The following is a 144179-nucleotide window of genomic DNA, read 5'->3' on the forward strand; positions in this document are numbered from 1 at the left end:
TCATTTACAAATGGGAACCTTTTTAATATATTCTTACCAACACAAACATTTGGTTCAAGTAAAGAGGGTTGAAACCCATAAAGGTTAAGATTGGAAAATATTTTGATATGGCTGGTCCAATTGGTTGAAGGGTCAAAATAAGAGGCAAATAAAATGATGGCAGGGAGTCTTCAACAACAACCATTCCAAAACTCACCATCAAAGGTGACAAAGAAAAAGGGATGTGTACTTGAGTTGAAATTTATAAAACCTCAAAAGATTCACATTGATCTTAGAAATGATGAACTTCTTCCTCCACTAAAAAAGTGCTCTCCAAGGAGACCTCATCCGTAAGTCTCAAAGGTAACCACCCTTACTAACTTTTTACCATCCTCAGATGAGTTAGTAGGTTCACCTTTGCATAATGTCTCAAACACTTTTCCTCCTAAGTAGGAACTATTCCATATGGATGCAACTTTGATCACATCAGCTATGCCCATCTCTTCAATTGCTATTGTAGTCCTGAGAGGGAGCAATATCAAAGCTTTTAGAGTGCGCTCAATTCTTACATCATACAAATCCTAAATATTGTGGTTCCATCCATACCATTTGTGGATACTTTTACGACATAGTTTGAGTAATTCATGGCAAAGGTTACACATTGTAGCCTAGCTCTAGTTGCAATTATGTCTATGACTCCAACTATTGTAACTACAGTTACACAAGTTGATCTAGTATCTAATTTTCTCATCATTGTTTCTATATGATCCTCTTCCTTCACTATTCCTCATTGGCTCACTGCAATTACTCAAAAGAGGAAGAAGAAATAACTTCCACCTAAGGACCATAATTTCAACGTGATTTCTATAGCCAAAGTTCCTAAATCCAAGGACCAAGAAGGGCCAAGAAGGCTAAAGTGGTATCAAGGATTGTGGGGGTGCTCACAACACCAAATATGTAGAGGTGGTTGAGCCTCTTATTGAAAATATAGTAGAGAAAATACAAGCCAGTGATTACAAGTTCATGAATTGAGCTTAGTAAACAATCTTGTCTAGATTGTCAACAAGATGCACATGATGCTCTCACCTTTCTCACCCAAAAGAGAAAAATTATGGGGAAGGAAGAAAAAACTTGAGGAAAACACTAGATCGTAAAACATTATAAAAAAATGAAGGCACCATCTCTAATAGTTGAGTCTTCAAAACATGCAATACAAATTGTGAGGAAAGCCAGAGTTGTGGACAATTGGTGTGGTTGTCTAGTGTCTTAAAGGGTGTATGTGATCAAGAATAGCTTTAGGATACTAAGACATGGGAGAGATATTTTAGCTAGGTTAAACCAACTTCTTGCTTTATGTCATCAACAATTTGAATCTCTTGAGGTGGACCTAAATATGTGGAAGAGTATGAATGAAGTTGACTTAGAGGTTTTATGTGATTATGGTATTTTCTCTTCAATAGAGATGTATTAGAATACCTTGCATCTAATGGGAAATAGAGAAAAGGTGTTGCAAATCATAGTGGTTGAAGGTGAAGCAATTATATAAAATTCACAAGACCAAGAGCACATAATCAACAATGGTTTTCAATAGCTGAAATGTGCAATTATCACGAAAATTAGAGAACTAATTAATGAGGGAATTCTCATAACAAAAAGTGATGAAGTAGTTTTTCTATAGCTTGGGGCAAAAGGCTTATATTTTAGAGAGATTGATACTCTCTGAAGCTATAGATTATCTGATGAAGAATGCTTCCCTTAATACCTTAAACACATAATAGGAACAAAGAAGTAACAACAATTTGTGAGAACAAAATATGGGATTCTTATTATTGTTGTAAATGTGGAATTACATAATGTAGAAATATAATATGCTAACCCATATGGGCATATTTGTTAGAGTAATCTGCAATACAAAGCTGTGAACTATCTCACACAGAGTTGTCCTAGATAATGTGCGAGCATTTCTTAAATAAGCAATTTTATGTTACCCAGGAAGGTTCTAGACACTCAACATAATATCTAGGGTTGAAAGACACTAAAAATACTTATAAAGTTGGCTAAATACATTTTTGACATTTATTTTGAAAGTTTTGGTCTGCCCAACTATAGAAGGCCATCACTCTTGAACTGTGGCTCTGATTGGCTATTATAACCACATTTAGGCCTTCAATGGTGAGCCTGAAGTTTTTATACCAAAATTGCACACCAAAAATTTGCAATAAATCCATGAATACTCATGATATGGAACTAAGACTTAACTAGTGGGCTGATATATCCAAGATGAATATCCACCTTTAAAATTAAGACATTCTGAGCTCATATGACTAACTTAATAAGTAGCAAGGATCCACATATAACAACTCTATATTAAGAAAACCCTTATTCAAACAACTAAAGTAAAATATTTTTGGGTGATGCAAGATTTTTCTTACACCCACAATTCTCCTCCATCATTATCACTTTGTGGATACAATGTACTTTGTAAATATAGTAAATATGCACCTATATACATACTTTATGTAATTGAGTTGCAATAGCATTTGGCATACAACATAGAATAAGTCAAATTTAGTTAGGAGTTTTTTAGTAGAATAGGTCAAGGTGGTTAAGGGATTCCCTTTTCCTATATAAAAGAAAGAGCTCATTGTAAATGTTTAGCTTTTTCTTTATGTAAGGAGGCTATGTTGAAGTTCTTTTAACTAAAAAGCTTTGTGTTTCTATGTACAAAAAGTTTTAAACTAAATAAAGAAGACAGTTTTCTCAAACTTGATGTTGTAAAGATTGAAGTTGGTCTTGTATTATGAATATGCATTGATCAATTTATCTTTGGTTATGTTTATAGAATATTTAAGTTGAGCATTTGAGCATTTAGTTTTTGTCTTGAAGACTTTAAGCTAATGGAATTTGAATTGTTTTAGTTTGATAGTGGTTACAGATACTTGAAACCAAAGACTTTGTGCTTTGATTTCAAGTATATTAATTTAACTTGGATAGTTGGAAATGTTAGAGTAAATGGTTCTTTTCCATTTAACTCTTATATTAAGTTTACTTAGCTGAGTTCATAAATTAGGAGGAATTATATATTCTTGGATATTGTGAGTCATCCTTTTGAATCCAACTACTCTTAAGATATCACATGTGGTTAATTCCAATTTGGATACCACCCTTATAGATGGTAGGTGGATGGTAGGTAGTTGATTCCACCAGGACTCTACTTCCTTCAAGATGAGACACTTGTCTCACTCTTGTCCAAGTATCCTCCTAGCCCTTGCCTATATAAATAGGCTAGCTCTTATGTATTGCATATTAGGAAATATTGATGCTATTATGCCTTTGAGCATTTACATCTAAGATTGTTATTGCATTGTTATTCTGAAAATTTTATTTCCTCTTTGTTAATTTATGTCTTTCATTAGATTCTAGTTATATTTTTTTTATACAAATTCTAACATGGCACCAGAGCAATTTTGAAAGAGTAGATTTTTTATTAGAGGTCTTGTAAAATCCCATATTCTCTTCTCTTGTGTTTCTATATGAACTAGAGAATTAGAAAGGATTTATGAAGACCCAATAATCCCTCTTTTTTATATACATGTTTTTCTTAATCTATTGATTGCAGCAATCTAGAGGATTCTTAGAGCTTTTCTGACAGTCGCATGGCATCCAGAGGGTTCTAGAAAGTCAAGATTGGCTTTTCTTTCATCCAAATCAGAGTTTGTTTGCATCAGTTACAAACACATACTTGTAGCTCAAATCTAGAGGCGGGCATGCAAAACAAAGCATCTTTAGGCCAAATAGACCTTACCATTCCATCCAAATGGCTCACAAAAGTCAAAAATAAATTTTCTTTCATCCAAAATGGTGTTATTTTGCATCAATTACAAATATATGTCATAGAACCACTCAAAGTTAAATTTGACGTGCATATGCCCATCTTTGTGAGTCATTTTTGCTCTATCATGACATCCACTAGCCCATCAAGTTTAATTGTGTAGATTTCTAAATTACCTTTCTTCAATTGCATTTTATGTTTGGTAGTCTAACTTTGAATGGCCATAACTTGGTCATCCGAACTCCAAATTGGATGCAAATTTTTAAATGTATTTGGGGTATAATTCTCCAAATAATGCATTGGTGTTGTTAGTTTTGATTTTTGGATGCATATGGTAATCCAATATTGCAAGTTTTCATGACTATACCTATGTAATCCTACATTTTGAAACTTTCAGAGCATCATATGGACTCCTACAGACAAATTTTGGAGTGCCATTTTTTTTTGAAAGTGCACGATTTTTCAAGAAGAATTCAAATGTTATATAAAAATATAATCTTATTTGGACAAAAATTATACTTTCAGCCTTTGGCCAAAATTGGCACTTGTAATAGTTTGGATTCATAGAAATCCTTTGTCCTGATTATATAACTCTTCATTTGCTTAAGATTAGAAGTTTAATTGCAAAATCAAGTCCACTTTGATCCATATTTTGCAAATTTTTAATTGTATAAGCACTGAATTATAAAGTGCTAAAATCATTGCATCTTGGGGGGTGATTCTTGATCTAGTGAAAAGTGGGGTAGTCTCGTGTGTACTCTCTTATACTCTCATCTATCTCTTGTGTTAACCTTTCTTCTCTTTCATTTTGCAAAATAATATTTATTTTTGCACTAAAATGGATCATTCAACAATACCATTATTCGCACCCTATAACTACTATGAGTGGAACTCTAAAATGACAATATATCTTAAGAAGTTAGGGTTGTATAGAGTAGCAACAGGTCTTGAGTTTGAACCAACATTACTTGTATAAAAGCCTAAATGGCACAACAAATGTGATGAAGCATATGAAACCTTATGCATGGCTATATCTCTAGATCTTCTCTTTCATGTGGAATCATCTACAACTCCTAATAATGTATGGACAACATTAGAAGGATTATTTAAAAAACAAGATGAATTGAGAGGGCATCAATTAGAGAATGAATTGACAGGATTGAATCCATGCAACTTTGATATTTAAGACTTCACTAAGTTGAATGCTTTAAGATTGCAGTTAAAAGAATGTAAAATTGAGAAGAGAAATTCACAACTAATCCTAAGTATTCTTTACAAGGTTTTTCCTACATATTCTGTGTTTTTTTCTACCTTCTATGCTACTAAAAGTGCCTTACAAAGTAGCTATACAATGCCTTCTCGTGGTGAGTTTGCAAATGAGCTCACAAAGGATCGGGATAAGTTGATCCATATGGGCACGATCAAGTCATCTAAGTCTCATGCCTTGACTAAAAATCAAGGCACAAGGGAACAAAAAGGGCCTCCTAAGAAAGAAAAGAAATAAAAGTACAAAGTAGAAAAGAATCAAGAAAAGAAGTTTTCTACTCCAAGACCAATAAATGATGCATCTTCTTCAAAAACCAATAAGCCCAAGAAGAAGAGAACAACATGTTCCTATTTTAAGAAACTTGGTCATGATGAACATAAATGTTTGAAGAAGCAAATTGATCACTTGTCCCATCTTCTTGAAAGGAACAATATCAAAGAACTTATTCAATCAAGATAAATTCATCCCAAGAAACTTCCAAGGCATCAAGTAAAGTAAAAGGAAAAGGTAAGGCCCTAAAAGTTGTTGCCTCACAACCAAATTCATAGATTAGTGACTCGAGTGCATCACAACACATGGCTTCATCAAAAGAGTATTTTTCCTCATTAGAGTCGTGTTCTATGTCATCCATTCTTTTAGGTGATGGCACTCCTATCAAAGTGCATGGGAGAGGGTTTTTTGACATGTGTTAAGGGACATTTTATGATGTTCTTTGTGTTCCATCTTTTTCAACTAATCTCCTATCTTTTTATAAGATCACTCACACAAGCTCTGGCAAGTGAGTTGAGTTTACTCTAGATATAATGATTATTAGTGAGATGAGTAATGGGTCTACCATTGTACTAGGAAAGGTAGAACATCAATCAAGATTGTATTACTTCTCTCACTTTGTTCCTAACTCACCTTCACTTTCATTACTCACTCACTATGATGAAGTTAGTCATTTGTGGCATCAACAGTTTGGCCACTTGAACTACTACTACTTACAACAACTCAGCCAACATGATATGGTTTCAAGGTTGCCTTTAATTCAATTTTCTAATTGAGTTTGTGAAGGATGCATTCTTGGAAAGCATCCTAAAGAAAAAATTGATAAAGGCAAAGTGTGGAGAGCCACTCAACTTTTGGAGCTAGTACATAGTGATTTGGTAGGACCATTTCTGCATCCTTCTTTCAGCAAAGCCAAATATTTTTTAACATTCATTGATGATCTATCCTAATACACATTTGTATATTTTCTCAAACATAAGTTTGAAGTCTCTAATTATTTCTAAGAGTTCAAATCTTTTGTAGAGAAACAAACTAGGGAGTTCATCAAGGTCTTGCACACAGATAATGGGGGGAATATGTTAACCAAAGGTTTGAGAAATTATGTATCTCAAAAGGAATTGACACATAGTTCCCTATAGTCCACAATAGAATGGAGTTACTGAAAGGAAGAATAGGTATTTAAAGGAAATGGCCAATAGTATGATCCACTCCAAATCAATGGCACCTTGGCGTTGGGTAGAGGCCATCAACTATACATGTTACATTTAGGATTAGGTTCCTCATCAAGCTGTAAAATGGGTAACTCCTTTTGAAACATGGACAGGTCAAAAACTTAATGTCAAACACTTTCGAGTGTTTGGGTCTCCTACATGGGCCCATATTCTAGCTAAGAAATGCAAGGCAATGGATCCACAAAGCAAGCCTTGTATATTTGTTGGGTATCCAAATGGTGTCAAAGGCTATAGGCTTCTTTATACCACCACATGTGAGATTTTCATTGAGAGGAGTGTTTTCTTTAAGGAAGATACCTCCAATTCTTCTTCTATCACTTCTCCATCATTCATTCCTATGGATACATTGTGACTACATGATGATAGTTCTTCTGAAGTTATTGATCCCCCTGATCTAGATGGGGAATCTTCTTCTGCTTCAAATGATGACAATGGGGATCCATCATCCTCCAGTCATCATTTAGAGAATGGTTTTCCTCTAGATTCTCCACATGCTCTAGATATTGGGCCTCATTGGGCTCGACAAACATTATAATCAATAGGCAATTGGGTTGGTGATCCTTTAGATGGGAGAAGAACAAGGTCTCAGTTTGAGCATTCTCCACATCTCTTTATTGATACAACTTCTGATCCATAAACATTTCGAGAAGCTTCTGGTGTTCCTAAGTGAGATACTGCTATGCAAGAACAATTTAGTTCCTAAGAGAGGAATCATACTTGGGATTTAGTCCCTCTTCCTAAGGGAAGAAAACATGTACGGTGCAAGTGGATCTATTGAACAAAATTTGTAGCAGATGGGTCAGTTGATAAGTATAAGGCTTGCCTAGTTGCTAAAGGATTCTCCTAGGTTCTTATAATTGACTTCTCTGAGACCTTTACACCAATTACAAAGATGAATTTTGTATAACTTGTCCTTGCCATTATTGCATCCCATCATTGGGAAGTATATCACATGGATGTGAAGAGTGAATTTCTTCATAGTGACCTTTAGGAAGAGATTTATATGGAGTAGCCACAAGGGTTCATTGAGGATCCTACACTTGTCTACTACCTTCAAAAGTCCCTCTATGGCCTTAAATAAGCTCCACGAGCTTGCTATGCCAATATGGACTCCTTCCTTCTATTAGTTGGGTTCACTCGATGCCATTCTGATCTGAACATTTATATCTTGCAATAGGATGATACTCTCACCTTCCTTGTCCTCTATGTTGATTATTTGTTGATTATAGGGAGTCACTCATCTCACATCACGATAGTCAAAACTACCCTTCATGATTAGTTCTTAATGTTTGACTTAAGCCTTCTTCATTAATTTTTAGGGATTGGTATCTCTTAGTCACCTTTTGGTATATTTATTGGCTAGCCTAAGTATGCTCTCCAGATTTCACATGGCTAATTGCAAGTCTACGTCAACTCCATTTTTGTCAGGGGTCAAACTTGAGGCTTCTTGTTCTTCACCCTTGGTTGATGCTACCTTGTATAGTCAATTGATCAGTAGCCTCATATACTAAACATACATGCCTAATATTTCATATGTCGTGGGCATGGTCTCTAGGTTTATGTAGGAATCACATGAGTTGCACTGGAAAGTAGATAAGAAGATTCTTCATTAAATCAAGGTTACTCATAATTATGGACTTTATTATGTAGCGGGTGTGGACATTAACTTGGTGGGATATACAAATTCAGATTAGGTAGGAGATTCTTTTGATCACAAGTCTACTTCTAGGTATTACTTCTCTCTTGGTTCTAGTCTAGTTTCTTGGTCAAGCAAAAAGTAGTCTACTATTTGTCTTTCATCCATTGAGGTTGAGTATTGAGGAGAAATCAATGCAGCCACTGAGGCTATTTGGCTTCAACACATCCTTACCAAGTTTGGAATTTCTTTCCAAAAGCCAATAGTCATATTCTATGAAAATCAAAGTGCTATTCAGATTTCTCGCAATCTAGTCCATCATCAAAGGACCAAGCATATTGAGATTCACATGCACTATATCCGAGAGCTAATTCATGAGAAGGTCCTTGATCTTCAGTACTGCTAGACATCTAATCAGATTATAGACTTCTTCACCAAACCCTTCACTGAGAGCAAGTTCATTCACTTATGTTCCTTTCTTGGAGTGCAACAGATATCTTCTTCTAGAGTTGTTTAGCTTCATTTCTACTCTCTTTTGGAGAGGAGTTTTGTCCCACTAGTTTTTCACCTTTTTCTCTAGTTATGAGAGGATGCTTTTTAATTGTACATGGGTAGCTAACATGGCTTTGATGCCATGACCCATTAGCTATATATTGCATTATAGTACTCCCTAAGTTACACTTATGGGGGGGGGGGGGGGGGGCGAGGAGGGTGTTATAATAAATGGTTCTTTTCCATTTAACTCTTATATTAAGTTCAATTAGGTGAGCTAATAAATTAGGAAGAATTATATATTGTTGGATATTATTATTAGGAAGATATTGTGAGTCATCCTTTTGACTCTAACTACTCTTAAGATACCACATGTGGTTAATTCCAATTTGGATACCACCCTTCTAGATAGTAGGTGGATGGTAGGTGGTTGATTCCACTAGGACTCTACTTCCTCCAACATGAGACACTTATCTCAATCTTGTCCAAGTATCCTCCCAGCTCTTGCCTATATAAATAGGCCAACTCTTATGTATTACATATTAGGAAATATTGATGCTATTATGCCTTTGAGCATTTACATCTGAGATTGTTATTGTATTGCTATTATGAAAATTTTATTTCCTCTTTGTTAATCTATGTCTTTTATTAGATTATGTTTATATTTGTCAACTACTAAGTCACCAATATTACTATAACAATAGATACCTTTAGGTCTTGGTGAGAGCTCCAATAGGTAGGAATCTAGTTGGTGGGAATTTAGTGGTAGGGACTAACCCTGGTGATGTAGGGAATCTAGAAGCAGGGAGCTTGGCAAGGTTTGTAGGGAAGTTGGAGATAGATTTTAATAGGATTTTGGAGAAGGAAGAAGACAAAGTTTTGTTGGGTTTCTATTCTAGAAGATGTGGAGTCATTGATTATATTCATTTTGATCCTCTGATCAAGAGACCTGTCCAAACTAGCGACCCACTAAAGGAGGGGAATTTCTTAGTGGATGTGGGCAAGGTTGCAAAAGGATCATATGCAGAGGAGCAAAAGAAGGAGGATTTTGAAGTGAGTCAATGGAAGTGGTCCTCTTTGTTTGGAAGAAGGCCAAGAGGAAAGTCTTCTTTTTGACCTGTTACTTCAAAACATTGTTGGGAAAAAGGTGAATTTCAGATCTTTATCTTGGATTCATTGTTGAGCATTCTATTTTGACCATGGAGGTTACCCTAGTTGGAAAATTTCTGGGGGCTTACCTAGGTATTGATGCTCTTAGAAATATGGTTAAAAGGAAATGGGCTATACGTGGTCAAGTGGATATTGCATTAATGATGAAAGGGTTATTTTCCTTTGTTTTAGTTACAAGAAAGATTTAAATATGGTTCTATGTGGTGATCCTCAGTCATTTGGCAAGAACACTTTAACAATTTAAAAGTGGGAACCCAATATAGATCTTTCTGATGCCTTTTTCCTTACTACTCTAGTTTGGGTCAGATTACTAGGACTCCCTCTTGAGTTTTGGCATTAAGACATTTTTAAAGGGATATCTGGTTCATTTGGTGAAATCATAGCTATTGATATTGTGATGGCTTCTAGGTCTAAACTTCATTGTACTAGAATACATGTGAAAGTTGCTCATTTGAAGAACCTTCCCCAAAAGGTGGAATTAAATTCAAAACTTGAAAAATGGATGCAAGAGATAGCCTTTGAAGATCTCCCTAATGCATGTTTTGTCTATACAAAATAAGGTTACTATGCTAAAAATTGTCCTATGAAAATAAAAAATAAATCAAAGATGGTGAATGTGGAAAAAGTGGTGGAAACAAAGATTCAAAAAAGGGTTTAGAAACCTAAAGCTATCCCTATTAAGGTGGTTGAAATGAGAGTAGACCAAGGTCATCAAAATATAGAGACGTTGAAGGAAGAAGAGGATATATCCTAGAACAATGAGGATATTAAGCTCAAGGCTAAATAGGAGTGTGAAAATCCAATGAACTAGATGGTTATCTATAAAAAATAAGATTTTAAATTGGAAGAATTTGAAGATTTAGAGGAGGCTGAGGAAGCAGAAATTATTGAGGAAAGAAGTGGTCAACTCAATGAGACTGATATCTTAGAGGAATATCAAAAGGAAGAATCTTAGAACCTATTGAGTCCCCTAGGTCAAGAATTTTTTCTTATTGAAAGTGTATTAGATTCTAAATGTTTGGATTTGATAACTGATAAGAAAGAACCTAAATAGAAATAGGGTCAAGCAAAGAAAATAGAGAAACAAATAATAACCCTATTCCTATAGGAGTTGAGACCCATATAAGTAAAATGGAAATTGGTTCTCTTAAATTGATACTGAATGTTGGAACTCCAGAGAAACCTAGTAGAAAATATACTAGGAAGACTAGAGAAAGTGAAAGCTTACAGAATAATGTTGATGGGAAATAGGCAAATATTTTGGATTTTACCCCTAAAAAGTTATAATAAAAGTTATCACCTAGAATATTAGAGGGATGAATAGTATTCATAAACTTGATATTGTTTGAAACTTTGTTAGAGAGCACAATCTTGATATTTTGGTGCTTTAAGAAACTAAAATGGATAAAGACAAAGCTGAAAAGTTGAAATATTTTAATAATTGCTATATCATGGCTAGTAGCTCAGAGGGTTCTTCTAGGGGAATGATGATTTTGTGGAAGTAGTCTTTGTTTTCTAGTACTTTTTTGGATGCAAATAAACATTTTATGGTGGTCAAGATCAGGAGTTTATCCCAAGATAACTATTGGTAAGTTGTGAATGTGTATGCGCCTAATAATAAGAATTCTAGAGATAAGCATTGGGACTCTCTATCTAAGATTAAGAGTGCTTATTATTATGGAAGATGGTTATTTTTGAGGGATTTTAATGTTCCTCTTTATGAACATGAAAAAAAGGTGGAAATGCTAGTCAATTGAAAGGAAGACTAGATTTTATGGACATTATAAATAATGGAGGATTAATGGGCTTAGATCTTCAAGGGATTGATTTCACTTGGAGCAATAAAAGAGCTGGAAATGATTGTATCCAAAATCATTTGGATAGAGTCCTTATTTCTCCATATTGGACTAAAGATTTTGTGTGTAATCTTAAGGCTATTCAGAAGATTGCTTCGGACCATTTTCCTCTTTTATTTATGGTGGAAGTTATTCAAACTAGGAAGAATTTCCCATTCAAATTTGAAAAAATGTGGATGCAACATCCACATTTGAGGATCGGCTGGAAGAATTGTGGAATATTAATATTGAAGGAACAACATTATTCTGGGTTACTTCTAAACTCATAAATGTCAAAAAGAAAGTTAGAGAATGGAATAAAAGATACTTTGGGAACATCTTTGAAAATAAATCAAATATTAAAGATGATCTATTATTTATCCAAGACAGAATTCAGTAGGAGGGATACTCAATAGAATTGGTGAAGGAAGAAAATGAAAAATTAGTGGAGTACCATGATATCATTTCTAAAGAAGAGATCCATTGGAGATAGAGGTCCAAATCCATTTGGCTAGAAGGAGATAGAAATATGATTTTTTTTCTTTTGTCAACTTTGAAATACAGAGCAAAAAATCATATATCTAGTCTCACTAAAGGAAGAAACAAAATTACTAATGAAAGGGACATTTCTAATGAAATGGTTTCCTTTTTTCTTCTTGTTGTCTTTTGACCCTGATATTCATGAAACTAAATAGTTTGAGTTGCTTGATGCAGTTCCCTCTTTGGTCACCTTTGAGTAGACTAAAATGTTGTGTTATTCCTAAGGGAGAGGAAATTTTCAAAGCTGTGTGCTATTTGAAGGAGATAAGTCACCAAGGTTGGATAGTTTCCCTATGCTTTTCTTTCAAAAAGAGTGGAAACTAGTTGGCAAAGATGTATGTGGTGTTGTCAAAGAATTCTTTGGGGAAAAAAGAATGTTGAAGGAAAATAATTCTACCTTACTTTTTTTGGTGTAAATAAATATTCACTATTTACATTGTACTTAAGTTTACTTAGGTCAATGGATTATTTTATTATTTTTTAGTTTGACACCTAGGAGTATGTGTAGTCTTATGAGTTGTCTTGTTGACAACATAGGAGTTAGCACTCTAATTTATGCACATGATGTCTACAACACAGGAGTTAGCATCTAATTTAAGCACATTGTGTTTACAACATCTCTACAAGAGATACACCTTGTCATACTTATCCTCTCATTGATGCACATACTTTCATGCACAATAGAGGACAATCCACTTCTGGTGGACATATGCTTAGTTGTAATGCTTATCTCCTAGCTCATTCTAGATGCATCTTAGAGGCCTTTATATGCAGGCACTCCTAGTGTGTATGCACATGACATTACATGAATACAATTTCATATTGTTATTCTAATCATACTTTGTTGGTTCATTTTGTGATTGTGCTTGAGCTCCTTGATCTTGGGTGATTTTGCGCTAAGGAAAATTATTACATGGTATCAAAGCGAGGGAATTTCTCTTCACATAGCCATTAGAGACCATTTTATTGTTTCACCTCTTGGAAGACCTCGACTCAGATCTAGAGTATCGCAATCATTAGGAGCATCTAGAGCCAAAGCAAATCTTGCCATTGCATTTGGAACGTTCTTTCGATAAAATTTGACTATAAATTTGCCTACCATAGGCATAGTCAAATTTGAGGCCATTTTTTTTTGCAAACCGACACTCGAAGGCTTGATTTACAAATTTGGTATGATCATTTCCAACCTATTCGTTTGAATTTTAGATCTATTTTTTTTGCAATTTTTGAATTTTTTTGAAATTTTTAGGCCATCAGGCCTATGGAGAAATTTTTTTTGAAGGTACCAGGTGGTAAAACCCTAGCCCCCATAGAGAATATTTACTGTAATTTTAGAATATTCCTTCATTGCAACTCGACAACAATTTCCTCAACTCACCGACCATGGCATTTTAGTTCACGATGGTCTAAATCCAACACAAGCTAGTGGCAAAACAAATCAATGACAAGCGACATACATACCAGCTGCTTCATTTGATTGAGTTTCAATGGCCTCCATCTTTTATTTACCTTAATACTACCCAACACCATTGATGTGGGACTAAATTCCCACCGACAAGAACTGAAACAAATTGCCAATTTTCTTAAAAAACTCATTGCCAGTCAAATAGACTCCCAACCCTAGCCCATGCTATATCTCACTACCAGTCAAAGAATTTTCTGACATTCTATGACTTCCTAGTAGCTATGAACCTTTTTTGGTGCCCACTGCTTCTACCGTCGACATCCGTAAACATTACTACCAACTATCTAAAGATTTTATGGCTTGACTTCCAATGATGCTCACCACATGGAAGAGAAACAAACACCTTAGTAGTGCCAACTCAAGCACTTGTACCTACTATGTCTACAAATAGTTAGAACCTATTCAAAATTACATGTGTCTTACACGTCGGTCTTGATCTACCATGCCGACTGCAAAAAAAACCACAACTCACCACGTGTCTGCTTTACCATGTAGATGTTGTACTAACATGTCATTGCCACACAACTAGTTGTATAATCCAAGTTAGCCTAACACGACAATTTTTTCCATACAATTCCCTATAGCTGACATCATCATTAATACGCTAACGTCACTGCCATGTCACCCAGGGGCATCTTTTTCGCTAACATTACCTTTTTATTGGTTTAAAATTGAAAACCATTTGACCATCATCAGTAAGCTAGAATACATTATTGTAGTAGCCATTTTGACATCAAATTTAACCTCACAGTTTGCTGCCCAAACCCCTCTCTAGATTCAATTTTGATTTGATAGTCCGACTTTAGGAGGCCATAACTTAGTCATCTGGACTCCAAATTAGGTGCAATTTTAAAAATATTTTGGGTAGAATTTCCTAAAATTTTTAGTGTTGCTATTCTATTTTGGTTTTAGTGCATGAATTTGTCAAAAATTGCATTTTTTGGTGATTGTACCTATACAATACTATATTTTGCAACTTCAAATGCTATGTACGGGCTCATCTGGACACATTTTCAAGTTCTATTTTTTTTTTGAGAATGCTTAATTTTTCATCTACTTTCTAGAACTATAATCAAATTATAGGGTTGTGTGGATAGAAATATCACTTTCAAAATTAGGTCCTTTTTTGCAATGTATTGCTTTGATTACTCTTTAAAATTGTTGTACATCTGAGCTATAGTGCTTAGTACTAGATTTGAAACTCAAGAGATAGTTGTAAATAGCAAAATTAGAAGCCCACTTTTGTCCATTTTGACAAGTGGCCTATTATAAATGCAGTACATATAAAGTACCAAAAGCATCTTTTTTTTGGGGGGGGAGGGGGGGGGGGGAGGGGGTTCTTTGATTGAGTGAATAGGGGGTGTGTCTTGTGTTCTTGTCTCTCTTTCTCTCTCTCTCTCTTGTTCTCTTTTAATTTTTTGCATCATGGATTCACCTAAAACTCCACTTCTAACTTCACACAATTGTACTACAGGGAAAGATATTGTATGGAGTAGATTAATGGAAAAGGGTTTAAATCTATTCATTGATGGTTCAATTACAAAATCCACTGATGCTACAACACTAGTTGATTGGAAAATCAAAGACAATTAGGCTTTAGCAATCATTACGAGTTGTATTCATAGAGATCTCTTCTTCCACATTTCTAGCTTTAAAGAAGCCAAGGTTGCTTAGGAAAAACTTGCAGGGTTATATGGTAAGGTGGATGAGGAAAATGGATTCCAAATTGAGGATGGCCTAATTCTCTTGGATCCTAAGAATTTTGACACAATTCAAGACTATATCAGCAAAGCCAATGAATTGAGAGCACTACTTAAGAATTGTGGTAATCCCATCAAGGATGATTGATTGATTTATCACATCTTGAAGAGGCTACCTTTAGAGTATGCATCTTTTGTTTCAAGTTACAACACTCAGAGTTTGATCATGGGAAGTGCCTTCACCAAGCCTTCATTTGATGCATTTGTAGAAATGTTAATGTTGGAATAATCCAAGTTGATAGATATGGGAATTCTCAAGTCATTAAAGACCAAAGCATTAGTGGCCAGTAATGAGAACCAATTCAATCAAGGTAGAAAAATTTCTACCAACAACAAGAAAAAGTAGTGGAAACAAAAATCATAATCAAAGAAACAACAATCTACCTCCTCACAGCAAGGCAATTCTTCTTCTAACAAGAAGGCAAACAATGATAATAAGGATAAACTATTTTGTGCATATTGCAAGAAACTAAATCATGATGAGCATCATTGCAAGACTAAGATAATCGATGAGTTGGAAAACTTACTTAGGAAGAAAAAAATCAATGTGCCAAATGCTTCCAAGGATACAAATCCATCCACTTCAAAGGGAAAGGGACAAGCATTTATGGCAAGTTCAAGTTCTTTAGGGGAATGGATTCTTGACTCAGGTACTTCATATCATATGGGTTCTTCAAAAGGAGACTTTTCTTCATTGAAGCAGTCTAAGGTACCTCATATCTTTGTAGGAGATGATACAAAAATGGAAGTTGAAGGGAAAAGACAAGTTGAGATGGAAAATGGAGAGTACAAAGAAGTTCTCTATGTTTCCAACCTTAGCTCTAATCTCCTTTCAATCTACCAAATTACTCACTATGAAGATGGCAATAAAGTTGAGTTCCTAATTTAGTAATGGTGTGAAATTTTAAGGATTATTCATTGGTTGTAGTGGGTAAAGTCAATCATGACACAAGGATTTACTCCTTTTTCCACTTTGTGCTTAAGTCTCCTTCGCATGCCTTGTTGACACAATCTTAATCACAAAGCAAATGATGGCATGAGCGGTATGGACATCTTGCCTTTTGCTATCTTCATCAACTTAGCTCAAAAAATATGGTCAAATGTCTACCTACAATAAACTTTTCTAAGGGTGAATGTTCAAATTGTTCAATGGATATGACTCTAGAAGAAAAGTATGACAAAGGGAAGTCTTCAAGAGCATTAGTTGTTCTTGAGTTGGTTCACACAGCTCTAGTAGGTCCTTTTGCAATGACATCAGTTAGCAAGGGTTGCTATATGCTCACTTTTATTGATGACTTTTCATGCTACACACGGGTCTACTTTCTTGATCACAAGAATGAAGTGTTTGATAAGTTTCTAGCCTTCAAGAGTCATGTTGAAAAGCAATCAAAGAAATCCATCAAGATTCTTCGTATGGACAATGAAAGTAGATATGTGAACTCAAGACTTAGAGACTTTTTTGAACTTGAGGGTATTGATCTTTAGAATCTAGTAGCATTCAGTCCACAAAAGACAAATGTTGTAGCAATGAGGATTAGAATTCTTAAGTCTATGGCAAGTTGTATGATTCAAGCCAAGTCTCTTGATCCATCACTTGAAGTTGAAGCAATAAGCAATGCCAATCACATACTTAATAGGTTTCCTCATTATGTCTTATATGGGAAGACTCCTTTTGAGGCATAATGTGGAAAAAAACTAGTTGTGAAACACTTTAGAGTTTTTGGTTGTTTAGCATGGGCTCAAATATCTTCCAGGGAATACAAGGCACCACCACTAAGGCCTTGTACATTCATCAGATATAAAGACAGTGTTAAGGCATATAGACTTATGGATCTTGAGACTCATGAGATCTTCATAGAGAGGAATTTTCACTTTGAGGAAAGTTCACCTAGCTTATCCTCTAATCCTCTCTGTACTTCATACATAGTGGAAACTGATAGTGAAAATAGTGATAGTGATTCAACATATTTAGATATGTGGGATCCTATTGACAGATGCAAAACAAGGTCACAGTATTAGCACATTCCACATGCATACATTGCTATAGTGATAGGTCCATGCAATCCAGTATAGTTGGGTGCACCTTGTCTTCTAGTTCTAGCATCAGGGGATAACTACATAACAAATATTTCAAGTTTTTTTGTAGAGTCATACATAGTAGATTTGGGAGACATCATTGATGATACACATCTTCTCTTTGATGAAGAAGATCCTTCTTCTATTGTTGTGAGGGCTCACTCTAGCCCTCTTATCCATTCTCCACATGATCAGTCTTACCAGGTTGATATGATTGTGGATCCTTATGTACAACAATTATAGGAGGTCTCTTTATCATTCAAGGGGATAGTTGCTTCTTTGGGATATATTCTACATCCATCCTTGCTAGATCTGACATTTTTTCTTTCAATAGCATTGGATGGGGTAATTGTCAGTATCAACACAAGGAGATGTGAGAAAGTTTCAGAGACACCATTCATCATTGAGATTCTTTATACACATTGGGGAAGCATCTCATATGTACCTATGACATTGTTTCTTCCAAAGGGGAGGAACATTATTCAACAGTCATGGATCAACTTCTACATTGGAGCAACTATCACCATCAACATTCAACATTGAGGGGGGGGGACTACCTTGTCTCCTCTCTTCTTCTTCTCTCTTATGGGGGGACCAATTCCTCTTCTGGGATTGTGTTCTTCTCATACTTCTCCATTGTATATACATGATGTATGTCATAATGGGGGGGTCTTGATTACTCCATCCATCCATGCATCTTGATTTTTCATCTCTCTTTTTGAGGGAGGGTTTTTCCCATGAGGTTTTCCTTCTTTCTCTACTTTATGAGAGATTGCATTGCATTTTGTACATGGGTACTTAACATGGCCTAGTAGTCGGGACCCATCATGCATTTTCATTCTAGCTTTTGTGAGCTTAAGTGCATTCCCCTAAGTTGCACTTAAGGAGGGGTGTTGGTGTAAATAAGTATTCACTATTTACACTTTACTTAAGTTTACTTAGGTCAATGCATTATTTTATTATTTATTAGTTTGATACCTAGGAATATACATACTCTTATGAGTTGTCTTGTTGACAACACAAGAGTTAGCACTCTAATTTATGCACATGGTATCTACAACACATGAGTTAGCATCTAATTTAAGCAAATGGTGTCTACAACATCTCTACAAGAGATAAACATTGTCATACTTATCCTCTCATTGATTCATGTACTTTCATGCACAATGGAGGATAATCCACTTCTGGTGGACATATTCTTAGTTGTAATTGATGCAAGGTGCTCCCCTTAATACAATAAACTCATAACAAAAACATATAAACAATAGAAAATGCGAGAACAAAATATGGACTTCTTATTTGCACCACAAATGTAGAATTATAAAATTCATAAGTACAATATGCTAACCCACATGGGTGCCTTTAGTACAATAATTTGCAAGACAGGTTACAAACTATCACCTAGAGCTGTCTTACACAATGTTTGAGCCTTTCTTAAATAGGTAGTTTTATGTCACTTGGGAAGGTTCTACATGCCAAACTTAATACCTAGGGTCGACAGACCCTAACAATACACATAGAGTTGGCTAAATACATCTTTGACAAATTTTTTTAGAAATTTTGGTAGCCCAACTTTTGAAGGCCATAATTGATGAACAATTGCTCTGATTGGCTATTATAACCACTTTTTGAAAATTTCAGCTCCTAATCTACAGGCTTAGAATCATGTTAGTGCCCTTCCATCAAGTTTTTCGACCTCATCCAGGCACTCTAAGGCCTCCAATGGTGAGCCTAAATATTTTTCTACAAATTTTTCCACCGAAAATCTGCAATAACTTCTCTAATACTAATGCTTGAGCAATGAGATTTTTATGGTAGGTTTATAACTCTAAATTGAACCTTCCTATAGAAAATGAGAACATTCTAAGCTCGTATGACAAACTTACTAAAAATAGTAAGTTCCCATAAATAGTAACCACCTTGTCTACTAGTCCTTATTAAAATAGAAAAAATTGAAAATAAAATATTTTTTGGGTGATGCAAGAGTGCCCTTGCACATAGGATGCTCTTGCATTAGTAATTATTATCTCCTAACTCATTCTAGAGACATTCTAGATGTATCTGAGAGGCCTTTATATACAAACATTCCTAGTGTCTATGCACATGACATTACATGAATACAATTTCATATTGTTATTTTGATCATACTTTGTTGGTCCATTTTGTGCTTGTGCTTGAGTTCCTTGATTGGGTGATTTTTCACTAAGGAAAATTCTTACACCTTTGTCTTATTCCAAAGAAGATTGGAGCTAGCTCATGAGATTAGTTAAGACCTATTAGTCTCTGAAGCTTGGTTTATAAAATCATTTCAAAAGTCCTTACTCTGAAATTTTTGAACATTCCTCCTAATTTGATTTCTAAGCAATAGAATGGTTTTATTCTTGGTAGATAAATAATTAACTCAATTATTTTAGTTCATGAAAATATTCATTCTTATCTCTTTCTAGCTATAAGAAATGATAAGATAGAGCAACGAAAGAAAACAATCCAAGTTAAGTGTGAAACAATGTTACCATGAGATAAGCAAAATTCAAGAGCATATACCAAGATAGTTCAACAATGGAGACAAGGATTTATAAGGGGAAAGCAAAGAAAACCCCTTTTGAGTATTATGAATGAAGGGAAATGCCTAGAGAAGAGAGAGAGAGAGTGGTGGAGCAAAATAGCTCAATACAATAACATCAAAATGATGTGTAGAGAAGAAAGAGAAAGGAGCATCTCTTTTAAAGAGATGAGAAATGAGTTGCATGTGTTCGCATGTGTAACTCCCATTTCTATGAATGCCACATTTATAATAGGTGTGTGCAAAGTATTACAATACTCTTAAGGAGGATAAACTAAATTCCTTAATAAAGGAATAATAAAAATGAGTTGTCCTCACATGTGAACTAAAGGACAAGTAATGAAATGTCCTCCACATGTGTACAATAGGACAAACTACATTTAGGGATCCTTCAAATATCCCAATTAAATACATTCAAGGGAAGATTAATATTTCTAACACTAGAAATCAAGGTTTTATTATGAAAGTTGATCTAGCAAAAGCCTATGATAGAGTTGAATGGACTTTTCTTCACAAGATTTTACTTTCTTTTGGCTTTATTAACAATGTGATTAAGATAATTATGCAGATGGTTTCTACCAGTTTTTTTGTTGTGTTAGTCAATGGGAGATCCTCAGATTTTTTTAAACCTTCTAGGGGATTGAGGTAGGGTGATCCTTTATCTCCGATTCTCTTTACCATTATGGCTGATATTTTGGGCAGATATATTGGGAAGTTGGTTTCAAAAGGGGAAATTCAAGGTTTGAGATCTTCTCATCCTCTTATTTTTTCTCACAAACAATTTGTGGATGATAATATTTTTTTAGGTAAAGCTAATGTAAGGGAGGCTAGAAACCTTTCAAAGGCTCTTAATCTTTGTTCCTCTATCTCTGGATAGTTGATCAATTGGAAAAAGAGCTCTCTATTTTTTTATTAATACTCTTGATGTCAGATAGAGAAAGATTGCTAATATTCTTGGTTGTTCTATAAGATCTCTTCTGTGTACCTATCTCAGTCTACCCTTGGGGCTTAGTCCTTCACGTAATTTTTGGGAGGATCTTGTTAAGAAATTTAATAAGAAACTTGTGGTGTAGAAAGGTAATATGCTGAGTCAAGCTAGTAAAGTTACTATTCTCAAAGCTTGTCTTCAAAGTATTCCCACTTATGCTTTGAGCCTCTTTAAGATCCCAGCTAAATTTGTCAATGCTATTGATAAAATTTAAAGGAATATTTTATGGTTTAGAACTCAGGAAAAGAAGAGGATGGCCTTGATTTCTTGGGAAAAGATTTGTAAACCCAAGATGGAAGGTGGGTTAGCTATTGGATCTATTAGAAGAATTAATAGAGCCTTATTAGCTAAACAAGGATGGATAGTTCATCATGAAAATAGGGAATGGAGTTCCATTTGGAAACATAAGTACCTTTATGAGGCTCCTTCTATTTTTGATTTTCTATCCTACCCTAATGTTCCTTCATCTTCTACTATGTGGAATGTGGTCCAAGGAGCTATAAAAAAATTTAAATAAAGGATGTAAATGGAAAGTTGGCAATGGTAGCAAAGTTAGATTTTGGGATGATGAGTGGCTCTTGGATCATCCTTTGATTGAGGACTTTAAGGATATGACTTTTATTGAAATTTGCAAATAGACTTATGGTGATTTTGTGGAGAACTGCTAGATCAACAATGAATGAGTTAATATTGTTGAGATTAATCATGATTTTTCTAGCATCTAGTTGGCTATGAATGCTTATAGCCTTTATCTAAAAAAGGAGAATATTGTGGTATGGGGGATTGAACCTAGAGGATGTTTCAAAGTCTCTATTTTTAGTTTTGAGGATAAGGGAAACTCTTTAGTGTGGGCTAAAGCTTGGATCAAAGGTCTTATTCCTAAAATCAATAACTTTTTTTGGACAATTCTCCAAAATAAAATTTTAATGTTGGATAATTTGCAAAAAAGAGGGGTTTATTTGGTTAATAGATGTTGCCTTTGCAAGTTGGATTCAGAAAATATGAATCACCTCTTTTTAAATTGTAGGTTCAGCCATAATGTTTAGAGTTATCTCCTTCGCTATTAAATTATCAATTGGGTTCAACATAATAACATTGATCAATGTTTTCAGAGTTGGATATTTCCTTTGAAGGATGTTGATATTGGTTTTCTCTAGAAGATATGTCTTCCCCATCTCTAGTGGGGTATCTAGAAAGAGAGGAACAATAGAATTTTCAGAAACAAGGAAACTCCTAATTGGGTTTTGGGTCAAAATATTATCAAAGCTATCAAAGAGAATTTCAAATCCCAAAGAAAAATGTTTGATGAAACCCAAATTACTAATCCTATGAATGATAAAGGTACAAAAATTAAGTAGGATGATTAAAGATAGTATGTAAAGTGAAGATCTCCACCTTTGGGATGAGTTAAAGGTAATTTTGATGGTTTGGCTAAAGGGAATCCTGGAAAAGTAGGATGTGGTGATGTCTTAAGAGACCACTATAGTAGAGTAGTGGATGCTATTGCAATACCTATAGGCCAATCCACTAGTCATAAAGCTGAGACTACAACTACTTTGTTCACAGTGAGGATGGTTGTGGAATCTGGATTTCAAAATTTATGGTTGGAAGGAGATTCTCTTAATATTGTTAACATGTTGAATAATAATAGTCTAATAACTTGGAGTATTGAGGGAAGTATAATGGAAATAAAAGACCTAATGAAAAAGTTTGATAATATTTTTATTATTCATATTTTTCGTGAAGGTAACAAAGTCATTGACTGGACTACAAATCAAGAGGTCTATAGGGAAACAAAGACGAGTTGGCAAGATGACCTAAGCAAGGAATGTGAGCTGATGATATTTGTTAATTATGATATGACACATGCTATCGAAGGAAAGATCACTCATGATTGAGGAATTTATGATGACAAATGGTGGGCTTATGGAAGATTATTTGTGTATCACAATGAGGTACCATAGTGCAATTATGAAATGTACTTCACACATATGTAAGGTTAAAAATTTATTGGAAATAGAATACACTTTATTTTTCTTGTTGGTTACTATTTCTCAGATTAGTTGCAGGTTTAGAGTCGAATTTGAGATGGGAGGGGGACCTAGAAAGAAAGAGTCAAATAATTACAAGGAATAGAAGGTGAAACTGACTATTTGGGATATTATGCAAAAAGGAAAATTTTGCAGCATATATTGAAAAGCTTCATGGGTATAAGCCCCACATTACAAAGTATTTTTTCAAAAATTGGATAAAAGATAGGGTTGTGATGCATGGGGTTACTGTGAATATGTCTGAGGATTTTATTATAGAGATTATGAGTCTTCTAATGGAGGGACTTAAATTCAGTAAGGAGACCAAAATTTTGAATGCTTCCTTTAAGAAATTCCAAAAAATTGATGAAGAGGAGAAAAAGATGAAGAGTGGCAACTTCTACGACCTGAGCCAGATCAAGGTTATTTCGAGGGATGTTTTATTGTGCATTCATGAGTATTTTATCCTTAATGGAATATCTAAGAGGGTACACAAGTTTCATTTTGTGTTTTTGAATCACTTTAGATACAAAGATAGAGTATCTTTCCCTTTTTATTTGAAATGCTCTTTTATTCAAAGTCTCCAAGCCCATAAGAAGGAGTCATGTCCCATGCTCCATAAGGGGTTAATTTTAATTATTGAAAATTACTATAAAAACAAGGTTGTTAAACCCTCTCCAATTATGGAGAAGAAGCATAAATTGATTGGTAATGACTGTCACTCAAAGAAAATTAAGGTTAAAAGTGAAGAACGAATTAGTGACAATAAGGGTACCAGAAAGGGAAACAAAAGGAAGATTAAAAAGAAAAATGTGGAGGAAGTTATAGAGTCTAACAATTTTGCTAAAGATAATGATAAAATGGAAATGGGGGACCTCAATTCAAATTTGGATGGTTACTCTAGGAGTAGAGGTATGTTTACTGACAATGTGGATGGTAGTAAAGATAGAAAAAACAAAGTCTAATGCAGGGTTGGAAGCTTCAGGGGATGAAGAGGGGAAACAAAGTGCTTAACCTTCTCCTACTAAAAGGATTTCTAGTAAGGATAAAATGAATATGGAAACCAAAAAGAACTATAAGGGAAAAGCCCTTGTCATGAAAGATCACAACTTAAGTAAGGAGAATAAAGAGGAGCTTAATGAGAAGCATGTCGCAAACATTGAGACTCAGTTCAATATAGAGGAGAACAAGGAAACTACTATTGAATCTACACATAGGGCTAATGATAGGTGTAGGGATGATTCTCATTGGGAAAATTTAACTTTCCTTTATATTGCCAATCTTAAAACTAAACTGTCTCTTCAAGGTAATTTGTGGCTCTACAATTAGATTATGGTGCTTAAGAAGAAAGTTAGGGATATGCAGGAAGAGTTGGAACTTGAACGTGTTATGAGAGCCCATCTAGAAAGAAAAGTTGGTAATATTCCTGAAAAACTTAAGGAGTATGAGTTGGAACTTTATCAATTAATCAAGAATAGTAGGTAGAGAATGGAGCTTGTTACTTCTAGTTTATGTGCCGCAATGACTAGTTTGGGAAATAAAAGTAATGAGGAGATTATGTCTCCAAATAATGTTGGGGTGAAGAGTCCAGGTGTTCCAAGTAAGAGGACTAGGTAGAGTTTCAAGAAAAAGGTTATTGAGGCTACTGGGGCTCATGTTTCTACCACAATTGATATTATCCAAAGCACTATAGAGGTAGGCAAGGAGGTAGCGAAGATCATTAAAGAGTTGTTGTAGGTGTTGGTCAGGGTCGTTGGTGTGCTGGTTGGTAGTCTGCACTATTTTGTTGGTTCTGTGTTTTTATTTCTAGTTTTTTGTTTAAACTTTAGGTTCCAGGTCCTTGTAAAACCTGGGTCTATTTTTTTTTAGTTTACTCTTGAGGTTTTAGGTCCTTGTAAAACCTATTTTTTTGATTTTTTTGGTAAACTTTAGGTTTCAAGTCCTTGTAAAACTTGATGGTTCTTAATGTTGATCTTTGGCTTTTGTTAAAGGGTTTTGGGTCCCTTCCAAACCTATTTTTGCTTTAATTTAAAACAATAGATACCTTTTATAAATTTTTAATGAGTAGTTGTTGCCATTAAAGCAATCCTAAAAAAAGAGGAATTGATTTAGAGAATCACTCATTTGTCAATTTTAATTAGGATTCTATTATAGCCACCTTCGATAAGAAGGGAGACTCCCCTATTGTTGAGAGGAGAGATTTATCTTACTACACTAATACCTAAAGTTATAATTTTATAAGTTGTGGTCTTAGTGAATTACAAAGATTTTAGCCAACAAGTTCATATGTTGGAAACAAAGAATCTATTCGTAGATTGAATTACCTTGATTACAAATTGAAATATCTTAATATCAATTATCTATTTTGTAAAAGATATTAAGCTTATCAATTATCTCTTTCATAAAAGAGATTAAGCTTATTAAAATAACATTGTTCATTAAAGTATCATGAAGATATTAAAGTTATGACAATTGAGTTTGTGCTCAGAATCATATTTAAATTGTCTAAAGAAAGATTGAAATCATGGTTGATTAGGTTCTCATTTTGGGAAGATTTGATGCTCTAAGAATGGGGACTTATTTTCCTTAGGGTTAGATCCCTTACATTATAATTGGATTCTAATTTTTGAGGTAGGATTAGGATCATAGATCCTATCAACATTTTTCATAATGGTTTTCTCCCTTATTGGGTTTCAACTATTATTGATTTGCAGCTTCAGTCATATTAGTCCAATTAATGAAATCAAATGCATATATGATATGATGATCTTGATAATTGATATCTATACTTCTGTATTCTCATAAAAATAAATGATAAACATATTGCATGAGTAATAACTGTCAAGTTAATGTATTTATATTATGTACACACACACACACACACGCGCACGCGCGCACACACACACACACACACACACACACACACACACACACACACACACGTGTGTGTGTGTGTGTGTGTGTGTGTGTGTATCAACTTCATAACTATTTATCATGTATTAATGTACCGATATGAGTATCAACTTATCGAAACTAAGTTCATAAACTATTATGTGTTAATTATATGTAATTGATATTGGTTTTTTGTCTGTGCATCATCATACATATTTCAACTTGCATTATAGTGATTGAATATTCATTGTTAATAATAATAATTGCTACATTGAAGAATAAAATAGCTATTATGATCATGTTATGAATTCATGCCATACAAAGTTGCATATAAGACATGTCTCACATAGAGACATGTACCTATGTGAACAATGCTCATGTAAGGATTGCAAAACTATTATAAATATTGATTAATGATATATTCCAGTGTTGATTTCTTGGTAGCTAGATTAGATTATGACTCTATTAACTTCAATTAGGAATTAAAATTAATAACTTAATTAAAGATAATTAGGTTAGGCCGGTAAATATTGTCTTTTCATAAATTTAGTATGTGTGTCTTTGCATTGGGCCCAAACATGTAATACATAATTGTAAATTAGCACTAATACTAGGCCAACCTATGGAGAAAAAATACAGATAAGTCCTTATATATGCAAGGCATTGTATTTGCAAAAATTACATATGATCAACTCAGAAACTCTTATCTACTTGGTAGTGATTGGGATTGTAATTCCACCTTGTGCTTGGAGGCAACGATTGTTCATTAGCAGCAATATAATTCAAAGCATAAATTCATTAATATGAAATTGATATATTTGATATGATATTGGCGAGTTGTTACTAGGAATCCATCATCACTATATTGGCAATTATATCAGATTTCCTTCATTGACTACGATCTTTGGAAAATCTCAAATCTTTGATTTTGTACACATCTACTAATGTTTGTAATTGGATTTAAGACAATAATAAAGAATATAAGTTGAATGTTGGGTTTTTTTCCCTCTAGGAGGAAGGTTTCCCATGGTAATCTCTTTGTGTTCTTGTGTTTACTCTATCTAATTTTATATTATTAGTTTTCTATTTTAATTTGATAATTAAATTTGATCACTAAATTAACATTTAGAACACACAAAAATAAAAAGTAGTGCAATTACAAAATACAACAAGATAAAGTATACCTCCTCAAGTTGGCAAAAAATCACACATACTCAATAAACTTGTTCTCTCATCATAGTTCTACAATATTGTATTGATAATAATATTAGAATATTCACAAATAAAAAATAAATTACATTGAGTTGTAATTATAGTGGGTTGAGATCAATACACAATTGAAATAAGAATCAAATTACCTACAATCTAAATTTAAATAAAACTTAACAAGGTACCAGAGCCATCCTAAGGAAGATCCATATGAGATTTATAAGAGATCATCTAAACTACCTTTAGAATCTTTTAAATAAATAAAATGGTAAACAATGTTAGATTTGAAGATTGGCTTAAAGGAGTATCAAACATTGTATCTCAGAGATTCAAAATAATGTTTTCCCTAAAATAACATGAGTTAGAATCATTTGTGGAAAAAGAAACACTATACCTAGTAAAGATAGTGAGAAACATCAATGGCTGAAAAACAATTACAAAAGTGGTGAAGATATAATTGGATGTTGTAAAACATCATATAGTTCCAATTATATCAAAATTAGATACATCATATCATATGTTTGCAACCTTAGACAATATGTATGAGATAAATAATACAAATAGAGCTCTTGACTTGAAACAACCAAATCCATCATGTCAAGATGAGCAAGGGTGAAACTATAACATCATACTTCATGATAATAACAAACTTAAGAGATCAATTACCCACTATTACCCACACAATTGACAAGCAATTAAAGGAGTTATCTCTCAATGAACTTCCTACATTATGGGAATCCATCATACAAGGAATAAGTGCTTGATCTAAACTTCCCAAGTTTGATCATTTGAAAAACAATTGCATTCAAGAAGATTTTGGGCTTATTACTAGAGGGATTGGGTCAAACACTTAAAATGAAGATATTCAAGTTTTAAACTCCCATGATCAAAAGAAAGAGAAGAAAGGAAACTTCAAGAGAAAGAGGGACCTATCAAAACTACTATGATTTAGATGTGACAAATTTGGTCATCTTGCAATTAAGTGTTGAGATAGGCCAAAGCCTCAAGTTTTCATAGATGAGGTTAATAGAGTGATCTTGGGTAAGACTTTGATAAACCTAGGATTTATTCATCTATTTCAAGTCAAGTAATCACCAACCCAAATACTTGGGTCATAGATAGTGGAGAACATAATTATATAATAAGATTCAAAGAACACTTAGATATCCTCATACAAGATTCAGATGAGGAAGTCACCATTGGGGATTATTCTAACTATCAAATGATGAGACTCATGCATCTCTCTCCAACTGAGAGGGGTATTATTTGTACTAGGTATCAAATGTTATTTGCTTTCCATTTCAACCTTTGAAATGGAAATTAAAGGATATTGCATTAAGAAAGAACACATTATAAGGGTTGGACATGGATTTTTATACAAAATTTTCATTTCTTTCCAATCATTACTTCATGAATCCTCCAATATGTGTGAGATTTGGCATATAAAATAAGGCATCTTCACTATCAAACTCTACTTTTAATAGAGAAAATGGTAATAGTTCTATGCAAACTAAAACAAGATAATGAAGGAACTTTCTCTTCAGGAAAGAATACCAAAGGAACCTTTCATAGTAGTGAAAATAGATTTAAATATGTATTAGAACTTGTTCATTCATATTTATGTGGGCCAATGACAACAACCTCTTTAAGAGGATTGTTTTACTATGTTATTTTTGTAGAAATCTATTCTAGGAAAACATAGATATATTATTTGAAATGTCCAGAGTCTAATGAAGTTCTTAAGAGGTTTAAGAAATTCAAGGTTCTAATAGAAAACATCTCGGGTAAAAGCAACAAAATCCTAGGATCTAATAATTGGTGGGCGGGGGGGAGGGGGGGAATACATCTCTAATAACTCCAAAACCTTCCATGATAATGTTACAATTAAGAGAGAGTTTATTGTTCCTTAGAATCCCAAAAAAAATGGTGTAGCATAAAGTAGGAATAGGACCATTGTAGAAGTAGCCAAAACCATGTAACATGACCAAAAGCTTAATACCTTTCTCTAGGATAAGGTTTCATATATCATTGTCTTCATTAAAAAGAGATGTCCTTGCTCCTATTTGGTAATTAAAACCTATAATGCTTTGCCCAGAGACCCTTGGAACAAGGATAAAATACAAGCAAGATAATTTTTTTTGAAAAACCAAGTGTAAGTGCACATGATAAAAACCTACACAGATCAAAAGCTCACAACGGAAAACTAACAAACATCCAACACCAACAGATCTCCAAACATCACCACTAACCAAAACATAAGAGATCAACCAAGCTGAAAGACAAAAGCAGATTCCTAAAAATAGGCTAAGGTTGAAATCCTAAAGCCCTAAAATTTGGCTAAGTCTGGATTTCTGAAGCCCTAAAATTTCCTAGAATCTTTATCTTAGCCCGTAGAGGTCTGGAACCTATCTCACATGAATCGTCACATATATTAAAATATATCTTAAGTATAAGAAATTAAATATACGTCAACTTATATTCTTGTGTGAAGGCAAAGAATACCAGATTCTCGCACAAAGAAGTGCCTTCTTGCATGAAGAAGTGCATAGTGTCGTGCAAAGAAGTGCATTTTCGTGTGAGGAAGTGCATTCCAACAATAAAATTGATGCTAGGTTTCACGCGAAGAAGTGCAAAGCTGCACGAAGAAACCCACCATGTCACGCGAAGACTTGCATTATTGCACGAGAAAGTGCAAACTTGCATGAGAACTTAAATCAACACACAAACACAAAACACAACAAAAAGCTAAGGAAAGTATGAAACAAAGTTCCTCCACATTGAGGAGTACCAGATCCACATTTCAAAGCAATAACACTCAACAAAAATAGAAAGATAGAAAGTTGGAACCTAACCATCTAATCAACATCAAAGGAAATAATAGAAAGAAACATCGCAATGTACTGAAAGCAACATTGCATTAAAACATAAATAACATCGCAATAAGCAAAATAACCAAACTAAGTACATTGTTCCTCCCAACCATAATAGTTTCATCAGACCATCATGAGCCCTAGCCATCCCCTGTGCGTAACATTGCCAAATTATTGATCAGATCGTCTGTACTATCATAATGGAAATGTCACTACGAAATATGCTACAAAAGCAAAGGAAATCTAACATGCTACTAAAAGAGCATAAGATAATCCTACTGGTAGATACATCATCTATCATATGCTAAACATCATAATAAGGAATGCGTCAAAACTAAGATCATCTAACATGATAAAAAAACATCCCAATGAAAGCATAAATCACAAGAAAGTGTACTCTACAACCCAAAATACCAAGTGAACACATCTAGCAACAGTCATAGTAGGGCAATAAAATGTCTCTGTACACTAGTCCCTAGCAATGGTCAAGGTAGCTACGCCTCCCAACCACGTGGCACCTGTAGGTCCACATCCACTATGCTGATGGAGATAATGATCCAACCACAACCACGTGCAAAACAACATCCATGGCTAACACACACACCAAGCAATATGATGACTGAATCCAAGACAAAGACAATGCATAAACTACAGGTTCTACTCAGACATCTCAATGGGCTACTATGTAGGGGCTGACGTCATGGAGAGTCACTTGGCATCTAAAAGCCCAAGCTCAGATCACATGTGGAAACACTCTCAAGGTACTCCCTTGGAGGCCATCACACGAATGCGAACACTCACTCAAGGTACTCCCTTAAAGGCCAACGCATATAACTTTTTCATTATCTTAAGTTTATTACCATCCAATGTTTTATTTAATTATCACTTACTTAAAACTTCCTCACGCCAACCCTATGGGACAAGGTCACTAGGCTATGAGATAGAAGCCCCCTCCAAATGCTACCCTACCCTACCCATGCTCATCTAGCGATGAGTGCCTGTAGGCATACAAACTCCTGACCCAACCCCAATGATCATAACTTCTTGAAATACCATAGAAGATCAGGCTCCACAGGTCACCTGACAACTATACTTGTGTGTGTCACACCACCATCATGAAGATCAACACAAGGACTAGATGAGAACACAAACAGAAAGTCAATCAATCAAAAATATAATTGAGATGACAGATGCTACATGCATCCCAATGCAACATCAAGTACAAAATTGGTTTGATGAATATCCAAACGGATCATCCAAGTCCACAACCCACATTGTGCCAAGAAAACCCAAGAAAATAGGATGGCATGCAAAACAAGGCAAAAATCCCAAAATTTGGAAAATTTTTGAAATTAAAACCCATTTGGCCTTTGGGTGAAAAAACCCCAAAAATCCAAAAATAACTGAAATTGGACACCATATGCAAAAATGACTAGCATAATGGGTCAAAAACCCAAACCCCCATTTCAAAAATAGGGAAAACGTTCATACTCGACCAACCAGGCAGAACCAACATACAGAAACAGAGGGGAATACTAGTTCTCAGCCTCCTAACATACTGCTAAAAGAAACAAAAGTTGAAAAAAATACTGAAAATAGCTAGATAAAACAAATACCCCACCGAATCTGCCAAAAGTGACGACAAAGCAAGGTCTTCCCGAGCTAGATCCAATGAGACTGATCTCACAAAATTCCCACGCTCATAGCTCCCAGAATGAACAAAAAGCCAATCCTTCAAAAAAGGTTTTCTCAAATTTGCTCTCAAATTCTATTTCTAAAATGTGAGAAGTGAATAATAAAATCACTTTTCCAATACTTATTCACTTTTCAAGCAAATAGTCGATTATGGAAAATAACCAGCTGGAGTAGCTAAACTCTGATTCAACCCAAATGAAAATAGGTTATTATCCATAATGGAGATTCACCTAAAGCAAAGCTACTAGAAATTAAATCCAAAAAGATTTAAAGCTTGAAAATCCAAAATTATAGAAAATTATTTAACACTTTTGCGACAGAGCGAGCCTCTAAATGCACAGACACGCTCACAAGTCTAATCACATAATGCAGATGAATTTGGATTTACTAATCACTGAAAGGTTTTAATTTAAACAAGTAAAATAAGGGTACACTGACCATACATGGACGACATTGGTAAAATATGAATAGCTGAATCACTAACTCCATAAGCCATTTGCAGGGATATAATTCCTACACACTACAACACATGATCAAGTGCAATTACATATAATATCATAGACAAAGCAACATATATCAAAATACCTATTTAATCCATTTACATCACTCACGTTCATAGAAAGCGTAAAGATACAAGAATGAAGTAAATAACCATAACATAGAATCCATCTCATAACATACTCAACAAATATGTCCAATAAACCATAAAACCAGATATCATCATAGATCTATTGTCATCTCGAAATAGCATCAACATGCAAAATGATAAACTGAACAACATAGCATTGATGGAACTGAGTCAAAGTATAACATCCGACCCTCAGGTCATCATAAGGTACAAAATAAGAGTAACAAGTATCTTTCATATCAAAATAGACAAGGTACAGACTGCAAACACTAGAAGCACTACAAAACCCCTAGAGAAGCATTTATAAAAGTAAAGACTAATATAAGCCACTTGAAAATCTTTTGTTGTCCCATGTACATTCATGTAGTTGACGAAAAGATATCCAAACTAGAACCCTCAGGAAAAAGGGGAATATTTGTTAGCTAAAATAAACTCAAAAATAATGTTATTCAAGCTTATTAGGATTATGTTATTCCCTATGAACAATATTTAATAATCTTAATGGTGTTGCAGCAACCCAAATGGTTTCAATTTCTAATTCATCCACCATTGAGCTTCAAGTGCCTTGTCTAATAAGAAGAGTTATTACCACTACTGCATATATTAATTAAAGAATGCAATTTTTGCACTTTTTGGTTACATTTTTATGGAATTTCCAAATTCTTATTGACAATCACCCATAATTTTGAAAGAATCCTATTTTCTCTTAATCTCCTATCACCATTGGTTGACTAGTGAATTAATTTGATAATAAACCTGTCCCTTTGCCTAAGCTCCCATACATAGAGTGTTTTATCTATGGGCCCTTGTCCTTGGAAGGATCAATATTAAAACTATTCAATAGAGCTTTCATAATACATTATTTTGTCTCCTAGCATGTTTAGGTATTGAATAATGAATTAAATTCTCATTTGTAAATGCCTTATGAAGTGAGCAGTTTGAATGCTTGGATCATAAAATCAATTAGACAAGGTGGTGGATGCAAATTTATGTATTCACTCTTTAAAATAATAGATTCACTACTATAGACAATAATAGGGATCTTAAGTTAACACAAAATTTACTCCATATGAAGCATAGTTTGGTCCTACAAAGCCTTCATATTGTCCTTTCAATGTCTCAATTTAATAAATATACTAAGGCAATATCCTAAGCCATTTTTGGCACCAAACTTATTAACTAATTTATAACATGGAATTAATAAAGTATTTTTGAATTTCTTGATTGGGCCTAATTATCTTTTATTCATCACATTAAAATTATAGCTTGCATTAGGGCCTCCAATTCACTTCTTGAGTCTAGTGTAGCACTAATTTGTATGGAATAGCATAAAAGAAATCTCAATACCCCATAGTGGCACATAGATACCAATTATTTATTTGAATCCCTTTCATTGAATTCAGGGTTTTAAACATAAACAAGATCATTTTTAGATCTCCTAATCATAAACACTTTTAATTATTGGAAACGTATTGTAAAATTTCTTGAACAAGGACCAAGAGAACATGTGTGTCCCATCTATTTCATTCTCCATTTACTTGATGAAAACCCACTCTAAATCACAAAGTTACCTAATGTTAGAGCACTAGATATTATTTCATTTATCTTTTGATAGCTTTGTTGCTATTCATTATGATGCTCGATTGTCATTTCTCAATAAAATGGGGTCATACCTTATATGGTTCATTGGGTGGGTATAATCCTTGGTTGATGTGTCATTTAACCATATATTATTGTTTTTGCAGTCATTGTCCCATTATCCCAAGTTGGGCAACCCCAACATTTGTAGCTTTAAAAACATAGATTTTATGCATCACCAAGCTTGTGGCTTCATGTCCCTGATTTCAAACATAGATCTTCATATTTTTTCAAAGTATGTCAACACATTATAGGGGTGATAGATAATTGTAAAAATCAATTTGTCTTTCCATATTTAAAAATTGGACTTTATTATTCATCAAGAACTTGGGGTAGTGCATGTTGGGAGAGAACAATCATACAACCTGACTCATTTAATATCTGTAGTAGGAATTAACATAATATGTTTCAAGTTCTTGGAAGTATAGGACTTTCAATATTTATTTAACATATATTATCTCTTCTTTCACCTTGTTCATAATACTAAAATTGCTATGATGAGAATTTCATTGAATAACACCTTGTTGTTTTTCTCATTAATGAAGACAGAAGGCACAAATATATTTTTTGTTTTAGGAATAGATATTGGGTGGATAGAACAATCGACATTTTCAAGTGCCTTTTCCATATTAGAATCCATTTTGCAGAATAATTATCAAACACATGAACTATTCCTATTTTGTATGTTTCCTCTGACAATAATAATTTTATATTGTTGTCTATAGTCAAGTAGTTGAATTTGAACCCTTCAATAATAAGTAAACTCATTAGTATGTCATGTGACTTTTGTACTTTTGGACTTAAACTTTTGAACCAAAGACTCATGAATAATGTGAACCTATGAACCTTGTGAGCCATTTGAATTATGTGAACTTGTTAATTTATGGTTTAATAATTGATTCGGATGCGCCTCTTATAAAATGCCACTTTTTTAAAAAAAGGTGATGAACAATTGATTGGGAAAATTTGGGATGATTATGAAAATTTCACCTTTGATCTTGAGATGGGGCTTGATTTTAGAATTTAAATTGGAGGAGCCATAGGAAAGATAACAATGTGTTTGGTTGTGACTTTAGCAATTAATTTTTTGATCTTGAGATGAGGCTTGGTTTGAGAGTTTAAATTCAAGGAGCCATAGGCAAGCTAACAATGTGGTTAGTTCTGAATTTAGCAATCACTATCTCAAATTATCACTAATGATATTGATTTAATATATCTTCCTTGAAATGATATGTATGCATGGGGTTCTTAAGATTAGAAAAGCCCTAGTTGGCCTGATCTAGACTATTTTTCCTTGAATTAACTTTTGGTCTTTTGGATTTTTCTTAAATCAGACCCTCTTGATCGAGATTAACGGATGACTAATCATTAAATTTCCTGGTAATTGTCTAAGGTATGGGTGATAGGAGACAAAAGAGTGCATACTTGGTTTTGTAGAAAAACATTGCTTATACAATCATCTCCACAAAGTTGTAAGAGTCTTCTTTTTATTGATATACTATATAGTTCATGTAATTTAATATAGATATAATATGATTTCAAATAATAACACTATAACAATAAACCATAAAAAACTTAAATATAAATATCTATATATCATTTAATTTTATATTAAATAACATTATACAATATATCTAAGCCCTTTGCTCCTCCTTTAGAAATGAATCTCCAATTGTGCAAGGGAGGCTCTAAATCAAAGGGCAAATTGTGAGCTCCCTTGTAGTGCCTAGTTTTTTGGAGGCTAATCTTTTTGTTCGAATTTTTGCCTCCTAGTTGGATGTTTTTTTTTGGCTGGTGATATGCTTTTCTGTCACTATGGTTACCCCTTTTTTGGGGGCTGATCGGTTCCTCTTTTGTCTGCTGTACTTTTGCATCTATGCTTATTGAAAATCTTAAGCTTTGTACAGGATTTCAGGCACCCTTCAAAACCTGTTTTTCTTAATAAAAAACATTATATAATATATAAATATAAATTAACTATGCTATAATACAAAAGAAAATTAATATAAATATAATTTTATATATGAAAAGTAAGATAATAACATAAACATAATATGCAAAAAATAATATATAATTTAAAAAAAATAAATCAGTAAATGGCTGAAAACTTATGCATTATTTTAATAAAATAATTAAGAATACATGTGACTCCATTCAAATAGGCACTGGTAGGAAAGAATAGAGAAGAAAATAGGTCTCCATTCTTTCTTGGGACTTTCATCCGATACACTTTTACATCTTAAAAGGGGCATACCCTAGTTTACATGTATGTTCAGTTTGTCTTCATTTTAAATTGGAAATATCATAAGCATCCTCCTTCAATAATCTAATTGCATTGCGAGATAATATTAATGATAGAGTGGAGTGATGGATTTGACACTTCCATATTTGAAAGAAAGGATATGCTCCCTCCCTCCCTTTTTATAGACACTGGCATGAAACTTATTTGAAATGTTAGTATTGTAAGAGAATCAAAATATATAATCTTATTTAGCAACCATTTTGTGCCTAGTTGATGTGTATAAGTATCTATTTCTCAGAGGATAGGTTATCATAATTTGTGTTTAAGGTTTATTAAAATAACTGATATTAACCTTAAGCATGTCCAATTTGTTGGCACTGTAATGAGTTTCAATTGCTATTATTATTGTTATTATGATTCTTGCCATGTCTTTGTTTCAAATTTTAATTGCATATGTTGCTTAGTAATGAAAAGGTGCCAACTTTATATTGCTACCCAATGTGATGATAAATTGATAAAAAGTTATAGTTATTACTAATTAAATTTTTATGTGTGTTGCTTGGTCAAAGAAAGGGGTCAAAATCCTACAACAATGGACTGCTTAATCCAAGATTGGACATCTCAAGTGGTTCTTACCCAACTCTTTTGGACTAATTTAATTTATCAGCCAGGGACATAAACTTGAAATGGTGTTTGCAAAATATATGCTTCAAACTTATCTCAACTTAAGAGCTACTCTAAGGAAATTCAAATGCTTAAGCTACAAGAGATTTAAGCTAAAGCTGAGAATCAAATCTATTTTAACAAAGCATGAAAATACAACTCAGAATTACTTCAACTACCTATGTTGCAGAAACATCCCACTAATTCTATTATTAGTGGCTGCAGGAACAACAGAGTCTACCTTGGATCTATTTAATGAATGTAAATCCTATGCTAACTAATTAGTTCACTTCCTTTATGGGCCCCCACAGAGAAGTGAAGTAGAATAACTTAGAGATGAAAACTTAAAATGTTCCTTTTATTCATAACAATGATAAAATGCACATATTGATGAACAATAAGATTGTATTTAGTACTTAGCAACTTCTATTGAAAAATAACTAAAACTTAACACTCCTGGAACACAAACTTCTAGTTATTTAAGAACATAAACTAGGAACAAAATTCCTAGATTTAAGAGTCATCAACTACTGAAGCAAATGATGGTATTGATTATTACAATAGGTACATTAATTCTAGCACCAAAAAGAATGGTAATCTAGGAGCTCATGACCCCTGAATTTCCTCCACTTAGGGCTGGTCTAATAATGCGAGTAACCACTTTGACTCCCACTTGGTTGAGTTGACCTTGCTTTTATATCTGTAAAATATTAGCACTTCCAAAGAAATAACATACATCAAGACTTATTCAAAACATGCTATCTAAATTAGTTTATCCTATGTCACATTGCTGCAGGAGAACTACCTAACCTAGCTAAGGAAGAAAAAGCATCACTCTCACTATTTTGTAATTAAATGACATATCTTTCCACAACATATTCATTTTGATCTTGAAAAGTAATTACACACACATTTTTCTAAAATCATCATAAATATCATGTTCTTGAACATCAAAGTATTTAAAAAGTTTGCAAATTAAACTAAAAATGCAATGACAAAATAAACCATATTCTAGTCGCATCATTCCCCCCAACTGAAACGTTGACTTGTCCTCAAGAAAAAATAAAAATTTTCACCCTTGCAGCCATCCTAAAATCTGAAGCAATACTCTGCCCTTTACCTCTTGTAGCAATGTTCTAATACAAACCTTTATTCTCCTTGTACCTTTCCCATTTGTGAAGCTCTTCTGTCATATAAACTATCTCTAAATCTTGCTAATTAGCAAGCAATGGGGATAGTAATAGTGGAGGCTAAAAAGTTAAAGGGATCCAATACTTTTTCCTTTCTTCCCCCAACTTGATATACCAGGGTGCTCACCGAGTAGCCATGATAAAATTCAATGGAGAATGAGGTTCTTTCTTCTACATGTCTTCATTTAATCTTATCCATTGCCATTAATTCACCTGCTTTGTTGCTGAAAGATTTGTTTCTCTATAGTTTTATATTCTTGATAGGCTACATCCCTTAAAGGAGGAATAATTTGGCTTCTAGGTTTTGAGTAAGAAGTTTTCATCCATTCATAGTACATAGCTCTGGCATCCTTGGCTTTAGGCTTGAGAAGAAGTGGAGTCTCATAATCTAATTCTCTGAACTGGTGGACCTAGTGTTCTCTGCTAATTTCATTTTGGATCCAAGACATTAATGCCCTGAGTTGAATATCACCCACATAAGGTAGAGGGTTCCAATATCTATTTTTAGGGACTACCAAATTATGTAAAAGGAGTTCATAGAGAAAATTTTTGATGGCTACAGTGGCAATATGGAAGGCTTGAAAGAATTTATGAGGAGTATTCAATGTTAAACTCTTACCTTGTATTACATAGGTCATCTGATAACTAAAAAATTGTTCTTTCAAAAAGAGAGCATAAATAGGGGAAGTAAAGTGACAAGACATTAATTTAGGGATCATGGCAATGACCTTTGTAAGTTTACCACTTAATTGCTTAATCTCCTCATCCTTTTCTATCGAATCTTGAGTTTGATGGAAGATAGTTTTTTCTAAGCTCTCTCTCTATTTTCCATTCTTCCCTCTCCTAAATTAATTGGTTAGATAAATTTTAAATAATTCTTAACAATGAAACAGTGGAACCAAGATAGAAAGTGACACGTGTCTTAGATGAAGGATCCATAGGATCAGTTTGATGGGCCATGGATGCTAAAGCATCAAGTCCTTGAGAGAGAATCTATTCATTAACAATATTAACTATATCAAAGTTTATTCCCACATCTTCTTCATGAAATTTTTCCCTTTGAGGTGGAGGAGAATATGAAATTCCAATAGATGCATTGTCATCATTGTCTGAATCTATGAAAATGATGGGTGGCTAGGTAGAGGATGCTCCTACTACTGCAAGTACTCATTGTACACTTTCACCTTCTTCAATGATAATCTTATCTTTATCAAAAGAAGAGGATTTATTTTTAGCCACTTTTTTGGACATAGGGGATTGAAAAGACACACCCTCATTAGGTTTTATAGATGATTGGCTACTTTGAGCTCTATGCCTAAAGGGTACTTCTGCTGCCTTTGAAGCTGTAGGAAGTTCTGAAGATGTATCCTATACATTCCCTTTCTTCTTCCTATGAACCCTAGGAGCTACAGGAGAGTCAAAATTAGGGGAAATTTTAACTTTCCCCTTACCCTTATTAGATTTTGGACCCGACCCAGAGGCAAAAGCCATGAGAGTAGAAATTGAGGTTCTCTGTGACCTCCTATGTCTAGTTGAGGAAGAGCTTAGAGCTAGGTTTACAGGGTTTTCTTGAGGTTCTCTTTCCTTTTCAACTTGCTCCACATGTTGCCTAATATGGTTTTTGCACTTTGTTTTCAACAAAATCATCCCAAGATATCGCAAATTATTCCCTAAGGGCTTTTTCTATGATAAGCCTAATAAAATAGTGATGTGAAACATCCTTTGGGGTTCCTTTTTGTACTGCAGTGGCTCTTTTTAACAAAATGTGATACAAAAAATGAGGAACATTCAAAGGGCAATCATTATGTCTTAGGAAACTCAAAAATTTGAAATGCGTGGCACGCAAATATGAATGTCTCCACTCACAAGTAAAATATTTCACAACATAAATAACACATTTATTAAATGGTTGTGGTAAAGATGTGTGGAGTGTACCTTGTTTCCAATCTATATAAAGCCGTGGGTCTATGTGCACTATAAATTGGGCTCTAGCTGACATTGCATCCAATGCATCTAAAAATTGTTCTCTTGCTAGCAATAATTCCATTATATCTGCTACAATTTCGGGTGAAAATGAAACCCTTACTCCTCTGACCATAGCAAAACCATCCCTCAATGTTCACAAGAATTCTAAGGCAAGCTTCTCATTTCATGCAAATAGTTTGGACATGTAATTCATCCACCCCTTGGCTTGAAATATAGGTAGGAAAATGGGGTCTTCCAACAATGTTGTATGGTCAGCTGGTTCTCTTCTTAACAAGCCACCCCCCATTGTTCCTCCAAAGTCATTATAGGAGTAATTTCAAAAATGGAAAAACTTGCAACAAGATAAGAAAACAAGTGATAGTACTTGTTTAAAGCAACTAATATTTTTAGCATTAAAGATCACTTATGTCTACATTAAGTATGTACTTACCGATTCACAAAAATGTGCAACATAAAGATAGCAGTCACATCACATTATTTTTTTTATCATGTAGCAGCATATAAAGAATAATGAACATTTAATGATCACAAAAAAATGAATGAGATAATAATACCCCTCCCCTAACTAAATTAGGCAATAACTCCTGCAATTGCTAGTGACAAAGGTAACTAAAAATAGAACAACACATTAAGAAAAAGTTTAAACTTGAGTATGTGTATGGACTTGTTATGTTGAGCTGTCATTTGATACCATCATGCAAGTTGATGAAGGGTGAGGTGAGGTGGAAGATGAGAAAAAGTGAAGTGAGGTGGAATTATTACAAAGAAAATACTTTCACAAAGAAAGTAATTTATTATGATGAGTGAAATGTTTTTAGAGGGAGGATGACAAATGAGCAAGAAACTCATGTATAGTTGTTGCAGGAATTATAGGATTAGAAAATGACTGGAATTGCTATCAGAACTCTTCACGACTAGATGGCTTATGGTAGAGTTTTAAGTGGTGTCCATTAACAAGTAATTTGAAGTGAACAGGATCAATGTTAGAGAGTTGTACTGCACCATTGTTGAACACAGAAATGATTCCATATGCTCCTAGCCAATGGGTTTTGAATTTTCTTGGAGTTTGCTGATAATGGGAATCATATAGGAGGGCCTAGTCTCTAACATAAAACTTCTTGTCATGGATGAACTTATCATGCCATTTCTTTTGTTGTTGTTGGATTATCTCTGTAACATGCATGGCTGATTTATGGTATTCATCAAGGCCATTCAGCTATAGTAACCTATCTTCTTGAGCTTTGGAAAGATCAACATTCTAGCTCTAAAGCAATTTTTAGAGTCTTGTGTTCAAATTTGATAGGCATGGAAATAGATTTACTTAAAGTAATTCAAATGGGGTAAATATAGTTGTGTTCTTCCATGTAGTCCTATAAGCTCAAATTGCTTTAGGAAGCCTGGTAACCCAATCCCTCTTGTGAACAACAACTATTTTAGTAAGGATGGCTTCTATTTCTCTATTTGTGATTTCTGCGTAACCATTAGCTTGAGGATGGTATGGGAAAGATGTATCATGATGGATCATGTACTTCTTCATGAGTCCTGTAATCAAGTTTGATGTGAATTGAGCTCCTTGATATGTGACAATTTCTCTAGGTACTCCAAATTTGGTGAATATGTATTCATATAGAAAACTTGCTACTTTGTGATCTCGTGCATGTGCCATAGCTTGTACTTCAATCTATTTAGTTGCATAATCAGTACATACTAAGATGTACGGTTTACCATGAGAAGAGGGCTCTATTGGACCACCAAAATTGATACCCCCTTTGTCAAAAGGTGTGACTACCACTTATGGCTGTAGTGGAATTTCATTAGTTTTAGTGGGCCTTCCCATGCGTTAGCATTGATCATATCGTCTTGTATACTTTGTTGCATCTTTGTGAAGAGTAGGCTAGTAGTATCTAGTTGTTAAAATCTTATAGGTTGTTGTTTTTGCTACAAAATGACCCCCACATGATTCATCGTGGCATGCCTATAGGATGTCATAAGTTTCATCTTCCCTTACGCACTGGTAGGTTACTTGATTTGGTCCAGTGTAGAACATTAATCCAACTATCTATGAGAAATTGAAACTCTTTTCCACTAGGAGATGATGCTGCTTGGGTGAAAAGTGTGATGGTGTTCTTCCTGTAGCAAGGTAATTTGCTATATCTATGAACCATGGGTTATAAATTTCTATTTAAAATAAATGCTCATCAGGAAAGCTATTATCTATGGCTAGAGGATCATCAGGTACTTGAATTTGTGACAAAAAATTTGCTACAATATTGGCTCAACATGGTTTATCTATTATCTTCACAAATTAAACTCTTGCATGAGGAGTAGCCAACATGCTAATCTAGTAGAAATAGTAGGTTTATTCATCAAGTATTTTATAGCAGAGTGGTCAGTGTAGACAAAAACCTCATAGCTTGTAATATAATGCTGAAATTTATTAAGTGCATACACAACAACAAGCAATTCTTTTTTAGTGACAATATAATTCAGCTCAACACCCTACAAATTCTTACTAATATAGTAAATGGTAGGCTCAATAGTACCTTCTTTTTGTCCAAGAACTACCCCTAAAGCAATATTAGATGCATTTGTATGAATGTGGAAGGGTAGCTTCCAATAAGGTCCTCTAAGAATAGGTGTCATTGTCAAAACATCCTTCAATTGATGGAATGTTGTTTCACAGTCTTTTGTCCACTCAAATTCAACTTTCTTTTTAAGTAGATTATACAAAGGAACATAAAGTTTACTAAAATCTTTGATGAATCTCCTATAGTATCTGACATGTCCAAGAAAACTTCTAACATCTATTTTCTTGGTTGGTGTTAGCAAATTAGTAATGACACAAATCTTTGTAGGATCCACTTGAATTCCAAAAGAGGAAAGGTAGTGCCCAAGAACAACTCCTTCTTCCATCATGAAATAATGCTTCTCACTATTAAGAGAAATGTTGTTTTCTTGACACCTTTTTAATACCTTCTCCAAGTTGGCATGAGCTTGTTCAAATGTGTCACCATAAGTAGTGAAATCATCCATATAGATTTCAACACCATCAACAACTATGTTAGAAAATATGCTAAGTATTGCTCGCTAAAAAGTTGTAGGTGCATTACATAATCCAAATGGTAAGATAAAGTATGCAAATCTTCCCCATGGATAGGTGAATGTTGTCTTATCCTAGTCTTCTAGAGAGATTTGGATTTGGTTATAGCCACTAAAACCATCTAGAAATGAGAAATATTTTTTCCCTACTAAGTTATCTAGTACTTGATCAATGAATGGTAGAGGAAAGTGATCCCTTTTAGTGGCTTTATTAAGATCTTTGTAGTCTACATATACTCTCCATTTCCCCCCCTTTTTTGGAACAATAACTAGAGCTGACACCCACTGGCTATCAAAAATAGGATAAACAAATCCAATATTAAGAAGTTTTTGTAACTCTTCTTTGACTATATCTTTTAATGCTGGGTTTACCCTCCTCTAAGGTTGTCTTACTAGCTTACATTATGAATTGATAAATATCCTGTGTGTACAAAGACTAGGATCTAAACCCTTCATGTCAGTATAGTCCCATGCAAAGACTTGTTGACTATTTTGTAATAGTTTAATGATACTTGTCATCTGAGATGTTGTAAGTTTATTATTGATATTAAGTTCTTTTCCTGCAGTAATCTCTACTTTCTTCACTTTATCCATCATTAAAATATTTTCTATTGATGGAGATTTAATTTCATGGGGTAATAATGTATGAAGGTAATTAGGTGCTACAGGAGATTGAGGTGCGTCACATTTAGGCAATGCAATTTTCAAGGAGCCAACAAGATTTTCAAAAGTAGTCTCCTTAAAATCATATTGACTAGTAAGGATTGCTGCAAGTATATCATCTTCTTCCTGGGACACAAAAGTTGTGTTTCTTTCTAGCATCATGAGCTATTGAACATAATTAACTTTTGGAAGATCATCACCAATGTCTAGTCAAGATCTAGTTGAGGTTGTATAGGAGAGTATAGAGTTAACTTCTTAGTGTTGGTACCATTTGATATTGTCATTTTTCTTGATTGACATGTAATGCATGCATCTATAGTAGCCAACCAAGGTCTTCCTAAGATTAATGGATATCCTCTAAGGGTGCCTCTTGGTGACAACACAACAAAGTCTGAAGGAAAATCTAGGAAATCCAAGGTTACAATGATATCTTCTATCATATCATCGTGTTTAACAATTAAATTGTCTGCTAATTGGAGTATTGTAGGAGTATCCCTTAATCCAATAATGCTAAGTCTTAAGAAGACTTCTTTTTTCATGACATTAATTGATGCTCCTAAATCAATCAAAAAATTCTGAATTTGGATGCCATTTATATGTATGGTAACAATAGGACTTCCTAGATTAGAATATTTAGGCATCAAGGCTTTGCTCAACATTAAATCAAAAATTTGTCTCAACACATAGATAGTAGGAGGATCCTTTTTCTTTCTAGTAGATTGCTTGACACATGCTTCCTCTAAAGTTTTATTGTAAAGGGGAATCTCCTTAAGCACATCCAATAAGGGAATCTGTATAGTCATTTGCTTAAGCTAGTCGAGAAGATCAGTTGCTACAGGGTTTGGTTTGGATGGAGCTGCAGGAACTAACCTTTTTGGAAATGGAGGAGTAGGTGCTTGAATAGATGGAGAAATTGGGACATCAATTGGTTGACTTGCTAGACCATTTTTAGTATCAGTGGCCTTAGTTATAATAGGTCCTTTAGGTGCAGGCAACTTGGTTCTAGACCTGAGATGAATATCATTGACCTGTAGAGAATAAGCTTGTTGCTTATTGTTGGGATTTGGTGTTGGCTGAGCAGGAAGTTGTGATTGCTTTTGTGGGCTAGCATTAGCTGCAAGAGGTGGAGGCTTTAGGGTTTGCTATTGAAGTGATTGGCTTGGCCCCCACTGAGGTGGTTGCTACCAATTCCCTTGATATAGATGTTGATTCAGGCCCCATTGAGGATACTTGTTGTTTTGTTGAGGCCATTGAGTATTTTGCTGGGGATACTAAGGTGGTTGATGGTAGGCTTGATTATACTGAGGTTGCTGGCTGGGCCAATTATTATTCCAATTCTGTCCTTAAGAGATAGAATTTGGGGGAATATTACCTTGCCATTGATTACTATTATAACCAAAATTATTTAGAGGGCCTTGAGGCATACCTTGTCTCTAAGTCATGGTCACCTTTGAGCAACATAAATCACTTCTTCTATATCCTCATCAATTGCTTTAAATTCAATGGGCATTGGTTGTGTATTTACTACTACAATAGTCTTGCATGTGCAATTCTTCTTTCTTTCTCTACAATGAGTGAAAAATTCAATTAGCATGGCATCAGCTTCATCCTTTTTCCTTTGAGCTTGCATGGTATCTAATTAAGTAGAAACATCATTAATGATATCTTTCTTGAAGTCAAACAACAGATTAGATAATTCCATCTTTGATACTCCTAACCCACCATTGGTCTTATTTGGTTGGCTCCTCAGTCCTCTACCTTTCTTCATAGTAGCTCTTGAATAGTTCTGACATATCTCCTTGATGTCATTCCAAGTTTTTTGTGTAAAATCTCCTCCAACCATGAGGTCCAGGGCTTCCACGCTTTCTTCTTGCACACCTCTCTAAAAAAGATTCTTTTTAGATTCTTCATTTAGGTTATGTTGTGTATTTCACTACACATTAAACAAGAATCTAAAAACATAGTCTTCCAAAGTTTCACCCTCCTTTGGTGAAATTTTAAAAATGTCACCCCCCTTCATATCTTGACCTCTGCAATATTCTTTATATTTTTGAAGAAACAAGTTACTCATTTCAATTTAGTTTGCTACTGCATTTGTACCCAACCCCATGAACTGTCATAGAGCAACATCCTTCAAAGTAGAGGGAAACAATTTCACCTTATGGGCATTAGTTGTGTAGTCATAGCTCCTACAGAGAATGTCGAACTCAAAGAGAAAGGTTTTAGGGTCTATTTTAATAAGGCCATAAAATTTTGGAAGTGTAGTAGCAGGTATGTTCTTCAAATTTTGGTTCCCTTGCTAAGGTGGGATAGGAAAAGGAAAGGTCGGCATAACCATTCTTAGAGGAAGAGGTGGTGCTTGATAGATAACAATGGCTAGTGGATTATCTTGATATTCAGGCTCATGAAATTTTTTATTCAAGTGGAGTGATTCTTCTGATTCAGTGTCATTGTTAGCAAATGGATTTTCAAAGGGTTTTTCGTCATCATTCTCTCCTTGGGGTTCACCTAGTTTAGCTTGAAAATAATTGAATGGTTCTTTCTGATTATCATGAGGAAGGAATCTCCCTAAGTGGTCTCTTCTTCTATCCATAACATGCTTCTTTCTTGCTAAACTCTATCAACTAGAAAGACTCATTTGAATTAACACCATCCTCGGCAATGGTGCCAAAAATGCTTGGCCAAAGAAAGGCATCAAAATCCTACAGCAATGGACTGCTTAATCAAAGATTGGACATCTCAAGTGGTTCTTACCCAACTCTTTTGGACTCATTAAATTTATCAACTAGTGACATAAACTTGAAATGGTGTTTGCAAAATATATGTTTCAAACTTATCTCAACTTAAGAACTACTCTAAGGAAATTCAAATGCCTAAGCTACAAGAGTTTTAAGCTAAAGCTAAGAATCAAATCTATTTTAACAGAGCATGAATATATAGCTCATAATTACTTCAACTGCTTATGCTGCAGGAACAGTCCACTAATTCTATTATTAGTGGCTGTAGGAACAACATAGTCTATCTTGGTTCTATTTACTGAATGTAAATCCTATGCTAACTAATTAGTTCACTTCTTGCATGGGCCCCCATAGAGAAGTGAAATAGAATAACTTAGAGATGAAAACTTAAAATGTTCCTTTTATTCATAACAATGATAAAATGTATATACTGATGAACAACAAGATTGTAAGCAATACTCAACAACTTCTTCTATTGAAAAATGACTAATACTTAACACTCCTAGAACATAGAATTCAAGTTATTTATGAAAATGAACTAGGAACAAGAAATTCCTAGATTTAATACTCATCAAATACTAAAGAAAATGACTATATTGATTATTACAACAGGTGCATTAATTCTTGTGCCAAAAATAATAGTAATCTAGGAGCTCAAGACTCCTGAATTTCCTTCACTCAGGGTTGGTCTAATAATGTGAGTAACTTCTTTGACTCTTGCTTGATTCAGTTGACCTCACTTTTATATTTGCAAAATATTAGTGCTTCCAAAAAAATAACATACATCAAGACTTATTCAAAACATGCTATCTAATTTAGTTTACCCTATGTCACATTGCTATAGGAGAACTACCCAACCTAGATTAGGAAGAAAAACCATCATTCTCACTATTTTGTAATTAAATGACATATCTTTCCACAACATATTCATTTTGATCCTAAAAATTAATTATGCAGACATTTGTCTAAAATCATCATAAACATCATGTTCTTGAACATCAAAGTCTTTAGAAAGTTTGCAAATTAAACTGAAAATGCAATGACAAAATAGACCATATTCTGCTCTCGTCAATTGTCAAAGAATGATTGTAACAAAAGAATCTATCCTAGAGGAATTAAAATATAATCCAAACTTGTGATCCAAAATATTTGAATGTAAAAATGTAAATAGAGTTAATAGATTAGGGTACACAACTGATACTATAGTGGAAAGATTGATAGAATCCATCGAGCACCTCGATTATGAAAATGATGACAAAATCCATCTAAGTATAAGATCCATGAAAGAAAAAGAAAAAGACATAAGTCCACTCCTTGTACAAGATAAAAGTTAATATATTACTATATTCAAACATTCATATAGGGAAAAAAATATATAATCTTTATACCTTGGTATCCAAAAGAGCATATGTAAAGAAGATCATAAAAAAAACCATTAAGATAATAGAAAATGATAATACAACTCATGCTAGACACAGATAAAAGAAGCATAGGAGAAGAGAGAGCCAAACTAAAACTAGAGGATAAGCTACCCAAATAGAATAAACACCTAGCATATATAAAATAAAATTATGATACAAACATAGTTCTGGGAAAAGGAGACAAGAACAAAAAACAAAAGAACCACTCCAAGAAGCTCTAAATAGAAAAGGAAGAAAGCCCTACAAAAAAAATCCATTAGATGGAGGGAAAAAGAAAAAGACCATGAGAAAAGTAGAGCTAAAATTCTAAGATGTCTTCCACCTAGTGGTACCACTACATGCCCCTCTAGTTAACACAGATGCGCATGTTGGTGGAAGCCAAGAAACATCCAATTGCAAGTGATTTGTTCCATGCAAAGCATAAAGGCGCTCTTTTCTTTCATAATCAAGATTGAGAAGACTTCAGCTGACAAGTCCAAAATATTGTACTCGCTCCTTTTGGGGATGGAGTATAGGTTATAATCAATGTTACCTAAGGTTATATCTAGCTCACAGAGAAAGCGTACCTTAAAAATAGCCTTGTAGAAATCTCTAAATGCTAGTTTATCCCTATCCATGTGCAAGATAGTTGCTATAAACATGACCACAATGTTAGTGTTATGCTTGGGCCTATCAGCTAAAGCTAAAAAATTCTTAGCTAGGATAATCTTGATCGCTCGATGAAGCAAACGATCCTTGGATTTGACCATCTTGCTAATCCTAAGTACATAAATCTCCCCCTAGAATATCATCTCACCATGACTAGGCTTCATCCTAATAGACCTATCCATCCCATAGACCTAAATGTTGAAAAGCTCAAAGAGACAACAACTTAACCCCTACAACTCTTGACAACCTCAGTTATGAATTCACAGACTTAACCTTGAAGGTTCTTAAATAGTTGGAGCAACATCATTAGAAGATGCCTTCCATTTGGGAGGTCATGCTAAAAATTTAGAAGATCTTGCAACAAGAGATCCATAATTGAGTGATGCCTCAATAGGTCCTTCAAAAAATATGTTGTTTGTTACTTAGTGATTTGTAGGGAATAGGGTACAAATTAATAAATTGAATGTGCTCAATGGTATGTGTGTAAAGATCTACAAACATTTAGGGAAGGAGTCTCAAGTTTCAATGATTAAAGAATGAGAATGAAGTTATAATGTCACCCCTAGCTCACTTTGTAGATGGTTCTAAGTTAGGTGATTATAAAGATAAATTAATAATTATCCTCGCTAGACAGTGGATCTAGAGGTCTAGCTATACAAAAGTTAATAATATGGGTGAATATGATTTGGAACTAACCCTAAGGATTGTATAATTGACCAATTAATACATAGATAAAGTTTCATCAGTATTATAAATAGTGAAATTTTGTTCATCATCTCCAAAGTTTGCTAAAGCATCTGTTATTTTGTTGCCTTCCCTATATATATGCTAAAAGCTAATCTCTTCAAATTTGTCCACCATGCTTAGTGTTGTTTCAAGTTTTGAGTTTAATGTCAAATTTGGCATGTTTCTTTTTTGGAGTGCATTAAGAATGATTTGTGAACCTCCTTCTATTATTAGTTTCTTAATTCCCATTTCCAAGCTCAAATGAAGCCCTTCTATGAGTGCTTCTAATTCTGCTAGGTTATTAGTTATCCTCCCTAATAGTTTCGCCCATTTGAAGATCCATTTATTAGAGTTGGAGATGAAGCATCCTAATCCATCTATACCTGGGTTAGCCGTAGGGATGCCATTAAAATTTATCTTTGTCCAACCTAACAAAGGGGGTTGTCATTTATAGTTCTCCAGTGCTTTCATGTTGGTTTTGGTGTAAATCCTTGGAGGGTTGAATTAGATTATTCCAATTCTTTTTCATTAGAGCATCCCATTCTGAGAAGATTCCTTCCTTGTTGTGATTCCTTGTGTAATTATCAATAAATTTAGTGATACTAGATTCTACTTTGTTTTGGAAAGAATTAGGTTGCAATTCCTTATTGTTAAAGATTCTCCTATTTCTTTCCTTCCAAATCTCCCATAGGAGAATGGATGGTTATATTTTCTAGAGGTTATTGTAGATTTTGGATTGTCCATTTTCAAGCCAACTTTTAAGATGTTTCTAGAGTTTAAAATGGAGAGTTGCAGATCAATTTAGTTTCATACATAGCCAATATAAGCAGGATATAGAAAAATTACACTAGAAGAGGAGACAATCTACCATATCTAATGCCTTTTTGCATAAGGGGCATCTCGAAGGTCCTTTGAAACCTATTTTGGTAAATCAATCTGTTGTGATGATTATTTTTTGGGATTTTACCCACAAACAAATCCTTGCTTTGGGGAGGCATGCAAGGTCCCAACAAAGAGCAAGGGAGATTTCAATCTGCTCCCATCTTTGAGAATTTGTGATAAAATCATAGCCTAACTGAACTTTGTAGGTTCCTCCAATCAGAGGCCCCCATATTAATAATTATGAACTATATGTCTTGTTTATGGCTTTTGACTCTTCCCCCCATCCAATTTTTGTTTATTGACTTTCCTTCAAAGTCTATTTCCTGTAGATCTTAGATAAGAGCAATTCCCCCTGAAGCACCCTCTCATTCCTTCAAAAAAAGTATTCCAAGTACCAGGTTTTTTAGTAAGTTTCTCACCTTCTTTTTTATTTAGTTTAGTTTCTTGGATCATTATTAGTTCTAAGTTAAACAAGGTTAAAGTATGATTAAGTAAATGCTTCTTGTTAGGGGCATTTAGTCCCCTAACATTCCAAGATGTTATCTTCATTGTTCAATGGGAAGGGTCTTCCCCTTCTCGCCTTTCAAAGTATCCTGGATTTTCCTCTAATTTTTTGCTTTACCAATTTCTTCCCTTAGCTCTGCTAGAGATTTTTTGCCTCTTTTTTTTTTTTCTTTTTCAGTTCTCCACATCTTGGTACAGAAATCCCTTCTATTGTTAGGGCTATCCCTAATTTTTCCTTATTGGTTTACACCTCCACCTATTTCTTCATTATTTTCCATTTCTTCCAGTCTGACTTCATCCAATAATCTTTCCTATATGTCTCTCTCCTGCTCTTCCATTGTTATCCCATCCTTAGCCATTCCTCTACTTATATTTTCCTTTTTAGAAATTTTTGCTTCCTCTAATAGATTCTTTACATTAAATTCTTCCCTGAATTCCTTTGAGAGTCTCTCTTCATTGTTTGTTTGTTCCATATTCCCAAGGTTATCTATCCATATTACATTCAATAGGGTTGCTACTTCCCCAGGTATTTCATTGGGTCTGTTTGAGCATTCCTTTTGTTGAATAGTTGAACTAACTGAAACCATGCCATTAGTAAGGGCTATGTCAAATCCAAATTTAATGGTTACAATTTTTGGTGGTATGAGTAACTTGGATCTTGATGAATCTTGCTCTATTTGTTGAGTCTTTACTACTAGTGAAAATGTATTTCTTCCATTCTCCCATGTCTACAAAATTTATGTTTATATTTGTTGAAATATCTGGGGCTATCTTGTAAACACTTTTTTCCTTTTTGTGGTGTGTTTTGCATTTATGATCATTTTGTATTATGTCCATCATTTGTTTTCTACTCCCTAATTACTATTCCTTCTCTGGATTCTGGACTCTTGTCTATTTTAGAGGAGAGAGATATGATGTTTCTAGTTCTAAGTGTTTCATTCTCCTTATTAGTGATTGGCTACTCTTTACTCAATTCCTTGGGTACTTCGTTGGCTATTTGATTCTCCTGATTCCTATCATTTTCTATTTCTTGGAATGTGCTCAAAATGTGATGGTTATTCTATAAAGAAGGGTTATTATAAATTAACCTTGCTCCATTCTCTATTTTTTCCCCTTCAATTTTTTTTGAAGAGTCTAGATCTTCCATGTTATCTTTCTAACAAAGTGTGTGCCTTTTCCCATATCTCTATCTGATCCATAATATCATTATGAATCAAGATAAACTCATTTATTAGTTGATTGTATTTTTTCAGATTTTCTTTTATATCCTCAATTGAAATGTTATTTTCTACACATTTTCCACATATCTAGATCTTTTTTATTTCCTCTCGTGCTTAGAACCTATTAGTCTAAGGAATTTCCCTTGGTTTTGATCACTTATTACTACCTTGCTAACATCACTGACTTTTGATCCTTTTTCTAAGATAGGTTCATTTGGGAGTTTGATGTTTTGTTATAATCCCTTGATTATCTCACTATCTTGAATTTATCCTTCTTCTATGAGCTCTCTTTCTTGAATAATCATACTTTGTACTCTAGTCTCCTTTCTATTGAGTTGTTCTAAATGTTCACCTTCCTTTTTGGTTACTTTTAAAGGTTCTTCAATTTTTTCTTCATTATGATTTGTGATTAACTTTTCAAGATTTGTATTTATCTTTATAGGTATGAATTTTGGATTTTGATGGATTTGTGATAATGGATTATTAACCAAAGATATGTGGTGTAGAGAACCTCCCTAATTTTGGTTTCTTGTGTGATTATAGGTTAGTTAGGTGTGTAAGTGTGATAATAATCTTCAAGAGTCCTTGGAGTAAAACTCATCCAAATGTAACAGCCAAGTTGCTCCAGGTCTTATGTTGGTCAAAAGTTTCTCATTATGCCAAAAGTTTCTCAATAGGTAAAATACTATTAGGGATGGGAAACTAAGGTATTTTATGGTTTAAATAGGTTTTGGGTATCTTATCTAGGGTCCTAGAAAGGTTCTAAGTGAACCCATTTGACTAAAAGGGCCAAAGAGCAAAAGTTGCTTGAGCAACTTTTGTAATTTTTGCAAGAAATTGCACATAATTTTTTTGGAGATTGTAACTACCCATGCCTAGTTATATGAGCATGGAAGATCATATTTTGAAGGGTTGGAAGATTTACCATCAATTTATGCATGTGTGAGTCTACTAACAGACACCATTATGAGTTTTCATTGCTTTAATGGTGTAGTACTGATTGGCACAAGAGACCAAGTTTATGTTTTTGGTAGATTAGTCTTTCCTGGTTCTTTTTTCATATTCACATTTGTGTTGAACTCATAAGGTTTGTAAGTTATAGCTTTTTATTACTGACTAGCCTAAGAATCATCTTCACATAGTTGTTTGTGCAAAAATGGTTCTAACCTAATCACCTACAATAGAAAATACATGAAACTTCGTGGGGTGATAGGTTAGTCTATGTACATAGTGTTTTGGTTTTTTCTGGAATATTTATGGTAGGATTTACAGCCATGGAATGGTGCCCTAGGCTGACTGCTAGGAGTATGTGAGCCTGGACAATTTCGAGAAAGTTGTTACAGAGCACACCCATGCCCATGTTGAGTCAATCTCATAGAGTTCCTAGAAGCCCTAGGATGTAACTTTCAATGTGAAAGTGGAATATAAGGATTGTTGGAGGTTTGAAGAGATTGGGAGATTTTTAATTGTTGACTGGATTGGAGGTCTAAAATAAAGGCTAGAAACTAGGGCTTAGTAGTGAATAGAGTTATGGGTGTCTTGAAGCTCTGAAAATTTGGAATCTTGGAGTGCTAGGAGATAGCTTCCATATTCCTAAGGTTTATTTGTAGGTTGTTTGAAATAATTTGAAGTATGGATGCAAAATAAGGTCTCTAGACCTAGAAGCCATTAGGCCTAATTAGCCTATGCAAAGAAATTGAATTTTCTTTGGGTTTTGTTGTGAGAAAAAGTGTTGAATAAGGTTAGGAAGGTTATGGAGGATATATACAATGTCAGTAGACTTCAAGGGAGTGGAGGTACAAGATCCTAAGTGAGGTTTAAGGTTATAAGGGGAAAAAAGGACTAGTAGGACTAGTGTCTTAGAAGGGGAATTAAGCATACACCAGATCAACTACACCTAGGAGGTAAGTCAGAGGAAGAGTCTTGGAGACTTGGATTGGAAAGAAGGATAAAGAACAAGAATCATTGGATAATTCAAGATTAGATCCTTAATTAAGAGTGGATATTGGATAGAACCCTAGGCCCTCTACATCAGAGTGGTATCAGAGCCTACTTTTAGCTTGGTTTATGTTAGACGGGGAAGATAGCCAAGAGGTTGACAATATGCCACACAAAGCAATGAGAAAGGGTGCCATAGTAGATTTGGTTAAAGATCTATTGGCAAAGCCAATCAGACAAACACAAAGAGTAAGAAGAAGATCATAGAATTGGGAGATGAGAGTGAGGAAGAAGATGAGAGTCTAACAACATAGACATCTGACAATGAAAAAAATCCTGAGGTGTATCAAGACAAAAAGTTGTTTTTGGATGCCTTTAAGTCTCTTAACAAGGATATAATGGAACACATCCCTCATTATAGTGGTAGTTTGAATGGGGAGGAATTATTGGATTAGTTGGAGGCCATTGATAATCAATTTGACTACAAGGAGGTACAATAGGAGAAGAGGGTCAGTTGTGCCAAGGCTAGACTCAAGGGATCAACACTAGTATGGTGGAATATGATGCAAGATGATAGAGTAGCAACATGGAAGAAGAAAATAGTATCTTGGCAGAGTATGAAAATAATATTGAGGGAACAATTCCTACCCATAGACTATGAGATTCAAATACATCAGAGGTTGCAAAATCTAAGGCAAAGGGACCTCATAATGAGTTCTTATACTAAAGAGTTCAATAAGCTAAGCCTAAGAGCAAGAAGACAAGAAGAAGAAGTGGAAAGAGTGGCAAGGTATCTTAATGGCCTAAGACAAGGGATATAAGATGAAATTAATATGATGGCTCTTGATAGTATGCATAAGTGTTTCCCATAAGCCTTATAGGCAGAGTAGAAGGCAAAGAGAAGATATGACTCCCAACAAAGAGGAAGATTTAATAGAGGTTTCAGAGGTAGGGGAAACTTTGGTAAAGGATTAGGACCAAGCAGGCAAGAGGAGCCTCAAACCCATGATAACTATGGGGGTAATTAGAAAAAGAACACATTCCAAAGAGGGGGATATAGAGAAAGGGGACCACCTAGAGGTAGGTTCCAGTCCCAAAGTAGAGGCAGTATTGTTTTTACTAGTAGATGTTACAATTGTAACCAAGTGGGCCATACTATGGGTAAATCTCCTGAAAAGGCTTCCTCTTTATCTATGGGAGAAAGAAGAATATAGTTAGTATCAAAGGGTGTCACTTAGAGTATTACGTCACCAATCTCTAAGGCAGGACCAATAGTGGATGGTGAGAATCTGATGCTAAGGAGGACCTTGCCAAAGGTACCTAATGTGGTTGAACCACCACATAGAAAGAGCTTATTTGAGAGGCTCTTGCTATTTCTCCAAAGTGGATTTAAGGTCAGGGTATCATCAAATTAGGGTGAAGCCGGGAGATAAATGGAAGATAGCCTTCAAAACAAATGAAGGGTTGTATGAATGGTCAGTAATGCCCTTTGGCTTAACAAATGCCCCAAGTACCTTCATGAGACTAATGAATGAGGTGCTAGCAGATCTCATAGGTAAGTTTGTTGTTGTGTATTTTGATGACATTCTAATATTTAGTAAGTCCAAAGAGGAGAATATGAAGCACTTAGAGAAGGTATTGAAAAGGCTACATCAAGAGAAGTTGATTGTCAATCAAGACAAGTATGAGTTTCTAAAATTTGAATTGGTATATCTTGGGTTTGTTGTTTCTAATGGATGTATTAAAATAGATCCTAATAAGGTCAAGTCCATATTGGAGTGGTCAAAACCTAAATGCATATGAGATGTTAGGAGTTTTCATGGTTTGGGATCTTACAACAGGAAATTTGTGAGAGCATTCAATCATGTATGTGCACCTATCCTCAACACCATTAAGGGAGGTATCAAATGTAAATTTCAATGGACAGGGGTAGAAGATAAGGGATTTAAGCTTTTCAAAAGAAGGATTGCCGCCATACCTACCCTAATGTTTCTAGAGTTCAATCAACTCTTTTTTGTAGAGTGTGATTCTAGTAAGCTAGCTATTGGAGCGGTGATAAGTTAGGAAGGACATCTAGTAGCATTTTTCTCTCAGAAAGTAAATGACGCAAACTAGAGGTACTCTACCTATGACCTTGAATTATATGCAATGGTCCAAGCTTTGAAGAAATGAAAGCATTGCCTCCTTCCAAAAGAATTTTTGGCTTATAAATACAACCATGCCCTTAGCTTCTTGAATGGGTAGGAGAAATTAAATCAAAGACACCTCAAGTGGGCGGAATATTTGCAAGTATTCACCTTTCTATTCAAGCACAAGAAAGGTGTGAGTAGCAAGGTTATCGATGCTCTTAGTAGGAGAGTCCTAGCCATCCAAGATATTCAATTGTAGAGTGTGGGAATGGAGGATCTAAAATACCTTTACAAGGACGATAAGGACTTCAAAGAAGCCTACAAGGTATGTGATAAATTCAAACAAGGTTTCAAAGTAGACTTTACTGATTATATGCTACATAATGGTTTTCTAATCAAAGGGAATCTATTGTACATTCCATAATTTTCTATGAGGGATAACATAATCAAGGAAAAGCAACAAGATGGCTTAAGAGGACATTTTGGGGTAGACAAGACCCTTGAACTGTTAGGATAAACCACAGACAGAAATAAAAAACTACATGCAAATATAACCAATAACAAAAAAATAATAGAACACACAGAAATGAACACAAGGCACCAAGATTTAACGTGGTTCACCCAATCCCTGGGCTACGTCCACCAAATAGCAAGTCCAATCTTATTACAATCCAGTGATTACAACCTGATTACAATCCGTAATCCCTTATAGCTCAATACCGCCGCAAGAACCAATTTCGTATCACCACACATAAAAAATACCCAACCCTAAGCCCTTTTTATACAAGTATTAAACCGCTTTAGGGTTATAACATGTCGGCCATATGTCAGCCATAATATGTCGACTACCATGTCGGCTACTTCCAAAATTTTTTTTTTCGGGGCAATGCCCCGAACCCCACTATTTATGAAGTATGTACAGTACTTTCCTTATCAGTCACCACAATCTAACATGAACAAGTTTCTAGGTATTATCATTAGCCTAGATTATAAATTGATGTCAGAATATTTATGGAACAATGCCATGTTTGTTAGAGGGCTAAAGGACATAGAAGTAATGTAGGGCTATACCAATCACTCACCATACCACAAAGGCCATGGTAGTGCTTGAGTAAGGACTTTGTTTTATGACTCCCTAAAACACCTAGAGGACATGACAGTGTGTTTGTGGTTGTAGACCATTTCAGCAAGATGGTACACTTCATTCCATGCAAGTAAACAAATGATGCTTCACATATAGCTAGTTTGTTCTTCAGGGATATAGTGAGGATCCATGGTTTGCCACTCAACACTGTGAGTGATAAGGACACCAAGTTCAAAGGGCATTTTTGGAGGACCCTTTAGAAGATGTTGGTAACCAATTTGTCCTTTTCTTCAACTTACCATCCTCAGTATAATGGGAAAACTAAGGTAGTGAACAAATCTTTGGGCAACCTATTGAGGTGTTTGACCAAGAAGCATGGTCAATCATGGGATCATATCACGGGGTACAAAAAGTTTTCTTATAATGACTCCATTAATAGGAGCACTAGAAATAACCCATTTGAAATTGTGTATGGGACTCATCCTAAGGGGATCTTGGAGTTGAGAGATCTCAGCCTACATGACAAAAGAAGTGCATAAGGAGAGTCATTTGCAAAACAAATGAAAGAGTTGCATGAAAAAGTTAGTAAGACATTGCAAATCCAAGTGGAAAAGTATAAGACAAGGGTAGATAAGACAATTAGAGATTTGTAGTTCAAAGTGGGAGATTTAGTACTTGCTTGTCTTGGGAAAGAGAGGCTACCAGAGGGACACCCAACCAAGTTGTTGATGAAGAAGATAGGACCTTTGAAAATCCTACACAGATATGAAAAAAATTTCTATGAAGTTGAACTTCCTCCTAACTTAGGCATGTCACCTATTTTCAATGTGTGTGACTTGTTTTCCTACAAAGGTGCTTATGCTAATGCTGATAAACACACTCTTGCAGACCTGGAAGGGGTAGATTGGGTTCAAGACTTTCCAAGTCCCCAATCTTTACAATTAGATAATATTATGGATTCTAAGGTGATCCAAAAGACTAGGAAGGGCACCTACAAGACCTTCTTGGTAAAATGGAAGGGACTACCAGATGTTGAGGCCACTTGGATGACTGAAGCAAACATACTAAAGCATGGGGTCACCATTGAAGACCTCCTAACTCAAGGAACTTGTGTTCTTTGTCCTAGGGGAGTATGGTGGAGGGAACCTCCCTAAATTTGGTTTTTGGTGTGATTAGAGGTTATTTAGCTGTGTGAGTGTGATAAATAATCTCCAAGAGTACTTGGAATGCAACTCATCCAAATGTAAGAGTGAAGTTGCTCACTAGGTCTTAAGTTGCTCAAAAGTTTCTCATTGATCCAAAATTTGCTCAATAGGTCAAATAAGATTAGGGATGGGAAACTAAGGTCTTTTATGGTTTAAATAGCTCTTAGGTATCTTAACAAGGGTCCAATAAAGGTTCTAGGAGAACCCTTTTGACCAAAAGGGACAAAGAGCAAAAGTTGCTTGAGCAACTTTTGCAATTTTTGCAAGAAATTGCATATAGTAGTTTTGGAGGTTGTAACTACCTATGCTTAGGTATATAAGCATGGAACATCATATTTTGAAGGGTTAGAAGCTTTACCATCAATTGATGCATGTGTGAGTCTACTGTATGGACAATATTCTGAGTTTTCATTGCTTTATTGGTGGAGTACGACTATGTACGGATTGGCATAGGAGATCAAGTTTATGTTTTTGGTAGATTAGTCTTTTGTGGTTATTTTTTCATATTCACATCAATGCTGAAGTCATAAGGTTTGTAAGTTATAGCTTTTTATTGTTAACTGGCTTGAGAATCATCTTCACAAGGTTGTTTGTGCAAAAATGGTTCTAATCTAATCACCCATAGTGGAAAATGCATGAAAATTGGTGGGGTGATAGGTTAGACTGTGTACATAGTGTTTTGGTTTTGTTTGGAATTTTTATGGTAGGATTCCAAGCCATGTAATAATGCCCTAGGCTAACTGCTAGGAATATGTAAGCTTGGATAGTTTTGAGAAAGTTATTGCCAAGCACATCCATGCCCATGTTGGGTCAATCTCATGGAGTACCTAGAAGCCCTAGGATGTCACTTTGAATGTGCAAGTGGAATGGAAGGCTGGTTGGAGGTTTGAAGAGATTGAGAGACTTTTAATTGCCAACTAAACTAGAGGCCTAAAATAAAGGCTAGAAACTAGGGCTTAGTAGTGAATAGGGATATGTCTGAAAATTTGGAATCTTGGAGTGCTAGGAGATGGCTTCTAGATTCCTAAGGTTGTTTGAAAGAATTTGAAGTATAAATGCAAAACAAGGTCTCTAGACCTAGAAGCCATTAGGCCTAATTAGCCTATGTGAAGAAATTGAATTTTCTTTGGGTTTTGTTGTGACCAAAAGAGTTGAATGAGGTTAGGAAGGTTATAAAGGATATCTACAATGTCAGTAGACCCCAAGTTAGGGTTCTAAGGGAAAGAAGGACTAGTAGGACTAGTGTCTTAGAAGGGGAATTAAGCTTACACCAGACCAACTACACCTAGGAGGCAAGTTGGAGGAAGAGTCTTGGAGAGTTGGATTGGTGAGAAGGACAAAGAACAAGAATCATTGGATGATTCAAGATTAAATCCTTAATCAAAAGTGGTTCTTGGATAGAACCCTAAGCCCTCTACATCAATGTCTTTGATTTGTCCTTCATATTTTTCATATTGCAAATCATAGGCTGGTCTATTTGTTATAATTCTAATAGATCCATTCACTTCATTTTTAAATTTAGGTTAAATAGTATTTTTCTTAAACTATAGTTCTTTTTATCTACCTCTATCCTTATAAGATTTCCTAGAGTCGAGCCTATTCTTACCAAAGTTTGAGAATGCAATATTTCCATAGGAATATTTTTGATAATTAACCGTTTCAGGAGTTAGAGTTGATGAATTGATGCCTCAGTGAAATTTGGTGACCATATAATAAAGTTAATAATTTTTTTTAAAGAAGCTTGGTGGAGCAGACAAAAAATTCTTTCTAACTAGTTCAGAATTATAATGAATGTATACTAATCTATGAGATAGTGGAAGCATACTTACCTATTCTAGTCTGAATGTTTGAAACTAGTTCCCTAATCTTTCTTCTCTATATTTCAGAACATCCCAATATGCATACAATCCTCTCTTTTGGCAATCATGCCATTTTTCTTCTATAATTTCATTGTTGATGGTAATGGTGTTTTTTTATTTTGATTTATTAGAGCTAAATGTGTTTTATCTAGGGTTTTGGTGGGGTGATATAGGGTTTTTTTGGTGCAAAGGGAGATATGGTTTAGGGGAAATATGCATAGGTTTAGGTCTGTCAATAGGTTTCTTGATAATGGGTTTCTGATAGATACATTGGATTCAACAAGGTTTTGATAGGGCTAGATTTATATAGGAGTTATAGTGGAGAGATGAAGGGGTCCTCCATGATTTAGGGTTAAATCCTACTAGTTTTTGGTGGTCTAGATTAGGTTCATTAAGGTGTCCAAATCTATTTCCTAGATATGATAAATGAAAGTTGAGAAAGGGTTGAAGTGAAGAATGCCTAATTTGATCACAAAACTTGTTACCTTGGTTGTTTTTGGTAATGTGAACTCAGTTATTTGGGCTAGATCTTATTATCCCTACTTGGTTATGTATTTTATCTCCTCTGGCTCTATTCAACCGCTTTAGTCGAATATTTTCTTTGCCTAGTACCTTTGTATTTTGATTGATGCCTCTATTACGCTTTATGTGTTCCACCATTTTCCAGCCAGAGCTTTGGTGTACAAGTGATTTTATGTTTTATTTCGTCATCCTCTACCTTATAATTTCTTTACTCCTTTCATTGTGTAGCTTTAGGAATGTAGAGAATCTTCTTGTGTTGTTTGACAAGACTGGCTTCAACTGCTCAGTGCCTATATTTATTAGCTTTTCATCATTCTGACTGATTCTCAGAGATTCAAAGTGGTTAGTTTTGTGAAGGTTGAACTAGAGTTTAAAGGAAGAAACATTTTCTTTCTGCTTATTCATAGTGCCACATTTGTTAAGTAGGTCCATTTTTTCTATTGTGGTGATATTTTTTCCTCTAAAAACCACTTTCCAATTGCAACCATTTCTTAAAATAAGCATTCAATATTTTTTGGAGTAATAGGCTAAAGCCAATAATATTTTTTAACCCTTGGTTGTAAGCACTATAGGCATTAAGAAGCACCACTATTTCACCAAGGGTCAAAGTCAACAACTCTCAATTAAGAACCATAGTAGAGAGTAACCTGTGGAGACTTGAACCTTGGTTATAGGCACTACAGGAAATAAGCCCCACCATTTCACTAAAGGTACAAGCCTAATAATTTTTGGAAGTAATAAAATGAAGCCAATAATGTTCTTTAATCCTTGGTTGTAAGCACTAAAGGCAAGAAGCCCCACTATTTCACCAAGGGTCAAAGTCAACAACTTTCAAACTTAAGAACCACAGTAGAGAGTGACCCTGTGGAGACTTGAAACTTGGTTGTAGGCACTACAGATAAGAAGCCCCACCATTAAATAATGAGTATAATATTTAAATTTAAATTTAAATTTTGTATTATAGAGTATAATATGACATGTCTAAGGCTATTCTATTGTTATCAATTGTACTTAACTATTTTTTGTTGTTGTTGAGCCAATTACAAGAATCTTAAATTTTTAATATATAAAGATTATAATTGTTATTTTTATAATTTCTATAAAATAGGAGTATATCTAATTTATATAGATTGAATATAAGATATGTAATTGTTGATATTTAATTTAATTATTATCTTTTACTAATATTATTATTATTATTATATCTAATTAAATTATATTTAATGTATAGGTGGTACATAGGTGTACCTTTCCAACTTTAAAGATGTTTGTAATTGTTTTTAATAATTGAACTAACTCGAAAAGCATTTATATGCTAATTATTTTGTCTAATAAAAAATAATAGAAAATATTTTTGAAATCTGAAATATTATTATTTATTACCTTTTTTATTAATAAAATATGAAAATGCAATATTGTTAGTAAATAGTGCTTGGAATATTTAATCACCACTTACCTTATGATTTGTCTATAGATCTAGATCCTTGTAACATTATGAAAATTGTGAATTTAAATTATAATAACAACAATTCAATTCATATTAGTTAAATAACTTTCCCTTCCTTATAATCAAGCCCAAATCTTAAAATGAGAAAAGATTTCACATTGGTTAAGTCTTAAAGTAGAATTGTGAAGACCCAAAGAATAATTTTAAAAAATTATAGATAATAAACCCATAAGTGTCTAGAACACCCCTATAATAGGAAAAAGCACTATCTATGCCCATATAACATTTTTAAAAAACCATGTATATTTTATAAAGATTGTTTATTACTTTTTCCCTAAAACTAATGCTATATTCTTCTAACTCCTCACAAAACCCAATAATAGCAACTATCATCCCATCCCCAACGGCTACTTTTTATAATTCTCTCCCCTCTGGCAATTTTGCTTTTTTGCAGAGAGCTATTTTACCTCTCTCTTACCACTTTTTAGTTTTGCAAAAATCCCCAATAAAAGCTAGCTAAATTTTCATTTTCATCGCTTATAAGACAAGAAGATCAAATTATAAGACAGACAAAGTAAGAGACTACAATAGATCCAATCGATTCAGCTTAGCAGTGCTTAATATTGGAAAAATAGAACAACAGTAAAAAAGAAGAGAAGAAAAAACTTTTAGCTTATTTCTATTGAATAAATGTGCCAATTTATACAATAACTTGACTCAAAAATATTTCTAAATGACTGCTAACTAGATTGACAACAAACTACTTCATGATTGACAACACACACATAAACTTGACACTAACTGAAACTTATGGGCACCTAGCTCAACTCATCTACAACATGAATTTGATTCAAACCAAAACTCTTTGACTTAATCCTAAACTAAACTTGTGTTGCTAGCAACTCAACAAGGCTTTCCACATGTGCAACAATTATAATTGACTACTGTTGGAACATTAACTCCAACAACCCCACTTAATGTGACAACTAAAGGAAATATTATCTAGAAATTATACTTTAAATATGTGTCATAGAGAAGTAAGACTTTCTCATAGTTATGCAACTATCATCTAGCTTCGGAACACCACTGGACACACCATCTCCACATGAAATGTCTCATAAACGATGTCAATCATCTAGACTTTCAGATCTCCCTGAACTATTGGACACACCATCTCCACATGGAATGTCTCATAACCTTCGTAAAGGTATAGCTTCTCCGATCCTGTAGCACCTCAAACTATTTGAGCATACATCTAGCCTCTGCCACATCTTTTCCTATTTCTCAAAGCATTGATCTCTTCAAAATCAAACAAAATTTTCAATGAAAACATAATCATCTGATGGTTCTTCTTCTGGCCTCATCTTCTTAACGACTTCTTCTCTAATAGACAAAACTAAATAGGAAGATAGCTCTGATACCATATTGAAAAAATAGAATAGTAGTATAAAAAAAGAGATAAAAGAACTTTCAGCTTATTTTTGTTGAATAATAGATGTCAATTTATACAATAGCTTGACTCAACAACATTCCTAAATGACTCCTAATTAGATTGACAGCAAACTATTTCATGATTAACAATACACACTTAAACTTGACACTAACTAAAACTTATGGACACCTAACTCAACACATCTACAACAAGAACTTGATTCCAACTCGAACTCTTTGACTCAATCCTAAACTAAACTTGTGTTGCCAACAACTCAACAGGCTTGCCACATGTACAATAATTATTATTGACTACAGTTGAACATTAACTCCAACACTTAATATTACAAGAAGATGGACAAAATAGTTGACGAAACTATATTCAGATATTTACCAAAGAGCAAAGAAAATTGAAGAGCAAAGAAAATAGAAGATGAAAGAGGCCCCTGCAAGACCCACTTGTTTGAAATGCCATTCTTATAAAACAAGGTTCAGATATTTCAATAACATCTTATCCCAATCTATGCATGTGAGGTATATGTGATTGGCATGCAATCGGCTCTTCACTTTTGGAGGAAGAAATTACATCAAGGAACACAATGCTCAAAATGATCTTGTTTCAAATGATGATCGTGGTAAAGGAAAACATTGCCCATTTGATTTCTTCGACAAGGAAAAATAGAGGAAATTGAGGCAGCTCACCCCTGTTGAAGATGACTCTTTGATCGATTTGCAGCTATGTCTCCAGAAGCCCAAGATTTCAGTTACAGATGCAAAGGATCTCATCTCTGTTTCAGAGGATTGTGCAATGGGAGAGAACAAGAAATTGCCCATTTCTTCAAGGAAAAAAGTGGTCAGTTGAGGCAGAACATATTTGCTGAAGATGACTGTTTGATTGATTTGCAGTTATGTCTATAGCAGCCCAAGATTTCAGTTGGTTCCATTCTCTCAGAAGACTAGGCTCAATTTATCTTCAATTTAAAGATATTTAAATGTTTCCAATCAGTTCGTAGATGGGTTATGGAAGATGAGAAAACTACTCCACTTCAATTTATACATTAGTCGACAATTTTTTTGGTTTATCAAATTGTTTTCTTTATCTTAACATGAGCTGCAAGACAGATTGATTTATGCAGATTAGATTAGAATGATTTGAATTTTCAGTTGAGCATAGAAATAAAGATTTGATTGATTAAATTTGGAAAGAACTTTCAGGATCTGTAGATTCATTAATGCCTGAATGTCTAAGGTGGTAGAGAATATTTCTCCACAAGTATGTGTGGGTTGCTCAATAAAGGATATTCATGGCTTCCCGATCCCCACAATAATGCAGACTGAAAAACACAAGAAAATAAATGATGCAAGAAGAATTGTCAGTGGAACTAGACAGTTTGAGATCCCAAATTCATTGGGACTGATTGATGGATTCTTCACCAATCATGAATGCATTCATAGAATGGAGATACAATCATCCCCTCTTTCACAATAAACAGTCATGAAAATTAATACTTATTATAAAGAACTAAAGGTCTTTCTCAATTCATTAAGGTCATTGTAATATATATTTTTATAATTAGCGTACTTTGGACATCTAAAAAGTTTAAAATTATATAGTTAAGACTTTACCAAGGCAGGCCTAAAATGATATGACAGGCCTCGTCAAGAGAGACCAGAAAACTTGAAGAACACCGAATTACGCTTAACCATCATAGAAAAGTTGCACCTCCCTTTTTACTCTGCTCTTTTTATATCTTCTGCTATTAACTAAGTTCGTTTGATAGTTTCCTCTAACAATGGACCATCATAAAGTCTTTCAATAATGTGATCGTTGTGTGCTTTTTCACAGCCACTTACAGCTTTAATATTGGGACAGGCTAATCACCAGACAAAATGTACTAAGGGCAAAAACAAAGTCAAAAAAAAAATTCTTAGTGATTTTTTCTCAAATTCTTTGTTGTTTTTGACTACAAACTACATTGATCATGAAGATCAAATGTTGAAATTTTCAGAAAAATTCATGTTGTTTTCGATTTTTTAAAAATTGTTCAGCTGTACAATTTGTAGGGAGGATAGTTGTATCCTTTAATATTTATGTTTGGATCCATAAAAAGTTTCATTTCAGGCCTAGGTGGATAACTAAATTGCTTTAATTTTTAATTGTTAGATTAAGATCTTTAAATTTTTTTACTTCAGGTCTAGATGGATAAGCAAAATTGATATATTTAGTTCAAATCCATCTTTGGTTTGTTCAATGTTTTACATTCATCTAGTTCAGTGCTTGTTCTCTTGTCTAGGATTACTAAAATGGAACTCAATTGATAATAAGTTTAAAATGTGAAGTATTGATAAGATTGTTTGATAGAAAGGCTTCAAAGAAAGAATGTGTAATAAAAAGATTGGGCCACCCTTAAACATCACATAGTAGGAGAAAATGTAAGCTTCAAAAAAGTAAGTCAACTTCGACTATTTTTATACTTCTAATCTAGGAGTCAGTTGTTAGTATGTGTGATGTTACAGAGTGACAAAAGATTGTCCCTAGTTGATCGAAATACTTTCTTCCTTTTTCCAGCTAGGATAGACATGCATGCAAAATATAAAGAGTAGAAGAATTTTGATGGATGTAATAGTTGCGAATGTAAAATGTGAAAACATAGACAGAGTGTGTGAAAACTGAGCAGTTCTCATATGAAAAAGATCTCTTTGAGCTAAGACCTAACCATGGGTGCTTGCACACAAGGCTGCACATGAGCACTAAACAAAAAGTTGTTAGACAAAAAAATATACATTTTAGCATATCTATTATCCATTTTAACTCAACCAAGACTATTTCTTACATAACTATAACTCACTTTACAAAATTTCTTACATATTACACTTTAAATGCTTTTAAATCTTGGAAAAGGAAGATTTTTGCTATTTGGTTATTAAATAATTGTTTCTTTTAAATAAAAATATGTTCATGTTTCTTCATGACTAATTTTATATATATGGAAATTCTATCTGTTCCATTAATTTGTAAATTAAAATGCATATCAAATCAAAAAATAATAAGAATGGGAGGAAGAAGACACTCTTTGCATCAAATTCTTTCTCCTTTATGTTCATAGTACTCTAGAACAATAACTTTTCTTTTGGTGTTGAGGCTTGGCCTCCCTAGGAAACTTTTTTATTACTCTATATCTAATATAAAAAAGAAGTCACTCTCCTAAGGTCACAGAACCTTTGCATGGACCAAGTATCATTTAGAATCATCGATAAATTCAAAATTAAAAACAAATCAAATATAATTTGAAATTAAAGATCTTATTTTCTTAATTGTAGATTAATCAACAGGTAAAAAGATATAGAGATGAGGAGAAAAAGTTTCTAATTTGTGTAAGAATAATTGATGGGAATAATTAAATATCCTTTCCCTTTCCACTATTTCCTTCTTAGGAATCAAGGCAATGAAGGTATTATTTACTTCCTTGAAGGTTTTCCAAAGTTCCTAACCCCTTCAAATACCTTAGTAATTTCTATACACTTGAAGTCCCAACATTTTTGAATGAAGAAAGCTAGGAACCTAGAATAGTTGATATATCCATGAAGATCAAGAAATTGACCCCATCTGCCCCCAAATCTGCTAAGTAATCCGCTTCCAAATTACCTTCCCAAAAAATATGATAGATCTTGCTATCTGCAAACTTATCTAGAAGAACAAGAACTTCTTCTAACTTAGAATTAAGTACCCAATTAGGGGTTGTTTATTTTCTAATCGCATTTAAGATTATCTATGAGTCTCCTTCTATGATAACTTTAGATAAACTTAACTTATGGCACAACTGAAGTCCTTGGTTCAAAGCCTCTAACTTTTCCAGATTGTTGGAAGTTGGTTGAATAGACATGGCTTTTTTGAATACATAGTGACCTGAATCATCATTAATGATACATCCAATACCTGTTGTACTTGGGTTACCTCTAGCCACACCGTCAAAGTTGAGTTTGGCCCATCCTTTCGACAGAGGACCCCATCTACAATTTTCTCTTGCTTCCTTACTAGTATTTACATAGAAAAAAGGAGTCACTCTATATCTAATATAAAAAAGAAGTCACTCTCCTAAGGTCACAGGACCTTTGCCTAGACCATGTAACATTTAGAATCACCGATAAATTCAAAATTAAAAACAAATCAAATATAATTTGAAATTAAAGATATTATTTTCTTAATTATAGATTAATAAATAGATAAAAAGATGCAGAGATGAGGAGAAAATGTTTCTAATTTGTGTCAGAATAATTGATGGGAATAATTAAATATCCTCTCCCTTTCCACTGTTTCATTCTTAGGAATCCAGGCAATGAAGGTATTATTTACTTCCTTGAGGGTTTTCCAAATTTCCCAACCCTTTCAAATACCTCGGTAATTTCTATTCCCTTGAAGTCCCAACATTTTTGAATGAAGAAAGCTAGGAACCCATCTAGTCCAAGGGCCTTATCTATATTCATTTTCTTGAGGGCCTCTTCTACCTCTTGTATTGTGAGTTTGTCTAATAACATCTTATTATGTTCCTTGGAGATCATCTTCAGAATGTTTTAAACCAAATTGCCCTACTCCCTTAAATTGAATCTATCCCAATTATTTAATGTGTTCTCAAAGTATTTAATAACTTCCTTCTCAATGATGTCTCGATCCTCACTTAGCACCCTATTACTGCTGCTAATAGAATTCATTTGGTTAACCACTCTTATTTTCTTAGTGCTATTGTGATTTTATTTTTATTCCTGTCCCCTTACTCTAGCCAATTCTCTCGAGATTTGTTTCTCTAGAAGATCTCTTCTTTGACTAGTTACTCCTCAGATTCCCAAATAAGTTTCTCTCTTCTAGTTATAAAGGTTTATCTGTATCTTTTTCTAATACAACTTTGTTTACTTCTTCCAATTTCACTTCGAGGGAGGCCTTTGATTCTAGTATGTTGCCAAAGCTTTCTGAATTCTATTCCTTTAACTTTTGTTTGATAACTTCCAATTTGTAGACAACTTTAAAGAGTTTAGAGCTTGGTGCCTTTATTTCCTTCCACCACTGTTCTATCAGTTAATGTAATTTTCATCTTTGAGACACATTTTTTCAAACTTGAAGGGGTAATTTCTTGGATTTGTATCTTCTATAAATTTTAGTTCTAATAGTTAGTGATCAAATCTCGAGATTGATTTCATCTATGATTCCATAATAAAGATAAGTATGATAAGCTTCCATCTATGTAGAATCTATCCAACTTTTCAACAATATTATTGAAGCCCTTCCTCCTATTGTTCCAATTATATGTGTCATTTGATGTTTCTATTTCTAGGACACAATTTGTGTTGATCTATTTAATAAAATCATCTATTTCTTAAGAAAGTATATTGTTGCCTCTATATTTCTCTAAGGACTTTGTGATGATACCAAAATCCCACCCCCACTACAAAAGTAAGATCTCCTTTGTGGGTATTCAACTTTTCCTCTATAGGTTTGTCAACATTAATAATCCTAAAAGTTAGTTTAACCTATAGTAATTTACTACACCACATATCCAATTTTGATGGCTTTTTAATGAGGAAATGAAGATATGCCTCAAGTCCCAAAGAATAGCTAATTCTCCTAAATCCTTGGAAGTTGGGGAATCCCAAATCTCATTGAATCCTAGTTTCTTCCTCAAGCCCAAAAACTTAGTAGAGCTTAATTTTATTTCTCGGATTAAAATAATGTCATCTTTTGTTTTAGGTATGCAGTGCTTTAGGAGCCTCTTCTTGTTAGGGGCATTGAAGCCCCTAACATTCCATGTAAGTATATTCATGGCAACTTGGGAAGGTACTACCTCTTCCCTACCTATAAAATAATTTTTGATTATCCTAGTGCATCTCCATATTTGTTTCTTGGTTCTATAAGAGATTTTCTACCTTTTTTTGTTGACCTTTAAAATATCATGCATTTTCTAATAGAAATTTATTCTTTAAATATATGTTGCAACAATCAATGTACAAAAAATCTTGTTGTAAGATTGTGATGCCAATTTTCTTACCATAGGTTTTCTTGAGCCATCTTACTATTTATTCAACATGTGTTCCCATTCCAGTCCATCTAGCAAAAATCCCATATTTATGACACTCTTTGGATGATTTCTCCAAATTCGTACTTGATGGTTCCTACATAGTTTCAAGGGTTTTAATTTTGATATCATATTACAGCTTTCTTGAGCATTGGTCTTTAGTAATATTAATTACAGGGATACCAAGTTGGAGATCGTGTTGTTTGATCTAGTCCTATTAGGGACGTTGATAGGTTTTCTTAAATGTATACTAGTTGATAAAGATTCATTTTGTAGCGGAAAGAAGGGGCTAAGATATTGCTTTTATGGACCAAATCTTCCATGAAGGGCTTAGTTAGCTTTTGCTAAATTAGTGGATGGAGTTCCTAAGATTAGAAGAGTCGTAGATCAAGGCTGGCCTGATCTAGACTATTTTTCCTGAATTAAATATTGCTTATACAATTAGCTTTGCAAAGTCATAAGAGTCCATTTTTATCGATATAATATATAATTAATGTAATTTAATATTAAAATAATATAATTTAAAATAATAATGCTATAACAATATACCATACAAGAACATAAATATAAATATTTATATATCATTTAATTTTATATTAAATAACCTTATTTAATATATAAATATAAATTGATTATGATATAATACAAAATAAAATTAATATAAATATAATTTTAAATATGAAAAAAAATAAAATATAATATGCAAGAAGATAATATATAAATCTATTATATAATTAGTATAATGTTTAAATTTAAAGTTTATGTTAGAGAGTATAATATGGCATGTCTAAGGCTATACTATTGTACTTAACTACTCTTTTTTTTGTTGTTGAACCAATTACAAGAATCTTAAATTTTTAATATATAAAAATTATAATTGTTATTTATAAAATTCCTATAAAATAGTAATGTATCTAATTTATATAGATTGAATATAAGATATATATATAATAATTGATATTTAATTGAATTATTATCTTCTTCTTTTTTGATCGGTAAATGGCCAATGGCCATGATAATTGATTATTACTAAAATAAATACATACAATAGCATTCCACCATTCAAACGAGCACTGGTAGGAAAGAATGGGGAAAGAAAACCTCCAGTCTAGCCTAGGACCATGGTCCTATATTATTACACCATAAAAGGGGCATACCCCAATCAAATTATTCCTATCTCATCTATTATAATATTGAACTTACAAACAATTCTTGGAGCATAAGCTCTTTGAAACATTACATGTTTTCTTAATGAAGATCCATCATATTCTTTACATTCTTGCATAGATGCCAGATTTGAGCTTTCCTATCTAACCAACTTGCCAGTCAACTTGGTTAATCATAAAAATTGCCAAGTTTCTAAAACACCTACACCATGTAAATCTATATTTATATTAAAAATTCATCTTAAATATCAAAGCTCTACACTATAACAAGAATAAACTAAAATACTTTCTTAACCTTGTCAAAATATATACCATAATTAAACCTGCCCTAGACTAAACTAAAAGCCAGAAGTGAAATTCTTATAAGCCTCCACTATGAGTACAAATCAAGAGTTGAACTAGAATTAAAGTTATCATAGCTACATATCCACTATAAAAAACCAACTGAAAGAAAGAGGCAAACATGCCAAAATCACATATCTTCATATTATCAAGGTCTATCATGTATCAAAGGGATACTAGGTGGTATGGGAACACTCCTACCACCCATTCTCACTTCCAATATCAGTCCATCAGAATTAGACCCCTTGACTGTTATAGACAATCCTCTGATAAAGCCCATCCAAGGAGGTTTTATGATATCTGAATATCTATTTTATCATACTAAAACATGTCAACAAATACTTCAACAACCAAGCATAAAATAAGCCCTTACCGATATCAATTAACCAATACTCAAACAATTATCCATCATAGTACATATCTGTCAAAGTAAAACTAATAATTGAATCAAATATAGCCTAGATGTCCTCGAACAAACTTAGAGCTAAGATGAATTCCTGCTAAACAACTTGCATTGATTCATAATTTATTACTTGTTGTCACCGTGCTAATTCTTGTTATTGCATTACCGTTTGATGCCCTAGATACAAAAATTACCTATCTTACAGCTAGCGTGTTTGATCTATCTCAATCTTTTAAGAGAAAAAAGGAAATAAAACCATTTAACAAGCGAAGAGAATAATATCTGATTTGAAGACAAGAGAAAAGGACATTTTTGACATACACTGAAAAATCCATAAAATCTAATATAGTTGTGGATCCTGTCATAAATAGAGCATACAAACCCTAAAAATTAGCAGATATGCATACAATGCCTAAAAAATCTTAACCTCCATGAGTGTCCAAATCCAAATCACTTTAAAGAGGCAAAATTAATAACCAGACTTCTTGTATTCCATATAGTATATATACATGATATAACAGAGCTCATTTTTCCAATCGTCTAAAACTATAATCTACTTACATTTGAGATTAAAGTTCATATAGAGGAATGCCATAACCTATTAATCATTACATATACCCATTGCATAAACAACAATTTATATGATATCTATCTATTGCCATATTACTAACCCTATCTCAAAAATAGAACAAAATTCTCAAGCGGATACCAATGATAACAACTTACTTCTAGTACACCATGATAACTTCAGGGATATCATTAGGGTTCTCCACATAGAAGTTTGGAGGAAATTTGAAATCAGATTTAGCTCTGCTGGTTTTCTCCAAGTTCAAAGTGCAAAAATTTAGGGCATCAAGATTGTCAAAGACCACTCCTAGTTGGATATATGCATTGAATAGATTGAGGTAATTTGTTAGCCAAGCTCTACTTTTGTCCATGATAATTCCCCTCCAGCGCAACAAAAATTGAATGCTTGCCTCCATCTTGGGCCATTCATAGTAAAAGGCATAGTTCTCATGAATTACCAATGAAGGACGTTGATAAGCCGTTTCTAATTTAGGAGACCCCAGAGGAAGATTCATATACTTCTCTGGCAGTGGGATTCAGAGCTTGTCATCTATGCTGTTACCTACTTGTTCCAGACTCTTCCTCCATACTGGATCAAATATATCATGGCAGAGTCTGATAATGTCCCCTACCTCAACCTTTGCTCTTGCCATGCAACCAATGAAAGAGCTGATGATATCACTATTAGTCCTCTACGTATATTGGTAGTCAAAAACCCCTCCTCAATGGCTCTGCTAATGGCAATCCTTGACATATCGTCCACCAGATAAAGAATCCTATTCCATCTCTCTAGTTTAACACTTCCACAAAATGCCATTGTTCGATTTTTGGTAGCATGATAAACACTAATATTTGACTCTATATTTGAGAAAAGAGATAACCAAAGGATAGTGATGGAACGTGACATCCAAGGAAAAAAAAGGCAAAAGAAGGTCCTAGAAACCTATTGTGTCATGACGATATCAAATGATGTCACCCTCAATATCTCAACATGAGCTAGCCTTAACTATTACATGATGATACGATCACAGAAAAGACTAAAACTAGCAAAGTGGATAGGTGTGAATAACTATCCCTCACCACTTCATGATGAGAAACAATCAGACTGAGGAACGATAAAATATCACCTCTAAAGATAGAAAAAGATCTAATGACATGAAACTTCAGCAAGACCCATCCTACGTAAATTGAAAATCAATACAAAAGGTATTTAAAATTAATATAGGAGGATATATGTTTATAAGTATAAATATATACAAGAATACATAAATATATCTATATATATAAGACACAATTTGAAAATATAAATATTTATTAATACAAATAAAGATCGATCTTGAGGAACACAAATAGCCATAAGTAACTTGGAATAGTTGATATATCCTTGAAGATCAAGGAATTGACCCCATCCGCCTCCAAATTTGCTAAGTAATCCACTTTCAAATTACCTTCCTAGAAAATATGATAGATCCTACTATCTGCAAACTTATCTAGAAGAATGAGAACTTCTTCTAACTTAGAATTAAGTACCCCATTAGTGGTTGTTCATTTTCTAATTGCATTTAAGATTATCTGTGAGTCTCCTTCTATGATAACTTTGGATAAATTTAACTTATGGTACAACTGAACTCCTTGGTTCAAAGCCTCTAACTCTGCCAAATTGTTAGAAGTTGGTTGAATATACATGGCTTTTTTGGCTACCTAGTGACCTGAATCATCATTAATGATACATCCAATGCTTGTTGTACCTGGATTACCTCTAGCCATACCGTCAAAGTTGAGTTTGGCCCATCCTTTCGGTGGAGGACCCCATCTACAATTTTCCCTTGCCTCCTTACTAGTCTTTACATAGAACAAAGGAGGATTAATCAAGTTAGACCAGTTCTTCTTCATTTTCCCATCCCAAATAGAGAAGGAGCCTTCTTCTTTCTGAGTATTCCTAAGATGCGAATTGGTAGTTTCCACTATGCTAGCTTCCATTTTTATTATTAACTCTTTAGGTTTTAATTCTAAATTACGAAAAATATGTCGATTCCTTTTCTTCCAGATTTCCCATACCAGAATGGAAGGGCAAATGTTCCATAATTTATTATAAATGCCCTTGGTCAGGTTGGTAGGTCATCCCTTGAGGAGTTTAGAAAAGGATTTAGGGAAAGGCGTTGACCACCCTAACATGAGCCTGAGCCATTCCCAACATTTTTGGGAATAGGAATAATTAAATAAAATATGATTAGTGTCTTCGCTATTTTATTTACATAAAACACATCTAGATGGACCATGAAAGCCAAGTTTACGTAACCTGTCTATGGTCAAAATTCTATTTTGGTAAGCCAACCATAGAAAGAATCCTGCTTTTGGGAGGCATGTAGAATCCCAGCAGAGTTTAAGCGGAATATCCACTTTGTCCCATTTTTTAGAATCTAAAATAGCCCTATATCCATTTTTCATGTTGTACTTCCCATCATTTGAGGCTACCCAAATAAGTTCATCTTTCTTCTCTGATTTCTTAATCCTCCTATCTACTAATAATTTATCATAATCTTTAATCATCTCAGCATCCACATCCAAACCATCTGGAGATTTCCACACCCATTTAGATTCACCTTCTACATGAACCATAGTCTTGTAGTCATGGACTTTATTTCCCCATAGATTAATTAATTTGTCTTTGAAATCCTTAGGGATAGAGCTATGTAGTAAAGGTGGGTGTCCATCCCAAGAATCCTCCCACAAGAGGGCCTCATCGCCCTTGCCTACATCCCATGTTAAATACTTACAAACCAAATGACAACACTTAATCATGAAATCTCAGCTCTCAAAACCTCTAGGCAGGTTTTTCATCCTAAAAATTGATAGGGGATCCTCCACATTGAGATATTTATTGTATAGGATCTTGGCCCATTTGTGCTCTCTTTCCTTATAGAGATGCTAGATAAGTTTTGCACCTAGGGCTTCATTCTGCCATTGTAAATTCTTGATCCCTAGCCTACCCAAATCCTTAGGTTTACAAATCTTCTCCCATTTGATGAGTGCCAATTTTTTATCTTCTTCACAATCCTTCTACAAAAAATTTCAAAATTTAGATTTGAATTTAAGGAGGTTTCGCTTGGATAAAGGGAGACAAGATAGAGGGAAGGTTGGAATGGCAGATAAGACTGATCTAATCTTGGTGCTTTTTCTTGCCTTTGAAAGCCATTTATCCTTCCAACAACTGAGCTTTACATCCATTTTTTCCAAGATATTGCACCATACCTTACTTGATCTCGACCCTTTTTCTAGGGCAATACCTAAATACTTACACGGAAGCAAACCTTTTTTGTATCCCATGATCTTGCATATTTGTTGTTCTATATCGGATCTTATATTTATAAGATAAATTTCAAACTTGAGCTCATCTAATTTCTGTCCCGAGGCTTCCATATAAGCTTTAATGATGATTTTTAGGCCAAGAGCCTCTTAGATTGTGCTTTTGCCAAGCAGGATTGTATCATTTGCATATTGTTGATGAGTAATGTTGGGCATATTTTTAGTAACCATAATGCCTAGAATCTTTTGATTTCTATGCACATCAGCCACTACTCTCCCAAATGCTTTTTCCATAATGATGTAAAGTGATGGAGATAATGGATCTCCTTGTCTAATACCCCTTGATATATCAAAGAAACCTTTTGGCGTTCTGTTAATCTTGGGGGTGGATATGAATTTGTAAATGAGATTGATCAATTGATTTGAGAATCTGAAGGCTTCAAGAATCTTACATAGAAACCTCCAATCAACCATGTTGTATGCTTTTTGAATGTCCAATTTCATAAACATGCAAGCCTCTTTGTTTGTACAAGCAGAATGTATTGTCTCTTGAATGGTAATGATGCCATCAAGAATAGATCTTCCTAGTATAGATCCTGTTTGTTCCTCCGATATTATTTTAGGGAGGATACCCTTAAGTCTATTTGCTAAGACCTTGGAAATTTTTTTGTAAATAGTGTTACAAAGAGCGATCATTCTGAAGTCTCCCGGAGTCTCAAGTTTTGATTTTTTGGGAATTAAGGTGAGAAATGAATGGTTGATTTTGGATAGAAGAGCACCTCCATTTCTTGAAGCTTCAATCGCTTTCGATAGATCTATACCTATAATATCCCAACATTTTTGAAAAAAGAAGGCTTGAAAGCCATCTGGGCTAGGGGATTTATCCGGATTCATGTCAAAAGCTACCATCCTCACTTATTCCAAGGTGATAGGTTTATTTAGAGCCTTATTATCTTTGGTTGTGACTATTTTAGGGATGGCTTTGAGAAGATTATCTTGTGCTGTTCTATTTGATCCTTCATAATTGTTTAAGATATTCTAAAAGTATTCTATGAAAGTATCAACAATTTCACTTGGTTTATCAGTTAGGATGCCCAAGTGATTTTTGATACATGTTATTCTACTCTTTGATCTGTTGTATAAAGTGGAATTATGGAAGAATTTCGTATTCCGATCCCCTTCATCTAACCATATTTCTATTGATTTTTGTCTCCAAAAAATTTCCTCTTTGGATAATCTATCCTCTTGCCTTGCTAATAATTTTTTTTCTAATAAATAGCTGTCATTGTTCATACCTTTCCTAATAATTTTTGAGTTTAAATCCTTTAATTGCTTTTCTAAATCTAATTTTTCTTTAAAGATGTTATTGAAGTGTTCCTTATTCCATCTGAGAATTCTTTCTTTAAGCATCCTCATTTTGGCAACAAAAATGAACATCTTTGAGCCTTCAAAGTTGTCTTGTGCCCACCAATCCTTAATATTATTGATGAAGCTAGGATCTAAAAACCACATTTTCTCACATTTAAATGGGTTCCTAGCAAGTTTATGTGGCTTTGAAAACTCAAATATGACAGGAAAATGATCGGACCTAGCAACTTAGATTGTTAGCATCTAGGGACCACCTTTAATCAAGAACCTATCCAATTTTTCAGCAATGTAAGTGAAATCCTTCCTCCTATTATTTGATGTGAAAGTCCCATTATTGATTAGAATATCAATCATGTTATGAGAATCACACCATTCTTTGAAGTCTTTGGATGCTTGAGATAAATATAGATTTCCACATACTTTTTTATTAATATCTAGAATTGTGTTAAAATCTCCCCCTAATAAAAACAAGCTGCCCTCAAGATTATTCATAAATAGGCCAATATCTTCCCAAACTGATTTTTTACCAAGATTACTAATTGGACCATAGACATTAATGAGGATAAACTTAAGATCTAATTTTAAACTCTAAACACTACCACTAATCTTGTAATTACTGATGTTTAGGATATCTATGGACACCTTCCTAGGGTTCCAAAAGATTCCTAAACCCCTTGACGCTCCTAATGATTCTTGAAAAATAGAATTCCAAAGACCTAGCATCTTATCTAATTTAGTTCCTTCTAATTTATTTAATTTAGTTTCCTGAATTAGCACAACATCAGATTCAATGGATTTGAGGTCATGTTTTAATAACCTTTTTTGCTAGGGGTATTAAGACCTCTAGCATTCCAGGTAGTGATCTTCATACCTCCTTAGGAAGGCACTTCCCCTTCCCATTGTTAAATAGTTGGTCTATCTTTTGTTGTTCTCTATTGTACCCATCTGCTTCCCTTAGTTCCTTTAATGATCTTCTTGCTCTTTTTCCTTTCAGTTTGCCACAAATTGGTGATTTAAGACCTTCTTGATTCATATGAATCCCAAGTTGGTCTAAATTCAATTCTGCCTTCTGTACAACATCAATCTTATCACAAATGTTCTTTTTGATTTCTTCATATTCGAGTTCTCTCAAAATCTATTTTATGAGACCATAATGCTTCCCTAGATCTGACTTTGAACCTGTTATGCTATCATTGCTCATATCTTTGTCCTTTTGTTCTGCAACTATTCCTTGCTCTTTCATTTGAGATTGGTTCATGTTATTATCCTCATTCTCAATGTTTAATAGATCTTTTCTTAGATCTTCATAGGTGTAATTGCTCTCACCTAATTTGAGAATTCTCTGAATTAATTCCTCCTTCTAAGCATCAGTGGTTTTATCAATATTCTCTAAGAAAAAAACTTGAACTAATTCATCAGTTAACTGATTGATGCTATCTTCTTTTGGTTTTGAAATGCTCATATTTTCCACCACTAGATCCAAGATACTGTCCCTATTCAAGAAATCATGAAATTCCTTTATTGGAAATTTTTTTGCTTTCTTTGTACCCATTTCCATGTCCTTTTGGTTGCTGATTGGGGTAAATGGTGAATTTATTGCAGCACCTGAAGTTTTCCAAAACTTGTATAGACTATTAGTAACCGGAGTTACTATTTTGTCCTCATGCTTCTGTGGCTGATAGTGCTCCATTTGGCTCTTTACCTTCTAGATTTTATGTTCCTCTTCATTTGTCCCATCTAAATTGAATAGCAATGAGTTCTCTATGTCTTCTATATTTCCCTTTTTATTGTCCCATGTAGCCTCTTCTTGCTATAATTCAAGATTCACTCTATGTTCGGTCCCTTCACTTTTGTGACTTAGCTTAATCTTTGTGTACTTATCATCAGGTAGGAACTCCGTCTCATTAAGTTTTGCTATGGTGGTATTAGATTTTTCTTTTTCTTTTTCTTTATGTATTAGTTGTTCCTACAGATTCTATGATTCTTTGTCCTCATTGTTTTTGTTGACTGTGCCCTTTTATGCTATCTTACTCTATCCCCTGCTACTTTTTTATGACTTCTTATTTCCTCTAGATTTCCATTTCTTGATAGAATTGAAATCATTTGTTAATTATTGTTTCTCTTTATGGTTAGCCACTATGACTGATTTGAGCTTGACTTTGTTAGATAGAGAATTCTTTGTCCATCTACTAACAGTCCCTTCTGTACAAAATGGCTCTATCTGGAACTCAAACTGATCATGGGAAGTTGCAGAGATGTTATGATCTATATACCTTTGATGACTTCTTTGCTTCATGATTCTTAACCAAGGGAATTTACTGTTGAAATCTAAAGTGAGAGGTAGAGTCTTGAATCTAATTTTGTTAGTGCCATCTAATCTTATAATCTCTGCTATTTTGCCTTCATAGATTTGCAGTTTTAGATCATAAGTAGCTTTGTTAGTTATTACTTCCCTCTGCATCTGAGTTGATTGATTAAACTTGGTTTTGATGAGCATTTTAACATTGTTACAACACTGAAAGGAGGAATCAATACCAATAAGCTGTCCCAGTGCAGATCCTATAGATCTAAGAATCTCTATTTAGAGAAGCTCTAGAGGTAAAGATTGGATATTAAACCAAGTTGGGATCATAAAGTCTAGCCCTTCTACTCTAAAATCATGAGACCATTCTATGAATTTAACCACATGACCTTTAAAGAAGCACTCAGATACTGAAATAAATTCTTTCTAAACAAAATCATCCACACAACGTAAATATAGAATCCTATCTGAAAAGTGAGAAATACTTACCTGTTCATCGCAATTTTCTTCTAGCCACTTAGAGAGAAGGGGGAGATCTTTTTGAAGATCATTCCAAACCACAAAAATTCCTCCTTTTTGACATTCAAGCCAAGTCTCTTCTACTTCCTTATTGGAGATAATTATAGCGTTATCTACAGGTTTGCTGGAGACTGTGAACCATGTAGATTTTTAGGGCTTGGTGGAGAAAAGGCATTTGTCATTGCTTGACGATGATGAGGGGGGACGTATGAATTCAGAGCAAAAGTATTAGATGAAGAAATAATCCTAGACTTATCAGGATGAGGTGAATCAAAGGGTGGATGAAATTCTAAATCTGCTGCGTTTTGGGGTATTCCGCGAAATTGAGGACAAGCATATTTGGTTAAATTGAAAACCTTAAATTGATTATCCAAGTTATCAATGGTGAAGATCGCATGTGGTCTGGGGCTACTTGATAGATTTGACAAAAAAGGAGGAATTTCGGTCACGAATCTCTACACTTTAACTATCTTTTGCATCAAACATGCCCCTTAATGCCTTTGATGCCTTTGATGCTTTCCTTTGAATTTCTCCAAAATGGAGAAGCTGTTGGTCATTGCGACTGTGTATTTATGCAAATCTTGAGTCACCAAAGTAAACTGTGTTTTTCTATGATCGTTTGGAAGAATTCGTGGAGGATTGCCATTCGAATGAGGCAACCTAGGGTTTCTGCTTCGAGTTTTTTGATAATATGACTGCCTTGCTTTTTTTGCTACTTTGTAGGTTTTCACCATTTTTTAAATTATTATCTTTTATTAATATTAATATTATTATTATATCTAATTAAATTATAGAAAAATATTTTTGAAATTTGAAATATAATTTTTTAAAAAAAAATTAGTTAATAAAATATGAAAATATAATACTATTAGTAAATAGTACTTGGAATATTTAATCACCACTTACCTTATGATTTATCTATAGATCTAGACCCTTGTAACATTATGAAAATTGTAATAACAACAATTCAATTCATATTAGTTAAATAACTTTCCCTTCCTTATAATCATACCCAAATCTTAAAATGAGAAAAGATTTGACATTGATTAAATCTTAAAGTAGAATTGTGAAGACCCAAAGATTGCTTTAAAAAATTCATAGATAATAAACCCATTAGTATCTAGAACACCCCTATAATAGAAGAGAAGTACAATCGATGCCCCTATAACATTTTAAAAAAATCATATATATTTCATAAAGACTCTTTTTCCCCCTAAAAATAACTCTCCATATTCTTCTAACTCCTCACAAAAAACAAAAATCACGTATATTTCATAAAGATCGTTTATTGCTTTTTTCCCCCAACGGCTGCTTTTTTCAAATTCTCTCCCATCTGCCAATTTTGTTTTATTGCGAAGAGCTATTTTCCCTCTCCCTAACCATTTTTTGGTTTTGCAAAAAGCCCCAAAAAAGCTCGCTAAACATTCATTTTTATTGCTTAGCAGTGCTTAATATTGTAGAAAGAAGATGGACAAAACGGTTGAAGAACAATATTGAGGTATTTACCAAGAGCAAGGAAAATTGAAGGTGAAGAGAAGGGCAGATATAAGATTGTTCTACCATTTCCTGTACAACAGGAGAAGGAAGCATGTGAAGCATTGAAAAAAGCATTGAAAGAGATACATTTTGGAGCACCCTTGAACATCACACACTAGGGGAAAGTATAAGCTTGAAAAAAGCAAGTCAACTTTGACTACTTTTATACTTTTAATCTAGAAGTTAGTTGTCAGTGTGTGTGATGTTTATAGAGTGAGAAAAGATTGTCACTAACTCATCCAAAGACTTTCTTCCCATTTTAACTCAACCAAGACTATTTCTTACATAACTTTAATTCACTTTACAATATTTCTTACATAATACACTTCAAATGCTTTTAAATCTTGATAAACGAAGATTTCATTTGTTTCAGAGTTGCTATTTGTTTATAAAATAATTATTTATTTTAAATGAAAATATGCTCATATTTCTTCACTACGAATTTTTTTATATGAAAGTTATATAAGCTCTATTAATTTGTAAACAAAAATGCATATCAAATCAAAAACATAATAAGAATGGAAGGAAGAAGTCACTCTCCTAAGTTCACATGACCCTTGCCTAGACCAAGACCTTGTTTGGACCATGTATCATTTAAAATCACCAATAAATTTGTAATTAAAAAAAAATCAACTATAATTTGAAATTAAAAATTCTCATTTTTTTAATTGTAGATTAATCAACAGATAAAAAGATATAGAGACAAGGAGAAAAGGATTCTAACTTGTGTTAGAATAATTGGTGGGAATCTAAAATTTGAGGGACTTCTATTTATGTAAGAATAAATCTTAAATGGAATTTTTAAAAAATATATATTTTGACTGTAATATTTTTTAATATGTATTTTGGACTATAGCTTTTACATTATATTATAATATAGTCTTAAAATAATAATTAAAAAAATAAATTTATTATTATAATTTACCAACTATTTGGCACTTGTTTCTAATTGTAATCTAATATCGTTTTCAAGAAATTTAAATGCATGACATTCTAGAATCTAAGAGCCTAGTGTTAGTACCCGATATGGTCACAATTTCAAAGCTTCAAGTTTAGAGTTGTTGAACCACTTCGAACTGAAGTTCAAAGTAGTTCAAAAGTAGTTCGATGGTTCAGAGGTCCAAGTTGGTTTGTTGGTTCAACATGCAGACTTAGATAAGGCTTAAGGTTGTAAAGTTCAATGATTCAGAGCAAAGGTATAAGGATCATTTAATCCAAGTTCAGAGGACTTCACAAGAAGTTTCACAGTTTCAGAATTCAGTTTCAGATGTTAAACCCCTTTGAACCACTTCAAACTGAAGTTCGAATTAGTTCAAAGTAGTTCAGAATGGTTTAATGTTTCAAATGATCCATCCTGCAGGTTCAATACAAGCATAATTCAAACTCAGGGTTCAAAATGCAAATCGGTTGACTCAGCAAAGTTCAAAATTAGAAGATCAAGTCTGGTAGATGTATGGAAGATGAATATTTTTCCAGAGCAATTTCATATATATTAGGCATGTACGTGGATACCTACAATGTGATAAATGAAAAGAGGCCCATGAATTTTGTAGGAAACTGCGCAAGATTGGTATAACCTATGGCTTTCCCCTAGTGCGCATAAATATATATTAATCAGCATCATTGTGATGGGTAGCAACAACGTTTTAAAAGTCAGAAGAAAATCAAGTTCACATTTAAAGGACAGTCTAAATCTCAACACAATCACATTGGTCCACACACTTCTATAAGCCAAGCATATATGAACTGGCAAGACTAGTTCCATAAAGGCCTCGATCTCAATATGAGATCATGGAGCTGAGGTGGGTTACAGGAATACAGAGAGTATATCCTCGATGCCAAACATCTTGAAACACAAGGAATAATTTGTGATCATCTATAAGTTGAAATTTTGATGATATATTGTTCCTGAGCTACTTTTAATATCAATGTTACATAAAGGTCATGCGACAAAGCACTATGGTGATCGGTTGTAATGAGAACAGGAAGATATACATCTCATGCAAATTTTGGATGCTCTGATGACAAACAAATAGTCATATTTAAGAGGTCATAAATCCCAATCTAACTATTGGATCTAGCTGGATTTTAGATATTTCTTGGCAAACCTAGTTCTCTAAATCTTCACCAAAGATTTTTTGTCATATTATATGTGGATCAAAAGTTACAGGTTCTTGACTACACCACTATCGGATCAGAAATAACAGTCATGAATTGCAGATGGAAGAAAATAGTCATATTTCGAGGGCCATATCTCCCAATTCGTTTTTGGATCATGCTGCATTTAAGATATTTGTTGGAAAACCCAGTTATCTAAATCTTCTCCAAATATTTTTATGAGATTTAGTATGGATCAAAAGTTATAGGTTTCTATTTACACCTCTATCGGATCAGCAATTTTAACAATTACATAATGTAAACAACCAGATTGGGTCTCAGTGCGGAGGCCATAACTTCCAATCAAACTGTTGGATTTGGCTCAATTTCAGATATGTTTCTAAGAAGCAAGTTACACATTATTTCACCAAAGATTTTTTCAAACTCATTCTTGGTTAATAAGTTACGACTGATTGAGTGGGACACTATCAATGGCTTATATAAAACCATGACAGAACATCATCACCAGCAAGTGCCACCTATCAGCATGAGTATGTCATTGGGGCCATGAATTTGCAAAGATATAAAATTGAATATTATATCCAAGGAAATGTAATCCAAAGATGAAAAATCATTAATTGACACCTGTCAATTAGTTATGTACACTTGTCCAAAGCAGATACAGTCACATGAAGATATTAGAACTTTGGTTAGTAATCTTTGGAGACCCTCGCATAGGGAAATATTGTAAAACTGAAAGGTCACTGAAATAACTTTGAAAAGGATTATTATTAATGAGAATAAACTTTAATAAAGTTTATGAAAGTAAGCTGATGAGGGAAAATGAAAAACTTCCTGGGAATGTGTAAAGAAACAATTGGCAAGAAGCAGTTATAGGAACTGAAAGAGGGATTCATGTAGAATTCTATTAATCGAGAAGGTAAGATATAGAGGGGGTTCCAGTTTTCAGAGTTCTGGCTGGGAGACTTTGGGCTACAACAGAACAAAGACTGTGAATACAGTGATAGGAGGGAAGATTGGATTTCTCTGAGACTTTGTGCTACATGGGGTCCCATTCTTTTTCCTGTTTGATTCTGACTTCTTTCAGACTGCAGAATTTGAGCTTCAGGCAGGGAGGAGATCTTGTAAAATCATTTTTTTTTATTTCCTTGGGAGACAGGGAGAGGCAGAGCATGGGCAGATTTTTCTGTTTCTGAATTGTGTGTCTGAGATAGAGAAAAGGTTTTGGTGATTGATGTAATATTGTGAAAGAAGTTTTTGTTTTTCTTTAAATAATGGTTTGATTGTAATGTGTAAAGGAGTCCTTGTGTTCTTTTATAGTCAGCGAAGGGAGGCTGAAGGTTAAACATATTATACTTTGTTGATAATGTATTTTTCCTTCCACTGAATTTAGACTTTGAGTCATTTCCAGTTTTTCCTGAAATTACAGTTTGTTGTCATTGTTTCTTTATTACGTTGACGTTCCATACATCTTTTAGAGCTCTGATTTTAATTCTCTCAAGAGAGTGGAGGTTAGGTATTCATTTACATTATATGATACAGTGTACAACAAATTAACTTTGTGTAATCTATTGTATTATGTTTCCTTTCTTTTCAATTCTTAGGTTTCGCATCTACTCTGTGTTTACAGATAGATGCTTGGTATCCTTTCGTGCTTTTCGGTTAAAAGCACCTATAATTAATTCATTGTAAATCTTGCACGGGGAGTTGTACCCGATAAAATTTAGAGAAAGGTTATTAATCTAATAATAACCTATCCAATTGTTGGTACTAATTTGTCCTTTCATTTGGGCATTCGGGGTCAGATTTGCATGCATTTTCTCGAAGGACAATCTGTTCACTAACAAATTTTTGGCGACTTCGCTGGGGAACAAAACAAAGATTTAAGTGCCTACCTTTATTTCCTCAGTTTTATGATTATCTCCGTGTGCAGGAGATTGGCGACTCTACATATTTAACCCGATGAATCTTTGATTGTGGAGTTTCAGTTTGTGTTATGGCAGCAGCTGTAACTCAACCATGGGGTGCTCAAATTGGACCATTTGCCATGGCCCAATATTCAACCTTACCAAAAAGGTCATCAGAATTCCTTCCCAAGTTTCATGGAGATAGAACACAAGATCCGACTGATCATATCAAAGCGTTTATTGTTGCATGCGGGATTCTTGGTGTGCAGGAAGAAGATGTATTTGTCAGATTGTTCATCCAAAGCCTCGTGGGAAAAGCCACAGAATGGTTTCAACATTTGCAAGATGGATGCATTGCAACTTGGGACGATCTTGAGTAGAGATTTCCTGAAAGGTTTCAGCCCACAATCAATTCCCATCAATTATTGGTAAATCTTTTGCAAATTAAAATGAAAGATGATGAATTTGTAAGGGAGTTCATTGATAGATTTAATTGAATTGTTGGTAAAATTCCTCTAGCCAACCAACCAACTGAAAAAAATCAGGTATGCTTCTTTATTGCTGCTATAGATGTTGAAGTCAAGTTTTGGTTACAACGCCTTGGAATGCAAAATTTGGTAAATGTGCAAAAAGAAGCAATCAAGTTAGATGATCCCTTAATTCTTAGTGGTATTAAATCTATAAAGACTCCCCCAATGGAAGAATACCTTTATGGACAACAACAATACATGGATGAAGAAGTTACAAAAAAGAAGCGCATTTTAGAAGAATCCAAACCTACTCCCAAGGTTGCTCATTTTCAGAATCTAACAATCTTTAATGGTGGAGACTTTAAAAGACCCTTGTTGGCTGAGGATGGTGCTTTAAAGATGTCAAGATTCTGTTGTGCGCATATTGAAAATGATAAAGAGGAGCAAAACAATGCTAAAGAGCTCATAAATTCAGGTAACAAGATTTTTCCACAATCTTTCTTCAACCCAGAGACTAGATGTCCCAAATCCATAGGTATGAAATGTTATCTAGCTTCAAATGGTCCAAATGGTAAAGATTTTCATAATGGTATTAAGAAGTTTAGTCTCACTGAAAGAATGAATATGGATGATTCTTTATATTCTAAAAATTGTAATCAGCAAGTTGAAGAGTCTGTCATATGTGATGCTGAAGTTATATCATATTCCTCTTTTGAAACTTGTGCTGATAGTAAGGTGTCATATGCTGATGAGGATAAAATTGTTTGGAGTCACCTTAATCCACTTTTCATGCCGATGGGGTTTGATGAGAATACTTCTATCAAAGAAAATCCTCTTTTCCAATTTCAAGATTCACACTTAAATAATGAAAATCTGTTCAATAGCCCCCAGCCAGGTGAAAACTTTTCTAAAACACCACATGAAAATCTCATCTATGAAGAAGAAGAAACTATGGGTATGTCTCTGCCATCACTTAAGCTGGATCATTTTCCTGATCATACCTTAGGTACCTGCTCAAATGAGTTCTAGAATGAAGCATGTATTGAAAAATTCCTTTCTCATTCATCTATGCATAATGTCATTGATTTGGAATGCAAAGGAAATGATGAGATATGTGATGACATTCTGAAAAGAGAAAGGGATGGGATTTGTGGCATGATTGATGATAGTTGGTTTCTTGAAAGAGGTGAAGGAGATATACATCCAAGGGCTGATCCTATGCTGAAGGAAGCATCATTATGGCTACAAACTGATCATGACCATGCACAAGAATTGAATCTGCATGACAATATTCCTAAGGATTGCAGATCATCTTTTGGTGAGGCTTTTTCATTTCATGTTTTTCAGCTTAAGGTAGAAGCAAATCCTGCCCATGTGGGAAATCAATTCTTAAGTGAAGGAGAGCACTATGATGAGTTGTGGTTGTTCAGGAAAGAATGTTGGATCCATATATGCATGCACACTGACAGTCTAAAGTTTGGCATTGAAGGAGTTATCATCAAGAAATGGTTTGGAGCTGTTCCATTGAGGTATGCTTTGCTGATTAGAAAAGGCTCCTATTTCTCTCAACCAGTAAATGGATTCACTTAATTTCTTCTTTCCTCCGATCTTTATGGTAGGTTTCTTTTCCTACCTTTGTAAATATTGTAAATAAGTTTTTGTTGTGCGTAGTGTAGTTTGGAATAATGTGCAAGCTTCAAGCTTGCTGGTAGTTTTTGTTTGTTGTTGGTTTTGGTTTGTTGGTGTTGCTCTGCCCCCTCCACCCTCTTTACAAGCAGCTCTCGATCTTCTCTTCTTATTGACTCTATTTTCCCATGGATAATGCACTATTCTTTTCCCAGAGATTACTGGAGTTCTCTGATTTTGATTCAAAATCAATCGCGCAGTTAGAGCCCTTGTTAGTACCCGCTATGTTCATAATTTCAAAGCTTCAAGTTTAGAGTTGTTGAACCACTTCGAACTGAAGTTCAAAGTAGTTCAAAGTAGTTCGATGGTTAAGAGGTCCAATTTGGTTTGTTGGTTCAACATGCAGACTTAGATAAGGCTTAAGGTTGTAAAGTTCAATGATTCAGAGCAAAGGTATGAGGATCATTTAATCCAAGGTTAGAGGACTTCACAAAAAGTTTCACAGTTTTAGAATTCAGTTTCAGATGTTAAACCCCTTTGAACCACTTCGAACTAAAGTTTGAAGTAGTTCAGAATGGTTTAATGTTTCAAATGATCCATCCTGTAGGTTCAATACAAGCATAATTCAAACTTAGGGTTCGAAATGCAAATCGGTTGACTCAGCAAAGTTCAAAATCAGAAGATCAAGTCTGGTAGATGTATGGAAGATGAATATTTTTCCAAAGCAATTTCATATATTAGGCATGTACTTGGATACCTACAATGTGATAAATGAAAAGAGGCCCACAAATTTTGTAGGAAACTGTGCAAGATTGGTATAACCTACGGCTTTCCCCCGGTGCACATAAAAATATATTAACTAGCATCATTGTAATGGGCAGCAACAACATTTTAAAAGTCAGAAGAAAATCGAGTTCACATTTCAAGGATAGTCTAAATCTCAACACAATCACATTGGTCCACACACTTGTATAAGCCAAGCATCTATGAACTGGCAAGACTAGTTCCATAAAGGCCTCGATCTCAGTATGAGATCATGGAGCTGAGGTGGGTTATAGGAATACAAAGAGTATATGCTCGATGCCAAACATCTTGAAACACAAGGAGTAATTTGTGATCATTTATAAGTTGAAATTTTGATGATATATTGTGCCTAAGCTGCTTTCAGTATCAATGTTACATAAAGGTCATGCGACAAAGCACTATGGTGATCGGTTGTAATGAGAACAAGCAAATATACATCTCATGCAAATTTCGGATGCTCTGATGACAAACAAACAGTCATATTTAAGAGGTCATAAATCCCAATCTGACTGTTGGATCTAGCTGCATTTTAGATATTTCTTGGAAAATCTAGTTCTCTAAATCTTCACCAAAGCGTTTTGTCATATTACATCTGGATCAAAAGTTACAGGTTCTTGACTACACCACTATCGGATCATAAATAACAGTCATGAATTGCAGATAGAAGAAAATAGTCATATTTCAAGGGCCATATCTCTCAATTCAATTGTTGGATCATGTGAAATTTAAGATATTTGTTGGAAAACCTAGTTATCTAAATCTTCTCCAAATATTTTTATGATATTTAGTATGGATCAAAAGTTATAGGTTTCTGTTTACAACTCTATTGGATCAGCAATTAACAATTACAGAATGCAAACAACCAGATTGGGTCTCAGTGTGGAGGCCATAACTTCCAATAAAATTGTTTGATTTGGCTCAATTTTAGATATGTTTCTAATAAGAAAGTTATGCATGATCTGACCAAATATTTTTTCAAATCCATTTCTGGTTAATAAGTTACGACTAATTGAGTGTGACACTGTCAATGGCGGTTATAAAACCATGACAGAACATCATTACTAGCAAGTGCCACCTATCAGCATGAGTATGCCATAGGGGCGACGAATTTGAAAAGATATAAAATTGAATATTATATCCAAGGAAATTTAATCCAAAGATGAAAAATTATTAATTGACAGCTACCAATTAGTTATGTACACTTGTTCAAAGCAGATACAGTCACATGAAGATGTTAGAACTTTGGTTAGTAATCTTTGGAGACCCTCACATAGGGAAATATTGTAAAACTAAAAGGTCACCGAAATAAATTTGAAAAGGATTATTATTAATGAGAATAAACTTTAATAAAGTTTATGAAAGTAAGCTGATGAGGGAAAATGAAAAACTTCCTGGGAATGTGTAAAGAAACAGTTGGCAAGAAGCAGTTATAGGAACTGAAAGAGGGATTCATGCAGAATTTTATTTAATTGAGAAGGTAAGATATAGAGGGGGTTCCAATTTTCAGAGTTCTGGCTGGGAGACTTTGGGCTACAACAGAATAGAGACTGTGAATACAATGATAGGAGGGAAGATTGGATTTCTCTGAGACTTTGTGCTACAGGAGGTCCCATTCTTTTTCCTGTTCGATTCTGACTTCTTCCAGAATGCAGACTTTGAGCTTTAGGCAGGGAGGAGATCTTGCAAAATCATTTTTTTATTTCCTTGGGAGACAGGGAGAGGCAGAGCATGGGCAAATTTTTCTGTTTCTGAATTGTGTGTCTGAGATAGAGAAAAGTTTTTGGTGATTGATGTAATATTGTGAAAGAAGTTTCTATTTTCTTTAAATAATGGTCTGATTGTAATGTGTAAAGGAGTCCTTGTGTTCTTTTACAGTCAGTGAAGGGAGGTTGAAGGTTAAACATATTATACTTTGTTGATAATGTATTTTTCCTTCCATTGAATTTGGACTTTGAATCATTTCCAAATTTTCCTGAAATTACAGTTTGTTTTCGTTGTTTCTTTATTACGTTGACATTCCAAACATCTTTCAGAGCTTTGATTTTAATTCTCTCAAGAGAGCAGAGGTTAGGTATTCATTTACATTATGTGATACAATGTACACCAAATTAACTTTGTGTAATCTATTTTCAATTCTTAGGTTTCGCGTCTACTCTGTGTTTACGGATAGATGCTTGGTATCCTTTTGTGCTTTCCGGTTAAAAGTACCTATAATTAATTCATTGTAAATCTTGCACGAGGAGCTGTACCTGATAAAATTCAGAGGAAGGTTATTAATCTAATAATAACCTATCCAATTGTTGGCGCTAATTTGTCCTTTCATTTGGGCATTCGGGGTCAAATTTGCATGCATTTTCTCGAAGGACAATATGTTCACTAACAAATTTTTGGCGACTTCGCTGGGGAATGAAACAAAGATTTAAGTGCCTACCTTTATTTCCTCAATTTTATGATTATCTCCATGTGCAGGAGATTGGCGACTCTACATTTTTAACCCAATGAATCTTTGATTGTGGAGTTTCAGTTTATGTTATGGCAGCAGTTGTAACTCAACCATGGGGTGCTCAAATGGGACCATTTGCCTTGGCCCAATATTCAACCTTACCAAAAAGGTCATCAAAATTCCTTCCCAAGTTTCATGGAGACAGAACACAAGATCCGGCTGATCATATAAAAGCTTTTATTGTTGCATGCGAGATTCTTGGTGTGCAAGAAGAAGATGTATTTGTTAGATTGTTCGTCCAAAGCCTCGTGGGAAAAGCCGCAGAATGGTTTCAACATTTGCAAGATGGATGCATTGCAACTTGGGACGATCTTGAGCAGAGATTTCTTGAAAGGTTTCAACCCACAATCAATTCCCATCAATTATTCGTAAATCTTTTGAAAATTCAAATGAAAGATGATGAATCTGTAAGGGAGTTTATTGATAGATTTAATCGAATTGTTGGTAAAATTCCTCTAGCCAACCAACCAAATGAAAAAAATTAGGTATGCTTCTTTATTGCTGCTATGGATGTTGAAGTCAAGTTTTGGTTACAATGCCTTGGAATGCAAAATTTTGTAAATGTGCAAAAAGAAGCAATCAGGTTAGAGGATGCCTTAATACTTAGTGGTATTAAATCTATAAAGACTCCCCCAATGGAAGAATACCTTTATGGACAACAACAATACATGGATGAAGAAGTTACAAAAAAGAAGCGCATTTTAGAAGAATCCAAACCTACTCCCAAGGTTGCTCATTTTTAGAATCTAACAATCTTTAATGGTGGAGACTTTAAGAGACCCTTGTTGGCTGAAGATGGTGCTTTAAAGATGTCAGGATTCTTCTGCGTGCATATTGAAAATGATAAAGAGGAGCAAAGCAATGCTAAAGAGCTCATAAATTCAGGTAACAAGATTTTGCCACAATCTTTCTTCAACCCAAAGACTAGATCTCCCAAATCCACAAGTACGAAATGTTATCTAGTTTCAAATGGTCCAGATGGTAAAGATTTTCATAATGGTATTCAGAAGTTTAGTCTCACTGAAAAATGAATATGGATGATTCTTTATATTCTGAAAATTGTAATCAGCAAGTTGAAGAGTCTGTCATATGTGATGCTGAAGTTATATCATATTCCTCTTTTGAAACTTGTGTTGATAGTAAGGTGTCATATGCTGATGAGGATAAAATTGTTTGGAGTCACCTTAATCCACTTTTCATGCTGATGGGGTTTGATGAGAATAATTCTATCAAAGAAAATCCTCTTTTCCAATTTCAGGATTCACACTTAAATAATGAAAATCTGTTCAATAGCCCCCAGCCAGGTGAAAAATTTTCTGAAACACCACATGAAAATCTCATCTATGAAGAAGAAGAAACTATGGGTATGTCTCTGCCATCACTTAAGCTGGATCATTTTCCTGATCATACCTTAGGTACCTGTTCAAATGAGTTCTAGAATGAAGCATGTATTGAAAAATTCCCTTCTCATTTAACTATGCATAATGTCATTGATTTGGAATGCAAAGGAAATGATGAGACATGTGATGACATTCTAAAAAAAGAAATGGATGGGATTTGTGGCATGATTGATGGCAGTTGGTTTCTTGAAAGAGGTGAAGGAGATATACATCCAAGGGCTGATCCTATGCTGAAAGAGGCATCATTATGGCTATAAAATGATCACGACCATGCACAAGAATTGAATCTGCATGACAATATTCCTAAGGATTGCAGATCATCTTTTGGTGAGGCTTTTTCATTTCATGTTTTTCAGCTTAAGGTAGAAGCAAATCATGCCCATGTGGGAAATCAATTCTTAAGTGAAGGAGAGCACTATGATGAGTTGTGGTTGTTCGAGAAAGAATGTTGGATCCATATATGCATGCATGCTAACAGTCTGAAGTTTGGCATTGAAGGAGTCATCATCAAGAAATGGTTTGGAGCTGTTCCATTGAGGTATGCTTTGCTGATTAGAAAAGGCTCCTATTTCTCTCAACTGGTAAATGGATTCAATTAATTCCTTCTTTCTTCTGGTCTTTATAGTAGGTTTCTTTTCCTACCTTTGTAAATATTGTAAATAAGTTTTTGTTGTGCATAGTGTAGTTTGGAATAATGTGCAAGCTTCAGGCTTGCTGGTAGTTTTGGTTTGTTGGTGTTGCCCTGCTCCCCTCCACCCTCTTTACAAGCAACTCCTGGTCTTCTGTTCTTGTTGACTCTATTTGCTCATGGATAATGCACTATTCTTTTTCCAGAGATTATTGGAGTTCTTTGATTTTGCATCCAAATCAATCCCGCAGTTAGAGCCCCTATTAGTATCCGATATGCTCACAATTTCAAAGCTTCAAGTTTAGAGTTGTTGAACCACTTCGAACTGAAGTTCAAAGTAGTTCAAAGTAGTTCGATGGTTCAGAGGTCCAAGTTGGTTTGTTGGTTCAACATGCAGACTTAGATAAGGCTTAAGGTTGTAAAGTTCAATGATTTAGAGCAAAGGTATAAGGATCATTTAATCCAAGTTCAGAGGACTTCATAAGAAGTTTCACAGTTTCAGAATTCAGTTTCAGATGTTAAACCCCTTTGAACCACTTCGAACTGAAGTTTGAAGTAGTTCAAAGTAGTTCAGAATGGTTTAATGTTTCAAATGATCCATCCTGTAGGTTCAATACAAGCATAATTCAAACTCAGGGTTCAAAATGCAAATCGGTTGACTCAACAAAGTTCAAAATCAGAAGATCAAGTCTAGTAGATGTATGGAAGATGAATATTTTTCCAGAGCAATTTCATATATTAGGCATGTACGTGGATACCTACAATGTGATAAATGAAAAGAGGCCCACAAATTTTGTAAGAAACTGCGCAAGATTGGTATAACCTACGGCTTTCCCCCAGTGCACATAAATATATATTAATCAACATCATTGTGATGGGCAACAACAACGTTTTAAAAGTCAGAAGAAAATTGAGTTCACATTTCAAGGACAGTCTAAATCTCGACACAATCACATTGGTCCACACACTTGTATAGGCCAAGCATCTATGAACTGGCAAGACTAGTTCCATAAAGGCCTCGATCTTAGTCTGAGATCATGGAGCTGACGTGGGTTACAAGAATATAGAGAGTATATGCTCGATGCCAAACATCTTGAAACACAAGGAGTAATTTGTGATCATCTATAAGTTGAAATTTTGATGATATATTGTGCCTGAGTTTCTTTCAGTATCAATGTTACATAAAGGTCATGCAACAAAGTACTATGGTGATCGGTTGTAATGAGAACAGGTAGATATACATCTCATGCAAATTTCGGATGCTCTAATGACAAAAAAATAGTCATATTTAAGAGGTCATAAATCCCAATCTGACCATTGGATCTAGCTGCATTTTAGGTATTTCTTGGAAAACCTAGTTCTCTAAATATTCACCAAAGAGTTGTATCATATTACATGTGGATCAAAAGTTACAAGTTCTTGACTACACCACTATCGGATCAGAAATAACAGTCATGAATTGCAGATGGAAGAAAATAGTCATATTTTGAGGGCCATATCTCTCAATCCAATTGTTGGATCATGCTGCATTTAAGATATTTGTTGGAAAATCCAGTTATCTAAATATTCTCCAAATATTTTTATGAGATTTAGTATGAATCAAAAGTTATAGGTTTTTGTTTACACCTCTATCGGATCAGCAATTAACAATTGCATAATGCAAACAACCAGATTGGGTCTCAGTACGGAGGCCATAACTTCCAATAAAATTGTTGGATTTGTCTCAATTTCAGATATGTTTCTAAGAAGCAAGTTATGCATGATATGACCAAGGATTTTTTCAAAATCATTCTTGGTTAATAAGTTACGACTGATTGAGTGGGACACTGTCAATGGCTTATATAAAACCATGACAGAACATCATCACCAGCAAGTGCCACCTGTCAGCATGAGTATGTCATAGGGGCCACGAATTTGAAAAGATATAAAATTGAATATTATATCCAAGAAATGTAATCCAAAGATGAAAAATCATTAATTGACACCTGTCAATTAGTTATGTACACTTGTCCAAAGCAGATACAGTCACATGAAGATGTTAGAACTTTGGTGAATAATCTTTAGAGACCCTCACATAGGGAAATATTGTAAAATGGAAAGGTCACCAAAATAAATTTGAAAAGAATTATTATTAATGAGAATAAACTTTAATAAATTTTATGAAAGTAAGCTGATGAGGGAAAATGAAAAACTTCCTGGGAATGTGTAAGGAAAAAATTGGCAAGAAGCAGTTACAGGAACTGAAAGAGGGATTCATGCAGAATTCTATTTAATTGAGAAGGTAAGATATAGAGGGGGTTCCAATTTTCAGAGTTCTGGCTAGGAGACTTTGGGGTACAGCAAAACAGAGACTGTGAATACAATGATAGGAGGGAAGATTGGATTTCTCTGAGACTTTGTGCTACAGGAGGTCCCATTCTTTTTCCTGTTTGATTCTGACTTCTTCCAGACTGCAGACTTTGAGCTTTAGGTTGGGAGGAGATCTTGCAAAATCATTTTTTTATTTCCTTGGGAGACAGGGAGAGGCAGAGCATGGGCAATTTTTTTTTTTTTTGAATTGTGTGTCTGAGATAGAGAAAATGTTTTGGTGATTGATTTAATATTGTGAAAGAAGTTTCTGTTTTTCTTTAAATAATGGTCTGATTGTAATGTGTAAAGGAGTCCTTGTGTTCTTTTACAGTCAGGGAAGGGAGGCTGAAGGTTAAACATATTATACTTTTTTGATAATGTATTTTTCCTTCCACTGAATTTGGACTTTGAGTCATTTCCAGTTTTTCTTGAAATTATAGTTTTTTGTCATTGTTTCTTTATTACGTTGACATTCCAAACATCTTTTAGAGCTCTGATTTTAATTCTCTCAAGAGAGCATAGGTTAGGTATTCATTTACATTATGTGATACAGTGTACAACAAATTAACTTTGTGTAATCTGTTGTATTCTATTTACTTTCTTTTCAATTCTTAGGTTTCACGTCTACTCTATGTTTATGGATAGATGCTTGGTATCCTTTCGTGCTTTCCTGTTAAAAGTACCTATAATTAATTCATTGTAAATCTTGCACGGGGAGTTGTACCCGATAAAATTCAAAGGAAGGTTATTAATCTAATAATAACCTATCCAACTGTTGGTGCTAATTTGTCCTTTCATTTGGGCATTCGGGGTCAGATTTGCATGCATTTTCTCAAAGGACAATCTATTTAGTAACACCTAGCAATCTGAAACAGTGACATCCTCTTAAAAGAATTGAAAATTTATCTTTAATCCATGACTTTTTAAACAATATCAATCCCTCAACTTTGACTCTTTGCTCCCATGTTTCTACAGAGCCTACCACATTACTCTAGGCTAGATACATCCTAGCAATCACCCTCTACACCAATGATCAATACCATACTGAGTGCCTATACAATCACCGCTTCGTATATCCTCTTTCATCCCACTTCTTATTCCTTAAATGTTACCCAAAGAAGATCTTCCTACCTTCAACACAAAATATGTCTTACTACCCTCAATCTATAGACCATTACTCTTCATAGTTCATGGGTTCATTAGTTCTATACTGTTGTGAAATGCTCTCCCCCCTCCCTCTTATCTTTTCCACATTAGCCTTCTTTCCCAAATTGACAATTTGCTAAAGCATTAAATCCATGTGCTTTGAGTCCCACAAATAAACCATGTTTCTCATGAAAACCCCTATATTCTCCATGTGTTTATCCACCATATTAGCGTAATAAAATGTCTTACCGTAAAATCCATCTTCGATGTTCATTTATCATACTCTTGTGATGAATTTCTTGAATTTCTAAGTCAAGGACTAAGGTTCTTGACCACGTTATGCATATTAATGAGTTCCCCTCTATAGCAATATATGTTAAATACCTTCTTTGGCACTCTTTCAGGCCTTGTATAATTGCACTAAAATCCGACTCATTATTTGTTGACTAACCTAGTTCTCAATTTACAAACTTAGAGATGGTATCTCCCTTTTCATTTCTCATAACATGCCCAAATTTGGCCTCTCCCAAATTTTGCTTTGAGGAAGGGGCCCAACCATTTAGTTGTACTCCTTTCATTTCTCTTTGGTACAATTTCACAAAGGCCTTTGAGAGTGTTAAGTTATGCCTACTTCTTATCAATTTTCTCACCTATACTTGAAGAACAAGCCCCATACCTTTGTGTTGTCATATTTTCAGCCAATTCATGTAAAGCTTGCTCAATTCTTTCCTTAATCTCAACCCCCATTATAATTTCCTTATTTTGGAAAACTTATATGTTCCTCTCCTTCCAAATATGACATACTAAGATTGAGGGGAAAACACCACACACATAAATTATTCCAAATTCCTCATACTAGGCCAAAATAACATCACTTGTAGCTAATCCCAACAATTAATGTTGAGTGACATTTAAGAAAAAGGTGGTTGCTAGATTCACCATTTGACTCTCACATAACACTCCACTAAGGTGCCTCAATACCTATTTTCTTTCACCTACCATCCTTACAATCCTTCTATGTAACATAGTCCATAAAAAGGCCCTTGTCCAGGGGAGTACCATCCTATGCCAAAAAAATTGAGTCCTTCAATATTTATGAACCCCAACCCTAGACGTAATGTGGTACTTGAGTTTCATCAAATCTTCTCCTCAATTTCCAATCCTTCAATATCCATTAATCTTGCTAAACTAGAGCCAGTTTCATTGACATAGTCCACCACCTTATTCCCTTGGGCCCGAATGAGGATATCTACTATTTCAAAAAAAAATCTCCATTTGTCCAAGGGAAGGAAACCCTCCCAATCTAACAAGAATTATTCCTCTCTCTTGTATCAATTCTCTATATCATATAATGTATAATAATGGAGTAGTGTCTCTTAAATTTCCATGTAGTAAAGTTACTCTTGGGCTTGCAATAGTTAAAATCTAGCTAGGATCTAAAGAATCTAAATACTTTCTTTGCATAACTTGGCACCATAAACATTTTTGGGCATATATACATTGTTCAAATCAGTTTTACACCCACTACTTCGTTTAGTTGTTTGATATCCTTAACTCCCAACCAACCTTCCTCTCCCAATGTACAAAATTTTTGCTAGCCTTGACTAATGGTATTCAATACTACTTACTAGATCCTTCATATAAGAAGTGTTTATTTAATCCTTCTAAAAGAATGACAACCTTGTTGGTTAACTAAATATTGAACATGAGAAAGACTAGAGTCAACTTGCGAATGAAATTCATCATCCCTAATGACTTGGCCTTAACTCTCTCTCTCTCTCTCTCTCTCTCTCTCTCTCTCTCTCTCTCTCTCTCTCTCTCTCTCTCTCTCTCTCTCTCTGCATTCTTCTGAAAAAGTTGCTCCTCTTCCACCATTAAAGACCAAGGTCCCTAAATTCTTTCCTAGGAGCCACTCTATAATATAATCCTAAATTTCTTTAGATTAGACTTTCATATTTCACCAACAAAATTTCCAAAATAAAATTATATAGGTAATAAGATGTATAATATAATAATTAAGAAATTCTAAATCTTAATAGAATAATTTTTATTATTGAAATATATAGATGTTTATAATTTAAACTACCTTGATATGAAAATGATCAAACCTAATGTGTATTATAAATTTCATGAAATAAAATAACAAATCTACCTTTCAAATAATAATAATAAATATGTTTAAAAGATAATGCTTTTGTATTACACTTTAAAAAAATAAAAAAGTGGCAGAGCACTTAAATAATTTATTAAAGGAATACGCTCTTTTTGTACTACACTTTAAACAAAAGGAAGAATGCATTAATATCATACATGCTATTGTTTATTTAATAATTATATCTTTTAAATGGAGACATGCCCATATTCTGTCAAGGGAATTCGGAAATAAACAAATCAGGCCTAATATGCAATGTGAGATGAATGTCTTTATCTTCTTCTATTGGCATTGCCTTCACTGCTCCTATTGTGCATGCATGTAGTCTTTGTTTTGATACATGTAATCAATGTCATACACTTGTGGCCTTAGCATTGAGGCTTGTCTAACATTTACAATCTCACCATCTTCTGCTTTCTAACAATCCTATTTTGTGTGTCATGTCTGTAACAAACCCATCATCTTCACACCTCCTAAACTATTGCCTTACACTATAACATGTATAATTCTCTTTCCACATTCTTCACATTCATCTTTATTTTATTTATCTTTTTTCTTTTCTTTTAATTTTTTTATCGCTATTTTGAATCCCATCATTGATCACTTGCAAAGCACTGTCATCCCAAACTCCTGCCATCGCTCTGTCAGATTGATAGTAAATACCATAGTTAATAAATATGATCTCTTCCCTTTCACCTTGAAATCCTTGTATATTTTCACTATATTTTATCATACAAATGTTAATAAATTAAATCTAATCCCTACTCTTTCACTATGACATCCTCATATGCTTTCACTATCTTTTACCTTAAATGTACCATGCCTTGGTATTTCTCATCTGCATTGTATTGTTATAGGAATGCCAGTCCTTTTTTATTAGAAAAGATATAGTTACTTCTTTTTGCAATGAATAACATTGTTTATTCATTAAAACTACACTATCCTTGTATTGACTTTTTAAAATATATTTCTCCATGACTTTTAGCGTTTCTCTTTTGTACCATGGCATAAGTTTTACATTACATAGTGCTCCTCCATTTTGCATTAAAAGAAAAGATAAAGATGACAACATCCATAATGAAAGAAAAATCTCCATTCTTTAAACTTTTAAACTTGATTATTAAAGTAAAACCCTAGAGGTCATTAAGGCAATGGAGAAAATATTGGCTTGCATATCACTATTTTACACAAGGAGATTGGATGATTGATTCAAACTTGTATTTTTATGCAAAGTGAAGTTTTAAGATCAACACCATCGTACCTCTCACCTTTTGAAAACCTTGGGACATATGTTGTCATTCAATTACTGCTCACTTGAGCTGTGTTTTTCCCTCCAAATATGCATTTCTTGAATTGTGCTTTACCTCCTCGAAGATGTGTTTCTTTAACTTGCAAACATAGTGTTGTCCATTTAATTGATCTACTCTTTCCTAGTCTTATGGTTCTTGTTATCATTAAAATCTACCTTTATTTTACTATTTGCCACCTCTTAATTACAAACACATGGTTCCTCTTTAACTACTCTTACACATTATGAAACTCCATGTATTGCTTGGCCATTAAGGCACAAAGCATGAATTTAGGGCTTCTAAGGTAACATTTCATGAGGAAGGTTTAAGTTCTAATTTTGAGGAAGATGATGGTTTCGTGAGTAAAATTTTAGTTTGTAATGGGATTATTTGAAATCTTCTCCAACATTTATTATTTTTCATAAGACCACTAGATGAACTAGACAACATAATTAATGAGACCCATTGTTTAAAATTATCACGGGGTTAAATTTACGAAACTATGAATGACAATATATTATATCTTGTAGTAGTATATTGGCATGCAGTCTATATTATATATTGGTTGGACCTTGACATTGATAACCAATTTTCTGTCTTTATTATATCTTAACAAGGGCACTTCACTTGTGGTGCCTTGGTACCAAGATACTACCATGTTGTTATGTCCTTTACTTGAACAAAATTAATGGTGAAACATACTCCTTCCTTTCAATGTGTACTTTCTATATTCCTATTCCTTGAGGATGTTTACCCCTATCTTTCTTGTTATTTCATAGACAAGACTGTGTCTATTGTTGAATTTCATCCTTTGAAATGTTGTAGTTTTGTGATCTTCATATATTCCTTTTTTTTCTTGATTTCCATGCTTTTCTAGTCATAGGATATCCTCATACTCGTCACTCTTGGGTACTTTATATTTTGGAACTGTATTATTGCAACAATATTCCTAGTTGCACATGATGGTAAAAGGAAACATTTTTTTGACTTTGTTATTGTGTATACCATACTTTGAAATATCTCAAATAGATATTGACCCATTTTTTTCTCCAATATATATTTAGAACTTAAACATAGGCAGATGTATTACAAAACAACAATAGAAACCAGTAGATACTCCAATAGATATTAACCTGTTCTTTCTCAATATAATATTCAGGATTCAAGCATATAAAAATGTGTTACAAACCAATAGTATAAAACCAATAAACTCTCATAAAAACTCCTTAAAAAATGTTATTGCATTATACAACAACAATGCAATAACCAACATTCAAAATCCAATCTTAAAACACAATTTTATGTAGTTAGATTGGAACACTAATAGAAGAACCTGTAAGTGCATACGAGACACCTAAAGTGACATCTCCATAGAAAATGGATTTGCATCCACTGTCTACCAACACGAGGGGCTATGTCCTCACACTGGCTAAAAGCTGAAGCTTTTTGAATAACTCTCTTAAGAAAGAAACTGAAATTTGAATCATAAATCAAGCATACCAAATGAATGAGTCTCTGCTCCTTTTATCCTTACAACTATGACTCTTCGAATTCCCTCTTGGCTTTTCATCTTATCTCTTCTTGTTCTTTTAAACCCACTTTATAATATTAAATTAACCTTTTATATTTTGGGTCCATGCTCTCCAAGTTAATTTTAATATTATATATAATATGTCTTTAACTTTTCTAATGTCCCAAAAGGGGACATTACAAATCTCTCCTCCTTGAAATTTCTTGTCCTCAAGCAATTAGTATCAGGATCCCATACGAATCTGTAGGTAGCTCTATAGCCCCATCTGGGATCAAATACTGCCATACTACAAAGCAAGGTGTCACTCTACAACCCCTTCATCAATCAAATCCCTGGATCCCATATAAATCTATGAAATATCATTGCAATTGTAGACTATAAAAATATAATTATCCTTGCATCTAGTCTGAAACTAAGTAGAATTATAACAAAATCCTCAATAAGCCATAGATACATACTGTCAAAACCTGGGTCCCAAACCATGTTGTCATGACCATCTAATAAGATGAGGTAGAAATGTATCAAAGGGTTATGTAACCCAATAGATGGTGATGACCTGACCTAAATAGATGATGTAAGAAATGAGCTACTCAAAAGATGAAACTAACACCATGGGCACATCAAAAACCATACCGTTGTCATAAGTCTGGAGAACCCCCAAGTACATAGGTGCTATGAGTAAGAATGAAGCTGTAAATCCATTCATTATGATTGAAACATAACTCTCATCCATAATCCACCAAGATCTAATCAAAGGATGATGTAGGAAATCCATCCAACTCTTATATGGGTTGAAATCGAGAACCATATTTGGACTAATCCAATGAAAAGTAGTAATAGTTAATTCACCACTCCCATCCTATGACCAAGATTCACTGCTAGTAACTATACTAGGATCCAATATTCTAAAATCAAAATCATCCTCTTCATGGCAATCAAAAAGAGTTCCCTTGTTTATCACAAAAAGGGAATTATTGAAAGTCCAATCAACATCTACTTCAAACAAAGGATTGTCCACAAGCCAAATGTGATTTGAAGTTTTGGTACTTGATCGCTTAGGGCAGCTATCCAAGTCATATGTCTGTTGAATGCTATCAAGTTCATCAATTACTTTTTGGAAAAAATCCTACCTCACTTTACCCTCATGTTCCTGAGAGTGATTTGTGATCTTAGTCTAATTTTCTACTTTCTAAAGAGAAATTTGAGCATCATCTAATGCCTCATGAGTATACTTAAGCTCTTTATTGAGCTCCATAATCTCGTTCCTTCCTTTATTCGATTGACCAACATGCATTTCAGCAACCTTAACAATATAATCCCTGTCGAACAACAAATATAAATAATCTAATTTCATATTTTCAAGAGCTATTTTGATCACTTGTAAATCAACAATAAACCAATCTTCTTCCACTCCCTTTTAAGCCTTTCTGTAAAGATCCTAAACGATCTTTTGAGTTTTGTCATAACGTACCAAAGATGCCACAACCATGTCTTCACTAACCTTTAGCTAGTTCTTTAAGGTATGCATTTCATTATTGTCATGTTGAAGCAATTCATTGTCTTGCAGTGTCATCTTAGATTGTTCCTCTAAATTCATGTCATGGGCGTCAGAATTATATGGTTCATCACACCTCTCAAAATTATAGGCCTTCTTCCTCCTGTTCTCTTGATTTTTATGCAAGGGCCAAAGTGTTGCCATGTTATCATTTGTATATAAAGGCTCATCATACAAGGATCCCAACGTGCTATTACCTCATTTGCAACCAACCTCATCTACCTACTTGTCAAAGATAACCTTCAAATCACCAACGTAGAAACTTGCACCCTATGTAACACCTTCTACGTGATCACGAGGAGGATGCAAATCAATAGTATTTGACTGCTCTTCGTTTTCAAGACCCTCTACTAGATGATTTTGGTCTGCTGGAAATTCTTCATAAACATTTTTGCACTGGTCCTTTGCAAGGAGATCATGAGCCAATTTCAAATACTTCCTTTTTTCCATATCAATCTTATTTCGTTGCTCTAGATGAAAGTCCATGTAATCGTTGAAAGGTAAGTCATTTTGAACTTGTGTAGGATTTTTTTTATACTCTGTATAAATGTCAAGTATTTCTACTCTTATATTAGATTCAAGGTTCATGACTAACTACTCGTGTAGCTTCATAGTACCTTTCCTCATTTTATCCACCCTAAATTTTCCAAATTTTCAAGATGGATGGTCTTTAAAAATGTAGAAAACTAATGTGCAGAGATCTTTAACAATGTTGTTGTAGCATTTTTGTCAAATGATAGTAGGGGCACACCTTTCTTTCCTCTTCGGTATCATCATATCTTGTTAGAAAATAAAGCTTGTACTAATGGTCTCCCTCTTAGCTTAATTATCTTAAGTGTCTCTATAAAGCATATAAGAGTTGAGCTCTTTTTTTGATTGCACATTTGTTACTAGTCATTTCCCCTATCTAACAACTTTAATTTTATCCTTCTCAAAACTGCCTTGAAACATTAATCCAAAAGGAGGTCGATAAAGTGCTACAAGATTATCTCTTGGCCCATCCGATGAAAAGGATCCATTCTAGTCAAATGCCCAAATAGAGTAGTGTTTAGTTTTATCCCCAAAATTCTTAAAGGTACCTACATAATTAGGCTAATTAGTTGGTTGCGCTAGTTGTTGTGGCATAAAATGGAAAACATCATCATATAACATTTCTCTCTTAACAAGTAATGGTGATGTTGATCTGTAACTTTGTCAAAAGTGCTATGTGAGGTTAGAATTACCATTGGAGACCAGAATAGAAGATTCCCTAAGATCGCATGGTAAGGTAGACTTCAAGTGATCTGCACAATCCTAGAAATAATAGACATTGCCACACTCATGACTACATAAGGGAAGTGATACTTTATAACTCATGGCTCTCTGCCACCCAATGCCAATTTCATCTCTATTTTGACTATAGGTGAAAACAATAGCACGGGCTTGACCATGTACAGTCACTAGAAATGAAACAAAATCTATTCTTTCAATGCTATTTTGTTGCCTTCAGAAAACTCCTTGTGTGAGAGTCACTTGCTTCTCACGACAATAGCTTCTCCTATTGCTTCATTTTCAAATATATTCTGATGTAATTGTCTAGACTTGGCAACAACAAGCGTTCATCTTATTGATGCTTCTTCCATTTGTAGCATGGGTGACACTGTTATTATGCTTCGTTCCATCTTCTATCATTAATATTTTCAATCACTTATAACACACGAAAATTATTTCCTTTTGGGAGATGTTTTATGTCTCTTCGCACCATCCTCTCAAGCGTTGAAGAGAACCCCCTGCCAACATCACGTGACACCATATATGTTCTGACCCACCTTGCAAGAAACCACACCACTTCCTGTTAGCCTGAACACCTCAAATTATCCAAGTCTCGTGCAAGACGATACCACCAACAATACAAAACAATGCTCATTCATGACAAGGAACTGACGACAGTTACACATGAGCATTCATATCCTTATTAATGTGATTCACACGAACCTTGACAAGTGTCATGAACAAACATATCGCCGAGTATGAGGAAGGTTGACAGTGACAAACGTAGCCGATGCTTGAGTTGGAGGTAGAAGAAAGCTACAAACGTCTCTACATTTACCACTAAGGACAATTTTTTTGTTTTGTTTTAAAAAATGACGTTACATAACTCATGGTAATGGTTACTAAGGCATTTATTATGTGAAGAATGATGACTTCCCAATTTAACTCTACTTGTGTTTGATTTTGTCTTCTCCAATAAATCTGCACTGAAGGGTAGGTTGTAATATTCCAAATCAGATAACACTGGCATTCCGTGAGGGATATGACAAGTTTGTACTTCCACGGAAATTGTTGAATCTTTCCACTGGATGCTAAGTATTGGAACTGATACCTGAACACGCAAATCTCCAAAAATCCTTGCGGCATACACAACTCTGGATATGTTTCTGCCTATGGTGAATGTGCATTGGTTGGTGTTGTTTGATGAAGTCACCCACATTCCTAACTTCTTGGTGTTTAGACTGTAGAAGCTATCAGACCTGATTCTATAGTTAAATCCCTTACGTGATCCTCAGAACTCACCATTGTATATGCATATGCCGACTGGGTGCTACTAGCCGCAATGGTGATTATACATACTATTGTACCCTCGTTGTCTTTGATTGACGAGTCTGTAGGTGGTGATTATGATGAAGCCATCGCAGAGGTGGTATGGGGGAGAACGCAGTTACGTCTTTGATAGTTGATGTATCCCATCCCATCACCTTTAACCCTGTCAATTCCTATAACCACTTCTCGACTATGATGTGTGGCCGATTGAACTACTCATGTTTGTTCTTGTTGTAAGTAGCTTGAGCTTCCAATAGGCCCTGTACGCGTTTCACTTCCTCTTTCTTGTACCTGCTACTGAATAATGCTCCATTTCATAGCACAATTGGCTCCTGGCTTTTATTATCTCTATGATGATAGTAAAAATCACAATACCACTATCTCTCAAAACTATGATTTTGCACTATTGCATTCACAAATAGACTTCTACTTGCGCAAACACTCCTCACCTTGTTGAACCTGTTTAGACCGTTCACAACACATGCATCTCCTTTACGGTAAAAGATAACTTCAGTTTCTATGATATTTCAGTTCCTCACAGCAAATATATAAGAACACGACATCAGTAGTCTGCCTAATACTTAAGGATGATTGTAATCGAATAAGAAGAGATATATGATATCGCTCAAGCCACATAGCTTCAGAAAATTAATAAATCTTCAGCTCCTTACAAATTCACTCAACAATCATCATCTCTCAACTTAAACTATTTCTAATGAATCCTTATAAAAAATTTCCTCTGTTATAAATTCATAGGCTGGTAGGAAGACCAGCTCTGATACCACTGAAATATCCCAAACAGATATTGACCCGATTATTTTCTTCAATATATATTCAAAACTTAAAAATAGGTGGATGTATTACAAAACAACAATAGAAACCAATAGACACTCTAATAGATATTAACCCGTTCTTTCTGAAAATAATATTCAAGATTCAAGCATATGAACATGTGTTACAAACCAACATTATAAAATCGGTGAACTCTCATTCAACTTCTTAAAACATGTTATTGCATTATACAACAACAATATAATAACCAACATTCAAAATCCAATCATTAACACAGTTTTATAGTCAGATTGGAACACTAAGAGAAGAACCTATAAGTGCATACGAGACACCTAAAGTGATGTCACCACATACAATGGGTATGTGTCCACTATCTGTTGGCTATGTCCTCACACTGGTTGAAAGTTGAAATTTTTCTAATAACTCTCCCAAGAGAGAAATTGAAATATGAATAATAAATCAAGCATACCAAATGAATGAGTCTCTCCTCCTTTTATCCTTACAGTTGTGACTCTTCAACTCCCCTCCTGAGTTTTCGTCTTATCTCTCTTTGTCCTTTTTAACCCACTTTATGATATTAAATTGACTTTTTATATTTTGAGTCCACACTCTCCAAGTCAATTTTAATATTATATATATTATGTCTTTAACTTTTCTAATGTGCCAAAAGGGTACATTACATACTCATGACATTGCATCACTTTTCCTTTGTGATTCTTAGAAACGAGTGTAGTACTGAATTGCTAGCTTATGATATTTCTATCACTGCTCTATGTATATTATCTTTGTTCATTGTGTGGAACATACTATTGACCTCATTTTGCTGCCTGTAACTATAATGCTTCATATGAAGAGTGTACTATATCTTGGTTGGGCTTTGCTTTTGTAAATAAAATTATTTTTTCTTTTCACCTGATGCAGTACTTCTTGTTAATAACGAGAGTCACTTATTTCATTTAATGATCTCCGTGCTTTCCTTTCATTTGATATAGTACTTGCTAGGACAAAGATTTGTGTACTTGAAGATAATTTTATTATTTGAAAGGAAAAGTGACTTCTATCTTTCCCTTAATTGCTACTACAACATTTGATTATCACTCTTATAGTAGTATGAAATTTATATCCATTGAATCTAGTTGCACTCTATGTCTATTACGCTTCATAGTCTCATATAGCATAATGGTTTCTCATTTGTTATAAATGTTTGTCTTATGAAAGCGATGAGCTCTTGTTCACCATTTTTCTATCATTGACATCAGTGCTCGTGATTGTTGTGATCATTGCACTATGACTCGTGATTTTGTCTCTGAAACATATTAGACCATTGATTGCCCTAATAATAACATCCAAACCTAATCCAATGTATTGGCATCTTTATTTCCAATATAATGTCTCAATGTCTCTTTGATGAATTTTGATACTACCTTAATGGCACACAACTATTGCTGGTTCTTAGGATATTATTGTTGTATTGTTATGTCTTCAACTTTTATATTCCATACCAACTTCTCCACCAAAATTGTCATTTTGTTGTTTTTTTCCCATGCTCTCACTGCTCTATATGACTGCCATAAGTGTCTTGCTAATGAATACTTATACTAGCAGTTGTATGTTTTTATACATACAACGATGAGCTGATAGAGAATACAACTTGTTGATATATAAAAATGTAAATATAAAATACATATTAAACTCTAATCTAAATTGAACTCTGATTATAATTAAATCTCTGATTAAACTCTAATACTAATTGTACTCTAATCCAACTTTATTTGAAGCTAAACTAATTTAAAACATGACTAAATTCTAACCAAAGATATCTCATACAAATCTATTTGAAGCCTACCACTTATAATAATTAAATTATACCCATAATTATTATTCTAGTTATAACAATTAATAATATATTGTCTAATTTAAAGCCTGATCTTAAAGTTAAGCCTTAATAAATCCTAACATTAAAAGCTATTTGAAAGTTCATTTATTTAACCGTATCCCTTTCCGAAGAAAAATATTTTATTTAAATTGTGAGATATTTATCTATTTTTCATTCTTAACCATGTATATCAAGATTCTAAACAATTACACTCATTATATATTTTTAATTGAGGTATACAAATATTCTTTAATTTTGAATAACAATAATGAAATCAACATTTTAATTGATTTCCATTTTTCTTTTTTTCTCAATTTCACATGCAAATCATTAAATACAATTTATAAATAAATTTATAAATTATTTTTTTTATTTTATCAACAACAAATTTTAGAATAAATTTAAAAGCTAAAATCTAATAACATATAAAATATTTTTAAATTCTTGTAGATATCTTTCTAAATCTATACCTTTTTTTAAATAATAAATATAAAACTAAAATCTAGATAGAAATAGAATATTTCTATAAGTTTTTAGATATGTTAAAATATTTTTATAAAAATCTAAATAGATATAAAATATTTTTAGATAATATATCTCTAAATCAATATATTTTTATAAATAATAAATTTAAAACTAATCTAGCTAGTAGAAATACAATATTTCTATAAAGATTGATTAAAATATTTTTTAAAAAATTCTATAAATTTGTGGGTTTTATTCTAATTATACCAATTAATAATCTATTGTCTAATTTAAAGCCTAACCTTAAAGTTAAGCCTTAATAAATCTTGACATTAAAAGTTATTTGAAAGTTCTTTTGTTTAACCCTATCCCTTTCCCAAGACAAATATTTTATTTAAATTGTGAGATATTTATCTATTTTTCATTCTTAACCACTATGTATATCAAGATTCTAAACAATTACACTCATTATATATTTTATATTGAAGTATACAAATATTCTTTAATTTTGAATAACAATAATAAAATTAACATTTTAATTGATTTCCAATTTTATTTTTTTCTCAATTTTACATGCAAATCATTATACAATTTATAATTTATTTTTTAAATAATTTTTTTGAATTTATCAACAACAAATTTTAGAATAAATCTAAAGCTAAAATCTAAATACATTTAAAATATTTTTAAATTCTTGTAGATATCTTTCTAAATCTATACCTTTTTTTAAATAATAAATTTTAAACTAAAATCTAGATAGAAATAAAATATTTGTATAAGTTTCTAGATATGTTAAAATATTTCTATGAAAATCTAAATAGATATAAAATATTTTTAGATAGTATATCTCTAAATCAATATATTTTTTAAATAATAAATTTAAAACTAATCTAGATAGAAATAAAATATTTCTATAAAGATTTATTAAAATATTTTTAAAAAATTCTATAAATTTGTGAGTTTTATTCTAATTATAACAATTAATAATCTATTGTCTAATTTAAAGCCTAACCTTAAAGTTAAGCCTTAATAAATCCTAACACTAAAAGTTATTTGAAAGTTCATTTATTTAACCGTATCCCTTTCCAAAGAAAAATATTTTATTTAAATTGTGAGATATTTATCTATTTTTCATTCTTAACCACTATGTATATCAAGATTCTAAACAATTACACTCATTATATATTTTAAATTGCAGTATACAAATATACTTTAATTTTGAATAACATTAATGAAATTAACATTTTAATCGATTTCGAGTTTTCTTTCTTTTTCTCCATTTCACATGCAAATCATTATACAATTTATAAATTATTTTTTTGAATTTATCAACAACAAATTTTAGAATAAATCTAAAGTTAAAATCTGAATACATATAAAATATTTTTAAATTCTTGTAAATCTATACCTTTCTTTAAATAATAAATTTTAAACTAAAATCTAGATAGAAATAGAATATTTCTATAAGTTTCTAGATATGTTAAAATATTTCTATAAAAATCTAAAAAGAAAATCTAAATAGATATAAAATATTTTCAGATAATATATCTCTAAATCGATATATTTTTTAAATAATAAATTTAAAACTAATCTAGATAGAAATAGAATATTTCTATAAAGATTTATTAACATATTTAAAAGAATTTCTATAAATTTGTGGGTTGAGATAATTTTAAAATTTAAAAACAAAACTTAAATTCATTGAATATCATTGAGTAGTTTAATAACAACAATAATATTTTTTTATTGAAGTAAAGAAAAAGATGATAACACAAGAAATTACACATATGTAATGTCAGTTTTAATAGCTCAAAACATGAATCACTCTCAAACAATAGTCATCACTTTAATGCTACCAAATAGTTCAATATATATTAAAAAATACTCATAAACAGTTTGCATAAGTGATAATGGCTTGTTCCATTTATTTATAAATGTCTTAAAAAAAGAGAGGAGCATTTCTAAGGAAGATAAAACGTGAATAAAGTGTATTGCTATCCTTGAAGGAATGCACAAACAAACAATAGGAAGTTCTTTGTTGGTCACTGTCTCTTAAAGGGACTCAAAAAAAGCCCATCAATTAATAACTTGCTCCTTAAAGAATTAATACCATACCAAACTTAGTTCTCATACATATAGTAATGCATGCAATGTATATAAATGCATACAACCATCTTAATGATATGTATATTGATCTATATAACATACACAAATATTGAATTGTACCACATGAGAGAGCTGTTATAGATGAAATGCCCAGTTATGAGAAACACCTCAACAAATGATGAATCAAGTACTAATACTAAGTATACCAAACTTTTTAAAAATCCAATTACACATGATCTAGGCATGAAAAAGATGTAGAAACATAGTCCCAAGGGAAATAGAAGTAGAGATATCACAATAGAAAAAAAATCTCATAGAGAAAGCACAAGAGTGGTTCATATAAGAAATTAAAGATTAAAAACCATTGAATAAAATTGATAAAACCACTCATAAAAAATGTAAGTTTCCCAAATAGCTATAGATCTGAGAAAATAGGCACATCTAATAAACCTCATTGTGAGCTTAGAAGGGCAATTTAAAGACATGGCAATTACAAAGATTGAGCATGTAGAAGGAAAAAACAAGTTAAAAGGGAAGGTTTTGATACAACAAATCAAATTAGAGAAAGTATTAATAATATGATAGAAAAGAATAGAAAGGAATTTAAATGAAATAAAAAAGAAATGAAAAACATTTTAAAAAGAAAATATGATTGGAAAGTAGCTTAAAATAACCAGAAATATTTTTTACGGAAGGGCTGACACTTTTTTGACAAAAAAATGTAAAATCCGGGAGCAAAGCTTCCACATATAAGCCTATCGGCTTAAATATTTATGTACACAAAACACCTTTATTAATAGAACCTTTCATCTCCGTAGAATTGTTTTTTCCCATGCTCTCACTGCTCTATATGACTGCCATAAGTGTCTTGCTAATGAATACTTATAATATTTATGTACACAAAACACCTTTATTAATAGAACCTTTCATCTCTGTAGAACACATTATAAATAATGGTGAGAAAAAAATCTTAAAGACTCATGTTTTCATGTGGGATGACTAAAAAGATTTCATAAATAACCTTGTTGAAAAAAAATTATTAAAAATAATAAGTTTTCCAATAGATTTCAAGTGCCTAAGGACACTTTTCAAGAATATTGAAACTAAGAAATTTTAATAGAATTGATTCCTTAGTTAATCGCTCTTAAAATGGTCCACCAAAACTTTGAAGTTCGCTATGTTAAAATTGATTAGGTTTTGGGCATACAAGGGAATATTTGAAGTCTAGCATAAAATCAAGAAAATCAAACAACGAAATCAAGAAAATCAAGAAATTTCTAGTTTTGCTCTTCCTCATTGCGTATAAAATGAGAAGATCGAATAAAACTAGCAAATAGTTTCAAAAGATTGGTTCATTTGGGTAGAGGCTAGAGAAGAAGATGGATAAAATAGTTGAAGAAATCATTCTCAGAAATTTGCCAGAAGCAAAGAAAGTTGAAAGTAATATGAATGGCGATTGGAAGATTGTTCTACCACGCCCTGTTAAAGAGATGGAATCATGTGAAGCATTGAAAAGAGCGTTGAGAGAGTCCCCTGCAAGACCCACTTGTTTGAAATGCCATTCTCAGAATACAAGTTTCAGATATTTTAGTAACATCTCATCCCGATCTTTGCAGGCGAGGTATTTGTGCTTGGCATGCAATCGGTTCTTCACTTTTGGAGGAAGAAATTACATCAAGGAACACAATGCTTTAACTGTCATGCAGCCCAAAGCTCGGAATGATCTTGTTTCAGATGATTATCGTGGTAAACAAAGAAATTGTCCAGATGATTTAGAGTTACGTCTCCGTCAGCCCCAACGTTGATTTGATCTTCATTTGCAAAGATGGTGTCATAGAGGTAGCAGGACAGTTTGGATGAGTTGATTCTAAGATGATATATTTTCAATTCAATGTTGATTCCAATTTCTTGGAAAACAAGATTATAGATCTGTATTTCATTCAACTGGAAAATAAAATCTCAAATTACAGATTGCCAAGATTACAGATGTTACAGATGTGTATTTCATTCAATTGAGAAATAAAATCCCAAATTACAGATTGCAATTCATTCAAATCAGATTATAGATTTTACTTCATTCATTTCAATGTCTGCAGCAAGTTATTGAATTTGCTCAAAGTTTTATTATTATTATCAGATATCTAAATGTTTCAATTCAGTTCACAGAATGGATTATGAGAGGTAAAGAAAATTACTCTGTACAGTCTATACAGACATAATTTTGTTCTTTTATGGAGTTGTTTTCTTTATATTAATAATAGTTTACAGTGTGTTTTGTGTTACATTGTAAAATCTTAATAAAATGTTTATGCAGAATTTGTCTGGCAAAAGCTGCGTTTAGAGTTCAGGAATGAGGCCGCCGTAAAGAATTTAGTGGGCATTATTGAGATTTTTCAAGATTTCTTTGAAAAGAAGTTGAATTGAAGATTTATGAAGTCTTGTCCAAAACAAAGTTAATGGGTGTTGGAGATTATTTAAAATTTGTGTAAAGAGAGAGTTGAGGATTCAGGTAGGATCTTTTCAAAAACAAAATTAGCGTGTATGGTTGAGATTTTTCTAAAATTATGTAAAAAGTTGGGGACGAGATTTTCTGAAAGATGTTTTTAAAAACAAAATTAGTTACTGTTAGTGAAGTTTTCTAAAAATTGAATTGAAATTTTATGGAGGCAGTTTTCTAAAGCAAAGCAGGTGTAGTTGAGATTTTTTAAAAGTGTGTCAAAATGTCTCTGAGTTTAAGCTCAAAAATTATAAAAATAAATTTTCAATTCTACATATTATAATATAAAATGATAATTTATTTTATATATAAATCTACTACCTAAATTCTAAATAACTTCAACTAAACTGTTCTTACTGGCACCCTAAGTTTTTTAACATTGGAACTTCTACTAAATCGAAAAAAACAAATCAAAACAAATTTTTATACTAGCCGTTACATTCCCGAAATAATAGGTGGCCAACAATAAAGACAATAATTACGCCGAGAGGCGTTCTATACAATGGCAGCACAAATGCCCAGCATGGGAATATGTCAAGATTCCTTGTTAATAAAAAAGAAAATGGAGCTGTTACATTCCCGAAATAATAGGTGGCCAACAATAAAGACAATAAAAAAATATTCCCGAAATAATAGGTGGCAAAAATAAGAAGAAGCCAAATGAAGCCCAAAATAATAGGGTCTGAAAAGATAGGCTCCCATAAATTTTAATAAATCAACAATTATTATTTTAAATAAATAAATAATTGTTTGAAAAAAAATAGAAATTAGCATTACCATATGATAATGCTTTTCTTTTAAAATTGCAGTTTTTTTTTTTAAAGATTACATATATTCTTTTTTAAAATATGAAAATAAATTATACAAAAATAATTTTTATAAAATTGAAAAAAAAAATAAAAAAATTAAAAAATTAAAAAATTAAAAAAAAAATTAAAAATTTATTAAAAAAAGTGAAAAACAAAAAACAAAACAACATTGTTAAAAAGGCCGCGGCCTGTGACAGTTATAGTCGCTGTTGTCAACGGCAGTAACTGTCGTCACTGACACATGTCAGTGATGGCAGTTACTGCCGCTGACAGCAGTGGCTATAACTGCCGCAGAACGGAAGGATGGGGTGGCGGGGGTGGTGGCCCGTCACCTCATTTAATTTTTTAAATTTTTTTTTGAAAAATGAAATGCATGCTAAACGCATAACGTTATAAAGAATAATTTAATTTTATTATGAAAACCGATTTCAACGTGTAGACATTTTATATGTCTATTTTTTAAAAATTAAATTTTACAGACTTATTTTGAATTTCGAATTTGAGTGGAGTAGTGGAAATTGAAAGGTTTTTTTACTAGAAATTGAAGAGTCTCTTAATGGGAGATGAAGAGTTTTTTTCGTGAGAGATGAAGAGTTATCTCTCTCATTATAAATCACTCATCTCCTCTCATTTTTGCTCATCATTTGTAAAAGAATACATTTGCAGAAGACAAGTTTTGAGTAAAGCTTTCATTGTTTTTGTTGAGAGGTAGACTGCAGTTTGTTTACAAAGAAGAGTGGGAGACAAGTCATTTGGAAAAGCATTCTACATTTGAAGATCAACAAGGAGATCAGAAAACAAAGTAAGTTTTTTCTTTATTTTTTGTTTCTATTAAGTTTTATTTTGCATTTTGATTATTATCCTCATTAAGAATTTTAGTTACACTATTTACATATAGTTCTAATTTATTTTTTAAATTAGATTTCTTAGTTTTTACATCGTTGTATTCAAATTTACATTTGCATGTTTCATACATTATTTATATATAGTTGCATGTTATATATTTAGATATGATTTGCGTAGATTATTGTTTTTTCATATTTTTCAATGTTGTTTTTAGATTAATGTCGTATTTTTTTTCCATAATATTTCATATCGATGCAAATGCCATCATATCAATATTTTTTTTTAATAGTGATTTATAAATTTAATGATTACTATTTTCATTTACTAAAGTAGTTTGATTTATAATAGTTTTTTAATTAAGCTTAATATATTGATTTATATTAATATTTTGAATTAGATTACTATTTCGATTAAAATAGTTTTGTACTCAACATTTAGATTATAATTAATTGTTACATATTAATATTTGAAAAATGGATGGCAATGCCGCCATTTTTCAAATATTTTATGAAAGTACCAATTTATTTATTTTTAAATATGAAAAATCAAATTTATACTTTTAATTTTGTTACTTGAAAATTAAAGTAACCATATATTTATTTTAATTAATGGTTTTTTTTATATGCAATTTTAAAATAATAAATATTAACTTTTAGGCATCAATCTTTAAAAAGTGGAAGGCAATGCCGCCATGTTTAAAATATTATAATAGTAAGCAGTCTATTATAATGTTAGCTATATCTAAAAATATTTCTAATGTTTCAAAAGTGGATGATAATGCCACCATATAGAATGCATATCTTTTGATTTTACTTTATCTATGTAACTAAAAATTTTGCAACTATCTTTCAGGTGTATCTATTATTTTAGTTGGTGATTTGGGGCAATTACCTCCTGTTAATGATAGACCAGCATATGATAGCAATAGGCGGGCAAAGTTATTATGGAAGGAATTCAAGACAGTGGTTACACTAGATAAAGTATTTAGGCAAGATGGAGAAAATATCCAACATCGAAGATTTCGTCAACTTCTCACAAATGTGAGAGATGCGAATCCACAAATAGATGATTGGAACTTGCTTATGACACGAACACCTATAAGATTAGATGTTGCAAGCAATGATGAGTTTGATAGGGTAGTGCATTTATTCTCTACAAATGACAATGTTCGTAACCATAACATGAGGATGTTGTATTCTTTAAGACATCCAGTCGTACGTAGCCTTGCAACCAAGTCAAGGAATGGTAATGGAAATGAAGATTTATCAAGCGAGGAACTTGATACAGAGTTATTGATTAGTAACAATGCAAGAGTAATGTTGACTACAAATCTATGGATAGAAGCTGGTCTTGTGAATGGATCATTGGGATATATCAGAAATATTGTCTACAAACCAGGAACTGCTCCACCTGAGCCACCATCATATTTTACAGTTGAATTTGACAATTACTCTGGAGTACCATTTGATGATCACCATCCAAACATAATACCAATAGCACCACTGCAAAGGGGTAGGACCTTCCAGCTACCATTAAGGTTGGCATGTGCGTTGACTATTCACAAATCTCAAGGGCTAACTCTTTCAAAAGCCACAATTGACATAGGTCCAAGAGAAAGACCAGGATTGACATTTGTGGGGATATCTCGTGTTAAGTCACTGGAAGGTTTGAGGATAATGCCACCCTTTACATACGACCGTTATGAGAAAATCAAAAGTGGGAAACAACTTTCAAAGAGAAAAGTAGAAGAATGTAGACTGAGAAGTCTTCAAAATCATTGATGTTTTGAAACATTTTATTTAATAATAAAGATTTATTTGTTCTACTACATTATGTGATCATCATCATCAACTATTATGTTGTTATTCTTATTATGCACATTCATAGTTCATATTCCACAGTTAATGAAAAGTATAATTTGATATGCTCAATCTCACATGATAACCTTTTTATTTGCACATTTGAATGCTTGCAAGTACCATTACACTGAAATTTTATTATACTAATTCTCTAATTTGTAAATTTAACTATGATCATCAATTGGGTCCACAAATTAAGTTTATAATATTATTTCAAATTATAAAGGCATTCTTCAATTCAAATAAATCATAATGTTTTTGCTTCATTACTTCCAACCAATACATTGCTACTCAATATTTGAAGTCTATGTTTGTCTATTCTTCACTATCCATGAATGGTCATAATATTACCATGTTTCAATACCCAAAGTTTCATTACAAATTTTAATACAATTTGGTTTTATATTCATTTTCTCCACAATTGATTGTACTAAGTGACCTGTTCTATTTTTTCAAGACCATTATTGATATAAAATATTTATCCCTCTCATTAAGTATACATTTGTTCTATTTTTTTAAATTGGTGATAATGCTTTCTAAATTGTTTTCCATGTTTTTTTTTAGGCATGGAAGCCTCTGATAGACAGTCAAGCATTGTTGACATGAGCCCAACTTCTTCAGTAGACTCAAATCATTTTTATGAGATAGAGTTTCAGAAGTGTGCACGAATAACTAAGCAGTGTTGTACAACTATGGTAAAAGCTCTTGAGAATGCAGCTTTATCTATTGATCATGTACAAGAGATAGAGATAATGGAGATGGAAGATGTTGCAAAATATGTACGCAACACATCTACAAAAGTAGATGCATTTCCATCCATGATGAAATAGCCCTTGCCCTAGCCCTAACCCTAACCCTAACTCTAATTGTAACTCTACTCCTAGTCCTAACTCTACCTCTAATTCTAACCCTAACCCTAACCCTAACTCTACTCATCAATATAACAATTTACCTAACAATATCCTTAAAATAAAACTCAATTAAAATGATAAGAATTTAAAAAAAAATGTTGAATAATTTTATACTACTACTATTTTATAGTAAGTTTATACAACTATATTTAAAAAGAAATAAAAAAATCAATACTAACCTTATCAAAAATAGAAAAATTAAAAATTACTTTTCTGGTTGCACCGCGACTGCCACTAGCTTATATATACCTATATATATATTACACTGAGAGTAATCATTCTCGAGGCACCTATTTTCATTTTCATAAATCTCAACTGTGATTAAAATAACCTTGGGATTAAATGAAAATAGGTGCCTCGAGAATGATTACTCTCGGCGTAATATATATATATATATATATATATATATATATATATATATATATATAAAAGCTATTTTTTAAGAAATTAAATAAATTTATGATGAAAATGTTAAGTAACAAATTGAAAAAAACTCAAATAAAAACATAAAAATTATTTAAAATTTGTCATATTTTCCTTTGTTTTCTTATAAACATAAACTATCTTAAACACTTTACATTTTGTAGAAATAGGGGAAAATTAGAAACTTATGAAGAAGAAAGAAAATTTAGAATAAGGTTGATAATGTAATAGGAAACTTAATTTTCTAAAACTAAAATTTTTATCATTAGGAAATCCTAAATAATCTTATTACGAAAAAAGAGTAATTTAGACTAAAAACTAAAAAAATTAGAAACTTTCCTCAACATTGATAATGCAAGGAAATCTCAATTTTTAAAAATGATTTGTTGACATCATCAAAAATCACAAATAATCTTATTAAGATAAAATAATTTAGACTACAAAATAAATTTATAGACTATCAAACAAAATCACATTAAGACATTTTTACTCCAAAAATTTCACATAAGTTTATTATCTTTACAATTCCCTATTTTCAATATTTTACTATCTTAAAAATAGAAATTTATGTAATAGTTATATTAGTCGGTTTCCTTTTTATCTAAATTTTGAAGAAATATGCTACTAATGATAATCTAATTTTTATTGTTAAAATATATTAAATGTAATAAAATGGTATTACAACTATGTGGTAATTTTTATTTAAGATAACTATTTCATTATATATTTTTTTCTTCTCAAATTGTACATTGATACATAATCCATTCATTTAAAACTCTATGCCCTATAAATTAGCACCATTTAATCTCAATGAACATATGAACAAAGGACATAATACTTAGAGTTCACAAGATTGAACAAAATGAACAAATTAGAAGTTGTTTATAGCATTCAAATGAATTATAATTGGAAGATTCAAGGCCATTTTTTCATGGGAAATTGATCATGTAACAATCGAGATAAACATACTTTCATAAAGAAGAGAAAGCGCAACAGTTAAACTTAATAAAAATCATGTTTCCTTCATAAAAAAATACGCTTTTACCCCACTTTACATCCATAGACTTTTCATATTTTGTAGGGTTTTTTTAATATCTGATCTCTCACTGATTATCTAGTAATTTTCAATTTAGTTTTTGTTGATTCAAGTGAGTACTAAAGAAGTGATATACATTTCCCACAGAAAATAAGAAACATATTATAAATAATTCAGTAGTGTGCATTTTACATTTTTTCTAGACATATTATATAAATAGAGGAAAATTACAAACTTGCAAAGAAAAACAAAAAATTTAGAAATATTTTCTAGGATTGAGAATACTAAAAGAAAATTTAAATTTCTAAAAATAAATTTTATCATCTTTAAAATAGATAAAGTCTTACAATATTTCCTTTAAAAAATAAATTTCTTAATAAAGAATTTCAACATATAATATAACTTAAATAATGATTTCAAAATCTATATCAAGTTCAATGAATAAATATTTAAATATTTCAAGATATGAAATATAATAGTAACCTCAGTGTACAATATTTTTATCAATGTTATAAATAAACATATGAACATCTAAATATAAGAACATTAAAATCAATAAATAGATAATTATATATACAAAATGTAATTAGATAATAAAATTTACTTGTTTAAATAAAATTATATATATTTAAAAATAATAATATAATAGTCCTAAAGACTCAATTTAATTGGGACTGTTATAAAATTAGATCCAAAACAAATTTAAACCTAAAACTGTAACAAACTCAAAACTATCCTTTAAATATGTTATACGACTTCAAAACTTCTTGGTCCTCTTCAAGAATATAATCATTTAGTATGCTATATTTCTGACAAATATGAATCATTTCTTGGTCTTTACATGCAACAATGTCCTCCCTCAGAAATTGATATCACAAATCAAGAAGACTTAGAATGTGAAGGTAATTAGATGTCTGAACAAAACAAATATTTCATAAATAATGTAGTGGAAAAAGAAGAAAGGCAACAGATAATCAAAATGTTGCATCAGTCATTTGGGAATGGACATTTAGGATTCAATATAGTATTTTCTATATTAGACAATAAGTGCATAAAAATTATTAAAAATATTTGCCAGCTTTATGGGATCCTCAATACAACCTTTGTCCCTAGTATGGAAAGATTCCCTATTAATTACGAAATATTAGGCTTTGATTTTTGCATGGTTATTTTAATTGATTTAGTAAACAAAGTACAACATTAAAGGAAAGTATGGAAAGAATAATATTTCAATTTTAGAAATTTTCTAAAGCAATTGGTTTTAAGCATATCATTGGAAAATCAATCGGAAAGTTAAAAAACTGGCGAGTCTTACAACATTTCCATTAGAAATACAATTTTTGGGAGCAAAGCTCCCACAATAAGCCTATCGGATTAATTAATAAGTTTTATGAATAATGGTTAGGAAAATCTAAATCTTGATAGAATAAGTTAAAAATAAGCTTATTAAAATATAGATACAATAATAACTAAAATATGTTGTTGTAATTTAATATTCAACTTGCACCTTTCTTAAAACGAATCTATTTTTCAAACAATTAGCAAAATAGTAATGATAAAAAACTATAAGTGTTATGAGAAGGGGTTGGTTCCCATTTTATTAATTAAAAGGAAAGCTGCATCTAAAGTATTTCTACAAATATGAGTGTACCTAGACACCAAAATCTAATTTGTGCTTTTTTGAAACTATACCATTCCTTCATTTTGTCTCTTTTTCCCTACATTTCAAAGAGCATGCAACTTTACTTAAGATAAATTTCTCATTGGAGTCACCTGCTACACCTATATCCTCTTTATCCCACTTCTTATTCCTTAAAAAGAACATTGTTCTACATTCTATATTGAATTTAAGACCCAATAAAATAGATGTGACAACTTCCTCAAGACATTTTAAATACCATTAATTTTTGACATCCAATGGAGCATTGTGAACTAAAAAGAATTAAGGATAAAAGTGCATGATTTGTAAGATCATATCTAAACACTATAGAATAGATCAAAACATGCAGAAATGAATCTATTGCTACAAATTTAATCTATAAAAGGACATAGTTCTACATAATTAATATGAAAGACAAATCTTAATTACCTATTTTTTAATTTTAAAAAATGAATTTTAGTCCCAAAATTGTTTTTGTTCATATCACAAGAACTATTTTAAACCCTAAAATGAACATCTCAATAATGAAATATGAAGAGACACTCACCATCTTTTCCCAAATGCCCACTTGGACTCGTCTTTTACTGTTTAATCTAGATAATATTTATTTGCACAAGTCGCCTTTACTAGTGCAAGTGGAACCCAGCCAAATGCATTATAAATAATAAAAATTATTGTTCCCATACACTTTAAAGTATCTAGGGACACTTTTTAAGAATATTGAAGCCAAGCAATTAGACTTAAATTTTTTGAGAAAAGTGTAACATATTTAATGGAATCGATCCCTACTAAGTTAATCGCTATTGAAATGTTCCACCAAATTATATAAAGTTTCAAATTATAGATTGTAATTCATTTAATTGAGATATAAAGTTTCAAATTATAGATTGTAATTCATTCAATTCAGATTATAGTATAGTTTGAATTTCATTCAATTCAATGTCTGGGCAAGTTATTGGATTTGCTTAGTTCAACTCTTTTCTCAGGTATTTAAAATGTTTCAAATCGGTTTATAGAATGGAGTGTGGGAGATAAAGCAAACTACTCTACACAATCGATACAGACATCAAATTTGTTTTGTTTTGTTTAAGGAGTTGTTTTCTTTATATTACTAAAAGATAACTGAGTATTTTGGGTTACATCATAAAATCTTAATTCAAAATTTGTCCGGAAAAAGTTAGTGTTGAGATTTCAGGAATGAGAATGCTATAAAGAATTTATGGGCATAATTGAGATTTTTCTAGACTAGAAAGAAGTTGGTTTCAAGATTTACGAAGTTTTGATAATAATAGAAGTTAATGAGGGTTGGAGATTTTTTCCAAGTTTGTGTAAAAGATTCATGTAATAGGTTTTTTTTAAAATGGTATGTACTATTATTGGTTTTGGGAAATATGGGAAAAATTGCAGTGAGTTTTTTTGGCGAGAGGTTTTCCAAAAAAAAAAATAGTTGGTATATTGAAATCTTTCAAAAATTCAATTGAGAATCTACCAAAGAAGTTTTCTAAATCAAATTAGCGGGTGAAAAATATGTGTTTCAAATTTATGAAAATAAATATTCAATTTTAATATTATAAAAAAATCTAATATTTAAAGTATTTCAACTATGAAAAAATTTCATAGAATTTGATCAAAATTTTGATTTTATTATATTATTAAATCTTAAAATTGAAATGGGTTGTACTAATTAGTCTATAGCTCCTCATAATTTTTCATGTAGAAAAGCTACATCTTGGGTTTGCAATAGTTAAAATCTAGTTGGGATCTAAAGAATCCAAATACAATCTCTACATAACTTGACACCATAAGTTTTCTTGATACTTCTACAAATGTTGTGTGTTCTATTTAGCATTAATATTTCATATCATGCTTAGTGATCCATTATTGGGATGAGATTTTATGTCATTTCATACTCTTCTAACTCTCATCTTGATGATGAATCATTGATTGTGATCCAAAATGTTGATGCAAAAAAGAATGCATAATTCTATGATCCATTTTTTCCACAGTGGGTATATCCTTGATATATCCTTGTTCATAATAAGACTTAGGATACCCTATACAATTCTAATAGATATATGATACTATTTCCCTCCCTAATGTTGTCTTCCCTAGGAGATTCTTGTCATCATCAAATTGAATGTGTAATCAAGCTCATCCCTAATATTGACTAAATACCATTTTGAATTCCTTCCATTGCTTCTCTTAATGTACTTTCTTAGGGCCTACACCATCAAAACAAAGAGGGAGGGGGATATTATGGCCCCTTTCCTTATAACTCTTGAAGCCTAAAAGAAACCACATAGTGAACCATTCAATTTAATGGAAAACCATGTAATAGATATTTATCTATAGACCCTTTTAATCCATTTCTTCTTGAAATTGATCAATAAAGGAGAAACACCAAAAGTCTCCAATTCACTTAATCATACTCTTCGTTGATATCTAGTCTTAATAGAATTTATTTATTCCTAAATTGGTTAAGCAAATAGATATCTTTATTGGCCAAACTAACACATTTATTTATTTATGATCGGTAAACAACCGAAACCTAGATTAATTATTATTATTTATTGTAATTAATTATTTGTTATGTGTTAAGCGAATTCGAACCTAAGACCTCCCACATGAGAGGCTCACAAGTTACCATTGTGTTGTAGGCTCTTGCCTGGAATAACACATTTATCAATATCATTACCTAAGATAAAATCTTTTTTCTTTGGTTAAAAAAATCTATCAATTATATTTTTGAATCCATTTCCCATGGTTTTTGAAACAATTTTATAAATCATGTTGCCAAGAAATATTGGCCTAGAGTCCACAAATGAAATAAATTCTTACTTATTAGGTACAAGTGTTATGATTGTTGGAATTCTTTAGAATAATTGAAAGGGGGGTGAATCAGTTATCCAAGGTCCAGATGTACAATTAAAACTTTTTACAACTTAGTGAACCCATATCCATAAAATATTTTCATCATGCACGCATCCAATAGATTATGTAATCACTTAAAATTGTAGGTTACTGTCAAATCAACTTTGTAGAAATGTAAGTTCATGAAACATAACAGATTCAATAACACATTTGACACAATGATTTAACATGGAAACCCAATTTGGGAAAAAACCACCAGTAACATGCTACTGATTCTCACTCTTCTAAAGTGATGCCCTGTGAAAGGCCAACCCTGTTAAAGGTTATAATGCACACTGTTAAATGTGACCTAGTTAAAGGATTTCAATCACTCTATTAGGAGTGAGCCTTGTTAAAGGACTTTAAATCATTCACTTGGAATGTTACCGGGTTAAGGGATTTACAAATGACTATTAGGTCAACCTTAATCCAAAGGATTTACCCTAGACAGGTACAATGATTAGAAAGTAATAGTAAGGCTTGATCTGATAAAAAATTACAACACACTTGCAGATTACAAATATTTGTTTCAGTCCTTCATTCTACGACGAGAAAGGAACTCGATTCATTGGTGACTTGGCTTTCACACACTTAAGCTCTGATAGCTTGTTCATCCTTCAAGCATCCATATCTTTAATCTTTCTTGCTTTTCTTGCCAATGCAAACACTTCTCTTAGGTCACTGAATGAAGCAATACCCTAGACTCCTTGTCTTCCTTAGGTTCTCGCACTTGAAAACCTTTGCTTCTGACTAGACATCTCTATAAATAGAGAATTAAAATCCTTTTGTCATTCATTCTCTTCTTTCCATTTTAGGGTTAGGTTGGATTATGTAGGATTCAATGAATTTTCCCTTCTTTTCATTTCATCCCCTTCTATAAACTTCTTCAATCCTCTTTGAATTCACCTCAAAATGATTTATCTTGAATTCTGTGCCACCAGTTCATTGAACTAATTTTCTACACAGTTTACACAATCCAAGAAATTAAACTTGTTGGCTTAGATTTATCAAATTCTTGATCTTTCTTATAATGATAACACTCGGTATTAACTGGCTTCTGATGCTCAGCACACACTGTGTTGCTCGATGTAGTGGGCACCCCTGAATGTCCCAAAAAATTGAACCAAATTGTAATTTCTTTAGCAGTATTGACATAATACTCCAGCCCATGCTTTTGAACTTACTGCTACAGTGCTTTGTCCTTCAATCAATCCACTACCTTCGTAATATCATTCCCTCAAAGCGGCATAAGCATCGAAAAAGTAGTGAAGAAGATATGAGCAAAATACCAAATCTGCCTGTAGCTGGAAATGTAACTAAATTGCCTGATAATGAAGCCAATAACAAAGAATTCCAAAGGCCAAACCCCAAGGGAATGACGTCTAGAATGTTACAAGAGAGGATAGATGTCCTCAAATGCCAAGAACGGAGCTGCAACTCACACACTGATTTCTTCTCATATTCAACCTCGCTAATGAAGCCACAAATGCTTCCTTTTATTCTATTTCCAAGGGTCCGCTCAACTCATATGGGAAATTTAGGATAAAAGATGTGTAGTATATAAAACATATATTAAAATACCCCTTATGTCTCCCTTGGGTACACATCCCCATAAAATAAATATTAAAGTAACACTTTAATATTTTACAATTAAATTAGACCTTACTGTAATAAAACTTCAGACATTAAAATGTATTAGCAATCGGACTCTGAATAATGCGAGTGATAGCTCATCGAAAAGCTCTCACCGAGGAGTATCAAATCCAATCACCAAAATTGACCTGCACTGTGTCCTGCTGACTTACTAAAAATAGTAAGTATGCCTGAAACTGAGTAAATCAACTTCATTTTTGGCCCAAACTAAAAATGACTAGGCCAAAACACTCGAGGATCCCATTAAACCCTTCGTTAGCCCTCAAGACCATGTAGAACAAGGCTAACGCACACACACTTGGTCAACTGCTAAAATGGGGACATTACAGTCCACCCCCTTGAAATTGCTTGTCCTCAAGCAATCTCAGTCCAGCCTGCTGAATAACCTGCTCACTCTCCCATGTAGAATCTTCCTCTGGCAGGTCTCTCCATCTGACCAAATACTCCTTCACTATCTTGTTTCTAAGCTTCCTCTCTCTGGTGTCCAGAATAGCCTTGGGTACTAACACAAGCTTCCCCTCCTCATCCAAAGGGGGTAAATCTGTAGAAGGCACTACATTCTGACCAATGGCTTTCTTAAGCCTAGACACATGAAACACATTGTGCACTCGATTGCCCTCTAGAAGCTCAAGCTCATAGGCGGCTTTGCCCACTTTGCGAATCACCCTATAGAGACCATAAAATCTAGGTTTCAACTTTTCAGCTCCGCTCTTCTTGAGCGATGACTGTCTATACGGTTGTAGCCTCAAGTAAACCATATCACCTACCTTGAAGCTATGCTCTATTCGGTGCTGATCAACATACAATTTTTGTTGATTCTGGGCCTGTTGCATATTCTCTTTGAGCACTTTCAGGATGTCCTGACTATCCTGCAATAATTTTTTGGCTTTGGGCACTCTACTATCCCCCAAAACTAAATCCATGAAGCTAGGTGCTTCATAACCATAGAGTGCCATGAAAGGAGTCATCTTGATGGACATATGATAAGTGGTGTTATAACAATACTCTCCCATATGCAACCATCTGATCCAAGCCTTTTGTTGTGCAGTTACATAGTTCCTCAAATATCCTTCGACCCATTTATTCACAATCTCTGTTTGCCCATCTGTTTGTGGATGATAACTAGTGCTAGGTGTAAGATCTGTACCACACAACCTAAACAACTCTTGCCAAAAAACACTCATAAACTTACTATCCCGGTCACTGACAATGAATTTGGGTAGCCCATGTAACCTAAATATCTCTCTAAAGAAAAGATCTTCCACCTATGCTGCTGTGTAAGTGGACGAAATAGCAAAGAAGTGAGAAAACTTTGTTAAGCGGTCCACCACCACATAGATGCAATCTCTTCCCTGCACTCGTGGTAAACCAGTGATGAAGTCCATCGAAATACTTTCCCATTTCCTATCAGGAATGGGCAAGGGCTATAATAAACCTGCAGGAAATGTGTGCTCTCCCTTATTCTTTTGACAAACCACACACTCCCTGACATACCTATGAACATCATCCTTGAGCCCTTTCCATGAAAACCGCTCTCGAATCTTCCTGTAGGTCTTGAAGACCCTTGGATGTCTAGCCATGGGTGCATCATGAAATGCCTTCAGTATCGCCTCTCTCAAATGTGATGACGAAATCAAATAAACCTTGTCCTGAACTCTGATCAATCCATCTATCACCTCATAGTGATCATCCTGTATGGTACCTGAAATCAATCTAGAAGCCCAAGCATCTCCGACATACTCTACTATAATTCGATCTCTCCAATCTCCTAAAATCTCTGCCAAAGCACATAAGTGAGGTCTCCGAGATAAGGCATCAACCACCACATTTTTCTTATCTTTGACAAACTCTATGTCAAAGTCATAAGCCTACAATTTAGTCACCCAATTTTGTTGCCGATCATTAAGATCACGCTGGCTCATGAAGTATTTAATACTATTGTGATCAGTCTTGATCACAAAATGTCCACCTACCAAATATGATCGAAATTTGCCCAATGCATGCATTATGGCCAACATCTCCTGGTCATAGAAAGAATAACTCTTCTCAACTCCTTGGAGCTTCCTACTCTCGAATGCAATGGGATGCTTCTCCTACATCAATACTGCTCCAATCCCATCACCTAGTGCATCACAATGAAGCTCAAAAGGCTTCGTGAAATTCGGTAGAGCTAGAACTGGACATAAAGACATTACCTACTTGAAATGCTCAAAACACCTCTGTGCTGTCCCTGTCCATAAGAAGGCTCCTTTCTTGGTAAGATTTGTCAAGGGTGTAGCAATCTGTGAGAATCCCTTAACAAACCTTCTATAAAAATCACATAAACCAAAGAATCCCTTAAGCTGTGTAAGGGTTGTGGGAGTAGGCCACTCTACAATAGCTCTAATCTTTTTGGGATCAACCCGAACGCCATCTGCACTAATGATATGCCCAAGGTAAAGGAGCTCAGTCATGCCAAACTCACATTTAGATTCCTTATCATACAATGACTCTCTCTCTAGAATAGATAACAGCTCCTCTAGATGATGTAAGTGCTCCTCCTAGGTCTTACTGAAGACCAAGATGTCATCAAAGAAGATTAAGACAAATCTCCTCAGCTACTTCCTGAATACCTGGTTCATACAACTTTGAAATGTAGCGGGTGCATTGGTTAGACCAAATGGCATAACCATGAACTCAAAGTGGCCATAGTGACATCAGAAGGCTATTTTCTCAATGTCCTTTGCTCTCATCCTGATCTGATGGTATCCGGATAGCAAATCAATTTTGGTGAAGAAGCATGCCCCATGCAACTCATCAATCAGCTCATCAATCCTAGGAATGGGATACTTGTTTTTAATTTTTTTCTTATTTAGTGCCTTGTAATCGATGCACATGCACATCGTCCCATCCTTCTTCTTTACCAATACTACTGTTGAAGCAAAGGGGCTCTTACTGGGCCTGATATGCCCCATCTCCAACAAATCCTTAATCGCCTTCTCTATCTCATCCTTGTGTTTCTGGAGTAATCATAAGTGGTTTGGCTCCCTCCTCGAGCTCAATAACATGTTCCATCCCTCTGTTAGGAGGAACCCCATGAGGAATATCGCTAAATACTTTAGCGTGTCTATCAAGTATCTTCTAGATATCTGGTGGATGACTCTTTTCTTGTGGCTCTGGTGAAGTTGGCATAATGTAGCACTCTGCCGCCCACTCTATGTCATCATGACGAAAAAGTCTCTGCATTCTCCTAAAGGACACTACTCTGCAACCTCCATCTGAAAGACCTCTAAGTACCACAGTTCTTCCCTAATGCTGGAATCTCATCTCCAATTTCACTAAGTTGAGTGTGAACTCCACTAGTGAAGCCATCCATGTCATTCCAAGGATGACATCATAATCTCCCATGTCCACAACATAGAACTCATCCTTCAACTCGTAGCCATCTCCAAACCTAATGTGAAGATTAGATATCTTCTGAGTGCATAATAATTTATCACCGTTAGCCACCATGACTCTAAACCCATCATGCTCCTCTGTCTGTAACCCTCTCCTGGCTACCAACTGTGCATCTATGAAGTTATGTGTAGCCCCAGTGTCAATAAGAGATATCACTTTCTGCCCCTGGATAGTAGCCCTAACCTTAAATGTGATTGCCTTTTGGGCCCCTATCAAGTGTGCCAACGATCTATCATCCTTAGGAATGCTGCTCTCCTCTATAGTGTTACCCTCATCTGAATCAGAGTGCTGATCCTCCCCCTCTGACTCCAAATCTTCTGCTGAAAAATACTCCATTTGATTTGCCTTAGCCTTGAGAGAACATTTATGAGATAAGGCCCAAGGCTCTCTACAATGGAAGCACAGCTTCTTCTTTCAAAGTTCATTCAAGGTTTCATTGTCTAGTCCTTTTGATCCTTCTTTCGGTTTGCTATACTCTTTCTAAAATGATTTTTTGTCTTTGTCCTTGCAGTAGGAAGAATCTGTTGAATGGTTTTTTCCTTTGTATACCGAAGGGGCTAAATCTTATGCCTTTTTAGTTGCTTCAGCTAAGGTGAGTGGATCATGTCCCTTCACCCAACCTCGTAATAGATCAGCAAGACCATCACAAAATAACACCACCAATCTCCTAGGAGAGATATCAGTAACAAGTACAGACAAGCACTGAAACTCAGCAATGTAAGCATCCACAGAACCTGACTGTTTTAACTGTGCTAGTTCCTTGAAATGTAACTCAGGATCCCTAGTTTAAAATCTCTCAATCAATGTTTCAATGAATTCCTCATAGGATGTAATCTAATTATGCCCCAAAGTCACCATGCCATGATGCACCATTCATGTGCAACGCCATCCAAGTGCATAGTTGCATACTTGATAGCCTCCTCCTCAAGCATAGGATTTAGCTGCAAGTATGTATCTACCTTTTGCACCCAAGCTCGTGCAGTCATCTTTCTTGAAGCATCATAATAAGGTAAGGAAAGTTTTCCAACTTTCTTTCTCAGCTCAAAGTTTTGATTCCTCCCTCCTGCTCTATGCATGTGTCTCATCCTCAAGTCCATATAATCTCTGAGGGAAATATCCACCTGAAACTCCAATCCACTAGCCTCCTAGTCCCTCCTGAATTGATCCTGTAACTTGATAATCTGTAATTCATTTACTGGTTGAATTGGATCTCTGGGTGGGAAGGTGGGTAGAAGAGGTCTCGAGCTCGCAGTCCGCGTTGGGTGTGTAACGTGTCTAAAGTTATCAGCCTCATTCCTATTGTTGCCGTGTCCATTATTACCATTAATGTTATTCTCAAGACCATTGTTGTTGCCTTGGCCTTCATGGTTATTGTTTCCCCCATTGTTACTGTTTCCCTCATTGTTATTGTTTCTGTTGTTGGCATCACCTGGATTAATATTAACACCCATCTGTCTAGCCATGAGCTGCAACATCATGTCCATTTGTCTATTCTGCTCCTGCTGCATATGCTACCCCTACTCTAATGTATCCAGTAATTGTCTGAACATTACATCCCCCTAATCTAGATCGGCATTCCTGCCTCCGCCTAATCCTGTATTCCTATCATCTCGATCACCCATATTGTTGTCCTGATCAAAGAATATCTCCTCTGTGTCTATATGGATGGATTCAATGTCCCCCTACATGGATGTACTAGACTGTTTTCTTTACAAGTCTAAAATCCTATTTAGTCTTGCTCTGGTATCGCGGAAATTATAAGGCCCCTGTCGCATGCTCAAACATAAATGCTTAGCTTGTATTTTTTTATTTCTGATTTTAGTGTTTTGATATTTTGTCAAACACTTTTCCCTCTATTCAGCTATTCCAAATTCCCTATAAGACCTCCACAGGTTGGCAAGACTTATAGCTCTGATACCACTGTAGTGGGCACCCCTGAATGTCCCAAAAAATTGAACCAAATTGTAATTTCTTCAGCAGTATTGACATAATACTCCAGCCCATGCTTTTGAACTTGCTACTACAGTGATTTTTCCTTCAATCAGTCCACTACCTTCATAATATCATTCCCTCAAAGTGGCATAAGCATCGAAAAAGTAGTGAAGAAGATATGAGCAAAATACCAAATCTGCCTATAGCTAGAAATGAAACTAAATTGCCTGATAATGAAGCCAATAACAAAGAATTCCAAAGGCCAAACCCCAAGGGAATGACGTCTAGAATGTTACAAGAGAGGATAGATGTCATCAAATGCCAAGAACGAAGCTACAACTCACACACCAATTTCTTCTCATATTCAACCTCGCTAATGAAGCCACAAATGCTTCCTTTTATTCTATTTCCAAGGGCCCGCTCAACTCATATGGGCAATGTGGGATAAAAGATGTGTAGTATATAAAACATATTTTAAAATACCCCTTATGTCTCCCTTGGGTACGCATCCCCATAAAATAAATATTAAAGTAACACTTTAATATTTTACAATTAAATTAGACATTACTTTAATAAAACTTCAGGCATTAAAATGTATTAGCAATCGGACTCCGAATAATGCGAGTGATAGCTCATTGGAAAGCTCTCACTGAGGAGTATCAAATCCAATCACCAAAATTGACCTACACTCTATCCTGCTAACTTACTAAAAATAGTAAGTATGCCTGAAACTGAGTAAATCAACTTCATTTTTGGCCCAAACTGGAAATGACTAGGCCAAAACACTCCAAGATCCCATTAAACCCTTCGTTAGCCCTCAGGACCATGTAGAACAAGGCTAACGCACACACACTTGGTCAACTACTAAAATGGGGACATTACACTTGACATCCTCTATCGAAACACTCAGCACAAACTAAAGTTTACTAGTGCTCAGCATCAACTAAACTTTACTCGGCTTGCACTAAAATTGACTTTGCTCATTTTTTTCCCAACTTACACTAACTTTTCTTGGCACCTACTATGTAAATTGTTAATCTTGGCAAACAAACTTTGTTTAACTTGTTCTTTTGAACTTAATTAGTATAACCATCCTTTGCAACCTTAATTTGATTATCAATGCACTATAATCTCATTGTTTTAACTTATCCTTGTACTCCTTTTCCATATCATAACTCAACCTTTCCTCTAGGTGTTATTGTTACCTCATTTGATCAAGTCCTCTTCATTAATCAAATAAATGATAATACTCAAATCATATAAGTAATTGTCTTACCAACAATTAGCAAGTTTGACATTAGTAACAAAACAATGATTGAAACACATATTCAAACTTGTATAAATCTATTTTCAAGAATGATTGCATTATTAATTTCCTTCACAAAATTGTTCTTTTCTATCTTTTCCTCTAGCTAATATTTCCCAAACATATTGTAATGCCCCGCCAAGGAACTTGAGAGGACTAGGTCTAAGCTTACTAGGTTTTGGTAAAAAATAATATTTAACTTCATTTGTCCCAACAGGTTCCCTAATAATTAAGTTCCTAGATTCATTTCCTTAAAGAATTTAGGTTTGATTTATCTAAGAAAAACCTATCTCTAAATTATAATCACAAGTAAGTATCATCATGCATTCCCACATGTTGGGATCAACCTACAAGGGAGTTGTACCATCTTGCAATACAAAATGCCCTTACCTGAGTACTCCAGTAGGGACAGATGTACAATGTACCACAATACATTATAATGTTGGGATCAACCTTCTAAGAAGTAAGACCATCCTACATCATATAATGTCCTCACTCAAGTACACCGACAAGATATGTACAATCAAGATATCCAATTATCTTGATTAATGTTAATTCCTAAAACTCCCAAAACCCATTAGTTCATTAAATATTTACACTTGATTACCAATACTCACATGTAGAGCTAGCCTACATCGAGCCCTAGTCTCTATCACATAAGATCCTCTAGCAACCACTTTGGGCTCTAGCACCTATGGTGAGGCACTCACCTAAAGGTTGTCAACATGAATGTTGGTGGTATTACTATGGGGGAGTATACTAACATTGCTGGAGACATTATTTAGAGGTTGTGTGTTGCATTTATGGTCGAGTTTGTCATTGATGTCAACATACTAGTTATTTTATGAAGACTAGTGAAGTAGCAGAAAGAGTTTGGCTACATGAGGATCGATAAATCAAGATGAGCTTATGTGAACTTGGGATAATGTCCTATAGATTTTATAGATGCTAGAGTTAAGAGTGCATGTGGAAATATGAAGATAGTGCAGAGTTATTGATGATTTAGTGAAGACAATATTCAAATAGAGTTTCTAGATACCAGTTACTATTGTTTAGATTATATCTCCTAATAGAGATAGAATCTAGTTTAGTAGACTTGGATAGAGATAGAAGACATGTTGAAGATGTTGTGGTCAAATGTGCACATCCAAATGAGCATCGAGTGAAGAGTTATGAAGATTGTGAGCCTATAGTTGTGTGTAATTGTAGAATGATGTAATATTGTAATGTAATGTGTAAACATAATATCTTAAGTTGGTCATCTATTATTATTATAAATTAGGAAAACCTCAAGGCCAATTCAATAATATATTTTAGGACTCCATATAAAGGAAAGGTCATTCCCTTGTGGTAGAGTGTGATTATGAGCGAATATTTGTAATAAAATATTGTGAACTTGTATGTGAGATCCAATGAACCTAATAATAAATATCTTTTAATTAGAGAAGTGTTTGGTGCAACTGAGGCATAGTGAGCTTAAAAAGAGATTGTATTTGGCAAAGAAGTTGTCACAGATAGTTATATACTAGTATTAATTTTGAGAAGGCTAGTTGGACAGTGAGTTCAATGGTCTTTCCCTGAAGTTGTTTGGATAGTGGGTCCTTGTATCTTCCATTCAACTCCTAATAAGGTTGGAATCTCCTAATAGGCACTAATATGTACTGAATTTATTTTATTGACTCCTAATAGGGTCCATCCTTTCACAAGGAACTTTTATATTAGTAAAATCATTTTGTGGGTACCATCCCCACTGGGGTTTTCTCTCTTTCTAGTGGTTTCGCTAGTTAACAAATTTGGTTTTATTGCATATGGTGATATTTCTATGGTTATTGCATCTATTGTTTACATATTTTAGAATTAATAAGGATATTGCGAGTTGTTTTAATTGGATAACTGATTCAACTCTCCCCTCCCCCCTCCCCTCCCCTCCCCACCCCCCAAGTTATCATGGTCAACTTTACTTTCTAATGATTGGTATCAAAGCATTTAGTCCTTGAAGGAAAAGCTTAACAACTTAAGGAGATCTATGAAACAATTTAGAAAATAAAGTATGAAGTTTGATGGGATTAACTATGAGAGTTGGAAGGAAAAGATGAAGACACATTTGTTATGTTGGGTCTGAGTTATTGGTTGATTAATCAGAGTAAGAAGGATGTGATTGAAGAAAAGGATCTTGAAACTTGTGATGAAGCTCAGAAAGATGTGTTCAAACTAAATATGCTTGCAAGAGAAGCACTACTATCAGCTTTTTCTGAAACTGAATTCACTCAAGTAAAAAATTTTAAGACTTGTTAATGAAATTTGGATTACTTTTCAAGTACATTTGAAGGTGATAATCATGTTCAGAAGATTAGACTATAAAATTGGATACGCTTATATCAAGATGCTAGAATGATGGAAGATGAATCTATTAGAAGCTATTTTGGAAGAATAGTAGAAATTTTTGCAAGAATCAAGACTTATGGAGGAGAAAAATCTGAAAACTAAAAACACAAATGATTGAACAAATTATGCCATTGGAAACAAATTTTACAAGATAAACTCTTCTTGGGAGATTACAGTTAACAAAGATGTAGATGAGCTAGAGTGGAAAAATTCCTAGAGTTGAGACTTCTTTTAGCACATTGAGTGTTCAACTTATGTTAACAAGAAGTACAAGTACAAGTGGAGTCTATGCGAGTAGTAGCTGAGTAAGAGTAGAAGAAGAAAATCAGATTGAGGAAGGACTTGCCCTTCTGATGAAAAGAGAGCCTAAAACTAACAAAATCTTTAAATGTTGGACTTTGAATCAATATGGTCATTATTCTTCTAAATGTTGTAAATAGTAAGATATACTAGAAATCACTTCAAATCAAGAGATCCTAAGGAATGTCTTTTTCCAAATAATGAGGAGTTAAATGCTAAAGAAGAAGAAATTTTGAGTGAAAGTGATGATGAAATGAGATTTTTTTCTATTAAGGATGAAAACCCTTAAAAAGAAGTTAGAGAGGAAATCATTAGTATCACAAATAGAAAAGAAGAAATCTGATTGGATTATTGATAGTGGTTATTCACATTGCATGATTGGAGATATGAATAAGTTTTTGAATTGAATGGCTATGATGGAGGAATAGTTAGAGTTAGAAATAATGCAACCTGTCATATAAAAGGAAAATGATCTATTACACTTGATGGAAAGACTAACACTGATGATGTTTTCTTTGTTGATGGTTTGAAACATAATCTTTTGAGTATTGGAAAACTAGTGGACAAGGGTTATCAATTACAATTCAATGAGAAGACTTGCATTATCTAAGACAAAGATTGTACATTGATTCTTGCATGTACAAGGACAAGAGGTAATGTATTTTAATTGAATTCTACTAACATGACATGCTTAGTTTCTAAGGCGATTGATAGTTGGTTTTGGCATAAGAGATTTTGTCATATCAACTTTGATAATATTTTAAAGGTCGATACTACATTTTTTGTTAGTGGTTTGCCTAAAATTATGAAACCTCCTAACATGGTGTGTAAGGAATGGGTGATGGAAAACTAGAGGAAAAGCTCATTTCCTAGGAAGAAATTTATTACACATGTAAAGTTGGAAATTGTGCATGCAGTTCTAAGTGGTCCTACAAAGAAAAAAAAGAATTCTATGGCGAAAGGTATTTTATGCTTCTTGTTGATGATTTCACTAGAATTGTGTGGGTAGAATTTCTTAGAGAGAAATCTAAAGCTTCTGAGAAATTCAATATATTTAAAGGTAGAGCTGAAAATGAATTTATGGTTTGAAGATTAAATGTTTATGATCTGATAGAGGTGGATAATTTACTTCAAGCAAGTTTAACATTTTTTGTGAAGAAAATGGCATTAAAAGATAATTTTCAGTCCTTAAAATACTTGAGAAAAATAGAGAGTAGAATGGAGAAACAAATCATTGACAAACACAGCAAAGAATGATGTTTGAGAACAATATATCTAAGATCTGTTGGATAGAAGTGATGAATACTGGAGGGTACACTATGAATAGTGTACAAGTCAGACAAGGCACTAATAAGACACCTTATGAACTTTGGTTTCAACACATGCATCTTCTATGAGGTGTTTCAAAATATTTGGAAGTAAATTTTAAATTAAGAGAGATGATGACATTGGAAAGTTTAATTCAAGGAGAGATGAAGTTGTGTTTCTTGGTTATTCATTGAAAAGTAAGGTATATAGATATTTTAATTAGAGAACTAAGACTATTGTTGAGAGTACAAATATAAAAGTTGATGAGAATTTTAGAATTCAAGAAAGGGTAATCTATTACAATTCTGATGAAGAGACTAATCCAATGCCTAATAGAGAACATGTCAATCAATAATTATTTGATGGTGTTGAAACTAACTTGCATAATGAAATTCAGAAAGAAGTACAAGTGCAAGAACAAAGAGAAGAACCAAGATATGAACCTATAGTTGAAATCAAAGTTGAAATGGTAAGACCTAATAAAAACGTGATAAAGAATCACCCTACTAATCAGATTATTGGAACCAAGATAGAGGAATTATGACAAGAAACAAGGTACAAAAAGAACTATGTTTGATTTCTCAAATTGAACCCAAGAGTTTTAATGAAGCTAGTAAAGATGATTTATGGGTTATGGCTATGAAAGAATAACTAGATCATATTGAAAAGAATAACACAAGAGAATTGGTTCCTAGACCTAAGGACAAGAATGTTATTGAAACTAAGTGGATATTCATAAATAAGATGAATGAACAAGGTGAGGTTGTAAGAAACAAATAAAGACTAGTAAATAAAGAATATTCAGAACAAGAAGGTATTGATTTTGAGGAAATATTTTCACTTGTTGCTAGAATAGAAGTAGTTAGAATGTTTTTGGCACATATAGCTAACAAAACTTTCAACCTTTCTAAATGGTGAACTAGAAGAAGAAGTATACATAGAGAAGAAGGATGGTTTTCCTTTGATAGATAAAGGAGATATGGTATGAATATTGAAGAAAGTATTGTATGGATTAAAACAAGAACCTAGAGCCTAATATGCTAGATTGGATAAGTATTTGTCAAGTTTGGGATTTGCCATAGATATTGTAGATAGTAACTTGTATTTGAAGGAGATTGACAATGACTTACTAATTTTTGAGGTATTTTTCGATGGCATAATCTTTGGAGGAGATGATGTGTCAAATGAAGCATTTGCAACAAAGATTAAGCAATTTGGGATGAGTATGATTGGTGAGATTATTTATTTCTTGGGATTGCAGATTGTTCAAAAAAAAGATGATATTTTCATATCACAAGCTAAGTATTTGAAATATTTCTTAAAGAGATTTTGTTTGGAAAGTTATAAACATGTTCGAACACCTATTGTTACTAGTCATAAATTGTCTAGCAAAGATGAACTCCTACTATTGATTAGAAAAAGCATAGATCTATGATTGGTGAATAGCAATATCTAACACAAACTAGACTTGATATAGCTAATGCAGTTGGTATTGTGACAAGGTTTCAAGTTGATCCTAAAGAGTCACATTATGCAATAGCAAAGAGAAATTTTAGGTATTTGGAGGGTATACCTAATTATGGATTATGGTATGATAGATCAAAATACTTTACCTTATGTGCATACACTAATGTAGATTGGGAAAGAAGTATAGATGATAGAAAAAGTACGAGTGGTGGAGCATTCTTCTTGGGAGGAAGATTGTTTTTTTGGCTAAGACAGAAACTGGATTATATTTCTCAAAGTATGATAGAAGTAGAGTGTAGCAATAGAAAATAGTTTTACTAAAATCATTGGATGAAACAAATGCTAAAGGACATTGGAATTGAGTTTATAGAGCCTACTATCATACATTGTAATGACACAAGTACAATGAGTATTTCAAAGAATCATGTGTTACATTCAAAGAAAAGCACATATCTATTAAGTATCACTTTTTGAGATAAAAGGTTACAAAGAAAGAGATCATATTTAGTATTGGTAAAAACACAAACCTGTGTCACCCTTTTATAAAGGAAAAGGCTAACAAAAGTATAATTGTTCAACTTAAATGACATAAAAGTGGTATTACTATTTAGAATTAAAAAATGAAGTAAACTACTGAAATGTGTAGAAATAGATGAAGTTTAGGATTATAAATTTTAATGATTATTTAGAATAAGAATTGATATATTTTTCTTATTTTTATGAATAATATTTTAGTCACTGAGAAACAATGAATATTGGGGCTCTAGTTCCCACCACATTTTTCAATACAAATCTATTATAACAAAAAGAAAAATTATACACTTTGAAAGAGGACTCTCTCCTTTAGAATGTCATTTAAAAAAAAAAAAAATTGATATGATTTACTATTTTTTTCTTTCCCAAAATCAACATCTTCTCGAGTGTTAAAAATTTGTACTTGTAGTATTTTTTAATCACAATATACTATATCTATATAAAACACTATAAACTCTATATGATAGTATTCTTGACTTTGATCTCTACAACATGGTGTAAATTATATATTATTAAAATAATATCATTAAAAAGAGTAAGATTTATTAACATGTCACTTTTTTGAAATAATCTTATTTCTTTAGTAATTGGACAGAACTTAGTATAAAACATGCATTTAATAGAAATTTCAAATTGGAAATATGTGAGAACTTATATAACTTAGCTCGAATGAATTTATCTATAATAATATGCTTGAACAAAATTGATTTTTAGATAGAAATACTCAAATTTAGTCGTTATGATAAGTCATCCTCAAAGTTGACACACATTTGTACCTTTTCTTGTATATTAGTACAAAGGAGAACATAGAAGACATATTTACAAAACCTTTGATGAAAGACACATTTGAGTACTTGAGAGGTATGCTTGGGGTTATTCCCCAGCCTACTTTTGAGTAGTTGGTGTAGAGATTGCATTAGTCCAATGGTAATAAAGCACTACTTCTTTTTGGATTGGATGCTTGATGCTTCCTCTATGGGGGAGTATCTATGTTTGAGCTAAGTCATGAAGGACTCTTGGTACTAGTATTTTAACACTGTCCTTGGACACTTGACCTTATTGCATATTTTATGTAGAAAATTGAAATAATGATACCTTTTTCTTTGATGTCAATGGGGGAGAGATACACATGAAACACATCTTTTGATATGAATATTTACAGACATCTTATAGGGGAGAGATATACATGAATAACATCCTTATATATTGATGCCAACAAGGGAGAGAAAAATACATGAAATATCTTTACATATGGATTAATATCAACGGGGGAGAAATTTATATCTTTTGAGAGAAAAATGTTCCCGAAGGTGACAGATTTGATTGATGAATAGGATTTGAAAAAGATTGATGAAGAGGATTTGAAAAGATGTTAATGTATGGGGGAGATTAACACCTTCCTTACAGGTATGTGCACCAAGTTGTGGGTTTTTTTTTTTTTTTTTTCAATTTTCAATAGGGCATACACACTTTTAAAAAAGAAAAATGTTATAAATGGGCTACATACCTGCAACCCATTCATCTTTACTCTTTTTTTTAACCTCTCCTCACAGCAACACGTACATGAATTGGAGAAAATCAAAGTTTTCACCGCCCGCCTTGCCAATATGCCTCCTCGTCAACGAAATACAAGATCACGAGCATATTGTATGTGATCTAAATTTCATTTTACATTGTTTGATATGTTTTTAATATTGTTTTGTAGGTTTTTTATATTGTTTTGTAGGGTTTTTACAATTTTTCTTTAGATTTGTTTATTTATTTAGATTTCAATTGATTTTTTATTAGGAAATGTCAATAATCAACTAGAAAATCCCCACGAAGCTCAAAACCCTCAATAAAATCAAAACCAAAACCCTCCCCAAGAAGAACAACAAATTTCACAACTTGAACCAATTGCAAGACCTCTGCCTAGTGTTAGTAACCAAGGTGGTCACAGTTTTAAAACTTTGAGTGTAGAGTTTGAACCACTGTGAACTGAAGTTTGAAGTAGTTCAAATTAGTTCAATGGTTCAAGTTACCCATTCTGTAGGTTCAATACAAGTGAAGTTCAGATTCTAGGTTCGAAATGCAGATTGGTTAGTCCAGGAAAGTTCAAAATCCAACCTCAATTCATAATTCAAAGTCAGTGTAGAAGTTCAGAGGTCATAGTTTTGGTGATGCACCTTGGTCAAAGAATAAAATAACATCATGGTGAATCTTCAATTCAGAGTTTCGAAATGGTTTGACATGCAAATTTAGAATCAAGGTTTAGGCTAAATATTTTCAAGGTACACCAATTCACTGTTCATTATTTAGAAGTGCAGCCACATGGTCCAGATTCTTAGATATTCATAGTTCAGAATGTTTGCAAAGTCTAATCCAGTTTAGAACTCGACTCATCAATTGAATTGCAAGTTTCAGTGAAAAGTTTAAAATCTAAAATGTCGGGGCTACCTCTTGGGATACATATCACTCCAAGCCAAAATTGCATTCACAATCAGTCAATCCTATGATTGAATGTAATCAATATGAATTGTGCATAATATCCTTAAATGAGGGTTTTGAAACATGGATATTTAAGTTTTCATATGAGCATGGTATCAAGTTTGGGTTTCCATTACATGAAGATCCCAACAGATGAAACACATTCATGAATTGTATCCTCTAGTAAATTGAGGTCATTTTGAAAGTTTTCATTCCACATAGCAGAGATAGTCCATATCAATGTTGACCATTATTTCTCTTTTATATTTCATTTTTCATGTGCCCGAGCCATGATGGGAATATTATCATAGGTCTGTGAACATAGTGCCCAGTGAATAAAGTGCAAATTCAGGTACTCAGGAGTGTGTGACATGGTTTAGCTATTTGGATATCGATATACCTATTATCAAGCACATCCAACATAAAAGGAAAGTGCCAAGTATCATAAAAGTAACTCGAGCTTGAAAAGCCATGGATGATCTTGGTAGTTTAACTAAGCATTTCAGCAGGAAGAACCCGCAAAATATCACAAGCTTATCTCAATATCTTGATCAACCTGAGCTTTGTTACTCTCCAAATGTGGGGCGAGCATGGGATTTATGAATGGAATTATGCTTTCATTATTTATGACTCCATATCACTACGCAAACTGACATCTCAAGGTGACTCTGTTCGTGGCAGTTTTGGGGAAACAAGGTTGGAGGCATCATATTTGTAGATAGCTGATAACATATGCATAGTCATAGCAGTGAAAGGTGAAGTATCTCTTTTGCGTGTTTCAAGAAGGAAAGTGAATCATACACACAGGAATGTGCATAATGATGGTGTCCAAACACGTGTGCAGATTGTTTGACAGATGCACCCTGTCGAGTTTCACTCATAAAAGGACCCATATGAATTCAATGCAGTTAAATAGATATGAGCAGTAGAAGCTAACCATAGATGCATTAAGTATGGATATACTTTCTTCCTATTAGGTTTGGGGAACATCTTGGTGTCGAGCTCATTAATAATGATATATTCTTTCTCAGATAATGGTGTTATTGTCGATTCACATTCATGCTAAGAAAGAAGCCTGACAACAATAAGAGTACAAAGCTTTATATAGATTGCTGACTCAGTAAGGAGAAGGATGCAGACCGAACATGATAGCCGACTGTGGGTGAGTCGATAAAAGTTTGGAACCCGAATGGTCGAGGGGCCATGTTGAGATGCATGAGAAGCTTGCAATTCCATACACAAAATTTCTCCTTGCCACGACTGAGCTATGTTAACTGAATCTTATCGAGAAGGTAGCTATTCTAAGCATTTGCAACCAAATGGAAATATATGTTGTGTGTTACCCTGGCATTGTGATATTCGAAAGGTGACTAAATGGATGTCCAAGACAAATGGAATACCTTTCAAAGAGCCTCAACAATATTTGTTCATTTTGTGTAACAGGGATGACTTGATTAGGCTATTTTGTGGATCATATTAATCCCGCAAGGCAAGAAGACATCGGATGATAGTTACATTAATCGATATAATGTCATTACAATAATAGTGTTTATTCTTTTCTAATTCAAAGGTGATGGTATAGCAGGGTGAGCTAAAAGTACCTAGCAGTCGAGGAGTCAGTTCCTCTAATCGAGCGTCAGGGGATACTTATAAATGAAACAAGATAGAACTAAGTGCAAGCAAAAAATAATGGAAATCCCAAGAGATGTGAGGTGTGATGTCGGTGAATGATGACATGTGGAGGCCCCCTTTTAAAATAGAGGTTATTTTTATTTCCCTAACCAAACACAAATCTGGAGACAATTTTCCACTCCATATATGAAGTTTGATGTAATGATTTAAAGACCATCATAATAAATGTTTAATGATAAATTAAACATTAGGCACATATGCAGAAAAGGGGAAAAGCGGGAAGTTTGGGAATCTTTTCAAGAATCAGTTATGAAACTAAAAAGTCATGAGAAAGAACAGATTAAAAGAGCTGACAAAGGACAAGGTAGGGGTTCCATTCTTTCAGCTTCTAGACTGCAGACTTTGGGCTTCAGCCAGGGAGGGGGTTTTTCAAGATCATTCCATTTTCTTGAGAGACTGTAAGAGGCAGAGTAGGGGCTATTTTTCTTTTCTAGAACTATGTGTCTAAGATAGAGATAGGATTTTGATAGCTGATGTAATATTGTGAAAGGAGTTTTTGTCTTTCTTAAAATAGTGGTTTGGTTGTAATGTGTAGAAGAGACTTTGTGGTCTTTTACAGTCAGGGAAGGGAGGCTGAAGGTTAAACATATTATTCTTTGGTGATAATGTATTTTTCCTTTCACTGAATTTGAATTTTGTGTCATTTTCAGTTTTCTCTTAATTACATTTCAATATCATTGTTTTCTTATTACATTATTAGTTTAAAATATCTTTAAAAGCTTTGATTTTCAATTATCTCAAGAGAACGGAAGACATTTTCTCATGTTTACTATGTAATGCAGCGTTTAGTAAATGAACTTTGTGTCATATGCTGCTCCTTGCTTTTCTTTTCTTTAGGCTTTTAGGTTTCACATCTACTCTGTGTTTATGGGTAGATGTCTGTTGTCCTTTTATGCTTTCTGGTAAAAGCATTTACATTTAATTCATTGTATATTTTTATACGGGGAGTTGTACCCGATAAAAATTCAGAGGAAGGTTATCAATCCCATGATAACCTATCCAACTGTTGGTGTTAGTTTTTCCTCTCATTTGGGCATTCAGGGTCGGATTTGCATGCATTTCCTCGAAGGACAATCTGTTCACTAACACCTAGAACACAAGAAAATATAATAAATGAAATAGAAAGAGGCAAAACTGAATTAGAAGGACTCATTAGTCGGTTGAAAGAATCTGGACAAACCAATCCAATGAGGGCTCAATTAGCATCATCCCTCAAATCCATTAAGACCTAGATAGCTTTAGTTAGTGGTCAATTAGATGTTTGGTAGGTTAAGCAAGATGAACAAAAAAGATTTTATGCAAATAAATTTTCATATCAAGATGTTAAAAAAAAAGAAATACCAAAAGGTAGAATATGTGCATTATTTAGAACGCTCGATGAACAAGATACTATTAGAGATGATACTAAATGGTTCCCCATCCATTGGTGCATACACGATGCTATTAAAAATAATTTTTGGGATAGATGGTGGATGGTTTTTGATGCCCCTCCTTGCAACAATCACAGTGTTCCCATGTATTTTTTAAAGAAATTGTATTGTGAGTTTATCCTTGGGGAGATCCCCAATTATTTTGATATATTAGACTCACAGGGTAGAGGTGGGGGGTCATCATTTGAGAGGCCGGGGGCATGTCGTGACCCTAATGTAGTTAGGGCACCTGTGGTCAAGCCACAGGGTGAGCATGTGACTATTCTTTCAGTTGTGAAGGAACATGTAGAGGCCAGCACTCTAGGGACCATTAATGCTTTGACACAGACCCTCATCCATTGCATGAGTCCATTAGTTGAGGGGGAGCCTTCAGTGTGCCGCGATCACATGTGCATATTATGTGGATCCTTATGCACATTTGGAACTCATGTTGGAGATGATGCAGATGATGGGCTCATCACTGATCAGTTCCTAAATGACACAATTGGCATTGATACATAGGTAAATCACAATTATAATTTACTAATTTGATCACATTTCATATGTATACTGAATGATTAATTAATTAGCATCTATTGACATTGTTCAAAATTCAGGGTTAGGGTGTTGGTGGGCCTAGTAGCGATCCCCTAGTCCCATTTTTTGCCTCGTTCACAAGTCCAAAGGTATATATCAATTTAATCATTTAAATTAATACATATATTTATTTAGTAATCATATTAAATATTGACAAAAAAAATTATGCATGTGCATCAGTTCTCTACAAGACCGTCGACATTTAC

Source organism: Cupressus sempervirens, chromosome 7 (assembly GCF_028749045.1).
Source record: "Cupressus sempervirens isolate cs-2001-9-10 chromosome 7, ASM2874904v1, whole genome shotgun sequence".
Classification (NCBI taxonomy): domain Eukaryota; kingdom Viridiplantae; phylum Streptophyta; class Pinopsida; order Cupressales; family Cupressaceae; genus Cupressus; species Cupressus sempervirens.